The 144,179-nt window shown below is 39.2% G+C and overlaps 5 protein-coding genes across 9 annotated transcripts in view; 2 read left to right on the plus strand and 3 right to left on the minus strand.

Moving 5' to 3' along the window:
- The window catches only part of faim2b (Fas apoptotic inhibitory molecule 2b), a 7,761-nt gene extending 6,265 nt beyond the window's left edge, over positions 1–1,496 (minus strand). The window contains exons 1-2 of the mRNA XM_084101226.1: positions 1,357–1,496; positions 1–15 (exon numbers count right to left, since the gene is read on the minus strand). The exon at positions 1–15 is cut by the window's left edge and continues 49 nt beyond it. Of these exons, the coding sequence (XP_083957352.1) occupies positions 1–15; positions 1,357–1,371 (30 nt within the window). The 5' untranslated portion in view covers positions 1,372–1,496. The remainder of the gene's footprint in view (positions 16–1,356) is intronic.
- A 3,347-nt stretch (positions 1,497–4,843) lies between these two features.
- On the minus strand, positions 4,844–16,006 carry nr1d4b (nuclear receptor subfamily 1, group D, member 4b). Its single transcript, XM_084101397.1, has 8 exons — positions 15,319–16,006; positions 10,403–10,732; positions 10,226–10,314; positions 9,915–10,059; positions 7,575–8,131; positions 7,287–7,472; positions 6,588–6,798; positions 4,844–5,931 (listed from the first exon to the last, which is right to left on the minus strand). Exons 1-8 carry the CDS (start codon positions 15,332–15,334, stop codon positions 5,735–5,737), a joined length of 1,731 nt encoding a protein of 576 aa, XP_083957523.1. The 5' UTR covers positions 15,335–16,006; the 3' UTR covers positions 4,844–5,734.
- Positions 16,007–38,859: 22,853 nt separating this feature from the next.
- Positions 38,860–95,187, plus strand: rargb (retinoic acid receptor, gamma b). 3 transcript variants are annotated; one of them, XM_084100945.1, is made up of 9 exons: positions 38,860–39,149; positions 55,350–55,746; positions 86,420–86,568; positions 87,773–87,914; positions 88,134–88,297; positions 89,663–89,839; positions 90,091–90,295; positions 91,855–92,013; positions 92,972–95,187. In XM_084100945.1, exons 2-9 carry the CDS (start codon positions 55,590–55,592, stop codon positions 93,295–93,297), a joined length of 1,479 nt encoding a protein of 492 aa, XP_083957071.1. In that variant the 5' UTR covers positions 38,860–39,149; positions 55,350–55,589; the 3' UTR covers positions 93,298–95,187. The 3 variants fall into 3 exon arrangements, with proteins under 3 accessions (XP_083957071.1, XP_083957072.1, XP_083957073.1); XM_084100946.1 differs by lacking the exons at positions 38,860–39,149; positions 55,350–55,746 and adding an exon at positions 72,940–73,444; XM_084100947.1 differs by lacking the exons at positions 38,860–39,149; positions 55,350–55,746 and adding an exon at positions 80,590–80,648.
- A 9,046-nt stretch (positions 95,188–104,233) lies between these two features.
- On the minus strand, positions 104,234–118,132 carry calcoco1b (calcium binding and coiled-coil domain 1b). Of its 3 annotated transcripts, none has more exons than XM_084100943.1 (14): positions 117,983–118,132; positions 117,028–117,186; positions 116,692–116,794; positions 115,057–115,265; positions 114,541–114,753; positions 113,495–113,643; positions 113,302–113,371; positions 111,842–112,096; positions 110,292–110,417; positions 108,564–108,626; positions 108,391–108,478; positions 108,144–108,289; positions 107,122–107,205; positions 104,234–105,221 (listed from the first exon to the last, which is right to left on the minus strand). In XM_084100943.1, the coding sequence occupies exons 2-14, from the start codon at positions 117,157–117,159 to the stop codon at positions 105,210–105,212; spliced, it is 1,650 nt and encodes a 549-aa protein (XP_083957069.1). In that variant the 5' UTR covers positions 117,160–117,186; positions 117,983–118,132; the 3' UTR covers positions 104,234–105,209. The 3 variants fall into 3 exon arrangements, with proteins under 3 accessions (XP_083957069.1, XP_083957068.1, XP_083957070.1); XM_084100942.1 differs by having other exon boundaries at positions 117,028–117,181; positions 117,983–118,119; XM_084100944.1 differs by lacking the exon at positions 107,122–107,205 and having other exon boundaries at positions 117,028–117,181; positions 117,983–118,119.
- A 22,739-nt stretch (positions 118,133–140,871) lies between these two features.
- hoxc13b (homeobox C13b) lies at positions 140,872–142,978 on the plus strand (the record flags this gene model as incomplete). Its single annotated transcript, XM_084102006.1, has 2 exons — positions 140,872–141,400; positions 142,719–142,978. The coding sequence occupies exons 1-2, from the start codon at positions 140,875–140,877 to the stop codon at positions 142,976–142,978; spliced, it is 786 nt and encodes a 261-aa protein (XP_083958132.1). The 5' UTR covers positions 140,872–140,874.
- Between the last annotated feature and the right edge of the window lie 1,201 nt (positions 142,979–144,179).

Genomic DNA, 144,179 nt, shown 5'->3' on the forward strand with positions numbered 1-144,179 from the left:
GACCGTCGGGGAAATCTGCCAACACAAACCCATGTAATATAGAGGCCAATAACATGCTGCCAAATCAGAATTATTCAACTCACTTTGAGAATGGTTATAAAATACTCTGAGTAAACTTTAATCTTTGATTATTGTTTATAAGCTTATGGATATAATCCAATACAGTTTAGAGATTAACTGACCTGTGCAAATGAAACCATGAAATACAGGACATATTGTCTCATGAAAAATATCATTTAGATTGTGTGTATGAATGCAATATGTAGGCTAATGCAGTCGGTTTAATTAAAATATTCTTCAGTAGAATAAAACTGTAAATGTTTTTATGTCACTGTAAAGCTTGATCTATAAATAGTGGTAATAATCTCCTTATGGAAATATGCCAGCAAAGCACGCGGTGTCTTCTGAGGAACTACACACTTCTGAAAGCAGATCCAGTTCAGTTCATCAGCTTTAATGCCATTCAGTTACATCTGAAACCATTATTTTATATGTTACTTTATTATATATATTATTATTTTGTTATATTGACATCATGACTTGTAGATTAATTCAGCTTCACTTTACTTTCACAGTTTACAGGGTTCACAGAAAGTCTTCCGATTTGTATTCTATTCTATTGTTATGTTACCTGATCTTATGTTGTTGTATTCTATTCTATTGTTATGTTACCTGATCTTATGTTGTTGTATTCTATTCTATTCTATTGTTCTGTTATATTCTATTCCATTTTTCTGTTTTGTACTGGTCTGTTCTATTCAATTCTATTCTATTGTTATGTTACCTGATCTTATGTTGTTGTATTCTATTCTATTCTGTTGTTTACCATTTACCATTTATATTCTATTCCATTTTTCTGTTTTGTACTGGTCTGTTCTATTCGATTCTATTCTATTGTTATGTTACCTGATCTTATGTTGTTGTATTCTATTCTATTCTATTGTTCTGTTATATTCTATTCCATTTTTCTGTTTTGTGTCTGTTCTATTCAATTCTATTCTATTGTTATGTTACCTGATCTTATGTTGTTGTATTCTATTCTATTCTATTCTATTCTGTTGTTCTGTTATATTCTATTCCATTTTTCTGTATTGTTCTGGTCTGCTCTATTCTATTCTGTTCTATTGCTATGTTATGTTACCTGATCTTATGTTGTTGTATATTCTATTGTTCTGTTATATTCTATTCCATTTTTCTGTTTTGTTCTATACTATTATTTTCCATTTTTCTGTTTTGTTCTGGTCTGTTCTATTCTATTCTATTCTATTCTATTCTATTCTATTCTATTCTATTCTATTCTATTCTATTCTATTCTATTCTATAGTAACTATAGTAACTGATAAAACAATACCTTACCTTTTTCTGTGTCATTGTCCGTGATGTTTTCCACCGATGTGAGGATACGCTGTGGTTCTCAGATGAAAGCGGAGAGTTTCAGTCGGTCAGTGTGTGTGTGTGTGTGAGTGTGTGAGTGTGTGTGTCTACAGTGGAGATTTATAGTATCCAGGCTAATCCCTCCAGCAGGGCTTTAGTTCATTCCAGCAACGTCTCAGCACTGCATGGCATGATGGGATAGAGCGGGAAAACACACGCTTCATAACAGATCTTGGCTTCTCCTTGGACATGTGACGCAACAGGTGTGCTATGTTTAGAGTCATATAACATGTTATGTATGTAGGACAAACCTGAAAGGAGAAAGATGATGATACAGAAGTACATGTGAAGATGACATATTATTTGAGTACAAAATGTTGGAAAGGTGTGGGTTTGTCCTGTCTTGTTTTGTATTATTATAAATTTAAGATACATTTATGCTACTTTGAGAAGCAAAATGAGTTGATATTGTGGTTTTCTGAAAAGAAAAGAAAAATCATAATGAAGTGAGTTTATTCTTAGAATAAGATCAAATATCTGCATGTGCGAAAACAAGTTTATTTTTCTGACTCTACTGGCAGATATTAGTCCTTTTTTTAAGCATGAACTCATTTCATTTTGATTCATTTTCAGTAAAGAAGACTTCATATCTGAAGTCATTTTGCTTCTCAAGTAAAAGTATCTTAATTGATTTAAGAATGTTTATATTCGTACTGGAAAACAAGACAGAAATACTGAGGAAGAAAATCATTTTTAAATGTGTTCTTGCTGTTAAAAAAGGAAATGTATTTAATATGTATTTCATACATATTTTCATTAAAAAATAGTTATGATTGTAATAAGATTGATACATAACTTGGGGAGATAACTTCAGGATAATAAAATACCCTAACAATATTAAATAGAAGAAAATATCAATAAAAGAAAAATACAATAAAAACTAACTTTTTTTTCATTCAAAATGTTAATATTTGCTAATAACAATAAGTTAGAAATATTAATATGTTAAAAATGCACACAGTACAGCTAGTGTCAATAATTCCCTGTTCATTTCATTGTTCACGAATATTCAAAAGGAACACAAAAGGCTTGTGGAATGGCCATGTTTTTTTATATATTAAATATGATAAATATAGTGCTGTAACATGATTGTACATCAAGAGGCAGTCATTTATTTCCATGATAGTTTAATAGAAGAGGCCGGATGGCTTATCATGAGGTATATGCACAATATATGGGGCGAGTTGTCACATTAAAATAAAAGCAAAGACGAATTTTCATTCGTAGACGTGTAATTTACATTCATAAAGTCATTGTAAACTAACAATAAATCGATTTTGCTGTTTCATTTAATGTTTTGTGATTCATATTGTTGATATACTGCTTAAAAGCAACTATATCAATACGACCATATGTGAACATAAGCACATCAGCAATGTTAGCCATATGTTATGCAATAGTATTATTAGTAAGGAACGTCTAGTCTCTGTCAGGTTGTTGTGGGTCATGAGACTCATCTTTTGAAACGGTGACTTCATGCTTTAGTAACGTTAATCTGCTTCTGTAACGACTGTTAAAGGTTTATGGGTTTATTTCTAGAAGCCTGCTCGTCAGTGGGCCAAACTACAGTACGAGAGCTGTTTATTTATGTGATTTGATCAGTTCATACATTTCCTGAGATTCAAACCCATGACCTTGCCGTTGTCTGAGCTACAGAAATGTAATTTCCAAAGTCATGTCAGAAATATTTATGAAAGTTATGTCATCTAAGCTAATGTGCTGGTTTGTCGGTAGAGGGCGCTCTTCAGTTTATTATGGCCTGGTTTCTGTCCAATAATCATAACTTTTCTTGTAAAACTTACCAGAGTCCACATAACATGGTTTGACTAGCGCAGGTTTTGTTTTTCCCCCTCCATGTGTTCAAACATTTCCGGTTCCATTTCCGGACATGCTGGAGCTATGAACATTATTTTTTGTCATGTTTTCCTAAAAAAATTAAGACTGTAAGCTGCAAATATGTGCAATAATACTAATTGTTATATAATATATAATAATAATATTTTATTGTTTGCTCCCTTTCAGATTTAACATTTTTAACTCATTGATGTCATCTTTAATAAAATTCATTTTATTCAGATTTTTAGTTTTAGCCAAACATAAAATAGTTCCAGATGCAATTGGTGAATTGTATGATGAGTTCAGTCTCTGTTTCATTACTTGCTTAGCTTGCAACCTATAAGAAACAGCAAAATATATTTTTAGAAATCATATTTAAAGACTTTATTATTATTATTATTATTATTATTTATTTACAAGTTTATTTATATAGGGACAGTATAAAAAAAAAAAAAAAACTGGAAAATATGTATTGCTCATCGAGAGTATAGCATAAGCTAATTTGCGTCTCGGGTCCCTAGAAAGCCTTTTCTAAAAATAAAAACTACTATTCATAGAATACAACTACCACAGAATGCCATTTATACACATTCAAATTCATACCTAAATGAACTGTACCTATTGTAAGGATGCTTTCAATCCTAGCATGAATAACTAAATAAATTTATTAAATAAATGTTGTTGTTTCTTTATTTTTTCTTCATTTTTTTTTATTGAAATTTATTCAAAGTAACGGCGTTAATGTTAGCCAACTAGTAGTATGTAGTATGTAGTATGGCACAGTAACCTCAAGAGGGCGCACTTGCTGTATTTAAATGCCATATCAAACATTATTAATTTGGATGTACAATATTTATTTATTTGTGTATTAATTTGCGTATAATCCATTAATACTAACACTTTCTTTTCTCTTCTCTCTACTCTATATCTATTTATAAAAAATTACATATACTGTGTGTTAGACTAAACTGGGAATGGTCACAGCACTTATTGATGTCAATAACATTTATTGACATATTGTTGTCCTATTGTTAGTTAAACTGCTTCTATTGCTCTCCCCATTTGCAAGTCGCTCAGCATAAAAACGTCTGCTAAATGATTAAATGTTGTTCATATCTGGAATCAGTTATTCATATATATTCATATACATTTGATATAGGCTTTATTTGATAACCTATATATATTTTACATATCTGATATACATACAGTACACAAATGTATATATATATATATATTTCTGTCTTTTTGTTATTCACAGGTATGTTTCATTCGGTATGGCCAACATTAAATATTCTAGACTCATTATTCTGTGCTATATTCTGTAATTGAAGTTGAAGTATGTGATGTATGAAATGAAACAAAGATTCCATTTGGAACCCTGGAGCCATTATTTAAATGAAGGTGAAAATCGTGGCATAGATCACATACATCATGCTGGTTCCTTCGCCTGTTGCTAGGAGACCATTGTGCACCATCAGCATTCCATGTGCAAAGACACGTGCAGTGCTCAGGATATTATATATACATATATATATATATGCGCATGTATACAAAATACTCAGATTTGCAAAAATTGAAATGTAATTTTTTAATATCACATAATCTTGCCATCTCTATAGTAAAAGATAAACATAATACATTTACGAAATATACATTTAGATGCACGTGAAACAAATGAATTGAGTTTGTGTAGAAATGCTAATGTCCGCTTTGCTGCTAACTCATCTTCGCCAATACAAAAGACACTTCCAGAAAATTCTGAACTGCAAAGGGTAGAAAATAAACCATATCCATGCAGAGCTGTTGAAAATGACATTGGCTTAACAGTTTAAACACAAGATGAGATGAGCAGTCCTTTCTTCATGACACAATATCATTATCATGATATTTCCACACGTGAATTCATACTACAGTCTTATACAGTTATGAGAAACTATCATACATTTCAATTATAATACATGTTTTTTACACTCAATGTTTTGACTGTAAACAATATTTATAAAGGTCCACAAAGAGATATAAGAATGTGTTAGAGGAAATTATTGAATTATGAGCTAGCATCTGAAAGGTTGTACAATGTGTTGAACAATATGATAATGAATGCATAGCATCTGGAGTGAGAAGAATATTTATAATGTCCCAAAACTTCAAACTGACACCGATCTTTCAATGCGAGATTACTTTTTTGGTTATAAAACCATCCATCCCCTCATAATCTCATCAAATGTCCATTGTTGGAAGAAAAATCTATTCCCTCTTCTTGGTTTTCTTGAAGACTCTCCCTAAAAGTCCAAATGTCCAGCATCTGCTCCATTCTTTAAAAGAATCCTTACGTTGCATTGGAAAAGTCTGACGTGGTGAAGCGAGTCTGTGTAAGTGCGAGTCAGATGTTCATCCTGAATTATGCATGGCTTGTTTGTACAGAAGAGCACCCTGAGTCTGTGTTTTAGGTCTGGCTTGCGTCTCAGGGGTCGATGTGGAAGGCGAGGAGTTTCTCGGAGTGCTGGTTGTTGAGTGTCCTGAGGTCTGGCAGACGCAGCAGGAGTTTGGGGAAGAGTGCGCTGTCTTCCGGCCTCCTGCGAGTGATGAGAGCTCGGAGAGCGCCGATCAAATCCTCCTGGAGCTGCTCGACGGCTCCCACGTCTGATATCCCTGAGCGATCTGACACACAGAGAAATAATCATGAGCACCTGGAATACTGGCTCTGAGTAGTACACACTCATGATGTAGACATTACTACTCTCTTCCAAACTCTAGTGAAGTGCCTTGCTGTCCTTCTAAGGCCCGGTTCAAACGGTTAAAACACTCATGGGTGGCAACTTCACTACACAAAAAGAGCTGTCAATTGAAATGTATACTAGTCTAAGCACAAAAATGGTGTGCTAATAGAACTGTTTTCTATGAAAGTTTGTTTCCGCCACAGAATTACAAAAAAGTATTAGATAATTGCGTCTTTTTAATCTCACAATACTGACCTTTTCTCTCGCCATTCCGTTCAAGTTTATAACCCACAATTCTAACTTTTTTTTTTCTAACCAAAAAAAGGTTGCAATTAAAAAAAAAAGTCATGATGGAAACAAGCTTCTATAATTTTTTTTCATAATATGTTTATCAAAATAGAATGTTTTTGGATTTTCTTTGACTCATGCAATGCTGATTTGTAAATGGCCCACAATTATATATCTATACTGTTCGGAACAGCCATGAGCCAAAGCACAGCTGTGATGCCTAAAAATGTTGCCTAGTTGGACATCTCCCTAGTCCTGACGCACTTGAAACATTGCTTGCGTGTGATAATTATTGGGAATCCAAGGTACCTGCAGAAACCAGCACCACAGCCATGAAGAGACCCATCTCATCGGCCTCCAGACCCATGTTCCCCAGCTTCTCACTGAACTCAAACATGGCGTCCAGAAGACTGCCCATGCCAAGCACTCGCAGCGATGCCAACGGGTAGGTCTGACCGTTTAGGAATGTTACAGTCCGTTCCTTGGCATCAAACAGCGAGCAGAACCTCACCATTAGAACCTGCAATGAAAACAATGATGTTAAATAAACATTGGGTCGTGTAAAGTGCATCACGATAACTCTCAAAGACTTTATTCATTGAAATAGAAGTACTGGATGCTTCGTTTTTGAACGTTGAAACAAATCTGTAAAGATATTAGTCTAGAGTCTTGCACAGTCCGTAAATAGTTGTCCGTAACACCATGTGATTGATCGGATTCATGATCGAATTGTTCAGTTGAGTCAAATCTTTTCAATTAACCAATTGAACCAGTTCACAAAATCAATCTGAACCGAATTAATCCTTGGGTCGTGATCTTGAGTCAACAATATTTTGGTCTAAATAACTGAACTAAATCACAGCTGCAAGAACTGAACTAAGACTGTTAGTTCACCCTCAATAATAAAACATAGTTATATACTAATAAACATCAATATGTTTCTACATAGAAAAAGGCAAAGACAGTGTGATTGGACCTGATCTGGGGACAGAAGTTGGCGTTTCTCACCTGAAAGGTCCCTGCCTTCAGCAGCATGACCTGATCATGTTGACTCAGTGCCTGAAACCCGGGAATGCTCTTGGCAAACTCGACCACTTCTTTAACAGCTGGAGTGAAGCACTGGGAGAAACTCTCCCAGACCTGTTGACTGGAGTGACTGGCTGGGGACACGGGACATGCATTGAGAGGACATGCCTGGAGAAATACAGAAAGAGACCAAATTAATCTCATGGATTCCAAAAAAAAATAAAAAATTTTGCCATATGCAACAAATCATATGCCCTCGTAAAAACCTACCAGAACTTTAGCGCCAGGACTCAGTCTCCAAGGACAAGACGTCTGAGTGGAATAACTGTTGTGCTTTGATGGATAGCTTTGAGAAGGTGTGGTTCCCTGACTGGGACTTGAGGATTGTGGGAAGTTATAGTGACTGTTGTCTATGACCTGGATTGTTGGTTTGTTGTCGTGGCTGGCGAACGGGCATCTGGATTGGGAGAGGCAGTTTGTTGTGGAATGTACTGGATGTTCCTGTGGTGAGACGCTTGGCTGAGGATGAGACTGGCTGTAACCGGACTCTTGCATTGGATTGTGACGGAAGGAAGAAGGACTGTTGTTATTGTCATCGTCAATCTTCACCAACACCTTCTCCCCGTTCACAAAGATGTTTCGGTAAGCTTGCGAGATCACACCGATGGCCTCTTCTGATTGGCCGTCTCCAGGGCTGGCGGGGGTCTCGGTCGGTGAAGAACAGTTGATGTCCATGGATGCCGATTCATTAAGGCTGTTCATGTAACTCTGCATTTCGTCCAGTAGACGTTGTTTCTCACGCTTCGGAATGCGTCCAAATCGCACAGCTAGGAGAAACAGGGGATTAAATGTCACTATGTATAATCCGATCATAAAAGGTTTCACTGAATTTAAAACTGTCAATAATGCAGTGAGGTCCGAGAGGCTGTGCTGTATTGTGAATATAGTCACGGCTAAAGGGGATTGTTAGGTCAAACATGCACTGGAATAGCTTTATTGGTTTATCCTTGCATTCAGGATCCATTTTATAAAAGACATGAAACAAGATTACATCACAGAGACCACTAATCGTTCATATCACATTATAACTGGTCTACAAAGCTTCGTTCTGTTCTACTTCCCCCTCCTCTTTCTCATCCGATCTCTCCCTACTCCACCTCGCAGCTATTCATAGATCCTTCAGCTGTATAATACACCTCCCTGTCCTTCTGTTCCTCTCTCTCTCTGTGTCTCTCTCTCTCTCTCTCTCTCTGTGTCTCTCTCCCATTGGGAAGTGGGTTAGTGAGTCACCCGAAGCAGAGGTGATGTCGGCGAGGGAATGAGTGATGGAGTGATTGACAGCAGGTGAAATGATACAGTCATGAGGTCAAGGGTTAGCAGGTGACAGGTGAAAAGGGCAGAGAGAAGAAGGCGTTGGAATAGTTAAGTGGTGCAACGTTGTAGGGCAGAGGAACATGATATGATGATAAGGAGCACCAAGTGTTGAGCAATGTGAAGTGCCTTCAGCAAGCAAGGTTCGGTTGAAACTGCTAACACAAGCACTAATGCAAAACCAGATCTTTAGGCCTGTAATATAACAAGGCTTTGTGTGTCTCGGGGTGTCATATAGCACCCTCACGTGAAGGCATTGACCAGTGTTAAAGGAGAAGTCAAGGTTTCCGGTGACAAGTTCAATGACATTATAAATGGAGGAAGATATACCATCTACTGTAAAGCAAGCGACATACAGTATTAGCTACGTTTTTTGGATTACAATACCCTGAAAAGTTAAATCCATAAAGGTTCTTTATACATTCATAAACTTTCAAATTAATTGGAAATCTTGTGCAATTACAGCGTGAGTTGCAACAAGGGAGGAAAACAAGGTCAAGTATGTCATGTGACGTTGAAATATGATGGTGCATGCGGTATCACTTTACTTTCCCGCTTTTTAGGTCACCTAAATATGTACACTAGCCCCAGAAAATATGATTTATTATCAGCCCAGTTTACAAAGCTCCCCAGAGACAGCAGTGTCCTGTATGGGCAAAGTGTGCTAGAGGACAAATCGAAAAGATATTTTAGTATATTTATGCATTACATCAAACTGAAATAAATGCTCTTAGCTTCTGGGTTACATCGACAAAGCACTTTATTAAATCCCAGCGAGCGTTTAGATCTTAATTAATCCTGCAATACAGCAAAACGAAGACCTGGAAACACATTAAACTGCAGTGTACTAGGAGCTTGGTGTCCCCAATTCCCCAAATTAACCTGATTTGCAGCAGATTTTACAGTGAGCGATGACTTGTGGGATTTCGGCGTGCCTGCACTAATAAATCAGCGGTGAAAGGAAACTGTCAGCCATAGGTGCAAACATTACAGAACAGATGGTGGATGCTGGGTTGAGGAAATAAAAAAGGAGAATTGAAAGAATGTTTTAAATGCGCTGGAAAGGTGTGATCACATTAGCGAAATTTTGGAGCAAAAAGGGCAATTGTCCATTGTCAATAGTAGTGATGCATGAAATACTGATGAATACTGATGTTTCCCTCAGCAAACACTTTAAATAATACATTCATACCAAGAATAATAATGTTTATTATTAATAACTATGTTTTAAGCTCTTACCATCTCTGGACATGCCGACAGAGAGGCACTTCTTAAAGCGACAGTGCTGGCAGCGATTGCGATTCATCCTCATGATCAGACAGTTTTCATTCTTCACACACATCTTATAATTGATGTTCTGCTGGATACTGCGGCGGAAGAAACCCTGAGGATAACACAAAATCAGAATGAATGCGTGTGTGAGTAAAGCAAGCAACAGGCACATGAACTGACTAGTGACTCTGCTCAGTTTAGAGGCCAACACTAAGCACATCAGTTATTCATTTTGAGAGTATTTTAAGAGTGAGAAGTGTGCATTTGCGTGTCCTTACCTTGCATCCTTCACATGCATGGACACCATAGTGAAATCCTGACGCTATATCCCCACATACTTTGCAGAGCAACACCATACCTCCGGTTTCTATAACACAAATTTGAAATGAGTTAGCAGTGGTCAATGTCACAGAATTTGAGACAAAATGATCAAAAATGACTCCAATAATACTCACTAGTAAAGGTACCCGTGAATCCAATGGGTCGCCTGCCAACCATTGGGTGAGAGTAGGAGTTTTGCCCTGATGACGTTACGGTTGATGTAACGGTGTTGACAGAGGAAACACTGCTTACTTCTGGAAATTGGAAAACCAGTTTGTTGCCCCTTGCAGAATTGCCACTGGTTCCAGCTGAGTATTTTTTAGGGGCTCCAAGATCAGTGAAGGAGACCTCCTCGGGGGATGAGGGTTGGGAGGATGGAGACTGGGTCTGGTACCCACTGGATGGGCTCCCTGGACTGGGGCTGGCACTTCCGGTTGAGCCTGCATAGTGAATCACTCCTTCACCTGAAAAAAAAGAATATTTCATGAGGATAAGTTTGTCTTGTTATTATAAATATCTAGTTCAGTCATGAAACTCTAGACGGAGCAGATCCTTAATGCAATATGCTAGCCATCACATAATTCACTACATGGCCCTTCAAACTGATTGGTCTCTGGTACATCAGCAGCCAATGAGCTCGCATGCTCAACATTTAAATAGTCTGGTGTAGTGTTTGCTGTAAAGCGGTCCTGCAGCCCTCCACCTTCCCCAGCTCCACCTGCAATAGATCTGCTACATGCTCACAGCACTCACTGTCTGTGAATGTATTTACAGTAGCAATTCTCCATACTTGCTCTACAGCAGCACCAATAACAGTCTGCCAAGACCATATACATTAACATTGTCATATCCATTAACATACCAAACTATCCCGAGTGTTGTCATGATATAAATATCTAAATGAGCAGAATGGGAAGGGTTTCGTTTTTAGCTTACATATCCATTGCACTTTACAGTTTATTGAATGTGACTAATTTCATGTATATTCACTTCAGTTTTACACATTTTGCATGTTTTAATCCATTCTGCGGGATTCAGCAAAGCTGTCATATAGCTGAGGCTTTTATGCAAATCTTAAACCAAGATAAACGTGCAACATCTTAGTTACCAGCCACACTGTTACTCTCTGAATCAGTTAAATGTCAGCAATGAACTGAATGGTATTGTAAACTGATTGGGTGTGGTCTATTCAGAAATGTGTGTGTGTGTGTTTTTTTCCAGAACAGTAGAATGTTCAAAAAGCTGTCAAGCTTACATTGACTTCTATGTAAAATGTCTCACATGTTTGAACCCTTCAGTGAAGGGCCTTCACTACTTTCAGTCTTGGCTAGCTCATCCGTCATCATGAATCACATGTTTCAAACCTCGCCAGGAGAGGGCTCAAACATGTGAGTAGTGTGCCAGACTGCTAGGATGAGCCAGACTGACTCACGTGTATAAGTGTAATGCTGGGGAATCGGATTTATTTCAGAGAGTCGGTTCACTTCAGTGATTTGATCCGTTCGTTTCTCCACAGCTTTCCAAGAATTGCATGCCGGTTTTCACGAGTTCAGTGTTGGTTAAATTAATACACCTGTTTGTTAATATGATTGCGTTTTACAATTTTTTTTTTTCCAAGTGGAATTTGCATCTTCCAGTTTAATGTTGCCAAGTGTTTTCCTCAAGCGTGTTTTTCTTGCGTGTTGTCTCCATCGTTGCAAAGTTCTCTCTACAAACCTTCCTTCTGTTAAACCGAATCATTCAAAAGAACCGACTCAAAAGAACAATTTGTTTGTGAATCATAAACTCGAAGAACTCTCACACCCCCGCCTCACGCGCTGCGCGCTCCAGAGCTGCCAGCCACCTGACCGTCGACTCACATGCACTCCTGACACAGTGAACGCCCCGAAAATACAAGCCTCTTTCCGCAGTCCCGTGTCTAAAACAGCCGCAGTACGAGAGAGAGAGAAACACACACACTGCCAGCCTGCTGCTCACGTTTGAAGAGGGCTTAAAAACAGTAACCAGGGCCAGGTTCATGCGCCCGTGTTTGTAATACTTGAGTCACCGGAAACTGGAGTGCATGCATGAACGTGCACGGTCACGTTTGCTCGACATACGAGCTTGTTTTTGTTTTCGCCTTCTTGTTTTTTTTTAAACGCAACTCATTTCACCTCTGCTAGCTCACTTGTTTATATGATGTGCATGGATGAAATATAGATATTAGACTACATTAACTGCTCTTCCCAATTTCATTTCATCCTAAACATTGTTTTCCACGACAATAGTGACATTTTGTATGACACATAATTTCTCCAAACACAAACACAGTGTATTGTATTTGTATTGTTTCTCACATGCACAAGGGTGAATGAGAATAAGAGGAAGAATGAAGAAATGAATGGGTTATTGAGTTTGAAACCTGCTGTTCAGGAAATCAAACATCCCTCTTGATGACATTCTGAATGCTGACAGGAGTGCTGTGTTTGTTTAAAATATGAAAGGTAGATTTTATGTTTAATGACTTATTGACTTTAATATTTCAAAAACACTAGTAGGCTATAAATGTACACTTCATATTATACTATGTAGTATTGTATAGTAGCCTACACTGTAAAAAAAAAATGCTGCCTTAAATTAGGTACAATCAACTTGGATGTTTGTCATTTCAACTTAAATTACATTAAACTGCTGTATTGCATACCTTGTTGTAATGTACTATAATAATAACTACTGACATTTTGTATCACCTGGAGTGTGACACTGTCAAATAAAAGAATCCTATGCTTCCCCTAGGATCATCTGAGTGTGTTTCTTATGCATTATTTATATATTCTTCATGTTAATGTTTTCTAAAGGCAGTGTTGAATGATTAACAGAAAAATGATAAACGCTAAAGGACTGAACTATATTTTAAACCAGCCGAATGAACATTAAGTAAATGGCAGGTGAGCTCTACGTTGAGGCTTTGAAGGTTTGTTCAGAGAGCTGGATGCCCTCAGACATGCGCTGCCTGCTGCTGAAAACTAGGTCAATATTACTGTATCTTTTTGGAGAAAACACATATGTGCTTGAAGTAAATGAAGACTCAGTGTGCTACAAATGAATCATTGGCTTTGTAATATATTTTATTTTTGACATAAGGAACACTGCTGGATGTTGTACTGGGGCAATGCGAGTACATATTTGAGCTTTCTGTTCTTACGTGACGAGTCAATCTCTTAGTCTGTGTATGCACCAAGCATCTTCCATCACATAAGGCTGTGCTTGTTATAAGCCTGTGTGTGTGTGTTGTCTAATAGAGATCACGCAGGCAGAGGAGAACGAACTGAGCTGAAAGCTGTGCCTGTTTGACTTTGACCCAGTGACCAGCCTCCCTCCCTTCAGAGACCGGATGAGATCGGCTGCCGGAACAAAAACACAGGCAAGGAGGGGGTGTGTGTGTGTGTGTGCGCGTGTGCCTGGGAAATCAAATCACGCGTGGCACGTGGAGTTCCGAGTTGATCCTCGTGACGGTGAAAGTGAAAGTCTGTCTGATGACAAGCAAAACGTGCAGCTGGCAAACAGAGTGCTTTCCAAGAAATCACAAGCACCAGAATCAGAAGAATAACACACTGGATATGACATTGACAATATGTGTTTATGTGTCAATTATAAAGGTTATTTCTAACCAATCCAAAAGTAGCACACTGATAATTGTAGTCTGTATTAATAACAATAATAATATGTACAAAAATCTGTGCATTATCTTATACATAATAAAAAAGTTCCCATGTATCATTATTTTACTTGCTGCCAAAAAACTACAGCATCACAATCACAACCCTTTACAATAAGGTTAATTAGTTAACATTAGTTAATATATCAATAACATGAACTAACAATGAGCAATACATGTGTTACTATATTAGTTAATCTTTGTTAATGCTAGTTAATAAAAATAATAAAAATACAGCTGTTCATTGTTTGTCCATGTTAGTTCACAGTACATTAACTAATGTTAACAAATACAACCTTTGATTTGAATAATGCATTGAAAATAATATTAACTAAGATTAATAAATTCTGTTAATTAATTAACCTTATTGTAAAGTGTAACTGTTCTGATTTACTAATAAATATCTAAGATAAATGACTTCAGATTAGCCATCTAAAAACACCATTGGCTTATAAGAAAGGTCATGTGATGCCAGTAAACAAAACTCTGGTTTATTGCCTTTTGTGCAGTGTTAACTGTCAGGTTTTCCTCAGATGATGTTCCTGAGCAGTTGTTGACATGCATATCACGTGTTTGAGGGAATGTAAAGGAGGAGCGCTTATAGATAATGGCCAGTCACTGGTGCACGAGCGTGACTCGGTTAATGAATATAATCACACGTGTGAACACGTTCCCTGTTCGAGAGGGAAACACCTTGACAGTAGATAACCCAGTTTCCGATTTCACCCACCTCTCTACTGGAGATCACGCTACATGTAAACAAAACGCTACAGAATCGCGGCGAGTGCACAGATAGCTTTGAAGTTTTACGATTGTAACTTTGTCATAGCAACAAGTCGTTGATTGCTGAGGTCATGCTGAAAAACAACTCACGACTGATTTATGAGGATGATATGTCATGATATACACAGTCTGGTGGAAGAGCGCGCGAGGAGTTGCACGTGAGTTTGTTTACGCGCCACGCGAGACCGGAAACATTTGTCAAAACATCGGTATCCGTAACACAGGCACGCGATACAGTACAAAATGTATTTCACATCAAAAATGCAAAAACTAATCATGTCACTGTAAAATGAAAAACATGTAAAACAATTAGGCTACACTTCCTTGGCGATATCAAACGTGAGCGTGTATTAATTTGATCTTGTAGTGCACTAAAATAGGCTACCTAATGTCTCTATTTTACAAAGTTCAACAAGATGTTATATCAACATTGGCTAAGATAAAACAGTGCATATAACTCTAATCGGGTGATTGAAAAATGTCTACATTAATGTAGAACAATCTAGAATAGCTAATACTTTGCATAGTCAATATACAACTATGTATAGTCAATACATTGCTTTAACTCACCTGGACTGCCGTCCATAGTGTCTGTTCCTGATGCTGATGAAGGAAAAGCGGGAATCTGAAGCGGCTCTATTATAATATTCAGCGTGTTTCAAATTCCGTCCACACAGGTGAGAAGACAACTTCAAGAAGTATTTTCTGGAAAAGTCTCGAAAAAGAAGAAGTTGATTCTCAAAAGTCAGATGTCCTTCAGGTTAGCAGGGCAATGTGCCGTCCTCAGTGTTAGAGAGCTGAAACACTGTGTTCATTACTGTAAGAACAGGCAGAGCTAGTGACCTGGCATCAAGGCAGAGATGTGCAACTAGTTTGAGACGAGCACAAGCATCACACTAAACACGTTTTCAGGTGCTTTAGAAATGTGACTGAGCTTCCCCCCACTAGTTTCCCCCTCCTTTCTGTGCCCTTTAAATTGTTTGTGATATTGTGTGCCAAGGACTGTGAGTCCGTTTCACACGCCCTCTGTCCTTCCCTGTAGTAGCTGCTTCTCTCTCTCTCTCTCTCTCTCTCTCTCTCTCTCTCTCTGTTGTATATGACTGACTGAATGCGCGTGCACTCGGTTGACATTGGAATGCCTCATGCGCGCGCTGCATGTGATCGCTGTCCTACTGACACAGATTTTATGCTAATGTCCGGAGAGGAGGAGGAGAGGCGTGGGGAAGCACATGCAGAAGAGGAGGAGCGCACCGTGACTGCTGTTTGTTCCCCCTCACGGCTTTATATTGCTCGAGTTCCTCCTCTCTGCTGATAGGCTTCGAGCCATCGAGGGTTTGCCCGAATGAACATCGCATCAAACCGCCTGAACTCAGCTCGGAAAGGCATCATGTGGGTCTCACGTTTTTAGCCTGCATCACGCACTGGCTTGGATGTAGGTCATGTGCCTAAATTAGCTATACACATAATTTGGTGAAATGATGTTTGGAGAACTCTAACTAAACATTGATCGGGGTATTAATACTGATACGAAAAACATGTCTGTATAACACTGTTACTGAAGAAATGTGCATATATAGGCTACACGTCAAAAAATTAAGGTAAGTTTTTTTTGTTTTTTTTTAAAGAAATGTATTCTTCTCATTCAGAAAGGATGCATTAAATTGATCTTTTATATTTAATCTATTTAAGACTTTTATACTTATCCTCCTGAGACCCCGAAAAATTTAGTATTTTTTAGTATCAATGTCATTACATTGTTTAGAGCATAAGAATCAAATGGAATATATATATATATGATCCCTGATCCCAAACCTTTGAACAGTGTTGTACAAGTTTAACATGTGGCGTTAACAGTATATACACCCTAATGTTCAGCCTTGCATAAGCATTTTCCATATTACACTGTTTCCTAGAATATATGGCCATGTTTTCTTTGTGTTATTTTGATAAAAACATGAGGTCATGGTGAACAGAATGTTACTTGATACAACGAGTTAGTGTAGGTCACATCAAAAACTGCTCTCTTTTATAAAATGATTTATCAGCCACTTTATACAGCCATCTAGTGGTTACACCATGGCATTACATACGTTTCTCTCTCTCTTTTTTACTCCCACCAGATGGCACTAATTTACCTTAAAAAATGGATTTGAAATGCCTTGTCTCTATTCTAATATGAAATATTGCTTTAATCGAAAAATAATGTAAAAATAAATTCGAAGTGTTTTTTATTATTTTCAATGGGGAAAAATAGCTCATAAAAACTGTGTAAATATTGCACAGTGTCATAAATTCCCTTTAAAATTCAAAATAATAATAAAAAAATATTATTGAACAAAAATATATTACATTGGTTTTCCTGAAACAAAAGTTACATTACAAGTTACATCAAGGCTTGGGTCACTTCTGACCTGGAAAGAGAGGAAGAGAGCCAGAGGGTTCACATCAACAGGAGCCGAATGATCTCAGCAAGTGCCCAGTCATTTGATGAACTCTTTCTGATTTATAGATGTTTATATTTTCAAGGCCTCACTATTGTTGTACATCTCATGACTAAAATCATGTGTGATTTATGATGGTCATTCACTAAAGATGAGGTGTGCACACAAACACAGCGTGATTGTGTTTACTGAGTCATGTTACATTTATCACCTTCATATCAGGGCTTAAAGAGATAGTCATCTACTCACCCTCATGTTGTTCCAAACCTGTATGAGTTTCTGTCTTTGTCTGAAAACAAAAGGAGATATTTTGAAGTATGTTGGTAGCCAGACAGTTGATGGACTCCAATTCGGATGGAAAATAGTAACTGTAACTGTTTGGTTACCGACGTTCTTCAAAATATCTTATGTATTCAGCCAAAGAAAGAAATGACAGAATTTGAATTGGTATTCTCAAAGCTTATTTGTTTCATTTATAATGTTAGCAAGGATTAATAAATACTGTAAATAATGTATGTATCGTTGTTAGTCAATGTTTTTATTAACAGGCGTTAACTAATGAGACCTTATTGTAAAGTGTTACCATTTATTTTGCTGTTTGTCATATGAATCACCAACAGACTTGCATATGAGACAGTGATTCATGTGTTTATGTATTCTTAAAGTAATTTCAAATATATAATTATAATTAAAACTATTATAAGTAAAACTAACAAAAATATTACAATATAATTATAGAGCACAAGAATCGAAATGTAATCTGATAATGATGATGGTTGGGGAGAATTATCATAATAGCCACATTTTGCTTAATCTGCTTTTTGTCCTTAATCTGACAACTGTTATTTCTCCATGGCCTTTGAATGTAATGTTGTAATATCATGTCTGCTTGGTCTTCTTTCTGTTTCTCATCTACTCTGGCTTTTTATACTGCTGTTCTGGATCATTTTAAATGTATATTCTTTGGCTGTTTTGCACATTTCAATAATAAAACTGAATTTAAAAAAGGTTTTTACTCTGTTATATAAATACAGTCATTACTGAGGATTTGGAGATGTATGTATTCAGTATATAGTTATTTTAATTTGACTTTTTTTTATTACGTCTTTGCAAAGAACTTGCAGTTGTCCTCATGAACCCCAAGATGGCGCTCTTACATCAATAAAATATAGAATTGCCTCTATTTCAATTAATGAGTTGGAATTTGAATTGAAATGCCTGACAGGAATTTGAATTAGAATGACAGAAATAGGATTTTTTTTTAAAGAATTTATTTTTATGTTTAAAATATAGGCTAATGAAACATAAATTAAATAAAATTATTGCCAAGCCAATATTTAAAGTTTGTATTGACAATCTTTCCTATAGTTATAAACATTTTTTGCGGTCTTAAGTTGTGTGTGTGTGTGTGTGTGTGTATATATATATATATATATATATATATATACACATACATACATACATACATACATATATATATATATATATATATATATATATATATATATATATATATATATACATACACACACACACACATACACACACACACACATATATATATATATATATATATATATATATATATATATATATATATATATATATATATCATTCTACAACAATGCAATTCTGTATTTTGTTCGTCACCTCAATTCATATCAACATACTAAGCTGGTATTTAAAATACATTCTCTCTTCAACTGAATATATTTGTAGATACAGTCAATAACATTGGAATCCTAAAAATATATTTGTAATTTCTCATCTAAAGCATTATCAGAGATTTTTATTAAACACCGATCAATCAACCCACTTTAATGAGCATTCTGTGTATTGCTAATATGTGGTATATAATACTGTGATATAACAATTATAATCTTGAATCTGTTTCTACGCTTCCTCGATCCTCCTGAAATGAGGCATTTACCTGAAGTAACTCTGGAATACACAAGCAGGTCAGTTTCATTGTCAGTTTCTATGGTTACTAATATAGTAACCTGATTTTTGGAACCTTTGTTTCCAAAATATCCTTTCACTGCTCTAGGGATGAAAAGATGAGTAAGTAAAGCGGAGTTTAAAACTGCCCTCTTCTTACTCTGACTCACAACGGTATAAGCTAATAATAATGATCATGATCTTGAGCTGTCGGGTCGGATCACGCGGGAAATGTCAGAATTCTCTGCGAGTGACTTGCAGTTTTACACCTAAACCGCTAGAGGGAAGAATCTTCCGTCCTTCATACAGTTAAACTGCTTTCTGGATCACCCCTATTCACTTTAAGATTATTTTTTTTGGAGAATGATGCTAGTGATGTGCAGTATGCAACAAAAATGTAAATACATGCGTTACAATATGTATGCATGTGTTGAGGTGAAACTGTATACAGAAAGGAAGAGAGAATTAAACATAGAGGGATCCAGAGAAGAAAAAGGGTTTTTGTCAGGACATGTTGTGATGGGCATGTTGGTAATTATAGAGTGAGCCTGGTGTTTGGAAACTCAGCATACAGCTCTGCCAACACACACTTGCAAAATACCTTGAGCCTGGAGCGTTCAACGCCCTAATTCATCCCGACACTCTTATAAGCACAAGCATATGTGCATTCACACACACACACATGAAATCAGCATTATTGGCAAATCACGTTTAGTCAATGTATATGCAAGCACACTACAGGTTTGAACTGCCTGAATGTTGATGAATACATTCCAAAAAAAGCTTGTATGCAATGAAAGGAAAGATTGCATTTTTAAAAGTGTGCATGTAGGTAAATCTGCTTTTATTTTATTTTCATGTTTTGATTCGGAAACATCATAAACAAAAGACTGGAGTCTGTGGTTATGGTCAGACTGTTGCTCTGGTGTATGACTGCTCACAGTTCCCCTACTTGCCTTCAGTAGCATCTGTGAACTGAGAGCTTTATCTAATGGAATGCCCACAATCCTCAGGCTAGACATGATCGGCAAATTCATTTAAAGTTCTGTCATGAAACTCCAGATGGCGCAGGCTGATAGGTCCTCAACCCAATCTGCTTGCAATCACATCATTCTCCATAAGGCACAGCTTATTGGTTCCTGGTGTATCAGTAGCCAATGAGATCGCTGCTCAACCCTCAGAAACTGGTCAGTATTTTCTGTAGCAGTTTACTGGGTGCTTTCAGAAACCCTCCATCTTCCCCAGCTCCACCTGTATAGATCTGCTACGGGTAATTTGTGTACTCTATATTGTACAGCATCAGCATGTCTTACTTGCTCACAGCAGTGTGTCGTGTGTGTATTAGCAGTAGCAAATCCCGTACGCAGATCTAAGACCAAACATATCAACATTGTCATATCCATATGCCAAACACTGCAAGAGGTTTCATGACAGAACTGCCTTTGTGGCAAAATTTATTGTGGTGCAGATATTCAGAATGTGGAGATAATATTAATCAAGAGATTTTCAAGGCTCAAAAAGAATCAAGTGACAGCAAAATTATGCTGAATTTATTTACCACGATTGCTTCAGAGATTGAATATTTCTGAACTTTATTTCGTTATTGGGATAGAACTGAATAAAACAGTTTCATTTAGGAGAACTGTAATATTGTTTCACAATATGACCCTACTGTATTTTGGATGGTTTCCTGACCACCTGACCTCTTCTTGGAAATACATGTTTCACTGTAGTTCTGCTTAAGTCATCATCACAAACATGTTCATTTGTAAGCGCTTTGATGTAAACATATGCCAGAAACAGAATATTTACAAAGCAGGTATGAACAAAACACTTTTAAGCACAGGACACATAGACTCAGTTTTCTTCTTAATCTCTATATAATTCTAATGATCCTTTAAATTATGTTGATCAATAAAAACAACAATAATAATAATAATAATAAAAAAAACACCAGTATTTGTAAAATAAATGAGTTTCTGATCAGAAGGCCTGAGGCAGTGGTTAATGGACTGATGGATTAGAGGACAGAGTCTCTCTAGTGGTGATTTTAAACTCATGCTCCTGGCAGAAACTGCAGAAATTGTACAATTGTTTCCATATGTGCATCAAACTGCTTTTCCACTATTCAAACTCCTCCTTCTCCTTTTTTGTTCTCTTTATCTTTCTGTCCCTCTCTCTCTTTTCTAATAATTTGGAGTTTTTAAAACTTTTATGATGTCTGTCTTAATCAGAACAACCTGGCACATTTTGGCATGGCTACAAACCTATGGAAATTCAAACATTGTGAGAGAGACAGAGAAAGAGAAAAAGTCAAAGTTACAGAGAGAGAGAGAGAGAGAGAGAGAGAGAAAATGAGAGAAAAAAGAGCAGAGTAAAAACAGAAAGACTGCGGTAACCATCTTTCCCTTTCAGTCAGTCACTACGAGTTACGTCAGTGACTGACGAAATGGGGATTTCGCTTAGAAGCCTATCACCTTCGAGTTCTACAAAACGAGACAGTGCCATGGGTCTGCGGAATTTGCATAGTGCAACTCCGCCCCACCTCGTGGGTATAAAAGGAGCTGCGCGTGCAATCTCGAATTATGTTTCTGCTTCGGAGCCGAGTGTTACTTCACTTGAGAGAACTATCAGGCTCGGCTATGCGATTCAGTTCCTACAGTCTCCTCCCCGCTTTCTGGGAGTCCGCTATACCTTGGTGATTGGCAATGTCCCTGACATGCGTGCGGAGGTCGCTGCCCAACTGGCGAAGGGTGCGATCGAGACAAGTCCGGCTTCTACAGCCCCTACTTCATTGTACCCAAGAAGAGTGGTGGGTTACGACTAGGGATGGGAATTGATAAGAATTTAACGATTCCGATTCCATTATCGATATTGCTTATCGATCCGATTCCTTATCGATTCTCTTATCGATTCTTATTGGGTGAGGGAATAAGTACAAATTTGTTTGTATTAACTCGCTTTAATATCTGATCAGAAGACACAGCACAGAGTATACACAAATTATGTGTAGCAACCTCAGAACAAACCTAAAAGTAGGTGAGCTACTTCTCAAAGTAAAGTCCAGGGACCTATAGCCTAGGGCAGTGTTTCTCAACCAGTATGCCATGGCACACTAGTGTGTGCCTTGAAAGATTATCAAGAAGAGTGCCTTAGGATTAGGAAATTGATAATTTTCACATTCATTGGTCCGGACAAAAAAATAAATAAAACTGCCATTTATGTGCCATTAAGAGCTTGTGCCTTTTGGAATATTAAAGGGTTAGTTCACCCAAAAATGAAAATTCTGTCAGTAATTACTCACCCTCATGTTGTTCCAACCGCGTAAGACCTTCGTTCATTTTCGGAACATAAATTAAGATATTTTTGATGAAATCTGAGTGCTGGATCACTTCTCCATAGGCTGCTAGGTGACCGAAACTTGCTGGCCCAGAAAAGTTATTAAAGAGATCGTTAATATAGTCCAAGTGACTACAGTGGCTTAATCTTAAGTATATCAAGCGACGAAAATACTTTTTGTGCGCAAAAACAAACAAAAATAACGACTTTATTCCACTATTCATTTCCTTCTCTCTGGGCCTCGTAGTGTTTTTGCGCTGCACGTCTGTGTTGCACGTCAACACACATCACACACATGACCAGCATCGGCCAATTGTGAGCCTACGTGGTGACGTGTAACACAGACGCACAGCGCAAAAACACTACGTGAACCAACTAGAGGCCCAGAGAGAAGGAAATGAATAGTGGAATAAAGTCATTATTTTTGTTTGTTTTTGCGCACAAAAAGTATTTTCGTCGCTTGATATACTTAAGATTAAGCCACTGTAGTCACTTGGACTATATTAACGATCTCTTTAATAACTTTTCTGGGCCAGCAAGTTTCGGTCACCTAGCAGCCTATGGAGAAGTGATCCAGCACTCAGATTTCATCAAAAATATCTTAATTTATGTTCCGAAAATGAACGAAGGTCTTACGCGGTTGGAACAACATGAGGGTGAGTAATTACTGACAGAATTTTCATTTTTGGGTGAACTAACCCTTTAACAGTGCTCATTTGGATTAGGCTATTGAGTTACTAAAACAATCTTTGTCAAATAATACACGGGTTTTCTTCACATTTTGAACGTTTTTGTTTCCATTTGTTTAATTTCAAGATCTGATGTGACTTATCCATTGTTGTTTTTACAGCTACAAAGCTGGGAGCACTAAATGATATTCAGTCACATTATACACGCTTTTAACATTAAATAAAGCACAAAAATAGTACCTGATATTATCATTGCCACACTTTGAGATTGTTGTTCCAGCGCGACGTCGCAGTAAAATAGGATACGTTTCAAATAGAATTGTCGCGTGTCGCGGCTGGTTAAACTTTGATTAACATGGAAAATGATACTTTTTATCGCGTGTCGCATGTAGTTAGGACGCGGTCAGAGCGCTTCTGCCTCGATGCCATGTTTGCTCATAGTGTTTGCTACGTTCTGAACCAAAACAACGCAGCACGTGTGTGACGTCGTGTCACATTTGAACGAGCGGAACCGATAAGCGGAATCGTTAAGGAGGCATGCTAACGGTTCCAAGGAATCGATTCACTGGGCACCGGTTCTGAAGAAGAACCGGTTCTCGGTTCCCATCCCTAGTTACGACCAATCTTGGACCTGCGCATCATGAACCGAACCCTTCACAGGCTTCCATTCAAGATGTTGACAGCCAAACGCATTTTCGAATGCGTTCGTCCGTTGGATTGGTTTGCAGCGATCGACCTGAAGGACACGTACTTTCATGTCTCTGTTCTTCCTCAACACAGATCGTTTCTTTGGTTTGCTTTCGAGGGGCAGACATACCAGTACACAGTACTCCCATTCGGATTAGCCCTGTCTCCTCGCGTCTTCACGAAAGTCGTCGAGGCAGCCCTTGTTCATCTCGATGACTGGCTGATTCTAGTGCATTCTCGAAAGCAGGTTTGCGAGCACAGGGACCTGGTGCTTCGGCACCTCGCCCGTCTGGGCCTTCGGGTCAACTGGGAAAAGAGCAGACTCTCCCCCATGCAGAGGATCTCTTTTCTCGGTACAGAAATTGACTCGGTTGCCATGTACTGTACACTCAGCTTACGAGTGAGCACGCGCAGTCACTGCTGAATTGCCTGAGTCAATTCAAGGGCAAGAATGCGGTCCCACTGAAATTATTTCAGAGGCTCTTGCGCTGCAGAGAGCTCCCTTTGAGCCATTGCAATCAGTTGAGCTTAAATACCTTTCTATGAAGGTGGCGCTCCTGGAGATTCTACAATCTCCGAGTGGAGCCAGTGTCCTACCGTGTACTCGCTTCCAGTAACTAGGACCTGCACGGTGTCATCGCTTGCTTCGCCTTTCTACTCCATGGACTGGATACGTGTGTTATTTACTCAGGTGAGCTCTCTGTGAAGCCCTGGGCTCCTCCAGCACTGTTATGTCGACACCTGAGTGTCAGGCTAGGTGCCTCCATGTGCATGATTCCCCCGTTGGGTAACCCCCACATGTGTATTTCCATGGTAAGTCTCTTGAACATGTTTCTTTCCCTTGGCAAGTCCACCTTGCCACCCCTGGGGTTGAAACTTCCACCCTGCGGGCTGGATACCTCAGTGTTTTCCATATGTATCCTGTTCGCGGGTCATATATGTATTCTGTAAGACCTCCCTACGGGCAGGCATTGTGTTGCATATTTCCATGGGGATATGCATCCTAGTGTACCTTGGTATTCCTGCATTAAGCCTAGTCCTTCATCAGTGCTAGTCTCACGACAGGGAGCTCAGACTTGCGCAGGGCACTGGAAGACAGCCGCTGTGGTGTGATTAAATAGGGACCCCCATTTCGTCAGTCACTAACATAACTCGTAGCGACTGACTGAAAGGGAACGTCTCGGTTACGTCTGTAACTCTTGTTCCCTGAAGGAGGGAACAGAGACGTTACGTCTACCTGTCACAACCACTGTACCGCTGGAGCAGCCGGGCGTTCAGTCTCAGTTCCTCAGCAGGTAACATAATGCGAGTTTGCATGTGCAGCTCCTTTTATACCCACGAGGTGGGGCGGAGTTGCGCTATGCAAATTCCGTAGACCTATGGCATTGTTTTGCCATTGGCTCGTTTTGTAGAACTCGAAGGTGATAGGCTTCTAAGCGAAACCCCCATTTCGTCAGTCACTGACATAACGTCTCCATTCCCTCCTTCAGGGAACAAGGGAGTTATATGTATGTTGTATGTAACAACATACATACGTAACCGAGACGTTCTCTCGACTGTGAGGCGACTCGAGCAAAAATAGATGTTCCATTACAGATGGAGGAGTGGAAAGTAGTGGAGGCTTAGGTGAGGGAAAATGGCAAGAAAGAAGAAGAAAAAGAATGACTGCAAAGCAGACGTGAATCTGACAGTAATGGTAGTTGACAGACGTGAGTTCATGGCAGGTTCGTGATGACATCACTGGCTAAATTGAGAAAGTTTTTTCTCTCACCAAACACATGTAGATAACCATGTACATGTAATACCCATGCTGAACTGTAAACTAGGGTGAATTCAGGGTGATTGGGAAACTTTTTGCCATTGAGGTGACTTGGAAAAAATGTCCCTATCAACCTGAATTCACCCCTTCTTTATGTGAAGAAAATGTGAGTGGTGTTTGCCCACATAAAAACTCAACCATATGATGCCACGCTGTTGCTAGAGTGTATTTGTCGTTACTTGAACAGAGTGATTTATTTGAACATTGCTAGAGTGTTGCCAGGTGGCTCTCTGCTCAAAAGACTAGCTTAGACCAGCATACATTTCCAGTCTAGTTTCTAATCTAGCTGGTGGACCATGCTGGTTTCCAGCAAAAAATAAAACTGATGGTCAACCATCATGGTATTTCTGGTGAAGCTGGTTGAGGTATTTCAGGCTTAGCAGAAACCCGGACGGGACATTAATATCCAGAACACATCAGATGCGGGTGATGACCAGCATTTTTCAATGGATTTGCAAATCAAAAGAGCTCTCTCAAAATATTCTAGACCATTTGGATCTCTTTCAGTGCATATTATGGAATTCTTTCACTCATCCACCAGAAGAAAACCACCTCTAATGTTGCAAAATTTTATGGGTGACAGAGTGAGAACTTTGTCTGTGTACATGTGTACATAAACCTTCATTTTACACTTATTGGGGGGGAGGGGGGCACAAAACATACAGTTAACTTTCTATACTGTCAATACAGCTGCAACACTCTTCGTACTGCATTTATTTGAACACTTTTTGTAATACTGGTTGAAATCCTCTTCATATCCTGAGAGCAATCAATAATAGAAGTGGTCTAAATAAAAAAAATACATATCTCTCAGGACCAAAAAATGTTAGTCCAATCATTGCATTCAGTCCGATACGATGTCCTACCCGCCTGGGTGTTACAAGTAAGAGCTCTGTAAGTTGTTTATGCTCATTATTATTGTGTGCTTTGAGAAATTAGGTAATTTAACGGCATCTTTCGTGACGCATTGTAGACTCTGCTGTGTGTTCATGTGTTTTGAAGGAGGCGTGGCTTAGGAGCACTCTGAAGGGAGGGTGGGATTGCATGCTTTCAAAGCTAACTTACTTTTACTAGAATCTCCAAAATTGCCTACCCTACCTCTAAAGCCCGGGACACACCAAGCCGATGTAAAATTACTAGCGGCGACCAAAGCTGACTGTGTTGTCGCATCTCATTGGCCAAAAAGCTGCTGATAACTGTCTATATCAGCAGGCATCAATACTCTATTTTTGTCATTCAAGAAGGGAAACTGAAACTAGGACTGCAGATATAAATACAAACCATGACAAAGCAGTGCTTGCTTATCATTCTGAATGTCAATCATGCTGATCCCTTTCTTCATTCCAGTCAGCTCATGTTATTATAAAAATATTTGTGCATTCGGAAGGTCAGGTAAGATGACGAACAGCCTTCTGTCTGTGCCGTCTTGACTTCTTTTCTCGCTTTCATCACTTTTGCTTTAATTCTAGAGCACTGACTCGTTCGTGAAGCTGAACAGCCAATCAGAGTTCTCTCTCTCACCAACGGCCCGAAGCCGATTCAACATGCTGAATTGGCCCGAAAAAAGCCCGATGGCGTCTGACTATAGCCAACGGTGTGGAACAGAGCGGCAACCTTCCTGTCTCTCTCTTAAACTGCAATTCATCGACTGGCCACTAGAGATAGGCTGCAAAAGAGAGTCAATCCCATAGACCCCCATGTTAAAATGCCCAACTTTACAGCAGCAAAAATATGTTTACAGCCTGGTGCAAAAAGTGGTTTTGGTCTATATAGCTAATTTTGCCCTTCATGACAACTGTGAGGGGGGTGATTTTTTCTTATAACTCATCCGTTTAAATTATATTAAGCCTTAAAGTTCTGCATAATTAAGGGTGTGTCCACTTGAGTGACAGATGGATTGCCGCTGAAGTCACTACTAGCCGTTTGTCTGCTGTCTGTTAGCGCCACGTCACCTCAGCTAATCCGCCTCGCTGCTCATTTTCGTTTATCTAGGAGTGACGCACTGCCAAGACGGCGACGGCTGTCTCCGCCCACTTTGGGCTTCAAAAACACTCTTCAGAAACCTATGGGTGATGTCACGGACACTATGTCCATATTTTTTTTACAGTCTTTGTGTGGAACACACTGGACGCTCAAAAACGGCCCGAAATTCCCTTGGTGCGTCCCGGACTTGCTTGCTGTCAGAATGAGCCTTTATGCAAAATGTAAAATACTCATGTGAATTTCTAACATTTACAGATAAGGAGACAACCAGAAGATGTAGGCTTAAGTTAAGACTACGCTGCATTCGTTCGGTAAACGCGTGCTGAACCAAAAATCAGAAACAGAATCCATGCACCACTCACCCCTGCGCTTACATTAGTGTATGGGACTGTGTGTGAGCACATGGCCTTGTGTCAACATGCATGCATGAAGTAATTAACGTTTTGTGTGTGTTTCCATGGCACTGGAAATGTATAAATGACTTCACATTTGGGCGTCTGCACAATGAATGTACTCTTTCATTGGTTAGGATGTGAGCTTAACTTTATAACCCAAAACTGAAAACTCTCTCTCTCTCTCCATTTCTATCTCATTTTCTCCTCTTGTTCTTGCCAGGTCCATTTAAACGCAGCACAGTGTGCTCTTTGTGTGTTTGCCCCGACTGTGCTTTTGGACTTTTGAGTACGACACACGTTTACATTCTGCTGTCTATGTCTGCTTGTGTATTGTTGTCGGTGTGTTGATGCATATGCCAACAGACAGACAGACAGACAGACAGACAGGCAGACACACACACACACACACACACACACACACACACACACACACACACACACACACACACAGAACTTCACATGACATCAATCTGTGTGGACTGTGCAGTGATCTCATTACAGACAACTTGCTGTTGATTAAAGCCTACTGTGTCTCACACACACACACACACACACACACACACTTTTCCTCCTTCAGCCTGAGGCTCACTCCATTCTGCGGTTTCTCCTCCGCTTGCTTCCAAACGGGGCCCCATTTTATGTTCTCTAAAAACTCACTCAACCGTACTTTCTTTTTTATGTTATTTTCCTTACTTCGTTGCTCTCATGCCCTTATATATTTATTTTACTGATCTGTATAGATCTGATATATATATATTCTTTAATTTCATAGTTATGCCACAAGAAAACTTTTTACTTATGCTGATGTGTCCAGGAAAGCTTCTGTCATGCCCAGTTAATTCACTCTGCAAACTAGCAGGCACTGTATATGCAGAGGTCCAAACGTCTGAGATCGCTTTGAAGAAAAATACATAAATCTAAACCTAGAAATAAACAGAATAGTTTTGATTTTTAAAGGTAACACAAATAAAATTTTATAATGTAAAATAAATATGAAATATTTATGATTTATTGACACAACATGGGAGTTTGACATGTCTATACTCCTTCTAAAACTAGTATTATGTACGTAGATTTTAAAGATCATATATTGTTCAAATGACAACATGGACATTCAAGAAATTCATGAAATTGAAAGAAATTCAGTCACAGCATATAAAATATATATGTTCCCTTGTATAGACATTATCTGCATATGTACATTTTAATCTAAAATCATGGTGATTAAAAATTGTTCACTGACACATTATTTGCACTAGTAGTTTACTCCACTATATTTTCCTCTTTCATTGGCAAGAAAACCAACCTAAGATCGTACACATTTACACTCACTGCTCTGTTTCTCTGCACATTTCTTTGACACAACACTAACAGGTCTGACCTCTGACCTCTAATACTGCTGCCTTAGCCTTTCAAACACTGAACACACGCATACACAGTTACAAATGATTTCATTTTCATTGGTCACTCACATCTATTTCCTTTGATCTATTACCTTTGTTCTGCTCTAATCGACCATATAAGCGATTTGCACATGCAAACCATAGCCACCTTTTTAGATGTTTTAGACTGACAGAATATGCAAAGTTGAGGGAAAAGATCAAACGCTGTTTCTAACATGCAGTCTTCATCACTACTTTTTTATTTTACTCTATTCTTTTCTCTCCCTCATTCAAGCAACACACTTTTAGGCTTACCAGCACTTTTCAGTTTTATATAAAGCTACTGCATACGCATCTCTTCATTCTCCCAGGTTTATGTTATTATAATAGGCATGATGTAGTAGGTCATGTCTGAACAGCACAGTGGTCACAGTAGTTCTCAAATCCGAACATTTTGTTTAGCCTTGTTCAGACTAATCAGTCCAAATTCGATTTTTGTGCAATTGGAATCCAAACAAATTTAGCAAGTGGGAACAGCAAAAACTATCACGTGAAATTCAATATTTACAAATCTATTTCAAACTACATTCATACAATCAGATTTCTGGAAATCTGCTTCAGTCTGACCGCTCTAATCGGATTTTGCTTAGCTTTTCTCATGCCATGTAAACGTTGGGGTAGAAAACATGCTGAAAGTCATTGCAATTAGAAGGTTGTGTTGTTGTGAAGTGCAGTTCAAGCAGAAAATCACTGCCAGTCGGCTTGGCATACTTGACATACATACATGTCTCTTTGAATCTTGAGACCAGTGAGATGGTAATAAACCTGCTCATGCCAGCCTTCAGTCTGCCAATACAGTGTCATTGCCATAGAAATCATGAAAATGATGAATGAAAAATGGAAAATGGAAAATGAACGACCGCCACGGCACACACAAATCGGACACAGTGTGGACAGTCAATCATTTAGATCAGATTCTAATCGGATACACAAATATTTGGACTGACAGTGTGAACTATGTCTTTCTTATCTGACACACCTCTAATGAGCTGATGACTGATAACCAATACTAGCAAGTACAACAATATATATATAACATTCTATAGAAAATGTACTGCCTTAAAACGCAATGCTGAAATCAATCATCTAAACAGCCACACAACCTAAAAAGTCTGAAGAGGAAAGAGGAGACAACACCAACTCATGATCAGCCTTACAAGAATCTGAAAGCCATCGGCCTTTGAAACTTCTGTCAAACTGAAAAGGTTCCAGATGCTTAAATAATATAAAAGACTTCATACTTGTGTATCCTTATGCAAACAAGTAATTGTGTTAATTAAGAATTAATAAAATAAAAAAAATAATTAAAAAATAAACTGTGTTAAACCTGATTAGGATCAGATTTGAGAACCACTGCCCTAGACAAAATCCAATCCATTACTACGTGCTGCTGAATGACAATAACCTTCAACCAAAGCTGCCTTCTGAAGACCAGAAATCAAGAGCTAGTCCTCCAGAGAAATCAAGATCTAGTCCTCCAGAGAGCAGAAATCAAGAGCTAGTCCTCCAGAGAGCAGAAATCAAGAGCTAGTCCTCCAGAGACCAGAAATCAAGAGCTAGTCCTCCAGAGACCAGAAATCGAGAGCTAGTCCTCTAGAGACCAGAGAGCAGAAATCAAGAGCTAGTCCTCCAGAGAGCAGAAATCAAGAACTAGTCCTCCAGAGAGCAGAAATCAAGAGCTAGTCCTCCAGAGAGCAGAAATCAAGAACTAGTCCTCCAGAGACCAGAAATCAAGAACTAGTCCTCTAGAGACCAGAGAGCAGAAATCAAGAGCTAGTCCTCTAGAGAGCAGAAATCAAGAGCTAGTCCTCCAGAGAGCAGAAATCAAGAGCTAGTCCTCCAGAGACCAGGGAGCAGAAATCAAGAGCTAGTCCTCCAGAGACCAGAAATCAAGAACTAGTCCTCTAGAGAGCAGAAATCAAGAGCTAGTCCTCCAAGAGAGCAGAAATCAAGAGCTAGTCCTCCAGAGAGCAGAAATCAAGAGCTAGTCCTCCAGAGACCAGAAATCAAGAACTAGTCCTCCAGAGAGCAGAAATCAAGAGCTAGTCCTCCAGAGAGCAGAAATCAAGAGCTAGTCCTCCAGAGAGCAGAAATCAAGAACTAGTCCTCCAGAGACCAGAAATCAAGAACTAATCCTCTAGAGAGCAGAAATCAAGAGCTAGTCCTCCAGAGAGCAGAAATCAAGAGCTAGTCCTCCAGAGAGCAGAAATCAAGAGCTAGTCCTCCAGAGAGCAGAAATCAAGAACTAGTCCTCCAGAGACCAGAAATCAAGAACTAGTCCTCTAGAGACCAGAGAGCAGAAATCAAGAGCTAGTCCTCCAGAGACCAGAAATCAAGAACTAGTCCTCTAGAGAGCAGAAATCAAGAGCTAGTCCTCCAGAGAGCAGAAATCAAGAGCTAGTCCTCCAGAGAGCAGAAATCAAGAACTAGTCCTCTAGAGAGCAGAAATCAAGAACTAGTCCTCCAGAGACCAGAAATCAAGAACTAGTCCTCTAGAGACCAGAAATCAAGAACTAGTCCTCTAGAGACCAGAGAGCAGAAATCAAGAGCTAGTCCTCCAGAGACCAGAAATCAAGAACTAGTCCTCTAGAGAGCAGAAATCAAGAGCTAGTCCTCCAGAGAGCAGAAATCAAGAACTAGTCCTCCAGAGACCAGAAATCAAGAACTAATCCTCTAGAGAGCAGAAATCAAGAGCTAGTCCTCCAGAGACCAGAAATCAAGAACTAGTCCTCTAGAGACCAGAGAGCAGAAATCAAGAGCTAGTCCTCCAGAGACCAGAAATCAAGAACTAGTCCTCTAGAGAGCAGAAATCAAGAGCTAGTCCTCCAGAGAGCAGAAATCAAGAGCTAGTCCTCCAGAGAGCAGAAATCAAGAACTAGTCCTCTAGAGAGCAGAAATCAAGAACTAGTCCTCCAGAGACCAGAAATCAAGAACTAGTCCTCTAGAGACCAGAAATCAAGAACTAGTCCTCTAGAGACCAGAGAGCAGAAATCAAGAGCTAGTCCTCCAGAGACCAGAAATCAAGAACTAGTCCTCTAGAGAGCAGAAATCAAGAGCTAGTCCTCCAGAGAGCAGAAATCAAGAACTAGTCCTCCAGAGACCAGAAATCAAGAACTAGTCCTCTAGAGACCAGAGAGCAGAAATCAAGAGCTAGTCCTCTAGAGAGCAGAAATCAAGAGCTAGTCCTCCAGAGAGCAGAAATCAAGAGCTAGTCCTCCAGAGAGCAGAAATCAAGAACTAGTCCTCCAGAGACCAAAAATCAAGAACTAGTCCTCTAGAGACCAGAGAGGAGAAATCAAGAGCTAGTCCTCCAGAGACCAGAAATCAAGAGCTAGTCCTCCAGAGACCAGAAATCAAGAACTAGTCCTCCAGAGACCAGAAATCAAGAGGTAGTCCTCCAGAGACCAGAGAGCAGAAATCAAGAGCTAGTCCTCCAGAGAGCAGAAATCAAGAGCTAGTCCTCCAGAGAGCAGAAATCAAGAGCTAGTCCTCCAGAGAGCAGAAATCAAGAGCTAGTCCTCCAGAGAGCAGAAATCAAGAGCTAGTCCTCCAGAGACCAGAAATCAAGAGGTAGTCCTCCAGAGACCAGAGAGCAGAAATCAAGAGCTAGTCCTCCAGAGAGCAGAAATCAAGAGCTAGTCCTCCAGAGAGCAGAAATCAAGAGCTAGTCCTCCAGAGAGCAGAAATCAAGAACTAGTCCTCTAGAGACCAGAAATCAAGAACTAGTCCTCTAGAGACCAGAGAGCAGAAATCAAGAGCTAGTCCTCCAGAGAGCAGAAATCAAGAGCTAGTCCTCCAGAGAGCAGAAATCAAGAACTAGTCCTCCAGAGACCAGAAATCAAGAGGTAGTCCTCCAGAGACCAGAGAGCAGAAATCAAGAGCTAGTCCTCCAGAGAGCAGAAATCAAGAGCTAGTCCTCCAGAGACCAGAAATCAAGAGCTAGTCCTCCAGAGAGCAGAAATCAAGAGCTAGTCCTCCAGAGAGCAGAAATCAAGAGCTAGTCCTCCAGAGAGCAGAAATCAAGAGCTAGTCCTCTAGAGAGCAGAAATCAAGAGCTAGTCCTCCAGAGACCAGAAATCAAGAGGTAGTCCTCCAGAGACCAGAGAGCAGAAATCAAGAACTAGTCCTCTAGAGAGCAGAAATCAAGAACTAGTCCTCCAGAGACCAGAAATCAAGAACTAGTCCTCCAGAGACCAGAGAGCAGAAATCAAGAACTAGTCCTCCAGAGAGCAGAAATCAAGAGCTAGTCCTCCAGAGAGCAGAAATCAAGAGCTAGTCCTCCAGAGAGCAGAAATCTAGAGCTAGTCCTCTAGAGACCAGAAATCAAGAACTAGTCCTCTAGAGACCAGAGAGCAGAAATCAAGAGCTAGTCCTCCAGAGACCAGAAATCAAGAACTAGTCCTCTAGAGAGCAGAAATCAAGAGCTAGTCCTCCAGAGAGCAGAAATCAAGAACTAGTCCTCCAGAGACCAGAAATCAAGAACTAGTCCTCTAGAGACCAGAGAGCAGAAATCAAGAGCTAGTCCTCTAGAGAGCAGAAATCAAGAGCTAGTCCTCCAGAGAGCAGAAATCAAGAGCTTGTCCTCCAGAGAGCAGAAATCAAGAACTAGTCCTCCAGAGACCAGAAATCAAGAACTAGTCCTCTAGAGACCAGAGAGCAGAAATCAAGAGCTAGTCCTCCAGAGACCAGAAATCAAGAGCTAGTCCTCCAGAGACCAGAAATCAAGAACTAGTCCTCCAGAGACCAGAAATCAAGAGGTAGTCCTCCAGAGACCAGAGAGCAGAAATCAAGAGCTAGTCCTCCAGAGAGCAGAAATCAAGAGCTAGTCCTCCAGAGAGCAGAAATCAAGAGCTAGTCCTCCAGAGAGCAGAAATCAAGAGCTAGTCCTCCAGAGACCAGAAATCAAGAGCTAGTCCTCCAGAGAGCAGAAATCAAGAGCTAGTCCTCCAGAGACCAGAAATCAAGAGCTAGTCCTCCAGAGAGCAGAAATCAAGAGCTAGTCCTCCAGAGAGCAGAAATCAAGAGCTAGTCCTCCAGAGACCAGAAATCAAGAGGTAGTCCTCCAGAGACCAGAGAGCAGAAATCAAGAGCTAGTCCTCTAGAGAGCAGAAATCAAGAGCTAGTCCTCCAGAGACCAGAAATCAAGAGCTAGTCCTCTAGAGAGCAGAAATCAAGAACTAGTCCTCCAGAGAGCAGAAATCAAGAGCTAGTCCTCCAGAGACCAGAAATCAAGAACTAGTCCTCCAGAGACCAGAAATCAAGAGCTAGTCCTCCAGAGAGCAGAAATCAAGAGCTAGTCCTCCAGAGAGCAGAAATCAAGAGCTAGTCCTCCAGAGAGCAGAAATCAAGAGCTAGTCCTCCAGAGAGCAGAAATCAAGAGCTAGTCCTCCAGAGAGCAGAAATCAAGAGCTAGTCCTCCAGAGACCAGAAATCTAAGGTCAGTCTTTTGAAAAAAAAAAAAAAAACATCTGTGGAGGCAAGTGTTTGTATGAGTGATGATGACATAAAGGTAATATTTATGCGTGTTTGTGTGTGTGATTGGATGTTTATGACCCTTCATTGCTGGTTTAGGACACTCGATTTTTATAAAACATCTGTGAAATGCAACAGCAAGGAATAAAAAAACAGTTCACAGCAAAATCTTTTATTCTCCTTCATGTCATTCCAAAAGCATATGACTTCATGTCATCTGTGGCACACTAAAGGAGAAAGAATTGTTCTGCGGTCTCTTGCATGGATGTTTGACTTTCAAGATTCAAAAAGGATGCAGAACTCCATAAAAGTAACATAAAAATTGTCCTTAGGCTACAACTGTGCCATATTACAAGCCCTCTGAAGACATACAAGCTTTGTGTAAGGAATAGAACAAAACTTAAGTCTGTGAATGGATCAACTAATTAATTGAAAAGAAATGACTCAAAAGAAGAATTTGTTCATGAATTAGATATTGGAAATTTTGCATCAACTCTGATGAGCAAGCCAAGGACCGCTATAGTGGATGTTATGTTGTTCAGTGAATGATTTACATGAGCTATTATGATTCATTTATGCTTGAAAACCTCAGTCCCCAGTAACTGTATTCGGATGGAAAAGATCTACACATTTTTTAATTTTTCCTTTTGTGTTCCACAAAGACGTCACACATGTTTGGGAAAACATAAAAGAATTTACATTTTGGGTGAACTACACTCTTAAAGATTAAGATTCTTTATTGGCATAGATGCCTAGAACTTTCAATCAACAAAATTAAATGTTTTTTGTTGTTGTTTTTTTTATAGTGAAAAAATGTTATTTAGATTTTAAAAATGTTCTTCACACTAATAATAAACAAAAAATGGTTCTCTTAAAGGTTCTTTGGTGAACCAAAATTGGTTCTTCTTATGCACTATAACCCGAATAAGTTGGCAAAACTTAAGAAATTTAAAAGTCTTAGTAAGCAGGACTTGCAGATTTTTATTTTGAACTCATACATTTTAATTTCTTATTTGAAAAATTTTGAGTAAGCTAATTAATGCCTTTAATACGGTGGCCGAGAGAGTTCAACACGCAGCAACTGAAGAAAACACATGCAAATAGAAAAAAACACCCGCAAATTAAGAAAACATCTTCATCAGTTTCACAACACACGTGTGCTCCATATACTCACAACACAACCAAATACAGAAACACGCTGCAAATAACACAGACCACAACAGAAATGTTTCCAGGGGAACCAAATAAGTGACGAAACCGACTGGGACGTGCTTTTTGCTCATGAGCATCCCTATGCCCTGCTCCCTTCGAAGGGCAGAGCCCTTGTAGTGGACACTGTGGAGTGAGCAGGGCACTCGTGTGGCATTATGTTTTTTTTTTTACAAAAAAAGCTTTTAAAATATGTATTATATATCGTTAGCCTCATAGCATAATTGTGACCTAAGTCATTTTTTAATTAATTATTTCTTAGGCAATTATGCTATATCTGTGTGTGAGTGTCTCAACTTTAAAAATTTGGACCCTACATTACCTAACATTTCTTATGAAATTTTTCTTTATGAAAATTTAAACATAACATGAAAACATTTGTACAGTGTAACTGATGTATAGATTAATATCTTTCCCTCATGTTCTTTTTTGTTTATTTATTTATTTTAGTTTTCAGCTCATTGTTCTTTTCTCATTTGTATTCTGATGACATTGAACATATTGTTAATACATTTTGTATATTGTATACAAGTTGTATGTCATAAAAATTTAATCTCTGTATGTTTTGCAACAACAACAAGAAATAAAATAAAATAAAGTAGACTTTTGAGCTGTAATTTGGTTCCCCTGGAAACATTTCCGTTGTGGTCTGTGTTATTTGCAGTGCGTTTCTGTATTTGGTTGTGTTGTGAGTATTTGGAACACACGTGTGTTGTGAAACAGATGAAGATGTTTTCTTAATTTGTGGGTGGTTTTTTTTCTATTTGCATGTGTTTTCTTCAGTTGCAGCGCGTTGAGCTCTCTCGGCCACCATACTTTAACTTAAAATTGTCATTTTAAATATTTCAATTTAAATATTTGTATTAGTGAAAACTTGGCTAGCTTTAACTAGTTAATTCAGTACATCAGCCGAGGCTCGTCTATATGGGCCAAATATTCATCCAAACATAGACCTCTATACAGTATATGCTACACTCAATTAATAATAAATTATAAATGTGTTCAGCATTCGGCAACAAATATTTTTCTAGACTATTTTAATTCGTAAAGTGAGCAGGATATATTTAAATGAAGCGCATTCGACAGGCAATTTACTTTTATAATGGTACTAAGAAGGCAGTCGGTCTCGGAGACCTCCCTAGCTCTACAGCGCCCCACACATTTCCATTGCAAATCTGTGGTGAAAAATGGAACTGCAGGAACCGTAGCGCGCTCTATTTCAGAGCCGTTAGGGCAGATTTCAGGCTGCCCGTCCCGCTTATTTTCACTAAACTAAACCTCGATCTAGACCAAGACGACATCAATCCACTTCAGATCTTCATCAGGTCAGTAACTAGTTGGCATGTCTGTCTGTTCTTCCTATGTGGAGCAGCGTATCAAATTAATGAAAGTAGCTATAAACCCTTTAGTTTAAACGTGCTCATGTGAATAGACCACTAGCCTTTATATACAGTAGTTCTGTTGTGTTTATTCTATATTTGTTCTGAGGATAGACATTTGTTTTCCTCACTGGATTTCTACACAACTTGCAATATTCTAAAACAACATTCGGACGCAATAAAAATAGCTACTACATGAAAGCAATTCTAGACTGCATTCAATGCGTTTGTCATGATACTAAAGTCTGTCAATCATCATTAGAGTGCCACCCTCAGGCTGAATAACAATTCTGAATTCTGCCAAAAGTGTGTCTGATGTGTTCAGCGATTAGGATATGAAGCTTACAAAATGTTTATCATGAACTAGCGCTAAGACTCAGAATCTGCCCTACCTAAATTTACGACAGGAGCTGCTATTGCAATGAATGCTACCATGCTAATTAGTAACGCAATGCTTTGATAGCATTCGCATAGCATAGCATATCACTTTCAGAATGAGTACAGCTATTTAAAACACTTAACATATCTGTTCTCAAACTAAGCTCATGTTCCTCTCGTCATGGTAATTGTTTGGAAATAGAAATCCCAGGCCAGTTTCAGTTAAATTTAAGTTTGTCTAAATTAAAAGAAAGAAGTTCATAAAACTCAAAACAATGATTCAATTCAGATTACTTAAAATGTGTCCGTTTATTGAACTCAAAAGAAAAATACATTTCTAAATACTCCAAAAGTTATTAATTGGCTCTACTCTAAGCAATTAATTATTTTGAGTGTTAGGGTTTACAGTGTGGCATCACTGTGAAAAAAAACAAACACATTTTTGGAACCTTTAGTTTTAAGAGTGTAATTCTTTAAGTGGAAATAATGACATGATATTTTTTAAGGATATAGAAAAGCTGTTGTGAACCTGAAATGTATAAAAAAAGAAAAATATGATCTAAAGGAGGACAATAGGCTTAAGAGACCATGATGGCATGAGAGTCGACGGGGGGATATAATTAGGGGGAAGAGAAAAGCAGAGCAAGCAGTTTGTCGAGGAAAGGCAGAAGGAGATGGAAGGATAATGGGATGTAGAAACTGACACCCAGAAGAAAGGGCTGGAGAGAGATGCTATAGGGGGAGACGTATAGACGGATACAGCAGAACCAGGGGGGGAAGCGAGAGAGAGAGGGAAACTTAAGCTTTCTGGCCATGATTTTCCATCCCTAAAGGCATTCTGTGGTTTCTAAAAAAAGCCCTGTATATTTGAAGTATCGCGTCACGTGACCAGGGCTGTATTTATGAATCAAAGAGTATCGTGATGTTCTGAGGGAAAGACAGAGAGCGAGAGGAAAAATAGAGACAGATACCGTACGCAAGACAACAACTGTTGCAAAGAAGACATGGCAGAGAAAGTTTGATTGAAAGAGGGAGGGCAAGAATGCCAGAGAGCGAATGAGGAGGTAGAGTGAGTGAGTGAGAGGGGGGAGCGAAAGAGAAAAGGCAGAAAGCAACAGGCTCCTTTATTCACACAGAGAGACACATCTGACTTACACAAGTCAACTGAGCCGCTCTCGTTCGCTCAGTTCAACCCTTCACTCCAGACCTCCGTCGGGATCACCAGATCAGGTAAGCCTGATCTCCACAGCGCTGAACGACACAACACACCACAGTAAAACAAGTCTGAGAAGAGTTTTCTTTCAATTCCCAGCGTTTCCCCCCAGCGTACAGCTCATAAAAGCGAAAGAGACGGTGAATGAGAAAGACATGTTAGAGCAGGAATAAATGTGTGCAATTCCTGCTTACAGTTTGAGTGTGATAGTTTTGGCGAGTTTGAACTTAAGACAAGATTAGAGGTATTGGAAGACACAGCAAAAAATGTCTTTTTCAATGACCGGTTTCATGAGTTTGTCTTTGGTTGTGAGTCTATATTTTTTTGTCACTCAACTGGATGTGACATCTCAATGAGGCGAGCTGGCGGCGTCTTCTTATCAAGATCATCGAGTTCAGACAGAAACGGCTTCAACCTGATGCTAGGAAATGACAGACTACTGAAGTTCTCAGAATTTCACCAGTGCACTAAACATGTTGCTAAAAGGGTTTCTCTGCCTTAAAGCATTTCAATTGAATGCAACAATTCAGACGATCTGATGAAGGGATTATTTTAGGACAGGAATATCGAAGAGTGTTGTGTGTTTTTTTAAGCCACAGAGATTAATGTGTTTGAGGTGACTTGTTCACATGGTGTATCACTGAAGATCTGGTCCGAAAAGAAATCTGAAGACATGAAGATTTGTTATGAAACGATTGTGTTGGTATATCCTTATCAAAGCAGGCGCTGTTTCTCTTATACATTTTGTAAAATGGTTGTCTAACCTTTACACACACTTACTATATCCACTAACAATAGGCTTCTGATGAACGCTGTGTTTCGATTTGACTGTAATGACGCAATATTCCTAATCATAGTCTCACATGCACAGACAGATTCGTGTGGGATTCTTCTGGGTGGCTGTTATAATTTAATATATATATATATATATATTTCTTTGCTTGATGGCCTTTTAAACAAGCCAATCAGAGTGATAAGGGTTGTTATTTTTTGATAAATAGATGCACTGATATCACAGATGGGACCTTGTCAATAACGTTGTTGAAGGTTACGTAAACACCTTAAACTGGGTAATTATCCAAATGCAATGGAAATATTAAAATCAGCTGTTTTGAATATCGTAAGTGATAAAATGTTTGTGGTGGGATTGCTGTAGCTTCCTTACTGGAAATATGTCATGTGTTTGTACAGGGAGGTCAGGAAAGAGCTACTCTATAGCCGTTCATTCAGATGGAAAGATCAGAATTGAGATCACTTTTAAATTTCAGTTTTGTCCTAGACAACAAAGAGATAAATGGAGGCCAAAGGAAATTTTGCTCCTGTGTGTCAGATGTTTTTAACAAATGTCATTTTGAGAAGAGACCTACAAAATGGCTCAAACTGTTCTCAGATTTGCCAAAATAACTCAAATTCTTCCAAGACCAATTTTTTTAACTCTGCTATTCACATACACAGCTAACAGGAGCGTTCTAAAGTTGAACAAACATTCTTCTAGTAACATTAATAAAACATTTGTTCAAAGTTCTGGTCTTTAGTAATAATTTAGCACATACATCGTTCATGGAACGTTATTACCTGAAACGCTCAGATGTTTGTCTAACGTTTTTTAAATGATACTACTTGTTTCAGAACATTCAGAGAACATTTAAAAGTAACAGTCCCATTAATGTTTGTGCAAAATGCTAAAATGGAATGTTCCCTTTAACATTCATATAACATTCATATGTTTCTGATAACTTAATGGGAATGTTCTCAGAACATATTTTTGTTAGGTGCTCTCTCTTACTGTATAATACAATAATACATAATGATTCATAATTGCAATCTCCAGTAAGTCTCCAAGTTTTCACATCTGAGCAGTGAAATCTTCCCCTAGGCTCTTGAAAATGAGGATGGCAATTATCCAATGGCAGTCAGGTTCTGCAGCCTCATTGGAGATCCTTGTACGTTCCACTTTTTATTCTTTACTTCTTTAGAAAATCATGTACTAGTGCTCTAAAGTTCCTAGAAAAAAACACTAATCTGAAGAAAAGGTGCTTTTAGGATACATTTTAATTTTAAGAGAGCGGACTAAGCAATGTCTTATCATGTACCATTTAATGATCTCCAAAAGCATGAAGTAGGTCTTCGCTCACAGACTCGTTCTTGTCACGGCCTGCTGTGATGCACTGCTGTAACTTCTGGGTTTCATGGGTTTTCGTCAGCATTTATTTGGCTAACGCACACTTTCAGAAGTTGTGCAGGGACTCTCCAGAAATGTATATATTTAGACCTGCTTAAAACCAACTTTTACTTAACAAAACTTTGGTCACCACAGTAGTATTTACATACATATAAAATCAGGTATGTGCATTCCTTGTGTTGCTGTGGTTTATATGCACACTGAAAAGATCCAAGTAAAATAGTGGAATATATCATCAAGAATTTAACATATTGTCCACAAAATGCCATAATAAAAAAAAACAAAAAAAAAAACGGTATTAACCACCAGTAGTTTACATGTACATTATGGTAAATTAGACAATTCATCCAGGCTTACACGCATCATTATCTCAAAGGTTATGCGACTACATTTCCTAAACCATATTTTTTGACGATGTGATTTACATTAAAAGTCACGCCCTGAAACCCTCATCATTAACGTTGAGCTGACTTAAAATGTAGACATGTTCATAAATAAACCCCATCAGTAATGCATCATGTTCGACAGTCCGCTGTAAGTGCTAAACACACCTAGCTTGTAAACTGAACATTTCTTTTAAATTGTGTTTGTGAGGAACAATAATTAGCGCATAAGTGTGTGTGTGTTTCATAGATCATCAGTCAATCTGTCAGCACATTGTCTTGAGCTCTGCTCATCTCACCTGTCAGGCTGGTGTTGTTGGTCTAGCCTAGTTTTCTTAAACACATTGCAGTGTTTGTGTGTGATTGACAGATAGAAAGAGAGAGAGAGAGAGAAAGCACTGTATTTAAATACTTTAACTGCACCTCCCTCAGTTTCTCATTGTTCTCAGCTTTTGTGAATGATAGTTCCTTCAGGCAGAGAACGCTGTCTGTCTCTCGACTTCTCACTGTCTCTGCTTGTCCATCAACATATACTGTGAACACATATAATTACCCTAACCTTACCATAAGCACAAACTTAACCCAACACTCTTACAAATAAAGCTTCTTAATTGGCATTTATGCTTCCATGAAGAACCTTTGACATGCATGGAAACTTTTAAATGCACAAACGTTTCTTAACAATGGAAAAGAGTTCTTCAGATTATTAAAATGTTCTTAACACTGAGAAATAAATACAAACTGTTCTCTGGAAGGTTCTTTGGGGAATAAAACAAAAGGTACTTTTATTGCATCACTTTGAAAACCCCCCCCTTTTAAGAGTGTAGCCAAAGAAGAAAGCATTTCATCTTTTTAGAATAATAAATAAAAGTAAATTATGAAGATTTTTGTCTAACTTCTTGAGCCATTTTTCCCCACACAGCACATGATGTACATGTAGCACCTGATATAGGAAACTGAGCAGGTAATACAATAGTGAAGCTCACTGCAGCTGGCATAATTCATGGAGAGGACATTCATAATTCATGCGGAAGTTGTGTAGACGTGTTCTCCATATGCACTGGCAGGCTGTACGGGCCGGTGTTAATATGTTACGGCTGCCGCATCCGCAGTGCATTTGGATTGATTATTTGTGAGAAAGATGGTGAGAAATAGAGAAAAGGAAACACACAACAGTTGGTGGAGATGCCAGAAAGAACAAAGAAAGTGACTCGAACCATTCGGAATTTTAAAAACTGTTTACATCCGGCTTATTAGAGAAATATGTTGGGTTAAGACATAACAGATGACATGCTTATGAGTTAAAAACTGTCCAGACATTCTTGTTTATTTTAAGCAGAATTAAGTATTTCTATAAAAATATGTATTGTATGGTTATATTAGTGCTGTCAAATCGATTAATCGTGATTAATCACAAATAAGACAAGTTTGTAAGTATATAATATGTGTATGTATATGTATGTATATATATATAAATGTGTGTGTGTGTGTGTATACAGTACTGTATGTGTGTGTACTGTATATGTATATATACAAACTTTTAGATGTGATAAATCATGATTAATCGATTTGACAACACTAGTTTATATGACATATTTATAAGTTACAATTTTAACATACATTTAATGATTATTAAAAACAATTCTCAGGAGTGAAAATCTGAGCAGTTCTGTTTTTTTTCTATAAAGCAGTTAAACCTTTTAAAGAAAAGAGCATGCGCTTAATACGTCTAACTCAAACACAATCCACACAGTAGTAAACAAAGATGTAATTTAGCCAACTATGTGTTGAGTGTGTGTGAGTACCTGGCCACAATCTCAATTAGACGTGACCTCTGACCCACACTCGTTGCCTCAGGCACTAAAAGGTGACTACAGCCGTGACCTTTCCACTTCTTGGGTCAACCAACAGAATCTGCTCAATATAACGGCACCATTGTCTGGTTCATATTCAAAGCAGTTGTCATCTGTGTCAGCACTTATATAATACCAACAATTTAACTCTTTATGAATGCAAAGAGATCATTCAAAGCCCTGGTTTTGGAATTAAGCCTCTAGAAAATTCTGATCTAAAGTGAGAAATTTGATTATAGGAATACCCAGCAAACGAAAATAGTCTAAGAACATGAAAACGTTGTTTTTTGAATGTTCTCTCACCATTCAAAATTGCCATTGCAAATGTATTATATAGGAAACATCCCATTTTATTATTCATCAAATGTTATGGGATTGTTACTTTTGAATGTTGTCTGAAAGTTCCGAAACAAGTAGTAACATTTGAAAACTGTTAGATGAACATTCAACTAAAACATTTAAGAAAAAAGTTCCATGAATGATGTATAAATACCATGTTTTTAGAACATTAGTAAAGACCAGATAATTCTATTAGTTCTATTAACGTTATTGGAAAAACTTTGAGAGAATGTTAGCTAAAGTTCTGTGACCGTTCCCTGTTGGCTGGGCAGTCGATGCTGCAGTGTCAGACATACTTTTTATGTAAGAACTCAAATGTAGATGTGAAGTAAGTTCTAGGGATGCACCGGTATGAAAATCTTGGCCGATACCGATAACCGATCATTTGTTATATTTGAAAGCCGATAACTGATATATTGGCCTATAAATCCAAATTTTTATATAATTTTTGAGAGTCTGATTACAAAAACAAGTCTCACTATTAAAATCGCTGTACCAAGCACACAATTATAATATTCTCATTATGATTGTATGTAGCCTACAGTATATGACAGACTTATTTGTGCATGTTGCATTTGACTGTATTATCCTTTTTGTGAAAGTGATTTTGTGAAAGTGATTCCAATCATTTTTCAAGCAATTCAAAACCATCACGGCAAACAGCTCGCATCTGAAGTGTCTCAGCTGAAGGAAATAATCCATTATTTATCGGCTTTAATATATCAGCCAGATTTTCTTATTGGGCCGATAACGATAACATTAAACATTAACATATATCGGCAGATACCGATATGGTGGCCGATATATCGTGCATCCAAGTACTCAAAGGGGACACTATAATTATTTACAAATGACTGTGTTATTAAATAGATTACTATATTAACATGTTGATGGTTTAAAAAGAGATACTTTGAAGATTGTTTAAGCTTTTTGAAAATACAGTGAAAGTTAATGGGGTCCAAAACAGCCCCATTCATTTAGAACTCAATGACTTGAAACTGAATTGAAAAGAATGTGGGTAAAAAATAGTAAATGATGACAGAATTTTGTGCTCAGAATTTTTGGGTGAACTATGTTGTGGTTTACCCTGTTCGCTGTACCAGGACATATAATTATAGCTCTGTACTAGTGTCTACTAACTGTATACAATATTGAGGCCATTAAGAATATTTACGCATATTCTGACCACTTTTTTACAACGCAGCCAATGACATAATGGCGTTCATAAATTTAAGTTATTGTGCACCAACAGTGACCAAACGCATAAAAATATTTTAGAGGGAGGAAAGTCTTGTGCTCCAATTTATTAGAGGATGGAAATTTAAGCCATTACCTGCATCTGTACGTTTCTGCTTTAAGTTTGAAGCGGCGAGTGTAAAATTTAAAGCCTCAAAGAGTACACATGCTGTGAATAGAGTATAAAAACATTCATGAGCCAGCTCACACCTGCATGCATTGGCATTTAAAAATTCCGCTTTTATGAAATATGTGACTCAGAGTCTCAGTTTTGACACATGCACGCTTGTGTACAATAATGGCCATCTGTATTTGGTGAGCCCATGTGAAAATCCCTGTCTTGCATATGTGTGTTAATATGTCTGTGTTTTAATGCACCACATCCTTTGGTTTGAAGTTCACAACCTCCCTCAAGGCACCTTGATTTATGGCTCATATTTCAGCAACGTAATTATTCCCTCTTAGTCCATGTTTTTCCAGACATGTTTTGCCTTAGTGGCTGTTCTTGGTTTCTTCGGGGAACTGCAGGGCTCTGGTTGAGGTGCCAAACTCCTTTCATTAGCACACATCAAAGACACGCCGTCTCCAACCTGGAGCAATGTCAGCGTGTGTCACACATGGCCATGACCAGTTGAGGTGGACCTTTGTAAAACCCACGTTTAAAGTGACATAAAGACCTTGTTTAATGTGAACGAATCATTTCATTTTGAAGTGTTGTACCCAAGAAGCACTGCTCGAATCCAAAGAGAGCAGTTCATAAATACAGTAAATTTTTTCATGTGTTCATTTACTGAGAAGGTTGCTTTGATGAATTCACACATTCTGTGCCAGGGTATTACATATAGTGTGTTATAATGTAATATTCCACAGAAGTTCAAATTAACACATGCAGTTTATGTGTCTAAGGCAATTGCGTATTTTGTTGGCAAGGAAAGCTAATAAAATGTTATCCTAACTCTTTTATTATGCACAAGACGTGGCTGGCCGAATCCAAAATGGCATGTTTTACAGCTAATTGGATGTTCCTACACAAAGTCATAAATTAAGGTGATTCTATGAGGACTTCAGAGCAATTAACAGTCTGTAAAATTGGCTACGCGTTGTGTGGCTTTTGGTTTGCATTTACAGAGTGCATCACTGTTACAAAACAAACAAACATTTAAACCTCATTCGGCTCAAGAAATTGTTTAGTAGACCTTGGCGTGTGTAATTTCTGTGCCTCTATACAGCATCACAAAATGCAAAAAGAATTACTTTTCACACAAGTTTTTCCGGCATTGCCAATGTCTTCAATTGGTCGGACAAACAGAACCTCCTACCAACAATTCACACCATGAGCCAGTTTTGCTGTATTGGGCTGGATGCTTTTTCAGGATGGCAGCCTACAAATGCGTTCATATTTACATTAGGCTGTTGATCAAAGACAATTTGTTAACTACCAGACACTCATTTTCCCCAGATATTTTTATATTACATTTTAAAAATGTTACCAAAAAGTTTCAAAATGTTACCAAAAAGGGATGTTTCATGGGGTGTGGTAATTTATACTTTAAATCCAAAACACAATTCATATTTTAGGTAAGGAGGGATTATCTATTTAGACACGCACACACACACACACACACACACACACACACACACACACACACACACACACACACACTTACAATTGGTCACTGAGCAGACACTTTTTTCCAAAGTGGTTTATAGATGCAATTCTCATGCCAACAATCTTTGCTGCAGTGCCAAGTTTCAGGAATAGTAGTACACAAGGTAGAATGAAGAGTAGTAATTGTCTGGTTTATTTTAGCTTATTATTTGTTTTTTGATGAGGAGAGCTGGACTCATGCCGCCTGCTCATGTTGGCATCTACCTGTTTTGGCTAAATTCTACCATAGTGATATTAATTCGTACCCCAAAAATAGTAAAAATGTATTCAGAACTGGAATTGATTTTCATCTTTCAACCCTACCAGAAAATGAATGCATTATGAGTATATATATATAAAAAAAGGATAAATAAGGATTAATATTACGCTGGATTCTACCAATGCTGCTAACAACCTTGAATTTGCACCACTGTAGCGCCGTTATACAGAAAATGACAGATTTTCAGTAACAGTTTTGTCAGAAGTTCTCAATGATTCATGTTTCAGTAAGTGTAGTCTCTAGTAGGTCTTGATGCTTGGCTGTGTTGTCCATCTGTATGACGTGGGTGATCATGTGAGCTTCAGTGTCTGCACTCCCATTGGTAGTTCATGTATTGAGTTGAATGAAGTTAACTTTGTGATATCGCCGACTGTCTCAGCTCCTCATGTTGCTATGTCAAACTCTCATCATTGGACATGAATGACTTTGTGTTTCTGCAAACTGCTGTCAATGTGAATGCCACAGTGACCCTTGCGTTTCATATAAGAGGGGAACTGGTTGATGAGATGATACGTTTACACATCATTGGTAACAGTAACAATACACTCTTCAAAATAAAGGTTCCATAAGGGGATTTTCACAGTGATGCAACTGAAGAACTATTTTGGAACCTTTCAGTGAACAGATCGTAAAATATGGAAGTAAAATAATGCCAAATGTTTTTAAACAAAAAAGGCTTTTGAATTGCACTACTTGAAAAAAATATGCATTGCATAAAACCATGCTTGCATTTTAATGCATTGTATTTTTTGGGCTTGCATTTTTATGGGCTGAAATGCAGCATGGATGAATATTTAAGCTGTGAATATTTAAATTCAAAACATTTCAAACACATTTTCATTATTAAAAATTCAATAATCCATATTCACCTTTCATATTTCACTTCCAAAATATTCAAACTGATTCATATTCAAACTAGTAGACAGCGATATGCTTAAAACTGAGAAGTTTTTCCTTTGAGTTTTCCACGTACAGACGACATCATTATCATAACGATTCCCATTCACACAGATCCGCATAAACGACCAAAATCGCTGTATTCTGCTGCCAGGCCATTAGATGGCGATGAAACACTATAGACTAAACACGTACTACACATGTGCATGACGTCATAGTCTCCAGAAATTTGCGTTTCCCTTTCGAGAGCGGTCACTTCATATTGCGTAACTAATGCGCAATGGGGAAACTCCTTTCCTCGAGAAAAATGTAAGCAGCTGCACAGCGAGCACAGCAGAGCGTCTAGCTCGCCCATTTACTGTGCTGCAGCAACTGCACACCCTATGGCAAAGCGCCTCTGACGCGCGAACCAATCAGGCGACTGCGCGCCAGAGCACGTCAGAGCCCGCCAGAATGGGTAGGGCTTATGGCTATAAAAAGCCCTATATTTCGCCATGATATCAGATTTTATCTCCTTCAGCAACACTTCACGTCTCTGTCTCCTCTGAAGCCTTCGCCATGGAAACAAGCAGTCTTTAGCACCCTCGCCCCGACTTGTGGGCCGCTGCAGTCGGCTGATCTTAAGTCACTTTCGCTGAAAACTGCTCTCCTGCTGGCTCTGGCATCAGTTAGCGAGTGGGAGATCTGCAGGCGCTCTCTGTGAGCCCTTCCTGCTTGGAGTTTGGGGTTGGTAACTCCAGAGGCACACTCAAGCCAAGGCATGGATATGTACCTAAAGTGTTCTTAACTCAGAGCGTTCAGAGCGCAGGTTATTACATTATCAGCTCTTCCACCCTCGGAGAACGATGGGGAGGCTAATTTGCTCTGTTCCGTCAGAGCTCTAAAAATTTACCTGGAGCGTTCTGCGCCGTTTAGGCAGTCAGAGCAGCTCTTTGTTTGGCTGCACCAAAGGGTCTCCGGTCACGAAGCAGAGACTATCTAGATGGATAGTAGACGCCATCTCTCTGGCATACGCCACAGTGGGTCAGGTTTGTCCAATAGGCGCTAGAGCCTTCATGGGCCTGGTCTAGTGGTGTACCAATTCAAGACATGTGCGGCGGCCGGCTGGTCCTCGCCGTCCACATTTGTGAGATTTTATAACATGGTTGTTCCTTGCCTGCAGGCTCTAGTCCTCTCAATATGATAATTAGACCCGACAGTGTCCGGTCTTATCAGCCTAACATATTACTGGCCATAAGCACAATTGTCCTGGGACTTATGTTATATAGAGCTAGCCTGGTTCAGGTGCTCCAGCCCCCTTATTCATGAAACCCGACTCAGGTCTGGTTACTGTCACTTATCACTTCAGTCTATTTAAACCTGATATTATGGCGAAATAATGGGCTTTTTATAGCCATAAGCCCCGCCCATTCTGGCGGGCTGTGGCGCGCAGTCGTCTGATTGGTTCGCGCGTCAGAGGCTCTTCACCATAGGGTGTGCAGTTGCTGCAGCACAGCCAATGGGTGAGCTAGACGCTCTGCTGTGCTCGCTGTGCAGCTGCATTGCGTTTTAAATATAGGCTTCAATATTTCTCAAGGAAAGGAGTTTCCCCACTGCGTATTAGCTACCCAATACCCGTTCCCTACTCTAAGGGAACCGAGGTTACATTAGTAACCGAGTACGTTTTGTTGTTTACACGGAGACCGTTATCAAAAACTTGCACTTTGAAATCCGGTTTCAAAAGTTTGCGGTTTCAGGCACCCAAAATGCTGTTGTCGTGTAAATGAACGGCCAAAACGCATGAAAAGTTTTACGTTTTTAGTTGAAAACGGTGTTGTGTTAACAGCCCCTTAATCTAGATCACACAAGATTTCCCTAACATGAATAAGTAAGTAACATTAATTGATGAATTGCAGGAAATGTTTTCAGTTTTGTCCTTTAGAATAGATCATGGATCGATCCATGTGTTACCACCACAACATAAATATTTCCATCATATTACCTCTGTTGACGCTGGTAAACCACGAGAGCATACGCTGCCAGGCACTCGTCTATGAAGGCACATTCATCTTCTGTTGACAGTGTAAAGGTGTGCACCCTACCGAGGGCCACAGGAGACACAGACCCTACAGTCCATCTGGAGGCTTAGATGAAAAGAACACAGAAACTAGAAGCTGAGCATAATAGACCTTAATAGCTAATAAGTGTAGCAAACTACTTTGTCATCTTAAGGGACAGATCTGTCGCGTGCATCCTGTCACTGTAAACTGCCCTGTCAATCATCTTGTCACAGTTAAAATCCTCCATTCAATCTAATTTAATTTCCTACCGTTTCGGAGAGAAATGTAGTTGCACGTTCATCTGCCAGTCGTGGGTCTTTCATGCGGAGACTCTCCTCATGTGTTTGCAATTTGAATATAATGATGCATTTAAAAGTGGCTAAACGTATCTTTACAAAAGTTCACAATGCTGCTGCAGATGCAATATAATGTAGACAACATTGAATAAATATATTTTTGTCAGGTTAGATAATTAATCACTCAAACCCCTTTATCTAAACCTCTCTACATAACCGCCGGACTCATGCATCCTCCATGTCTGTAGTTTTTTAACACTTTTCACTCGTGTTTGCAGTTCTAACTGAATCCTCGTCCAACGCGCGATGGGTTGTGTGCAATATTAGCCGTTAGAGTGCGCATCGATGGCCCTGTCCCAAATGGCACACTTCATATGCACTTTCAGTCTTGTGGACTTACAATGGCTGCCGCGTGCGCGTGTCCGTTAAGTCTGTGAGACCGTAGGGTGTCCCATTTGTCATTTTATGCCTCAGAAGGGTGCTCGCGAGAGCCCCCTTTGCGGTCGATATGCGCCCTCGATGCGCACTTTTGCTGAGTCCGCAGCAGACTTCTTCCCGACAGTCAAAGCAGCATTACGTCACGAAAGTGCGGACTCGTAGGAAGACCACGAGTGCTTAGGGTGCCATTTGGGACAGGGCCGATCTGCACTTCGGATTCTGACCGGAAATAGTAGACCATCCGGGTATCTTTGGAACACTCATTTCAACATACTACGATTTGGGATGTACTAATTCTATTTTCAAATACTATTTTGGACGGATAGTATACGAATTGCGACGCACCAATAGTCTTTGCCAAAAACACGTTTTTCACTGCTTTTTGCTCAAATCGAGTAGGCCCACATTCAAGTAGGCAGTTGCATAAATAGACATACATAAAATTAGGCATAAGATGCATAAAATCAATTAGGCAGTTAATATAAAAAAGAATGCATGAAGTTAGAATAAAGCACGTTTTTTGTTTAAAACTGGAGGCTCTGTTCTTTCTTTTGATATATTGCTCAGATATTCATACAACAAAATATCCTGGGGGTCATGAAATTCTTGTCCAAAGCTTGCCTACTCTTTTGCTACACACTCAAAAGTATGTACTTTTTCTTCTCAAAAAGAGTACATACTTTTAGGGCGTAGTATAAGTAGGCGAATTGGGACGCAGCCTATGTGCAGTTCAGATTCAGAACGATGAAGATCGAGTCCTTTAACACCACCAAAGCTTCACATTTCATTTCAGGCAGTTTTTGATTTATATGCTGTTTAATGTTGATGATTGTGTTATTTTACATATTAATCTGCTTACAAATGCTATTGCTTGTTTCTGCTTCTTCTTCGCCTGTGTTTTGATCAGGAGATTCTGTACTGTTCTGTACATATAACAGTGAAAAACACGGATAGCTGGATATTTCCGTCAATCGTTGTCTCATAAATTATGGAAATTTCCATCGATGGGGGGGAAAGAGTTAATAAAGGGGCTAAAAATGTTTTGTAAAAAATATATATCCAGTCATGAAACTGTAGATTGCGCAGACTGATGGGTCTTACATGTAATCACATCATTAGCGCATGGCACAAGCTGATTGGCCTCTGCTGATCCTGCAGCCAATATGATTGCTTGCTCAACATTTAAAGAGTCTGTATAATTCTTTGCTGTAAGCTAGTCCTGCTATGCGCTGAACCCCTCCACCTCCCCCAGCTCCACCTGCCTAGACCCGCTATGGTTTTTATGTATGTATATTTATGCAGCAGCAGCGTATCAGATCTAGTCCACCAACACCAAATACATGAACATTGGCATATTCACTAACATGCTAAAACTATTCAGAGAGTTGTCATGATTGAAATGGGTTTAGGATTGGCTACTGTTATGATATAACAATATAATTATATACATTTACATTCATTCATTTTGCAGACGCTTTTATTCAAAACGACTTACAAATGAGGAATACACCAAGCAGTCATTTTATGATTATTGTTGTCAGCAGGATGCAGAAGTGAGCTTTCAGAGTTTTCAGCTGTTTCTTGATATTGTCAGGGATTCGGCTATCCGGATAGGGTTAGGATTGACAAAAGTCTTTCCGTAATATAAAAACAAACATGTGTATACATACAATTGCATAATAGATTAAATAATGTCTTGTTAAAAAATGCTACCCAGGTTTTTATAAGGTTTAGTTTTAGGGGTTGTGCTTGGCTACGTTATAACAGATGTGATGTATGGTAGTCTGTGTGTAAATACTGGGTTCATTCTGCTGACGAGTCATTAACCCGTATAGGCAGTTCTCCTGCATTGCTGCTCATTATTTTAACATTTTACTGCTGGAAATGAAACCTTTGCATTTTATATGCTGCAGAGGCTCATTCACCCCCCCCCCCCCCACCCCCACACACACACACACACACACACACACACTCTCTCTCTCACACACAGACACTATCTCTCTCTCTCTCTCACACACACACACACACACACACACACACGTACACTCACACACACTAGACTACTCTTCTCCTTATGCCCAATGTGTATCTAATTAATGAGCAAGTACTGCACAAGAGACGAATGTTTCATTCCTGCCTTTGCTTTTTCCACTTTTGTTTACTCTTTCATTCTCATTTTCATCACTTTTTTTGTCCTTAATTGTGAATTTGTTTGATTTTATAGTTTTCCACACAATGCTCTCCCCCTAACTTCTTTCTTTCTTTCTTTCTTTCTTTCTTTCTTTCTACAACCTTGAATTTTTTTCACTCTTTTTGAAAACACATCCTCATTGTTTTCTTTCTTTCGTCCTCTTCTGTTTTTTTTAATGATTGTTCTTCTCATGGCTTTGTTGAAAACATCTTGAAGACTGTCATCTCGAATGAGATGAAGAAACCGCTGAAGACGAAAACATGTCAAACGGGGATTTTCAGAGGACGGCGAGTCAAAGAGGGAGCGATAGGGGAAGATTTAAGGAATTCAGTTTGGGGGAATTTGTGCCTTTAATAGATAATAAACAGGTCGTATATGCCACTCAGTAGAGCACATGAGACGGTGAGGTGTATTTCTCTCTCTCTCTCTCTCTCTGTGTGTGTGTGTGTGTGTGATCAGAGCAGGACTGAAACATGGCCATTCTGCTCAGGCCTCACATGTGGAACAGTTTACTGAAGCTCTGCTCCAAAATGAACAGAAAGCAACAGACGGCAATTAAAATAGAGACAGACACAAAGAGAGGGAGAAAGACTGCGAGAGAACAGTCGACTCATAAGTAGATTGAACTTGTGTCTTAGTTTAAATCGAAAAATGCAACCAGGTAATGTACCTTTAAAGTAAAAACAATATGGAAACTCCAAACTGAAAGCATTGTATGCAAAACAGCTGACTGTAAACGTGATTCTTTAAACATGCAATGGATTAAAGTCATGTATGTGGGTTTATGAACATTTGTGTTTGTAATCTGTGTGAGGATATGGAAAGTCAGCTTGCCATTTATGGTTTGTTCTCTGTAAGTTTCCATCAGTGGTGATGGAGGCAGAAGGAGGGGTTTGTGCCCTCCACCCTGGGCATGTGGCAGTCGAACAGAGGCAGCTTTATTGAGCTGTGTCTCTGATTTAAATCATATGGCATTGCCTGGAATCACTTCATGGCTTGGAGGCCGTTCAGATGAATGCCCCAACAAGAGACTCGCTCTGTTTCTCCCCCTCATTTCATCTGTTTGTTGGCTTTCAATTTCTTTCACAGTGTTTCACACTAAAACCAAATGGCGTCATGTCTGTTTAATTATGCTGTTTCGTCTTTACATCTCTTCAAGGTCAAATTTCTCATCTGTCAAAATCAGTCGTTCAAAATCCAAAGTAATACTTACTTTTATAGTGGATGGATGCACTTTTTTGGGCTTTCTCCATTCTCTCCCATTATAAAGCTTGGAAGAGCTAGGATATGATTTAATATAACTCTGATTGTCTTGCTCAAAGAAGAAAGTCATATACACCTAGGATGGCTTGAGGGAGTAATTAATGGGATAATTTTCATTTTTGGGTGAACTAACCCTTCAAGTAATGAAACTCAGTGGTTTCTTTCCCTTATTAAAAACATATTAATTTATGTGTCAGAAGTGATCTGTCGTAACTGGTTTAGGAGCTTCAAATGAGACATGCACTGCGTCTGAAATTGCATACAATAATATAGTAGGTACGTCATTAGGTTTGAAACTTACTTTAGGAGCACTTTAAAAAGTATGTTCTATTAAGTATAAATGTGTGCAGTATGAATGACATACGGACATACTACATTCACCATGTTGTCACTGTCATGTGACTTACTGTGTCAGTGTCGTCGTGTCACTGTCATTCATAAATCCTCTCCCGTGGCCTCATGGGATAGTAAAGTGTCCATCAGTTGCACACTCATCTAAATGACAATTTAAAAAAAAATAAAAAGTAGCATTCCAATCCACCCCCTTCACTTTGATCAGGCAGGCGGATTATTATTTTTTTTTTATTATCATCAAATCCATTTCGTTGTTTACAGTTTAAACAGCAGAAAACCACATGAAATATGGCTTTTAAAAACTCTACTCCAAACCACATTCATATGTGGTCTGAAATCAGATTGCAATTTCATATTCTTGGAAATGTCTTTCGATCTGAACGGTCAGATCGGATTTTTTTCTTCCGCCATTCAGTTCGCATCATCCTGCACAATGCACAGTAAAGAGTGAGCAAAAAAAATGTGAGTTTAGGAACAGTTGTAGATGGCATATTTTATGGGCAAATTTCTATTTTTCCAGAAATCAGGCATTTTGCACTCTGCACCGCCATCCACAAACCACTGTCAGATATAGACAGTTCAGAATCTGCATTATTCTGCTTTATATGTTAATAATGTCCAGTATTGTATAACTCTTATGTTTGACGTTTGACCCTCAGGAATTTTATGAGAAGGCATTTGTGCTGAACTGTTGTAAATAGTGCATAGTGGCCAATTTACTAGATCATGCTGACAAAAAAATATGTGAACTGAAATGGGTTAGAGGTAATTAACAAGTATGTGTTAAACTATTTTTTCCCTCTTGTGTTTTTCTCCAGGCACCTGTTGGATTGTACATCAGTTTTGGATCACTTGCTGAGCTCATCTTCCCTCCAAACCAGTGCTACGCAAACCAACAAAAGTGTATAATGGATTTACGGTTAGTGCATAGAGTTTAGTAAAATAATTCCTTTAATAAAAAGTGCCTGAGTGAGAAGTGAGATAGTGGTAAGAGACAGATAATTCACCATCTCAACGATAGCACCATCTTTGGACGCTGGAGGAGCGCCATCATCAAAATGGCAACCAATAGGGAGAGGCCTGTGAGTCACATGACAGGGTTCTACCCCTTTGCCTTCAGCTCAATGCGAAACCACTCCCCCTTTGATCTCCTGGCCAATGGCAGCCTCTTTGGACGATTTGGGGCGGACCTTCCCAAAGAGATGGCAGCTCTGTGTAAGTAGCTTTCAGAATAACCCCATCTTATGAATAACTACACACACTGAAACTAATAGCTTGTGTCTGCAGTAGCACAGAAAATCTATTTCTTCTTTTCTTATGTTGCTGATATTGTTTTCATGTCATAGTCTTCAGTGTCACATGATCCTTCAGAAATCATTCTAATATTCTGATTTGCTGCTTAAAATCAATACATTTTCACTGGTGACAACCATTTTTGCTGCTTAACATTTTGAAAACTGAATTCTTTGATTAAAATATTGTTCAAAAGAATATAATTTTTTTAAATAGAAATATTTTCTAACGGTATAAATGTATTTTTTAGGGTTAGGTATTAGTTATATAAAAGTATTAATTTCTTTCTTTTTTTAATTGAACTTTTTGATGGTAGTCTATCACAGTTTCTACAAAAGCAGTAAAAACTACATTTGCAAAGTTTGCTTTGAGCTTGAGCAGCAAATCATCATATTAGAATGATTTCGGAAGGATCATGTGACACTGAAGACTGGAGTAATGATGCTGAAAATGTTATAATATATTCACATAGAAAACTGTTATTTTAATATTTAAAAAAGTATTTTTTTTTTAAGTATTCATATTTAATATTTTTATATTTAATATTAAATGTAATAATATTTCACAGTATTACTGTTTTTACTATATTTTTGATTAAATAAATGCAGCCTTGGTGAGCAGAAGAGACTTCTTTCAAAAACATAAATCTTAATCATTCCAAACTTTTGACTTAAAGTATATAAATATGGTTTTGGTATAAGGAACAGCACAATATATGAGGCTAATATATAAGATTCTTCCAGTAAAGTGTGATTTGAATTTGTGCAGTTTGCTTGTGTGATTCAGGGTTTGTTCTTGATGTTGGTCGTGTTCAGACACGCACATCTGCTGAATCAAGCAGACCACATGTCAGTCACCACCTCCTGGAATAATCCAGCTGAAACATGCACACACACACGCGCACACACACACGCACACACACACGCACATACACACACACACACACACACACACACACACACACACATGTACACGCACACACACACGCACACACACACACCCACACACACGCACACACCCGCACACACGCACACACACATGCACACACGCACACTCTCACACACACATGCACGCACACACACACACACACACAAACACAGGCAAATTCAAATCCTTTGAATAAACAAAAAATGTCCATTTACAGCCAGGAAAGAGTGAAAGGGCATAAACCACTAAACATTGACCTGAACAAAGATTACATTTTAATCAAAATAGCACAATTAAAACACACAGGAAGTAGCAGATGTTTGACGTATCATACATGAAATACTGCTTTTGTTTTCATGATGAGAGACAAACGTATTAAAAGTAAAGTAGTTGCATCAACAGTTCTGTAAGTACCGCATGTGATTATCTCATTATGTGGTGCCTTCATACACACACGTCCATTAATACGAGATAACATCTACTCATCCCTCAATCTATCCTTTCTTCTTTCAGAGTGGGAACAGACAGAGAGACAGATGGGCTAGGCGGGCGGGACAGGCTGTTTCTTTTGCATTACACTCAACAGAGTGTTTTAAAGCCTTCACCATCTTAAAAATAAGGCCAGAAGCTCATGAAAGTGTGCAATGCAGATATGAATAATGATCCAACCCACTTTCTACCAATCTAACACTTTTAACACTCTACTCAAGAGTTAGATTCAAATGTATGGGCCACTAAACTGTGTGTTTATATCTGAATAACAACACGTTTACTGTAACTGACTTTCTCAACATTTTTTTCAACCTGTTGCTGTATTATGACAGTAGTTGTGACGAAAAAAGCAAACTAACCATAGAAGAAGACAGTTTATGTTAATGCGCATGCATATAGTGCCCCTTGTGGCAGCACTGAAAATGCATCTATCGCATAATGCAACAATGCAAAAACGTCTCGGTTACTAATGTAACTCTCGTTCCCTGAAGGAGGGAACGGGAGACATAAGGTCGACGTGACGACATAATTGGGATCACTTCAGGGAGCCCTATCATCTTCGAGTGTCTACAGAACGAGCCAATGACCATTGGTGTGCGTGAATTGCGTCATGCGCTCCGCAGTGCGGGTATAAACAGGAATGCGCAACGTCCCTGTAGCGTCAGCGACGTAATTGGGATCCCATGGAAACCGCCACGGTTGGTGCCACATCCAGTGCTCTACGCAAGACTCTCAGTCTGGGACTGAAGACTGGCTGGGGCTGAAGACCTGCGTAGAGGGAGTTCAAACTGCTGTTCCGTAATAACCCACACAGTGAAACTCTTGGATAACACTGGGAAAGCGTGCTTTTCCAGGGGAGAGGTACGCTGCGGAACCACATCCTGCCACAAGGGAGGTACCATGTGGAGAGTACACATATGGACTGGCCGGTAGGGGCAGTGCAACATATGGAATGTCACTGGGGTGGTTCCAGCCTGAGAAGGGGGAGGCAACACCAGACAGTGACGGCAGAGCGGACTCTGCCAAGGGAAAGTCACGGGCTCACCGCAGGGAGCTGATCGTGGAAGAATACGCATATTGGATCGCCGCAGGGATCACCACATGTGGAACCCAGCCTAGCACAAGTTACACAAGCATACGAGCACTAGGCCTGGCGTTCCGCAACGTCCGACTGCCGAAGGGGGTGCGGAGGAACTCTACATGGTTCGCCTGAGTGGTGAACTCGACTGGGGGCAAAAAGCGCATGTATCCGTTCCAGTGGAAGGGAGTGGTGCAGCAAGCTGACACTAGAGCGGGAACTTCGGTGTTACCGGCTGGTTGAAGCGAGCACACAGGAAGAAACCGGCTCAACACGTAGGCTATAAAACCTTGTGAACGTGTTAGGTGTCGCCCAGCCCGCAGCTCTACAGATATCTATCACTCCTAGTGGAGTGGGCTCTCAACCCGAGCGGACAGGGCACGCCTTGGGCTTCGTAAGCCAAGGCGATGGCATCCACTATCCAGTGGGCCATCCTCTGCTTGGAGACAGCCTTCCCCTTCTGCTGGCCTCCGTAACAGACGAAGAGCTGATCTGAGGTCCTGAGACTTTGCGTTCTGTCCACGTACAGACGCAGAGCGCGAACGGGACAGAGAAAAGCCAGGGCTGGGTCTGCCTCCTCCGAAGGCAACGCTTGCAGGTTCACTACCTGGTCCTGGAAGGGAGTGGTAGGAACCTTGGGCACGTATCCGGACCATGATCTAAGGATCACGTGAGAGTTAGCCGAGCCGAATTCTAGGCACGATTCGTCGACCGAAAATGCATGCAGGTCCCCTACCCTCTTGATAGAGGCCAATGCAACCAGGAGAACTGTCTTACAGGACAAGATTTTTAACTCCGCTGACTGCAAAGGCTCAAAGGGTGGTCTCTGAAGTGCCGAAAGGACTAGAGACAAATGCCAAGAGGGTTTAGAGAGCGGATTTAGTCTCATCGCCCCCCTCAGGAACCTGATGATCAGGTCTTGCTTTCCCAGCGACTTACCTTCAGCTGCATCGTGATGTGCGGCAATAGCAGCAACATAAGACTTTGTACTGATATGCCCGTCCCTCGAACGCAACGTGAAGAAACGGTCTGTGTCGAGGGAGAATCGAGACATGAAAGTACGCGTCCTTCAGGTCGATCGCTGCAAACCAATCTTGGGGACGGATGCACTTGAAAATGCGTTTCTGCGTAAGCATCTTGAACGGCGGCCTGTGAAGGGACCGGTTCAGGACACGCAGGTCCAAGATTCACCGTAACCCACCGCCTTTCTTAGGTACAATGATGTACGGGCTGTAGAAGCCAGTCTTCATATCGGCTGGAGGGACCGGCTCGATCGCGTCCTTCGCCAGTAGGACTGCGATCTCCGCCCTGAGCACAGGGGCATTGTCCGCCAGAACACGGGTGAAAAGAATGCCCCTGAATGCTGGGGGACGCCGGGCAAACTGAATCGCGGAGGAGGAGCTCTGGGTCAGAACCACCCTTGTGCATGTCCATGAGCGCCTGGGCCTGGTGGACCTGCAGGAGCGCCATGGCATGCAGGGTGGAAGTAGCCTGTCCACAGGCCTTGTAAGCCTTCGCCGTGAGGCCGGACGAAAACCTACAGGCTTTGGACGGGAGGCGTGGATTCCCCCACCAGGAGGAAGCGGACGCCGGACACAATTGCATCGCGAAAGCACGCTCCACCGGCGGGAGATCCGCAGACCCCTTGGCTGCTCCGCCGTCGAGGGTGGTGAGGAGGGAGGCAGCAGGCCGCAGCCTGGCACTATACGGTGCAGACCACGACCTGGTGAGCTCCTTGTGCACTTCCGAGAAGAAAGGCACCGGGGCGGCGCGCTGAGAACCAGCACGGGCCGCCCCGAGAAACCAATCATCCAGCCGTGAAGGTTCGGGACGTGTTGGAGGGTTCCACTCAAGCCCGACCTTCTCGGTGGCCCGGGAAAGCATAGCTGCCCACTCTGGATCGGACTCGGGCAAGTAACGGGGTAACGCAGCCGAATCTTCATCTCCAGAGGAGCGAAGCTCCCCCTCCGATGCTGCGATCGACATCTGCTCGTCAGGAGGAGCCCCAAAAGACACGGCTGGTCGTTCAAGAGAAGAACCAGCAGGTTCTTTTGGAAGCTCCAGCGGCGGCCGGCGTGAGGGGCACACAGAGATTGTCTCGGCGGGGAAGCCCTCACGGTGATCCTGAGATCACCCTGGCTAAGCGCCGAAGTAGGCCTTTTCTGCTGCCTGTGGCGCGAGTTACACACGCCAACGGTCATTGGCTCGTTCTGTAGACACTCGAAGATGATAGGGCTCCCTGAAGTGATCCCAATTACGTTGTTACGTTGAACGTGAGTGACTGAAAGGGAATCCAAGTTTCCTAGCTAAAAGCTTTCATGTATTTGATTAGAGCGTGTTTTAGGCCTTAAGGTTGTTCAGTGGGTCTTTGCAGCATCTTCATTCATGACACTGGAAATTAAGTGCAATGTGAGAAACATTATACCATTTTTTTCATATTTACCATATACCATATAGAAAATTTGCATATAGTGAATGGTAGCCTATAAATATTAGAAAATATTACGAGTAATATGGTAAAATAAACAACCTTCTAACTAAAGAGCTTTGTAAATGTGATTAGGATGTAAGTACAGTTTTATCTTATTGAATACATGCAGTTGATGGTGGATTCTCTGATGTTTTAAGGCCAGAGGTTTGGTATCACAAATGTTTGCTGTTATTTCTATGATGTTGGCATTTACTCACCCTCAAGTTGTTTCAAACCTGTATGAATTTCTTTCTTCTGCTGAACAAAAAAAGAAGATATTTTGAAGAATATGGGTAAACAAAAAGTTGATGGACCACATTGACTTTCATAGTATGGAAATGAAATAAAAAATACTTTTTTTATTAGGTTTGGAACAACTTGAGTGAATGATGACAGAATTTCATTTTTTGGGTGAACTATCTCTTTAAGGACACCTTAAATACTCAACTCACCCTCTTCCAGCTCAAGACATCAGTGCTGAAACATTATTCAGCCTCAGTACTGACAGCAACTCTATTAACTGTACATAAAAGACCACTTTACTTTTTTATTAGCTTCAGATTTAACGTCCTGAAATGTTGGACGAATACGGAGTAAAATCCAGTAGAGTTTGCACACTTTTAGTCTGCACCTAAAACCTGTGAGTTCTGTACAGCTACAATTTTAAATTTGACATTCACAACACGTAGAAGAGAAACACTGACATTGCAAAGTAGGGAGAAATTTGAGATTTCAATATATCAGTTCTTAAACTGTTCTTGTGAAATATAGAATATAAAAAATATGTAAATGTGACATTTAAAGTCCTCCTGTAGTCGATCATTTTCTCCCTTAAAACTCATCTTTGATCACCAAAATGACATATATATTTTTTAAAGGAACACTCCGACTTTTTGGGACTTTAGCTTATTCACAGTATCCCCCAGAGTTAGATAAGTCCATACATACCTTTTTCATTTCTGTGCGTTCTGTAAGTGTTATTTGACGCACCCACCGCTAGCCTAGCTTAGCACAAAGACTGGATGTAAATGGATAATGGTAGCATACTAATCCCAATAAGTGACAAAATAATGCAAACATTTTCCTATTTACATGTTGTGATCTGTATAGTCACAGCGTGTACAAATAACAAGGCTATATGAGACAGAGACCATTTTTAATCGTATTTATACTGGGAACTATATTCTCACTAGGCATAGGAGCACAGCTAACGTTACTTGGGCGGAGTGATTAGCGCAGCACACGAGACGCCCTGTGGTGAGGAGCAGAGAGTTCGCTCAGAGTTGGAGTAATAGAGTCAGCAATTACTAGATAGTAAATTTATAGTTTACAATCATGGGTGTTCGCTGTATTGTAAAGAGCTGCGACAATAAACAGGGGAGACCAGGTAATACTATGATGTTTCATAGAATTCCAACCAAAAACGCTGACCTGATGAATCGATGGCTACTAAACACACCTGTAAACAGCATCACGAAGTATTTCGTTTGCTCTGAACATTTTACTATAGACGACTATTTTGTAAAAATGCAAGTTGCCACACGGACCATGGAACGCGTGCTAAAGGATACAGCCATCCCATCGATAATAAAGACAGGACAAATTGGATCACCTGTTGCTGCGGTAAGTGTTCCGTTATGTTTTGAGATGACTAACATTAGCCATACTGTAACAGTGCCATGCTAATGTAATGTAACCTTAGTAGTGACACTATTACGTGAATAGGGGCTCCGTGCATCCCCTTTATTGTTATTATTGTGTTGTCATGACCACACTATATGCAATGGCTATACTACAATTTCATTGAACTATGAATGATCATTATAACAAAATCACTTACTTGGTGGACAGCTGACCATTAGGTCATGTTCGTTCTGATTCTCCCTTCGACATCAATCTGTTCGGCATCTTGTCTTACAGCTTCCAAAGTTTGTAACTCCTCGTCTGTATTCTGGCTCAAAACTATATGGTTCTGGATCTTGGTTTGATACCCAGTAAAATTCCTCTGACAATTCCTCAAAATCAGCCATGATCACGAGTCACGTCTAGCTAGTTAGTCACGTTTGTTTTGTTTACAGAACCATCAACAGTGCGTCTCGTGTGCGGCGCTAATCACTCCGCCCAAGTAGCCACTCCGCCCAAGTAACGTTAGCTGTGCTCCTACGCCTAGTGAGAATATAGTTCCCAGTATTTATACGATTAAAAATGGTCTCTGTCTCATATAGCCTTGTTATTTGTACACGCTGTGACTATACAGATCACAACATGTAAATAGGAAAATGTTTGCATTATTTTGTCACTTATTGGGATTAGTATGCTACCATTATCCATTTACATCCAGTCTTTGTGCTAAGCTAGGCTAGCGGTGGGTGCGTCAAATAACACTTACAGAACGCACAGAAATGAAAAAGGTATGTATGGACTTATCTAACTCTGGGGGATACTGTGAATAAGCTAAAGTCCCAAAAAGTCGGAGTGTTCCTTTAAAAATCCGTAAAAAAATTGAAATTGCCTTAAAATACCTTGAATGTAACTCGACACCCTTGCCTCATTTAGTATACACGGTTCTATGAATTAGCAAATGAGCCCCGCCTCCACTCACTCACTCAGCTCAGAGATCCACTGGTTGACGATCACTCGTTGATCTGATTGGTTACAAGGTAGTTTGTGACGTCAGAAACACCAGCGATTTCAAAGCGTGTTTTTGAGACTGTCTTTGGTTCACTGCAGTTTTAAGGAGAAAATACTCAGCAATGGTTTCGACTTATGAATTTACACATGGTTTGTCTTAAAGCATATTAAAAACACCAAATAGACATATAAACAACATCAAAAGCTTGATTTTCACCGCTGGGGGACTTTAATATTTAAAATACTGGATTTGCACCAAGGCAAAATATATAATTTGAAATATAACATTTTCAAAAATATGACTTTGTTTCTAAAGACTTTAGAAATACAAAGATGGTGCACTAATATTACTTAAGAATACCAGAAGGAAAGCACAATATGGTGGAATAAGTCCCGCCTTCTAAATAAAACAGCCAATCGCTGATTGGTAAAGTCATTCATTCATGAGATGCGCTCTTATGCCTGCACATAACCTGGTCTAGACTGAAAAATAAGCTATTAAGCTATTATTTTAACGTTATTTGAGCATATGAAACAACATTTAGACAGTTCATGTCAGATTTTGTTGCTGATTTAAAATATGTTATTTAATTGTGATTTTGACAAGCAGTTTTTGAGATTTCAGGATTCCCCCATTCAAATAGATGGGATTTGGACTTAGATGCTCGAGGCGTTGCAAACATGGCTGCTGAGTGAACAGACTTTCCTTGAACGGCTCTTTGATAATAAAAAAAGGACAAATATGGTATATTAGTTTAATGACATCATTATCTGTGATTATGAAGGGTTTTTCTCTCTCATTAACAAATATTATTGAATGCATTGGGAAATATGGAATACTTTTCAGTCACTGAGGAATGTAATTTCATATTCAGATAGTATTCAGATCACAAATAGTACTGCACAAAATGGATTACATCTATTGTATTGCACACACACACACGCACACACACACTTATCTGCATATGAACTTGGGAATCTCGTGGAGCTTCTGGTTTCATAAATGCAGAATGTGTGATGAAAAAAGAGGTAGCATTTGAAACAAATGTCAAATTCTTCTAGTTTTAAGAGCGAGGCAGAGGATGGCCAACGCTGAGGTTATGAAGGACTGGGAAAGCACAAACTACACATTGTGCCTCGCTATTTATTTATATAGAATTGGAGTGGAATTTCTGGGGTTTGGCCCAATTCTTTAAACCACCAGTGGTGTGTGTGTGTGTGTGACAGAGAGAGAGAGAGAGAGAGAGAGAGAGAAAAAAGAGAGAGAGAGACAAATTGGAAGTAGTGATTGAGTGTTTGCATGATGGAGGATTCTAGTAAACTCATTTGAGTAAAATTAACATTGCCAAGTTATCAGGGTTTCCGCGGGGCATTAAAAAGCATTAAAAGTCATTAAATGGATTTTGTGAAAATTAAGGCCTTAAATGGCATTAAAAAGCATTAAATTTGAATCCTACAGGCATTAAAAATTGAGATAGTTTTGAAGAAAATGTTATATTATCAATTTATTTGAATATAGCCTTCATAATTAATAATTTTTAGTTGCTGTCGCAAAATATGTACGTTAGTGTGATAAACACACATTGCTTGCGGCCGGAGCTAAATTGCTGTTATGCGGAGGTGACGTGGGCATTTTGTCCCATTTTGCCATTAAACAAGCATTTAAAATATGCTGTCTTTATGTTGTCTCTACATTCACTTGTAGATTAACTGTGAAATGATTACATTATAAAATATATAAACTAATATAAGCCTATAAAAATGTAAGTGTTTTTAATCGCGTTAATTTTTTTAATCGATAGATAGCACTATAATATCCGTGCTTAGTCATGGCATTAAAAATGTCAAAAATGGCATTAAAAAGCATTCAATTTAATTTGAAGATACCAGCAGAAACCCTGGTTATACAGGATTATCTTCTTAATTTGTTCAACTTTAAAGAAAGAAAGGCACATCGACAAACAGAGGAGTGTGTGGTGATAGAGATCAGCCGGCTTGTGCACATGCTGCAGGGAAACTGTCCCATCACAAGTTAGCTGGCATGACTTACTGGCATTAAAACAGGAGCGAGTCGAGCGCTTTTATGCCGGTAGCGTTTGTCGAGCTGTGCATGAATCTTTCTGCTTGTCCAGTTACAGGAATAGTTCACCCAAAAAGGAACATTTCAACATCGTTTAAAAATATAACTATGTAACTAACTGTTTATAACTATGTAATAATAATTAAATGAATCACTTGATACAATGCACTTATTGTGTAGTTGTGTTTTTACCACAGTCTGTAAAAAAATATGGACGTAGTGTCAGTGACGTCACCCGTAGGTCGCCATCTTGGCAGCGCGTCACTCCCGGATAAACGAAAATGAGCAGCGAGGCGGATTAGCTGAGGTGACGTGACGCTAACAGACAGCAGACAAACGGCTAGTAGTGACATCAGCGGCAATTCATCTGTCACTCAAGTTGCCACGCCCTTAATTATGCAGAACTTTAAGGCTTAATATAATTTAAACGGATGAGTTCACGGATCACCCCCCTCACAGTCGTCATGAAGGGCAAAATTAGCTATATAGACCAAAACCACTTTTTGCACCAGGCTGTAAACACATTTTTTTCTGCTGTAAAGTTGGGCATTTTAACATGGGGGTCTATGGGATTGACTCTCTTTTGCAGCCTATCTCTAGTGGCCAGTCGATGAATTGCAGTTTAAGTCACTTCCATGTTGGATTCAAGAGAGAGACAGGAACATTTCCACTTGGTTTTTACATTGAACCTATATTTAAAAAAAACACCTGCATGTAATTACATCTGTAAATAATGTCTGTAATTACATCTATAATTACCGTTGACCCTTTACCAACCCTTAACCCTATACCACCAAACCTGTCCTAACCTTACCCGTATCCACATCAGTAGCAGCACAAGTGCTCTGCAATACATCAACACAATAAGTGCATTGTGCATAACAATTATTGTTACTTTTTATGTAGGTACATGGTAGTTTAAGACACTTAATATAAAGTGGGACCAAATTAGGTGTAGAAACAATTTCCACTCAGAAATTGTTAGTAAATTTACTTACTCCAGTAAATTGTTTTATTTACGACTTTGAAAATATTTTTTTACAGTGAGGGCCAGATTTACTAACAGCTTGCGTCAGTGCAAACCCTCTTTCGGCATTTAAAACTACTGTCGGGATTTACTGAAGACACACAGTGAAAAATTAGCACTGAAAAGGCTTGGACAGTTATTTTTGCGGCTTATGCATTTGTAGGAGTTTCCCTTTCAGGTGCAAAATTTATTGGAAGAGAGTACTTAAATGAATCATGCGAGGTGATTTACTTAGGTTTGCGTCAATTTACTGGTGTTTGGCAAAAAAAAAAAAGACCTCTTAACCCATTTTGCGCCTGATAGTAGATCCCCCGCACATGATTATCAGAGGCCTACGCTAATCTGCGCTTGGTAGATTGTGTTTATCTTTATGGAAATGATTCGGCTACATCTGTGTTCTTTCATTTGTGCGTCGTTAGTAGATCCCATTGGCGCTTTTATGGAAAGGTTTAGTAAACCATACCCATAGTCAACTTCTACATAGCCGACTTCTCCTTTGAATGAACTTTTGCAGATTTATTAGCAATGGAAATGTAGTTAATTGCACATTTGCAAATGTTTGTATGTGTGCATAAGTGCCCTGTAATGCAGAGAAGACTGTTTTCCCCCTTGAGGGTCAGATTACAATTCATGACCGGCACACAACACACACACAGACAAAACACAGACACACACACTACAGACCCCCAAGGAACCACACATTCCAATACAAGCAAATCCAGCACACATGCAGTCAGAAATCCAAACCCAAACGCTGCGTAGCTCCAGCCACAAATGATGAGGTCCAGGTTTATGTTCCTCGCTGGAAGAAGAGCGAGTCGTTTGAACAGAGCAGGGTTTGTTCGGTCTGTCTGGGCATCCCATGACGCTAGTGCTCGGCAGTAAAAAAAAACATAAGTTTGATTCTGCAAGATCCTGCAGATGAGCCACTGACGCCAATGGACAAAGACAGAGACAATATACAAATAATAAAAAGATAGAAAGGGAGCAGAGGCACAGATGGACAGGAATGATTGGCAGATCGATGAAAAGCAGGAAGGCCTGAGAAAGAGACAGAGAGAAAGAGACAGAATGGGGCACCTTTTCCTGTCTGCATTCCCCTTTCCTTTCTGCAGTCCTCAAGCCTTGGCCCGCGAGTGTGTGTGTGTGTGTGTGTGTGTGTTTGAAGGGGGTGTAATTGCCTCAAGGTGTGGAGAGAACAGAACTGGCTGAGACTGTGCAGTGCTGCTCCCTGCTGTGTGTCACTGAGGAGTGTGTGTGTGTGTGTGTGTGTGTGTGTGTGTGTGTGTGTGTGAGTGTGTGTGTGAGAGAGAGAGAGAGAACAAGAGAATGAGAAAAGCAAGAGAAGGAGGGGGACGTGTTGAAAGACAGGTGAAAATGTTGAGGCAGAGAGAGCAAAGGTATGGGGTGAAATAGGGGGTAACGTATGTGCGGATTAACAGATGTCTACAGAATGGGAAGGCAGGAGAAAGAAAAGCATGGGTGTTTTTGTTCCATTTTAGTGAAAATGCATTAAAAAAAAAAAAATTTGGTACAAAAATGACAGGAAAAGCACATGTTGTGTATTGTGTACATTGTATATTGGCTGAAACTTTTTGTTGTTGTTGTTGTCTCTGCATTGCCATATGTATGTAAGACGTCTATAGACTATATAAACATGAACAGATAGTGACAAAACAAGAATGTGGAAAAAAGAAAAAAGTTTTGAACATTACATTTTTCTACAATGTAGTGTTTCGATATAAAACATTTTTTTTGTAATTCTCTTAGGTAGAACATAGTGTATTTGTGCTGCATTTCCCAAATATAAAATAACTCTAGTTAGTAACCTAAGAGACACTTTTCCCCCCTCAAATGTGTTGGAAGAAATTTTATTCATTAATTATACGCTAAGATGAACAAACAATAAAAAAATACCTGTGAAACAACAGTGAAGAGTAACCCTGCAAAAAACTCCACAAACACATTCTCTTATATGTAAAAGTCATGAATAAAACAATTAATGTAAAAAGAGGATTTAATGGTGACACTTTTTCAATGGTCCATTCTAACAACTATAAGTAACTTTGCAACTACATGTCAATAGCAGTCATTAGAGTATTAATAGACTATCTGTTTAATATCTGATAATACTTTTATTTTGATGATCCCAACACACACATTCTACTGATTATAAGTAACTTTGCAACTACATGTCAACTTATTCTAACCCAAACCCTAACCTAAAAGTCTACTAATACTTTAATGAGAGTGAGGGGCCCGTTTACACGACATTGTTTTCAGCTATAAACTGAAAACCTTTTATGCATTTCATTTATGCCGTTCATTTACACGACAATTCCATTTTGGGAGCCTGAAAATGCAAACTTTTGAAAACGAGTTTCAAGTGCACGTTTTTGAAAACCATACCATTATCGCCTCCTTGTATATGTATATGCAAATTTGTGAAAACGGCAACATCATGCACATGTGTGTCTATAGTCATGTACGAGTACTTGACAACCACAACAACAAGTGTTTATTAACACTTTCACAACGTGAACACAACATGCTTTCACCATCTTGATTGTTTGTATTCACCGCTCTGTAGAAGAATGTTTCTGTACAAATTGGCATTGCTGACTACCGGCCTGGCATGCATAATACAGCGTTTTTAGTAGTTTTCGGGATTCCATCTCAACGGGGATTTTTTGTGTGTGTGTCTTTTCAAAATGCAAAGGAAAAACGTTTCCGTTTTTAGTACATTGTTGTCGTGTAAACGTACCCTTAGTTGACATGCATGTGCAAAGTTAGTAGAATGCCTAAATTGGACCATCGAACTAAAGTTTAACCAATTGGGTATTAGGAAAATGAGGGGAATAAACAAGTGGCACAATGAAAAAAACAGACAAAGGGCCCTATTTTAAGGATCTAAGCGCATGGTCTAAAGCACACGGCGTAAGAGCACTTAGTGCAAATCCGAATCCACTTTTGCTAGTTTAACGACAGGAAAAATGGTCGGCGCTCCCGGCGCATGGTCTAAAAGGGTTGTCCATATTCTCTTAATGAGTAATGGGTGTGTTTTGGGCGTAACATAAAATAAACCAATCAGAGTCTCTTCTCCCATTCCCTTTAAAAGCCAGTTGCGCTCGCACCATGGCGGATTCGCTATTTACATGACGGAATTTGCAAGCGGAAAAACTGAATGCTTCTCTAGTGAGGAAACGGATCTGCTCGTGCACAAGGTTAAAGTGGTGTGTGTGTGTGTGTGTCAGGTTAAAGCGCAAGCAGACCATCTACAGGACAAGCCGGATTCCACCATATCTTTATGTACACAATAATAATCTTTTACATTGTAATCCTCTTATTTTTAATATTTGGCATATTTGTGTGCCGCTGCGCGTCCCTGTGTGTGTAATAAGCAGAGTGTGTGTGTAATAAGTAGAGTGTGTGTGTAAGTGTGTGTGTAATAAGCAGAATGTGTGTGTAATAAGCAGAGTGTACGTGCGTTGTGGACCCGCCTATAGGCGCACATTACTAACACACTCTTTAAATAACAAAAAAAATATTGCGCCATTGACTTTAGAGCAGGTTTCAGTTGGTCAATGGCTCAGTCTATTTCTGATTCCTCAAAATAGCAACGCTCCAACAATGTGCCAGAACACACTCCTTTTCACACCAGTAGCCCATGGGCGCACAAATAGGCGCAAATGCATTTGCTATTTAAACAACTTGGCGCAGGACGTGAAAATGAAAACTGCGTCGGGCTGAAATTAGCAAAACTCACTGTTGTTACTCCTGGCGCTGCATTGCACCGGATGTATGATAGGGCCCAAAGAGTTGAGTGAGGCAGGCATAGAGAACCAGGCGCCAGAGAGAGTGAGTGAACGAGAGAGAGAGAGAGAAAGAGAGGGAGGGAGGGCAGAAGTTTTGGGGGAAAGTTAGCACCCCACTGGGGCTGGCTTTAAGAGTTCAGTCCTCGTGAATGAGGGGAGGAAAAGGGAAAAGCAGGGAAGGTGGATCATAGGCTGTGGGTTTGTGTGAATTTCATGCCACTCTTCTTCTCTCACACTCTGGAGGAAATGTGATTATAATGAGACTCATGAGTCAGCGATTACATTTGATTCAAAGTGCTATTCTGCAGAAATGCAACAAACAGGGGAAATCGCTTATTTCAAAAGACCAACAATTAGTCTTAATATAAAATGATTACATGTTGTTTTACTTAGGAAAATGACAAGCTGCAATGTCTGGACATTACATAAAAACAACACAAAAACATCTCTGTCATCATTAACTCACAGTTTCCTCACTGACACAGTCTGTAAACAGGGAAACGTTTTTTTCATCCTTTAGCACTGCTTTCTAAATAATGCACAACACTATGAAAAACATGTCAAAGTAAGAACATTTGATGCAGACTTTGGCTGGGTCAAGTCAAGTTTAGAAGAATAAAGAAATGCAATACAGAGTCAACAGGGACAGTTGACGTAGATTTCGGCATATTTCAGTAGCGACGGATTGGAAGAGTTACCGCAGATCTGGACAGCATTAAGTTGTGGTGCATAAAGATGATGTAGTAAACCCGTGGAGGAGAGGTGAGGTGAGGTGAGGGTTTAGGGCGATGATGATGATGATGAAAACATCACTGAAAGACAGGCTTGAAGAGCTTTTGACTGGCTATGAGTCTCTTTAATGTGGCGAAAGTCTTCAAATAGTCGCACTGTGCATCCATAACCCTTCACAGTCAAACCAAAACAATTCTTCTCTGTAGACCTGGATGGAAACTTTCAATTAATCTATGGTCTTTTATTTTATGCAATTTTATTGAGAAAGGACATGAAGTGAACAGTAGAAGAGGGAGGAATGCGATCTGAAATACTGCAGATGGAAATATTCCTCATGTTTATGTTTTTTTGTTTTTTTAATTAAGTATTTTAATTGTTATAGCTGACTGTTAAGCAGCACTAAAGTGCAAAAGGCTATCACAGCACATCATGTAATGTAACATCATTTATCTATGTAATGTATTGTATTTATGCCTATATTGAGACCCATTATTAATAAAATCGTTGTGTTTATTTGTTTAGAGATCAAATTTTTGAATTGGGAAAAAACAACTACAATATAAGATTAGGATAACATTAAGACATTATTAATTTCTGTTCCGTAAGTTAAAATCATTTAAAATCATTGGCCCAAAGGTCTAAGACCACTAGTGATAATGCTTTTTGTGTTTTCTTAGTTCAATACAGATTGTTTCATTACAAATTATATTATTATAGAATATACTTGAGTGAACAATCTGAGTGAAAAGTTGAACTGAATTAACATGAATTTCAGCAGTATGTCACATATATACTAACATATAAATGCAAGCGAATCTTAAATGTTTTTTCTTCGTTTTGTGTCTTTTGTTTAAAATGTTCTGTATATATAATTTATGAACTTTTCGGATAAAAGTCAGAATTGAAGAAGTGGCTCCTTGTACCAATATTACAGTAATTAAGTTGTTTATCAATTTCCGTAAGATCAAGAAACCATACAACTTTAATTTTTTGAAAACTTTTTTTGAAAACTTTCATAAAAAGCTTTTTGACAAACTTAAAAATTAGGGTTACATTTAATTTAAAGTCCCCCTGTAGCCAATAAGTTTATCCCTTAAAACTCATCTTTGATCACCAAAATGTAACTCGACACCCTTGCCTCATTTAGTATACACGGTTCTATGAATATGCAAATGAGCTCCGCCTCCACTCACTCACTCAGCTCAGAGATCCACTCGTTGACGATCACACGTTGATCTGATTGGTTACAAGGTAGTTTGTGACGTCAGAAACACCAGCGATTTCAAAGCGTGTTTTTGAGACTGTCTTTGGTTCACTGCAGTTTTAAGGAGAAAATACTCAGCAATGGTGTCGACTTATGAATTTACACATGATTTGTCTTAGAGCATATTAAAAACACCACATAGACACATAAACAACATTAAAAGCTGGATTTTCACCGCTGGGCGACTTTAAGTTATTGTATTCTAATTAGAATCACATTCCTGCATGTCAACTCGTATTCAGGAAGTGTAATTTAAAAGGCATTCTTCAATTCAGTTGCACAGCCCTGTGAGTATCAACACTTTCGCATGAACGAGTGCATCTAGAGAAAAAGAAGGCGATATATTTCAAAGGAAGAGTGCAAGAAGATTGATAGATAGAGGGAGTGAGAGGAGGTCATGTTGTTTGTTTTCATTTGCAAAGGTATAAAATATGATGCAGGCTGACAGATTGCTCTAGCAGAAAATGGAAGGGAAAGTTTTCGTCCTTCAGCCAACCACAAAAGCACCCGCCTCCCTCCCTCTTTCCCTCTTTCCCTCCCTCCTTCACTCCCTCGCTCCCTCGCTCTGTCATTCCTCTCCCTCTCCCTCGTTGTGGGCTGAGCTAAAGCCGAGGCGAGTGAAGGTTGTGGAGACTCAGTATGTTAGCTGACACTCAAGAGTCCTGACAGTTTGATAAAGCTCATGAACTCAGACAGCAGAGAGGTGATGATCACTATAGACCAGCGCTGGAGCCGCTTGACTCGACGGAGGGAACAGAACACAACAGTTCCAGTTACTGAGAGAAAAACAGTCGGCTAGAGTGACAGCTACACCTGAAACAGAAGTCTCAAGTCCTTGAGACTTTCTATTGTGATTGATAGCTTTGGCAGCCGTGTCAGACTGACTGGAGGACTGTGTTTGAGAGGGTAACCGACAGCTCGAGACTCAGCGTGTGAGTTGGTGTTGAAGACTGGACGTGATGTTTGACTGTGTGGAGGCTCTCGGGGTCGGGGCCAGACCCCTGTTCGACGTGAGCGCTCAGAGTTCATGCATGCTCAGGAAAGCCAGCTCCTTCTTCCCTGCACTCGAGTCCTTCTCATGGAGCAACACCACGAGCCTGCAGTGTAAGTGTGAGGAGTCTCTACTCTCCCCAGCTGCACGTGTTCATATCTCTGTGTCCTCTCCAGCATGAGCATTAGTTATTCTCGGAGTGTGGTGTGTGTGCTCAGTATCTTGTCATGCGCTAACTGGCTTAAATGGTACTTTTGTTGACTTTCTAAAGGCCAGACCTTTTGCCTAGTCGTCAGAACAAATTTACTGTTGATGATGATAAAATGCTGATCCTTTTGCATAATATTAATATTTCTGAATATTGTCATTGTGATAGATGCTTAGTAATTAGTGATGATAATGACAACAATTATAAACAGTCATTGTCCTGCAAAAGTGACGTTATTAATATTCGTTGCGATGACTGCAAATTGTAGTTTCATGCTCATATTTGGTTGAAACAGTCAAAAATGAACATATAAATACAGGCCCAGGGCTTTTAAACGCTGTATAACCTTTAACTGTACGTAGAAAATAGTGGTAAAACTATGACATGTAAAATATTATATCATTATCCTGATTATTAAAGAAAATATGTATTTATGGTATATGGTAATAAAATAAAATATATACAAATATGAATAATGCACACACTCTAGTTTTAAATAATGCACGGAAATAATGTACATTGTAATCATTATATCTTTTCATAAATAATTGTAAGTTAAAATGCAGTATGTTTGCAGATTCTTGTTACATCTGAAATTTGTTTGTCGTATTTTAGTGCATTATACTTTCTAAAGGTGTAACAGAGAATCAGTAAGTATTATAATGTATTATAACTGTGGTTACAATTATTCATGATATCATGCATTGCCTTATAAGGTGCATTACAAAGTATAATTCATTCATTAAAACACTTTTATAATGCATTATATATATATATATACAGGCTTCAAGTCAAGTAATCTCTCTTGTGTGTGTGCGTGCGTGCGTGCGTGCGTGTGTGTGTGTGCTCAGAGTCTCTCAGCATCATTTTGACTTTAATGGATGTCTTTAATTATTTAATTATGAATACAATGAACTCAATTAAAGGATTAGGGAGCCCGATGGGACAGAAACCAGGAGAGAATGGGAGGATTAGGGGTTTTTCTGCTTAACATTTGCCTCTCTATGATCACTGGAAAATCCTTTGGCAAGTTCATTCAGTATGGAAATGCTCCACATTTATAAGGTTATTTAAATGCCACGTAATGAGATCCAAGTTATTTAGCTGAAAGTAAATAGCTGAACTGAAATATGACCGTGAGTAAGAGTTGTGATTATCTTAGTACACCTACATGAAAAATATGATCTTTGTCCAATCATTTGGAATTCATTGCATATTTCAATGAAGAAATAACTCATTGACTCTTGCAATGTCTGTCATCAAGTTTAAAGCACACTCAGGGAACTGGAAAGAAAAATACAGAAACAAGAGTCGTATTTATATGAATCACAGCCCATGTGTCTGCGTCTGTGTCTTATTGTATGTGCGCGTGAGTGGATTTCACACGGTCCTGCTGGAATTTGCCTCTATGCCGTAATGCCATTTTATAGCCAGACTGACGGCTTGAAAGAACATCGCACCCCACAACAAGGCCCACCTCACAATGAACCGTTTACAATAGTCTGAAGTGTCTTCTCACCCTCAGAGGAGCAACAGCTGAGTCCTACCTCTCCATCTAAACTTGAACTTGTTCGCATTACCCTTAGTAGCGATGCACGATATATCGGCCACCATATCGGTATCGGCCGATATATGTTCATTTTTAATGTTATCGTTATCGGCCCAATAAGAAAATCTGGCCAATATATTAAAGCTGATAAATAATGGATTATTTCCTTCAGCTGAGACACTTCAGATGCGAGCTGTTTGCCGTGATGGTTTTGAATTGCTTGAAATATGATTGGAATCACTTCAAAAAAAGGAAAAGACAGTCAAATGCAACATTCACAGCACAAGTCTGTCATATAGGCTACATACAATTAGAATTAAAACATTATAATTGTGTGCTTGGGACATGGCTTTTAATGGTGAGCTCTCAAAAATTATATAAAAATTTGGATTAAGGTTTATCGCCCAATATATCGGTTATCGGCTTTCAAATATAATAATAATAATAATTCCTTACATTTATATAGCGCTTTTCTCTGCACTCAAAGCGCTTTACATAGAAGGGGGAATCTCCTCAACCACCACCAATGTGCAGCATCCACCTGGATGATGTGACGGCAGCCATATTGCGCCAGTGCGCCCACCACACACCAGCTTACTGGTGGAGAGGAGACAGTGATGAAGCCAATCAGTATATGAGGATGATTAGGAGGCCATGATGGACAGAGGCCAAGGGGCAAATTTGGCCAGGATGCCGGGGTTACACCCCTACTCTTTTTCGAAGGACATCCTGGGATTTTTAATGACCACAGAGAGTCAGGACCTCGGTTTAACGTCTCATCCGAAGGAATATAACAAAATATAACAAATATATTTAATATTTATATTTATATATATTTATATTTATATTTAATATTTAATATTTATATTTATATATATATTTGAAATATAACAAATTATCGGTATCGGCCAATTCATCTCCAACACTTAAGATCTGTTGTTGTAGAAAGGTTGTTAATAACTCTGCATGCTTCAGTTGATACATTAGATGCACGTTTAGTTTCCTCTTTTGACTGTTGGTTATGGCTCGATGTTTTGTAGACCTTCACATCAGCAAACCCTTCAAGACCAAGCTGTGTTACTAAATGCAAAGTGATTTACTTCAACAAAGTATGGTTTTCTAACACTGCTGAACTAACATGGATGCATGGAGATTCTTCATCATACTCTTTGACCACAATTCAGTATCTTTTTTAAAACAAATTGTGATGTTTTGTCAGGCTGAAGTTCATGTCTGAAGGTCAGGTCTTGTCTGGATAGGATGATTCTCTGGTCGATGTTGGGTTCTGGTCAGTGACCAGTTGTCTTAGTCTTTCGGTTGTGTGGGGTGTAATAAATGTGAAGGTGGCTGGGGAGGGGGTGGCCAAATGTTGGTTCAGCTTCATCCTGAAAAGGCAAAATAAAAAGGGTCAGTTTATGAGGTACTATAAAGAAGAAAGCTTTGTATGCATGCAGTTGAATGAAAGGGGCAATCCAAGTTTAACAACTTGCTTCTAAGAAAGACAGCTCCTGTTTTACCAGTCTGTCTTCATCCCATCAGGACATGTGTTGGTCCATGTGTGCAGGAGATGCTGGTTAAGCTTTGAGCAAAGCTGTTCTTAAACTGATACTTTTAAATGAGAAACTGAAACCATGGTTTACATTCTCTGATATAGTTCATCCTTATTCGATCAGCACATTTTGTCAAAGAGACCAAAATTGCATGTTTTTGGTCTGTCTAGTTTTAGGCAGAGTTTTAGGTGTCTAGTTTTAGGTTTTTTGTAAACCTGTCTAATTTTAGGATGCTAATTTAGAACAAAATGTCTTTTAATGCTACAATGTCTGTTTTCACCTTCTTCTTTCTGGGTCATTGCATTTCAAGTGCTCCAAAAATGGTAAAGTTAGTTGCTTGGCCATTTTTAAATTAGGCCAAATTAAATTAAATTTTAAGAATTACCGTTTATGTATTGGTATTATTAAACCACTATTTTTAAATGTTCTTTTTTAATATTAATTCTGAGCTACAATATTGAGGTTTCTGTAAACATCTGTATAGGCCAAACTTTGTTGTGTGCCATCACACAAAGATGGCCGCTGTGGTTAAACCAAGCAAAGTACAAATAAAAAAAATGGTGTTACAAATACCTTAAGATAATCACTCAAAAAAAAAAAAAAAACTTTTGACCACTTGAGATGGATTGTCAACCAAACAATGAAGTCCATAGAAAAGAGATCTGCATATGCAAATGTCTCACAAAAAATGCTTTTATTTAATAATAGCCACAGAGTGATAAATTCAGATGTTTCGATCTTCTTCAGTCAGGACTTACCACTAAATCATAAACATGTAGACATATTTATCAGTAATGATCAGTGATGGCTTTATATATGGGTTAAATAATAGATTTAAATATGTGTGTGCCAGATTAGGTCTGACAGACCACTTTATTTATTTATTTATTTATTTATTTCCTCTTTCTCATTTGTAAAAAAATGTTTTCATACATTTCAACTTAAATTATTAAGTATAATCAACATGGTTATACATGTCATTTAAACTTACATTATATTAAGCTGATCGTTTAATCTTGTATAACTCATAAAAGTTGAAATTGCTTAAATTATTTCGATAAGTTACAGTAATGTAAAAACACAAGCTGCCATGACATACTGATCAAACATTTTTATCACAGTATCTACAGTACACTAAAAATATCACCTAATTCAACTTTAAAAAAAATAGGTATAATCAAATTGGCAGTACAAGTCATTTCAGCTCATTTAAAAATAATGCCTATAATTAAATATTATATAACAACAACAACAACAAAAAAGGTTAAATTATTTTGATGAGTTAAAGTAATAGAAAAACATATGTTGTCATGACTTATTGATCATATCCTTTTATTTTCAGTGTATTAATATCCCGCTGTATTGGTGCTCGGTCTGGTCATATGCCGACAGCAGAACGGGTCGTGTGCATTAGTGCATGTTTAGTATGTAGTTTCACACAGGTGCTGGTTTGACTCGAGCACAGCTTGTTACAGGATTAAATGAGCTTTTAGTCTCTCCAAACACTGTGGCCTTTGTTATGTGTATCTCCTGCGTATGTGAAAACAAGAATCGGCTCAGTCCACAGGCATGAGCATTATGTGTTCTGAAATATTTAAGGGTGTTATTTTCAAAATGGTGACATGCCAGGGCAGGGAAAAGCCTGTGTGCATGTGTGTCTGTGTGTGTGTGTGTGTGTGTGTGTGTGAGTTCACCGGGAAAATGCAAAGACATGCAAATAATAATGCTGGGAGAGACTCCAACACCCCGAGACCCTACAGAGGACAAGCGCTATAGATAACCCTGATCTAAACCCTACCCCTAAAACAATCTTATGCCAGGTTTTATTGCAAAAGGATATCTAAGGACACACACACACATAGTGATTATGCGTAGTAATAAATTAATGACAGTATTAATATTTCAAACATGCATGAAAGTAATTTTGCAGTGCTATGCAGTAGTCATTTACATTTTGTAAAGTGTCTTGCAGTGGTCTTGCAGATCTTCAAAGAGATCTGCAATACGGAAAAATAATGTTTATTACTATTAACACAATATTGATGTAAATGAATGTGACAGCAATTTAGTTAATTGCAATTACAAAAAAGAGAATAACTTGATTGCTGCTGCATTTCGCAGAGTATGTTTGTTAAACTAATACGCTGTTTCACTATTATAACTATTACAGTCCTGAAAATATTTTAGACCTAATAACAATTTGTTATTTGAGGATTAGAAAATCAAATGAGGTTTTAATGCCTCAGTCCCATATCTAATGTTCAGAAGCGTCCAAGCGTTAGGTTTTGGAAGCAAACCTGAATTGACCCAACCTGTTAAATTTCTCAGCAACGCTTCAAGTCGAATGTTGGTGAGATGTTACAAAATCTAACAACATGCAGAAAGCCTGTAAAATCCACTGTGTCAGCATTTGACTAAAAAAAGAGTCACAACAAATACTGTTGTCTTACCAGTGTATTTTTTTTCTTGGTAAAAAATAGAGAAAAGAAGTTCTGTTTAATGTTTGCTGTATTCAGATACATCCACACAACTGATCCTGCATGTTCTTTCAAGTTTTCCTCTTCATTCCTATATAAAATCAGTTCACTTAAAATCTGTTTATGCACTATTTACTTTCGCTTCATATTGGAATTCAGAACATCAAGTTTCATGAACGCCTTTTGTAGTTTTTAGTGAGTCAATCATGCAGTTCAATCCATCCACACATACAGTACAACCACGCAGAAGAAATGAAAGAGCCATTCATCTCTGCCCTCAGTCTGCAAACCATTATGTGTGTTTGGATCCAAAATATGCATGACAAATGTATGAGCGATTTTGCATTTTGCTTTAAAAACAACATCCAGTGCATTCATTATGACATGAGGAGCACTTTATTTAATTATATACATAAGAGAGGAAAAGATGAACTGAGAAATAAAGTACAAAGAAAAGATGATAAATTCAAGACTTAGTGAAGTTCATCAGGAACATAAAACACAAGTGATGCACGCTAGATTTATTCTGTTCATCACCTGCTGGAAAAACTAGGCTATTTATACTTGTATGTAATGTGTACACATACATATTTGTATGTTTGGATAGACACTGAAGCAACCTTTGTACAAATATAGTGTATATAGCCATATATGAATCTATAACTAATTCATTAAATAATAATAAAACATCAGAAACGTAATAGTCTTGAGCAGATGTTGCATTACGTGATGCTTCTATTGAGTGATGATTTGCTTCTTTCTGATGATGTCAGAACAAGTTTACTCCTGGTATAAAGATGATTGATCACAAGTAGACGAGGGAGACAAATTCCCTTTTACACCTGGTGTTTTAATTCGTCTCTTTTGTCCACTTTCAGCCACTTCTGAAAAGAAGTTCAACAAAGTTTAAATCCCGTCTGGCTAGCGCGCTTCCCATAATCTTCACGCATTCAGTCAGTAGGCGGAGAGAAGACAGTCTTTTTCTGCTGTTCGAAGACATTTGACTACCTGAGCATCTACAATATGAAAGTAATCTGGTCGAATGCGTTTTCGACTACCTCTGGAAGTGGTTGAAAGTGAACAAAATGTTTTCGACCCCGTTTACACCCGTATTTAGTGTCGTCCACTTGTGATCCGATTGACCAAAACGCATCTTAAAGGGGCCTATGCTCCTTTTCACAAGATGTAAAAAAGTCTCTGTTGTCCCCAGAGTGTGTATGTGAAGTTTCAGCTCAAAATACCCCACAGATATTTTTTTATAGCATGTTAAAATTGCCACTTTGTGAGGGTGAGCAAAAACGCACTGTTTTTGTGTGTCCCTTTAAATGCAAATGAGTTGCTGCTCCCGGCACAGAGGGCAGAGCTTCAAGAGCTTGTGTGTGTGTGTGTGTGTGTGTGTGTGTGTGTGTGTGTGTGTGTGTGTGTGTGTGTGTGAAAACTTTTAGCCTTTTATGTTCAGACTGGAGTCGGACAATGATGGAGAGACTCAAGAGGAAGTGACAACATGTAGAAGCAACAGGACATTTCTCATTGGTTAGTTGATGAATGTATGAAGCTGATGTTGAGTTAACTATCTTCTAGTCATTGATTAGCATATTCTGTCATTATAATCTATATATCGCGTTCTGGGGGGCGGGGTTTATGTAAATTTTAGGGTTTGTGATGTCACTAACCCTGAAGAAGCTCATTGTAGTCCTTACCAGCCGTTTGTTGTAGTCCTTAAAAAGCAATTTCTGTAAAAGCAAATATCTCCCTTTGCTTTGAACTTTGAGCGTTGTAACTTTGCAGATGTTGTTTATGCTCAAACAGCAACATTACACACTAACTAAAGTTAGAAAAGTGAAATCATAATCAACCACCCCTTTAATAGCAGGTGTAAACAGGAGCTCACAGAGATGGTATCGCTTGATAGTGTTGCTGAGTTTGCTGAAAGACATGGATATTATCAGTGTTTCCATGCAATTCGAGCCAACAGAGAGAACTTGGATTGTCATGCTGAAGCCCTCGACTCCTTTACTGATAAAACCTGCATCATTGAGTTTGTTGTTTAAACAGTGCAGACACACAGTAATCTGCAGAAATGTGGACTGAGACCACTTACAATACAATCAGAACAAATAAATCATTTTCTTTGTGTGTAATTCAGTGCTTTAAAGTACCCCTATTATGCATTTTCGAAAATTACCTTTCATGTGGTGTGTAATAGAGCTGTTTGTGACTGTAAAAGATCTGCAAAGTTTCAAAGATCAAAGTGCAGATAAATGGAGTTTTTGTCTCTGAACGAGTCGTCAGTAATTCCAGTCTCACTTCCTGCTGAATCTGCGTAGGTTTGTAACAGATTTGCATAATGCCAGTCTATGTTCTTCATTGGCTGCCGTGAACAACGTCTACTTTGACCCTCAAACACTGTAGTTTATCTGAGACTGGAAGAGTTTGGTTCGTGTTGTTCATGTGGAGAAGACGCTGTTTTCTGCTGACAGAGCAAATCCACTTTGATGAGATTGATACGGTAAAACCGACGCCATCGTTACTGTTCGTATCACTGAGTGTCAAGAGCTGAGGAAGATCCGGAGCTGAAATTCAGATATGATAATGAGCGTTTGGTTTCTGACACGGTCGACCAATCACAACAGACTGGGCCATCTGGCCAATTAGAGCAGAGCAGCTCTCAGAGAGGCGGGGTTTAGAGAGACTGAATCCTTGATCGAACCGTTTCAGTCACTGAGAATAGAGCTGATGCTGCAGTGGAGATTATGAGGAAATTAAGTGTTTTTTGAGCTTGTATGCATGTAAACCTGTAGTAGGAGACGACACAAAAAAAATAAGAATCTTTAAAATAGCATAATAGGGGGGCATTTTAATGGAAGTCTATAAAATTCATTCCAGTTCAAAAATCAATGGCAAGTCATTTTTTTCAGTACATTTTTAGTTTGTTCTGAAATCTTATTATGCTGTCAAGTGCCAATTCAGACAATAAAAAAATATTTTATTTAACTGTTTCTTCTGAAAACTCCACCTGCTTTACTTCAAAATCGACCATAGACTTCTTCATGTATTCTCCACGAGTCATGTCAAATGGAATGGGAACAGAATTGCATTCCTTCTTTCTTCCCCTTTACGTCTGTCAGTCATTCCTCTGGTGGCGCCAGGTTTCCACTCCTCCAGCACAAAAGAGGCTGATGTTTTCAGAACCGCTCTGTGTCACTCGAGCATTGCTGCCATATAAACACATAAAGCCAATTCAGACCAAGTTACTACATAAACACAGTGATCAGGTTGCGTTCTCACCCACTCACTCGCCCATCACCCCGACCTTGTGTTTCACAGAACATTATGTGCAAGAACTACGTCTATCAGCATTCCAGAGACCTAGAAGTCTTGCATGACAGAACCACACAAAATCCAAAGAAAAAACTAAACACAACAACACACAGTATCAGTACTTGATCCTATTACCTACTGCATAATGCACAACAATATACACACGCATCATGTCTTTTCCAGCTTCATGAGTATTGCTTTTTTTAAAATGTTGTCAAGCTAAAATTAGTTAAACTTTTAAAACCGTGTCTTGTGACCCTGCGTTCTGTTCCATTGCGTCTGTTTGCGAACACAAGAATGTCCTGTGTGAACACACTTGTATTGTAAGAAAATATGTTCTACAAGTTACACAACAGACTATTATACTTAATAATAAGTCAATAAGCAGGTCAAATCTCAAGGTCTTAGATCATGTCTAATTTGAACAACTAATGTTTACTGTTTTTTGTCTGTTTGTTTTTTGCTCGCTGGAATTCTCAGTGTTTCAGCAAATACATTTTGTGCCTTATTTATGAAACGAGAACAGAATGAAATGTGTATTCTTGCATACACATTTGTAAAAGTTTGGGATTTTGAATGACGTCTCAACAAGGCTGCGTTTATTTGATCATACATACAGTAAAAACTATCATATTTTTTTAAATATTATTACTAATTAAAATAACTGTTTTCTATGTGTATATGTTGTAAAATGTAATTTATTCCTGTGCATTTTCAGCATCATTACTCCAGTCTTCAGTGTCACATGATCCTTCAGAAATCATTCTAATATGATTTGCTGCTCAAGAAAAATGTATGATTATTATTAATGTTGAAAACAGCTGTGCTACTTCAGATTTCCGTGGAAACCATGATGCGCTTTTTCAGGATTCTCTAATGAATAGAAAGTTCAAACGGACAGCGTTTATTAGATTTTTTTTTTTCAACAATATAGAAGTCTTTACTGTCACTTTTGATCAATTTAATGCATCCTTGCTGAATAAATATATATATTTATATATTTTAAATGGTAGTGTAAGTATATATTTATTAATGTATGCATCTGTTTAATAGTTCTATGAACAATTTACACAGAAATGTGCTTTTGTTTCATGAATTCGGTCCATTGAATGCATTGTTCTTCCTCTCACAGCTTTGTTTTCATTCCAGTCAAATTAAATATGGCGTCTACCCGGAATAAGGTCCATATATTTTGAAGTTTGAATATCTTCTGTTCACAACAAAACTGGGTTGTGACTTTGGAACGTCTCTAGCACAGGTTTCCGTGCTGTTTGGAAAGGAAATATCCTTTCATAGTTTGCCAAATCTCAGATCATCAATGTAGTATATTTCATCTCCGAGGTCGCGATTAGATCACTGGCAGTATTTGTGTGACTCTCGGTTCATGTTCATGTCTTGAGAAGCCAAAGCCAAGGTCAAAGTGAAACTCACCCTCTCTCACACATTCTTCATCCGTCTCCCCCAACCCCCTGGTTTTTATGAGATTTCTCATCTATACCTTCTCTCATTTTGCTCTTGTTAAACGGTGCCCGTGGAGGGACAGAGGGAGGAGAAGAACGAGAGAATGAGAGGCACATTTGGGGGATTCACTCCATTCAGTAGGAGGAATGGCCAATAAAATCTGCCCAGTTTTAGCTGTTTTTCTCTCATTTTTTACAAGTGGAGAGTGAGGGACAGCTGGTGCTGGTGTGAATGGCTGACCAAGGTGACTCTGCCAATAAAGAGCCGGTCAGGCAAGCCTCGGGCTTCGGTCAGACCACAGACGGGCTTTACGGGGGATCTCGAGACTGGACCTCTAGTAAAAAGCCAGTCATCCAGGCCTGAGGAATTTAGGGTCCAGGAAACAAGAGCATGAGGGGGGAAAGGGTGTCTAGAGGTGAAAGTTGAACCGAGTGACAGCGTGGACTTGCACAAAATATACAACACTGGATTCACACGGTGGTGTTTAAATTGGGCAAAGCGTGTTATATTATATGTTTGCGCCTGTATGGCTGCTTTCCAGGATGTTTCTGAAACTGACTGGTGCCATTTGGGCGCGTGACAGCGAGTTGAACACATGCTGAGGTGTCAGTCAAAGCATGTTATTCATTCATCCAGTAACACTTTACAAAAGGGTTAACATTAGTGCTACATTAGTTAACATTAACTAGCAATGAACAATAATTCTACAGCATTTCTTTATGCACTGTGAATAACACGAACAAACAATGATCAATTGTGTTTTTATTAACTATAACATATTAGGGGTGTACACAGGAGTCACGGGTCGATAAGAGTTCGATATAACAGGAAAAGCTATTCATTCATCTGTCGTGTTAGTTCATTTTTCTCATCTCTCTTCTCCTTCAGCACTCAATGTGCTCTCATAATATTTGTCTTTGAGCTCTGACCCCTGGACAGAGGCTTCCTAATGCATTTGACAACTTCATCCTTATTCTCTTACATTCTTGATAAATTATAGAGGACATATTATTGCCCTTTTTCAAAGTCTTGATGTTGTTTTTGGGCTCTACTAAAACGAGGGAACTCGCGCTGCGTTGAGAATCGACACATTGGGGAACGCCTTCAGCGTGACATCACAACAACAGCATCAGCTTCTGATTGGCCGAAGCAAGTCGTTCTCAGGAGCGCAGGAAGTGTGGCCGAGGGACGCAGCGTCTCGTTCCCTTCTCAGGCGTAACCCGAGACGTTCCCTTTCGAGGGAACTCGCGCTGTGTCGAGAATCGCTTGAATGTTCAAAAATATTTTCCTAATATTTAACATTGTTGCACATATTCTCTTCCTAGTCTTGGCTGTGTTTCCCGAAAGCATCGTTAGCCAACTATGGTCGCAAGTTCCGTCGTTCTCAGCAGTTCAACGAGTCGGTGTTTCCCGAAACCATATTTCCAACGAACATTCGCAAACAGCATCGCAGAGTTGTGTGTTTGGAACGACAGCTCTCGATCTGTGGTTAGAGCAGTTTCTTGTTTGCATGACATGTGGATTTACATAGATCATGCTCTTGAGCCGAATATGCAAGCTGACATTCAGTACAATCTATATCTTATATTTTGAATATAAACACATTTAAATGACATTCTTTAGTTTGTCAAGAGATTTAAAGCACCATTTTTGAAGAGTGCGCATTTGTGAATGTGCTGTACTACGTAAGAACGAGCCTATGATTGAATATGGAAATAAAGCAAAATAACTGAGAAAAATTATAATTAGTCCTCAGATGCCATGTCTGTAATTTATAGCAAAAGTGCTATAAATGTCGTTGTTCGGGAAACGCACCCTTCATCTCTATGAAGCCCCTCCTTCTGAAAAGCACACTGTGCTGTGATTGGTCGGCTGGTGAAGTGTGTTGTGATTGGTCAACTGCTTCAAGTGTGTTTGGGAAATCCCCGCCCCTTACCATAACCGCCAGTTTAACACACTACTAACTAACTCAACCAGGCCCCGCCCCTTTATTCTACGTATTAATTATTTAAATGAGGAATATTGTGACGTGTTCGTTCCCGGAAGAAACTCAAGACTACAATGGAGGCGTTTCAGGAGTTCAGAAACACTGACACTGATATAGAGAAGAACTCCTGCTGGTGGGACTTTGTGCTTTGTAACTTTGCAGAGCTTTTTCATGCTTAAACAGCAACATTACACACTAAAGAAAAGTTGAACTTGTAAAAAAAAGTTTATAATAGGTCCCTTTAATATTCTTTAAAATAGCAACCCACCTGAATTCAAGTCATTATTTTTGACGATGCACCCAATAATGTTATATAATCAAGAATGCACCATAAACTCACCAATCAAAAATATGTGAAGGTGAAAGTGGCTTTGTTTTTTAAAGAGTAAGTGCATGTTTGTTTTGAAGAGTGGGGAAGTGATGTTTGCCAGTTAAAAACTTGCCTGTAGGGCTTGAGGATTTGAAAAACCAATAGAGATTCTTGTCTTAGTAATCATCTCTAAATATCTTGTCCTTTTCTTCCTGATGTCTGCAGCGGTGGAGACTCAGAGCACAAGCTCAGAGGAGATGGTTCCCAGTTCTCCTTCTCCACCTCCTCCTCCTCGCATCTATAAACCCTGCTTTGTGTGCCAGGACAAATCTTCTGGCTATCATTATGGAGTGAGCTCTTGTGAGGGCTGCAAGGTACACACTCTTAGAAGAGACCAGTCTGACTTCTGGACAGCTCGTAAACATACTTTATCGCTAGAAAAAAATAAACAAACCATTAAACATGAAAGTATTATGCAATTTTTTAGTTTTTTTCTCCTTATATAGAACCTTTTGGCATAAAGGGTTCTTTAATTTTGAGTGAAGAACCCTAGGATTCTATTTAGAACCCAAGTGAAAAAAATTATTCTTTGGACCAAAAATGTAAAAAAAAAAAAAAAAAATCTCAAATGATTATATTTATGATTTGTTTCAAACCTTAAATTTGAATGTGAACATTAATCAAAAATGCTATTTCTTTTCACACAGACATTCATAAAAAAGTAAAAAGATTATTTATTATAAAGACCATATCATACTTAATCAATATATTTTCTTTAGACAGAAGCCAAAATGTTATGTATTAATGTATGTATAATTATTAATGTAGGTCAATATAATTATTCTTTGGCTTTTTACAACTTAATTTAACCTTTAACAAAAGCTAAATTAGCTATATTTGAAACTTATGTTAAAACTAACAACGTTTTGTTAGTCAAAGTTTAATTTAATTTACTTATAAAAATAAAGATTACTCAGAAAGACCTTTTTAAATATGCATCATATTTTCTGTTATGTACCTAAAAAAAATAGTATTTAGTATATAATACTAAAAATATAGCTAAAATAGTATTTAAAAAAAAAAATGGTTTATTTTAATTTTTCAAACTGAACAAAACAGGTTTAAAAAACATGACCAATATTATAATGCACTTCAAAATAAATGACACATTCACTAATCAAAACCTGAGAATGGTTAATTATGTTAGAATCCCATATTGGCAAAAAGATTTGGGTCAAATACAGCATACCATGAAGACAAATAAGACAGTTCTATTACACTGTGTTTACATTATAACAGCACATGATGCAGAACAGTGGGTAAAGGTCACGGTTTGAGTGCTGCCATCTAGTGTTACTGTCAAGTTGAAGAATGTTGATTTCATTCACACATCTATAGTGCCCTCTGCTGAAGGCTCTGGTGAAGTTCATCAAATCTGGTCACTATTAGACAGAAGATTTTGAGTTATTGTCATGACCTCAGCTCCATGTAAATCGTAATGTAAATACTTATATTTTTTGTTTCTCTCTCTCTCTCTCTCTCTCTCTCTCTCTCTCTCTCTCTCTCTCTCTCTCTCAGGGTTTTTTCCGTCGCAGTATCCAGAAGAACATGGTGTACACCTGCCACAGAGACAAAAACTGCCAGATCAACAAGGTGACGCGTAACCGCTGTCAGTACTGTCGACTGCAGAAGTGCTTCGAGGTCGGCATGTCGAAGGAAGGTAAACCTCAGAGCAGTTTACATCACTAACTATACACTTCTCAGGTCACAACACTGATGAAGACAGAGTACAGTCAGTTCACAAGTCTATGACTGTATGTCTTGGCATGAAGAACACTGCACTCAACTCCAAGATCAACTCATTGCTGCTTCCAACATGTGTTATATTCAATTTGTGTTTGAACACTCATATTATTTTTTGTTGTTGTTCTTCTTTTAGCAGTGCGGAATGACAGGAATAAGAAAAAGAAGGACGTAAAAGAGGAGGTGGTTCTTCCAGAGAGCTATGAGCTGAGTGGAGAACTGGAAGAACTGGTTAATAAAGTCAGCAAAGCACACAGGGAAACCTTCCCTTCGCTCTGTCAGCTGGGAAAATACACGACTGTGAGTCCTGAGTCACTTCATCCTCACACACCTCCTCCTGTCTGGCAGATTAACAAACAATATTTCAGAACATTAATTACACATACACATCCACTGAACCACAGCAAAAATAAAGAGTTTTTTTTATTGAGAGGCAGAGACTCCACTTTTTTGTTAACATCAAGATTTTGGTTAACATTTTTATGAATGAATAATGGCTATCTTTGATGGTGTGACTAACCACAATAACTTTTAATCACTCTATTGAATCATCTTTTGCTGTTCAGGTAAATTCTGTGTGACAAATGAATTATTAGAAGTTCAGAGAAACATTTTAGTTTCTCACTTAATTATTATGAGGTCACAGATAGACTTTCAAGGTCAAATATGTCCCACATACTCACATAACTGTGTGTAATTGTTTATTTAGTGCAACAAAATGAATGCAAATAAAAAGTGGAGTAGAATGATGCGAATACTAGTACTATTACTACTATAAATGTAAACAATACACATAATCTCACATTCAAATACAAGTAGAGTATACATACAGAAGTTGTAAGAAGTGAGTTCTTATGGGAAGTGAGAACTTTTTCTCACGTTATATTGACAAACTGTGACAATATTTAACAAGCATTATGATTCCCATGAAAGTGCTTTAAACACTGAACATTAAGCATATGCATCCATTTGGAAACACATAATTATATTTTTGCTAGTAAGAATTGCATTGTAACTAGTTAAAACCAGATACTTAAACCTTAACTGATAACATGTATATAAAACATACATCTGTCAGTCTATCCATCTGTCATATGAAATATGAAACATATGTATATGGTTACTGCTATAAATGTTTCTTGAGTGCTTTGAGTTACACCCAGTGTCAGATGAAAGTATAAACTCAGCACCAGATGGGTAATACAACATTCTCAAATATATCTATATATTTCAGCTGTAATAAATAATTTCATAATTTCTGTATGCTATTACGACTAGACATAATTGCAACTGAACAGGTCTTGAAATACATTATTACTAGATCGAAGTAAAATATAAAAGAAAATGAATAAAAGAAATAGGAGCCTGGGATTTTCATTAGTTAAAATTGCATTGTAGATTTCTTCCATGTGAATTATTAATAGTCAAAATTCTCAACTGGCCAGTCAAAACTGAAATGTGAATAGTAACATTGAATGCATTAAAAATGCCGGTTCATCTTCTATATATCTCCTATGCATTCACTGCTGCTGTACTTCCACACACTCATGTTTTTATGAATCAGTGATTTACCAACGATTACTGTTTAAGAGATATTGGTTCAGTTGTATGGGAATGCATGGAGAAGTGTGCTCAGTACAGTTTTCCTGTTTTACTCTGTTTCAGAACTCCAGTGCGGATCACAGGGTTCAGCTGGATCTTGGACTGTGGGATAAGTTCAGTGAACTCTCCACAAAGTGCATTATAAAGATTGTGGAGTTTGCCAAACGTCTGCCAGGTTTTACTTCACTCACCATTGCAGACCAGATCACCTTACTGAAATCTGCCTGCCTTGATATACTGGTAAATACAACAAAAACTATATAATTAACAACCAACAAAGTTGTCTCATCTTAAAGGTCCATTAGATTTTTTAGGGGCAGTGGAAACAGACTCATTTCGTTTAGATGCAACCTCTTAATTCAGTGCATATGGTGCTGGATTCTGAAAAAACAATGACACATTTTGCCTCTTCATATATACAGTATGTATTTCCTTATTGGCAACTTCAACTTTATTAGATTCACTTTGTCTTGATGCTTTGTTTCCCGCAGATGTTGCGTATTTGTACTCGCTACACTCCAGAGCAGGACACTATGACCTTCTCAGATGGGCTGACCCTCAACAGAACACAGATGCACAACGCTGGTTTCGGGCCACTCACAGACCTGGTGTTTGCTTTCGCTGGGCAGCTCCTGCCTCTGGAGATGGACGACACTGAGACCGGGCTCCTGAGTGCAATCTGCCTCATCTGTGGAGGTGCTGCAGTCTCGCCTTTAGGAGTCACTTTAGTTCTTCTACTTTATGCATAGAAATTGAATTGCATCTGGAAACTTTCAATTGGGATAACAATGCATAATATGCGTTTTTTCGTATTCGTCGTTTGGTGGCTCTGAATTGTTGAAATACCCTACAAAATGCTTGCTATGGATGCGAAAAATGCAGAAAATCAAACCTGATCCAAATTTTTTTATGACGGACGAAGGTTTCGGAGGCAGTGTGTAAACGTGATTGACAAAACGTGAGGTTGAATTTATTTTTTAACATCCAAAAATTTCAGACACGAATTTCGTGCAAGGACCTTTATAGTGAAAATCTTTTGAGTGAGTGAGTGTGCGAGTGAGCGGGTGAGCGGGTGAGCGAGTGAGCGAGTGGGCGAGTGAGTGAGTGAGTGAGTGAGTGGGTGAGTGTGTGAGAGAGTGAGTGAGTGAGTGAGTGTGTGAGAGTGAGTGTGTGAGAGAGTGAGTGAGTGAGTGAGTGGGTGAGTGAGTGTGTGAGAGAGTGAGTGAGTGGGTGAGTGAGTCAGTGAGTGAGTGAGTGAGTGCCTGAGTGAGTCAGTGAGTGAGTGAGTGAGTGAGTGCTTGAGTGAGTGAGTGAGTGAGTGAGTGAGTGAGTGAGTCAGTGAATGAGTGAGTGAGTGATTGAGTGAGTGAGTGAGTGCTTGAGTGAGTGAGTGAGTGAGTGAGTGAATGAGTGAGTGAGTGAGTGAGTGAGTCAGTGAATGAGTGAGTGAGTGAGTGAATGAGTGAGTGCCTGAGTGAGTGAGTCAGTGAGTGGGTGAGTGAGTGAGTGGGTGAGTGGGTGAGTGAGTGAGTGCCTGAGTGAGTGAGTGAGTGAGTCAGTGAGTGAGTGAGTGAGTGAGTGAGTGAGTGATTGAGTGAGTGATTGAGTGAGTGAGTGAGTGAGTGAGTGAGTGAGTGAGTCAGTGAGTCAATGAGTGTGTGAGTGAGTGTGTGAGTGAGTGAGTGAGTGAGTCAGTGAGTCAGTGAGTCAGTGAGTGAGTGAGTCAGTGAGTCAGTGAGTGAGTGAGTCAGTGAGTGAGTCAGTGAGTGAGTGTGTGAGTGAGTGAGTGTCTGATTGAGTGAGTGAGTGCCTGAGTGGGTGAGTCAGTGAGTAAGTCAGTGAGTGAGTGAGTCAGTGAATGAGTGAGTCAGTGAGTGAGTGAGTGAGTGCCTGAGTGAGTGAGTCAGTGAGTCAGTGAGTGAGTGAGTCAGTGAGTGAGTCAGTGAGTGAGTGTGTGAGTGAGTGAGTGTCTGATTGAGTGAGTGAGTGAGTGAGTGAGTGAGTGAATGAGTGAGTGAGTGAGTGTGTGAGTGTCTGATTGAGTGAGTGAGTGCCTGAGTGAGTGAGTGAGTGAGTGAGTGCTTATTTTATCTCTTGAGTGCTATATTAATAATTTTATACACCTTCAGTATTAGCTGCTCCAGTTGCCCTGTTTATTTTATAAACATTTTGACTCCCTGGTTGGTTTATTCCTTGTGTTGTTGTCAAACTCTGATTGGCATGTCCTGCTCTTCTCTTACTGGTTGAATGAATAGACCGCATGGATCTGGAAGAGCCTCATCGTGTGGATCAGCTACAGGAACCTCTGCTAGAGGCGTTAAAGATCTACGCTCGCCGCCGACGTCCCAACAAACCTCACATGTTCCCACGGATGTTGATGAAGGTCACTGACCTCCGAGGCATCAGCACTAAAGGTAGGCATTGTTCATGTCTGTATGGTTTACAATATAGTTTATGTGGTTAACTCAATGTGATAAAGTCATGGAACTTAAAGGAATAGTTCACTTAAAAATTGAAATTCAACATTTCATTAACCAAACAGTTAATGGACCCCATTGACATCCATAGTATTTTTTTTTCCTACAATGGAAGTCAATGGGGTCCAACAAGTGTCTGATTACCGACATTCTTCAAAATATCTTCTTTTGTGTTCAGCAGAAGAAAGAAATTCATACAAATTTGAAATAACTTGAGGGTGAGTAAATAATGACAGAAGTTTAATTTTTAAGTGAACTATTCCTTTAACATTGTGATATGTTTAAAGTGTGCTTGACAGCACCTGCGTTTTTTTAGAGTTATTAAAGGGTTAGTTCACCCAAAAATGAAAATTTTGTCATAAATTACTCACATATGTCATTCCAAACCCGTAATGCATTCGTTCATCTTCGGAACACAAATGAAGATCTTATTAATTAAATCTGAGAGCTTTCTGTCCCTTTATTGACAGCTACGCAACTGTTTTCAAGCCCCAGAAAGGTAGTAAAGACAAATTGTTTGATACATTCTTTATTTTTATGTTTTGCACAAACAAAACACTTGCTTCACTTTTATAAAATTGAGGTTAAATTACTAGAGTCACATGGATTACTTTAATAATGTATTTACTACCTTTCTGGGGCTTTAAAGTGGTAGTTGCGTTGGCTGTCAATGGAGGGACAGAAAGCTCTCAGAAGTATAGAAGTTTACCCAACTATGACGACTTCTGCTTCTGAGGATCCTGGAAATGAGAAAAGGGTCGACTAGTCGTACTACCTACCTTCTTGCTGCAAACTCTACCACAAGCTCATGTTAAATAAGTAAAATATGAACCTAAATGAAGAGATTAAAACCTCGAAGCATTAGGTCGATCATGCCTGTGTTCTCTCTGTTCAGGAGCAGAGCGAGCCATCACTCTGAAGATGGAGATCCCAGGCCCGATGCCTCCTCTGATCCGAGAGATGCTGGAGAACCCTGAGGCCTTTGAGGAGAAGTCTGACTCTAAAGACAATGAAGCTGCCGCCCCCCTGCCACCTCCTGCCATCCAGGCCATCAAACGCGAACGGGACGAGGAATCTGCCCTGGAGGACGAAGAAGACGAGGAGGACGAGGTTGTGGAGGAGGGACGGGACAGGGCAGGGGACAGTGAGGATGAGGAATGGGGGATCCTGCAAGTGGACATGAGCGGAGCTAGAAAGAGTGTGTCAGGACGAGCACAGTGACCGCTGGACGACAGTATGTATGCGGGTCTGAGACATACACACAAAAGCAGACAACTTTAGATTTCAGTTGATGCGAACAGATTTTCCATCATTCAGTCAAACAAACAACATCGTTTCCCATAATGACTTTCTATGACACAAATAAGCATGCACAACTTTGCACATCAAGTTTCCCTCAACCATCCAAAAGCAGTAACAAATTACATCATGAAAACTGAGAAAAACATGCCAATGTTACTTTAGACAGTGTTTCTCTAACTGAATAGAGAGAGAAATTAAAATGAGTGCGAAACTAGAGAAAGAAAGGCCATTATGCCATATCTGGATGTTACTTGGTAAATGCATATTTTGTACTACATTTGGAGATGCCAAATATTTGAGAATGCATCCCAAAGCCTTGTTCTCTATAAGGGAAGCAATTTTCACGACTGTATATGGATGCATAATCAGAGCTGATCAATGAGAAAATAGAAAAAACTACAAACAACCACATGACCAATTCAGTGGTCTAAAAAACTTTTTTTCTAGACATACATTTACTGCATAACTTTGTACTCTTGATGTTGCATTGTCTCAGATATATTACATTTTGTATATGTATACTTTTCAACAACTCTATTCTTCTTTCAGTGTGTTTTTATGTGTTTTTGAGTACTTGCTTTTTACTAAACGCTCCAACAATATCCTACAGCCATACTCTACATCTGAATTTACCATTTATACCAATTTTAGGGTTTGGGGCATTAGAAGATTATAAAATAATTGTTTTTAGGTTGATTTTTTGAATTGAAAGTAAAATCTTTAGATTTATATCATTACATCACATGATTCATTACATTATTACAAATCAAACTTTTCACTCAGGGCAAATCAAGGACCAAATGTGCTCTACAGTCTCTAGATCAGAGCATGCGTGCACTAGCTATTCACGTACATTTAGATCTTTAGTTATACTGTATCATTACGCAAAAATTACCATTAAAAGCTGAAATGTAACATTTTACTCTGGGATCTAGAAGACTTACGTGATTAGGTATTAAAAGCAATAAAAGCTACACTGATATGTTGTACAATGTAAGAACTCTAGTAATGTGTCAAATATGAGCCAAGCACATGTGGCGTGTACAAGCGGTGTGCACTTTCAATCCCATAACTGTCAAAAATGTTCCTTTGTAGGTAATAGGGGAAAATGCTAGTTAGGCGAATCTACCCTACACAGATCCAGCAGGGCTTCAAGAAAGTGTTTTGCTCAGTTCTTCAACTCTTTCCCCGCCATTGACGGAATTTTCCGTCTTTCCATGTTTTCACTGTTATACGGTAGGGGGCGCTATTACACATCTTCTGAAAGAGTACAGAATCTCCTGATCAAAACACAGGTGAAGAAGAAGCAGCAACAAGCGCTAGCATATGCGTTCCTATGCATTATGTAAAATATCGTGATCATCAACATCAAACAGCATATAGCCTAAATAAAACCTAATGAAAACCTAATAAATGAAATGTCGGCCCAGGATGAACTATAGGACTGGAAAGTTTTTATTAAACTTACCCACATTCAAGTATTGATAAAAAAGAATGCATGAAGCTAGAATAAAGCAGGTACCTTTTTTTGTTTAAACGCAGAGGGTCTGTTCTTACTTCTGACATGTTCAGATATTCATACAACAAAATATCCTGGGAGCCATTCAGCTTTAGTGAAAATGATCCAAAATGCTGGCGCTGGCTGGCAACTTTAAAAAGAAACGCTGGCGGGGAAAGAGTTAAAAGCTGTTTGTCAAATTTATATATAAAAATGAATGAAAATTTTAGACTACGTCAGTCAGTCGACATCATTATAAAAATGTAATCTCTCATATAATACCCATACCAAAGAATAAAATCTAATCTTCTAACAAAAACAAAAACCAACTATAACATACTAAAATGTACTATGGTAAAACCATGGCATTCTTTAAAGTGTGTTGGAGCATGCAAACAGACTTCTGTAAGACTATGGTAATCATTCAGTATCATGGTGTTACTGACTGTATATGGATATTACAGTCCTAAATATTAATGACAGAATATAATAAAATAACATTTATATAAACATGAGATGAGATAAGACAAAAAACACCAACTACTGTGGTGTCATTTATATAGCAATCCAAGGGTCTTTACAGAATACCATGGTATCACCCAGACAGCAACATAGTGTCGGCCCAGATCAGGGCCACATCTGACACACGTGGATTCCATGCGTCCCGGATCTGGGCCGACACTATGTTGCTGTCTGGGTACTATGTCTGAAAAACATGCAACCGTATTTATTTGTTGGTGAGAGAGATTACAGAGTAGGGTGTTATTGATGATGAATGAGAAAATAGAATAGACAATAATAGAAAAGGCAAACAAAGTTTTTTTTCCAGTGTCCTTCTTCATCCTTCCATCCCTGCTGAGGTTTGTGTGCGCCGCTGATGACAACATTATACCTCCGTACATGACAGAACAGTGTTGCCAAAGCAGTCATAAGCTTCTGATCGCTGCGCATTCTGTGAGATATTGGGGATAGAGCCATACGGTTTAATGTGTAAAGATGTGTGCATGTATGCTATTTGCTGAACTGTAAAGATATCTTCTTTCTACTTGTATCTTTCTACCGTTGTGTCACTGCAAACTGTTTCATTTGATGCATCAACAGGACATCTCAGTTTGAATTTTTTACAATATTGTCTTTTAAAATATTTCAAATATAAACATACACATTATAGGCTTTACATGTACTTTTATTTATTACTTATTTATCCTTGTCTTGTTACATTTTTGTTTTATCTGTAATCAGTGATGCATGTTATGAACTGTTTTTTTGACCGCTCCCATAATTCCTTGTGTGTCTCTATAGAGTGTGGAAGAGTGTTTCTGTGTGTACCACCAATGTCATGATCAGCCACTATTCAAATGTGGTTAGACAGCAAAAATGAGATCATTTCAACTGACCAAAACGAATGCATGATTACCACATAGTGTGCTGGATAAACCTGCAGTGATCATCGAGTCTAGCAGCTTCATGTAATGCACTGATCCGGATACGTGACAGGGTAAATATGACCTGCAGCAGTAAACCGTGGTAAACATTGGCTGAAATGATCTCTTCTAGTGTCTATACTTCCATTTCCACACCAAAACCAAACGTGCAGTTTAAGTTCAGGCATGTACGTGTGTCCAAATGTGTTGTAAATACCAAGGGAACACAGCCATATCTCTGAAAATATGATAAAAGTCCCTGGAAATGCATTAACCATTCCGTGTCCCGTTTAATTTTGACAAATGTATAAATGTAGCAGTCCATGGCAAAGTGTAATTCAAAAAGGCCGGAGGATATTACTGTTCTTGTGAATTATCAGAGCAAATGTTTTTTGTTTTTTTTGTACATTTAACATCTGAGACTTTTGTTCTTTCTTTTATTTTTCTTTCTTAAATAATGTTTACCTTTTGTGCTTATATTTTGTCATTTATTGCAGTAGAGTTCAAATTTTTCCTTGATGAAGAATGATTTTTGTGGTGGTTTGGAATATGTGTATATTACATGTTTGTTCGTTTGCATTATTTGTTGCTGAATTTGTATTTGTGACTTTGTTTCTCTTTTGGGTTTTGAATCATAGGAAACATGGTGGGTCGTTTAAGGCTTCAAAATGCTAAGGAGAATAAACACGTTTATGTTTTAATGCACATTTGTAATTTTACAAAATTATTTTATTTTGTTCTTTGTGATCTTAATATGGCGTTACAAAAGCAGCCTAGATGGGTTATTTCTTGTAAAAACAATCCCTGTTTCTTTTTAAATATAATAGCATTTAACATTTGTTTTTATTCTCCCCATAACTGTGTGTTTCATTGTTCTTAATATTTCTCTCAGTTATGTGCCTTGCAAAAACGTTTCAGTCGTCTTGCACAAATCTCATGGAAACTGTTTCAAGAATCTTTCTGTACATCCAAATGAAAATCCTTAATACAAAGACACAAGTGGTATTGATGACTGTAAATGATGTCCACATCATGTCTGGACTTCTTCTTTAAATGCATTTTCTGTATGTTTTCCAAATGTTATGATTTTATAAAGAAATTTCTCATCATACTCTGTGTTGTGATGATTTCCTGCTAAACTAAGAGAGGAAAATCTTTACGCTCCCTTATGCAATCTTTACCTTCGCCGTGAGTGTTTCATAGATCCAGATTTTGCTTCAAGATGTCCTCGTCTTATGCTGTGCCATTAAAGACTGATTCCTTTTAACAAACTTACCACACAATCAAAGATACAAAAGAAACCTGTCTGATAACAGGAGCCATCATTCTTCTCCATTTTCCTATCGCATATCAGATTGGAGAAGTGTTTATTTAAAAAATAAATATTAGAGAATATTCAAAAAGTGGAAATGAAGTGCCATACCAGGTATTTAATAGTGGACATAACATGTTTAACGGGCAGGGTTTGAAGAAGGACTTTAAAGACAGGGACAAGCAGCATCCATTTACAGTATGATTTTAATTAATATAATCATGTACACGAAATATGTTGTTGTTGTTATTGCATACTTTTTTATATACAGTACACTGAGGTGTAAATAGTATCTGTCACTATTTCCTATGTACAACAACTAAAATACTGATATTTTTACCTATTTTCTGCCAAATCGAAATTATTCTGATAATATTTAATACTGAAAATAATTCAAATCAATCAATCCAACACACTCCACAAAGAGTTGCCACTTAATTTCATTTAGGATTTATCTTACTTGAAATATACAAAATTTGAATACATTTTTAAATAAAACCTAGCTCTGCAGGTCTCTAAATACAATCACTGCGTTGGAAATCGCATACTGTATTAGGTCACTCTTCCACCGGAACTAGACTCGCGTACGGCCGTGACCAGAAGCCAGTGATCACTGTAAAATCCAACAGTGAATCTTTTTAGTTAACTTTACTTAATGTCTTAACTTAATTGTAAAAATCTAGTAATCTGTACAACTAGGATTTGTTTACTCAAAAAACCCAAGTAATTAATTGATTGGTTTGAGTGCATTTTTTTTTTGAGGCGGAAAAGTCTTAATGGACGTTTCACTCATTACCTCCACTTCTGCAGTTCTTTTTCTCTGTTTGCATTCACTCATTTCCCAAAGTCATCTTGAATGTTCAATTGTATACAACTGAAAAATTTGAGAGAACATCACATAAGCTGACTTCATAAATTGATGTTGATTTTCCTAAAATGTTTTAGTCACCATTATGGTAATTAGCGTTCCCTTTGGTTGGGTATTTGGAACTTCATTTATACTATTGTAATTCTTTTCCCACCTTATTATTATTATTATTATTATTTAATAAAAGAGAAAGAGTTTGCTACTATGCTGGAAGAGATTTTAGCAAGAATAGACAGTCCTTGAATGCTTCTGTTGAAATTAAACAGACTTACACGTGAGATATGCGTCTTGTTTTAGACTCATTGGCACCACAGGAAAGATGATTTTGGTTAGGAAGATCATTATAATGAATAGAGAACAAAACTACAGAGAAACAGGATAAGACTAATTAAATCACTGCCATAATTAAGGTTCTTTGAACAGAGATCAATAATGTGCTAGGTCCATACATTACACAGTTTTACAAGCTATAGCTTTTAACAACCTCATTTATCTGACCACCGCAAGGGCTGTTTCCATGGTAACTGAACATGTTAGAGGGGTTCTGCTGTGTATTTTATTCCTTAGTTTTATGTGCTTCTGTCTTCATGTATAATTGATATGCTAGATATAGCGCTACTGTAATATAATGCAAAACAGTAAGGACCTGCTGAGGACAAAAGGTGATTTTCTTGAACCTTGTTTATTGCCTTGCTAGCATTTTGTGCTTGAACTTTAAATATATCTGTGTGCAAGATTAAGTCTCAAACCAGTATTTTACATTAGTAATTTTAGTCGTCTTGCTTCAGTGCTGGAAAGGTTAACCAGCAGATACCTAGAAACTTAAAAATGATGGAAGGAATAAGTTTGGCATAAATTTGCTGATCTAGGAAAGGACAGATGCTCGAGGTTCAAAGATATAATAGACATCCTGAGGATTTTCTGTGTGTCTGATGGATAAAGGTAAGGGAGTGGAGGACCGTCACTCCACCTTGTGTTTAAAGGTTCAGAGGAGACAGTAAAACGTGCTCAGGTTACGTATGTAACCTATGTTCCCTGAGAACAGGGAACGAGCACTGCGTCGAAATGACGCTATGGGAACCGCCTCAGCGTGACCAATGACTGAAGTACCTATAAAAACCCGCCAATCATATTGGCCCGCGTCAGCCATGACGTCATGCTCTGACGCACCCGGGAAGTATAAAGGGAGCGCTCGGAGAAAATGACATCCTCTTCGTCTGAAGGGACTGAGTAAGCAGACCGGAAGCATGGCAAGGAGACGCAGTGCTCGTTCCCTGTTCTCAGGGAACATAGGTTACATACGTAACCTGAGCACGTTCCCTTTCGAAAGGGAACTCCCACTGCGTCGAAATGACGCTATGGGAACGTCTATACCAACTCCACCATGCTAAGGGGATGCCAAACAACTAAGTGTAACAAGCACAAAAAACACAATAACCCAAGGTTAAAGCCCCTACTGCTTAAACGTCAGGCTAACAGTAGCACCTCTCCCTAGGGCCACTGCCGAGCTCCAGCTCAAGGCATGGAAACCACATCTAAAGGAAGGGTTCCTTAAAGGGAGTACGGCCCCGAGCCAAAAAAGGTCTCCGGCCTGCAACTTTCGGGGACCAAAGTCGACCCCTATGACCAGGGAGGCTATCACGTTTAGTGCTGAAGCCAACAACCTGTTTAGACCTAAGGGAAGCGGAGGCCTCAGCAGGAAGACTCCGAAAGCAGAGGAAGCCTGCACACTCACATGGTCTCCAGAACTTATTCTCAAATAGTGAAAGTTCAACCTTTGCAGAGCTCAACAGGAAAGGCAAAAAATACAAATATGGTGGCCTCAGCAGGAAGACTCTCACAGAGAGGAGGCCTGACACATATCTAACCATAGACAACTTAATTATGTATATGGAGGCCTCAGCAGGAAGACTCTCAATGGAGAGGAGGCCTAACACAATCTAAACCATAGACAGCTTAACTATGAATATGGTGACCTCAGCAGGAAGACTCTCAGTGGAGAGGAGGCCTGACACATATCTAACCATAGACCGCTTAACTATGTATATGGTAGCCTCAGCAGGAAGACTCTCAATGGAGAGGAGGCCTAACACAATCTAAACCATAGACAGCTTAACTATGAATATGGTGGCCTCAGCAGGAAGACTCTCAGTGGAGAGGAGGCCTGACACATATCTAACCATAGACCGCTTAACTATGTATATGGTAGCCTCAGCAGGAAGACTCTCAGTGGAGAGGAGGCCTGACACATATCTAACCATAGACAGCTTAACTATGAATATGGTAGCCTCAGCAGGAAGACTCTCAGTGGAGAGGAGGCCTGACACATATCTAAACACAGACAGCTTAACTATGCATATGGTGGCCTCAGCAGGAAGACTCTCAGTGGAGAGGAGGCCTGACACATATCTAACCATAGATAGCTTAACTATGTATATGGTGGCCTCAGCAGGAAGACTCTCAATGGAGAGGAGGCCTGCCACAAATCTAACCACAGACAGCTAAACTATGAATATGGTGGCCTCAGCAGGAAGACTCTCAGTGGAGAGGAGGCCTGACACATATCTAACCACAGACAGCTTAACTATGAATATGGTAGCCTCAGCAGGAAGACTCTCAATGGAGAGGAGGCCTGACACATATCTAACCACAGACAGCTTAACTATGTATATGGTGGCCTCAGCAGGAAGACTCTCAGTGGAGAGGAGGCCTGACACATATCTAACCACAGACAGCTTAACTATGTATACGGTAGCCTCAGCAGGAAGACTCTCAATGGAGAGGAGGCCTGCCACAAATCTAACCACAGACAGCTAAACTATGAATATGGTGGCCTCAGCAGGAAGACTCTCAGTGGAGAGGAGGCCTGACACATATCTAACCATAGATAGCTTAACTATGTATATGGTGGCCTCAGCAGGAAGACTCTCAGTGGAGAGGAGGCCTGACACATATCTAACCACAGACAGCTTAACTATGAATATGGTAGCCTCAGCAGGAAGACTCTCAATGGAGAGGAGGCCTGACACATATCTAACCACAGACAGCTTAACTACCAAAGCAAGGCAGGTCTACAACAAACGTAGTGTATATGGAGGCCTCAACAAAACGACTCTCGAAGGAGAGGAGGCCTAACACATATAGCTACTATGATAGCTACCAATCTGTTCGCAAGATAGGCCTAAACCTAAGGCATGCACTGCATATATGGAGGCCTCAGCAGGATGACTCTCCATGGAGAGGAGACCTGGCACATATACCACAAACAGCTATAATGTCTAAACCAATTGCATGAAGGTCTCAAAGAGACGACCCAAAAAGAGAAGGAAACCTGAAACATGCACTGTGTAAACTGAAGCCTCAGCAAGATGACTCTCAATGGAGAGGAAGCCTAACTCACACATTAACAGAGCTCAGGGAGCGAAGGGCCTAGAGTTCAGTTTTTTACCAAAAAAGGGGAGGGGCCACTTCCCAGCTCTACCTGCAAAGCTGTTTGATTGGTAGCTACAGACAGAAAAGTGTATATGGAGGCCTCATCAGGATGACCCTCAATGGAGGGGAAGCCTAACACATATATCTATCCATCAATGCCAACCTATGTATATGGTGGCCTCAGCAAGAAGACTCTCAATGGAGAGGAGGCCTAACACATATATCTAGGAAATCTAGCTTATCCTACCAAGGCTAATGGCTCTAAAGATGTAACTGCAAAGCGTAAACGAATATAAACCTCAGCAAACTGTTCTCACAGGAGAGGAAGTCTAATGCACACTATGCACAGTTTAAGGTAAATATGGCCTGCCATATAGCGGAGGCCACATATTTAACAAAACAGAAACGTTTATTTGCAAGGAAGAACGGAGGCCAAAACTCAATTTTGCAGAACATAACAAAAAAAGTATCACTTCCCAATACAGGAACAGCCTGTTCTACGTTCAAAGATGCATAATAAGCTTGACGCAGACCATTAGATTAAAATTATCATCATGGGTCCAGCACATGAGCCTGATGTCACTTAAAACAGGGGGAAAGAGGGAAGGCAGGGCATGTAAAGGGAGAATGGCCATTATCTGCCTCTTCCAGGGCGCTTGTCATTACGATTACCCTGGAAGTCTTCTCTCCTTACCCCCTGCCTTTTCCTCCTGGCCTCGCGCCGTCTCACGGTCCTACTCCTACCAAGAGGAGGGGCACGAGCGGCGACTGAGTCCCGCTGGCCCTGTCTGCGCTCCTCAAAGCGAGACGGGCCAGGGCCCCCGGGGTGTCTGGGTGCGGACCTGGACCGGCGCGGAATGAAAGATTTATACGCTGCTGACCCTGGTCCAGGTCCTTCAGCAGATCAGCCTGGTACGCCTGCAACACAGCCATTGTATGCAGTGCAGCACCAGCCTGACCTGCCGCCGCGTATGCCCTGCCATTCAGACGAGACGTGGTCTGAAGAGGTTTAGATGGCAGGGTTGGAGCTCTTAGTGTCGATGCCTCCCCCCGCGCTAGATAGTTCGCGAAGGTATCCTCAACAGGAGGCATCGACACATACCCGTTCTCCCGCACCCCTTCCACATTGGAATAACTCCTCGCTTGGAAGCGATGGATGCGGGAGGAATACGGGTTCTTCCATGCCTTCACGATCTCAGAATGGAGATCAGGAAGGAATGGAAGGCTCCCAGGGACTGATGGGGTGTGGCCAGAGAGAAAGCGCTCGTCGAGCCTTCCACGAGCAGCTCCCTCCTGAACGCGCTGCCAAGGCAAATCCAGCCTAACGGCAGCCCGCTCCATCACCTCCATCAGTTCCTCATACGCGGGGCAGGAGGGCTGGGCAGACTCAAATAACATATCTTCGTCTGCCTCACGCTCCGCCTGCTCGTCCTGGTTAAACACCAGAGGAGCACTGCCTGCTGGCCCAGAAGATACCTGAGAGCTGTTATCTTCAGCCAGCAGCTCATCCTCGTCCCGCGCTGACGATCGAGAGAGACTCACTCCTCTCTCGAACTCGTCAGCGAGGTCTCTTTGCGACCCCCACGATCTGAGCCGCGGGGCAAAGAAGACTGTCCCTCCTCCCTCGAGAAGAGGGACAGACGAGAACGAAGAGTCCTTAAGGGTAGACTCTCGCAATGCGCGCACCCCGCCCCCTCGAGAGCAGAGCGCGCGTGCTCCTCACCCAAACACCAAACACATAGGTCGTGCAAGTCACCAGGTGTAAGACATCTCTCACACGGGTCAACACACTTCCTAAATGCTTTTGCAGGTTTATCCATTTTCAAGTACTCAGTAAATCAGTCCCTGAAGACGAAAAGAGGATGTCATTTTCTCCGAGCGCTCCCTTTATACTTCCCGGGTGCGTCAGAGCATGACGTCATGGCTGACGCGGGCCAATATGATTGGCGGGTTTTTATAGGTACTTCAGTCATTGTTCACGCTGAGGCGGTTCCCATAGCGTCATTTCGACGCAGTGGGAGTTCCCTTTCGAAAGGGAACCACAGTTTACCACAGTTGATTTCACAATGAGAGAGAAAGAGTTCAGGACAGGAGTGGAGGAGAACGAGATGGCAGATAATAGAAGGGGAAAACAAAACATAAAGGAGAAAGAGATATAGATAAAGACAGATACTATGTAAAATCAAATTTTTACAAGAGACTAACTACCAAATTTATTCATAATTAGTCATAAGTTGGAGGTGGTTGAATTTGTAATATTTCTATTGTGGTTTATCATCGCTTTGTGTCAGTGCTACATAGAAACACTCCTGACTTGTTTTCAATAGAATTTTAATTTAAGTCATTAAGCATGAACCAATGCATTTTTAAGCCTGATCCATTATTTAAACCGGATTCATTAAAAAGATTCTAATAGACTACAAATTTACGACAGTTCCCTAATGTCGAATAGAGGCATTATAATTAAAATAAATAAATACACAATATACACATGCATGTTGAAAATGACAAAACCAACAGCATACAATAGCATAGCATACTATATATACACCGTTGTTGTTTTTCTTGGAACTTCAGGTCCAACCAGTCTGAGGACATATAGAGATTAGATCAAGGATGGATAGCATAACAGCATCACAAACTGAGAAGAGAACAAACAGTGACAAACTCTTAAGATGAAGTGTTTATTTAATAAATAAATTAAAATCTAATATGGAGAACTGATCATTTAAATGCACTTATGTAATTGTCAGGTAATACAAAACAACCAACCCACAACCAGCACACCTATCTAAACAAAGAGATCGCATTCTTAACAGAGAAAACTAAAGTGAAATCAAAAGCTAAACTGTCTCCCGGGTAAAGATCAGATCTTCCCCCCTCTATCAACACATCTGATCAGAAACACTCCACTTGCTTCCTCAAAATCCAAAAAGACTAATTTCTGCTACATCAAATATATAACAGTTCATTCCCATTATTTTAAATATAAACTTTGTATTATAGCACTCTGTAATGGCATTTCTTTGTCCTACGGAACTGATTTTCATGCTGAGCGCACTATATATGGCATATCTAGACATCATACATCATTTACATCACCTTCCTCTTAACGGAGACTCATACTGACAGACACTTTCACACTACTGGAACTACCACAGACCGCACTCTTAGCATTGATTAAATTACATAATAAGCCAGCTCAGAAAACTCTTTTGATATTACACACTGATGATCTTCATGTGCTGATGTAAACACAGGTTTCTTCTGTCCACCTCTGGTTCGCCTCAAGGGGCGTCAGTAAGACCACTGTAGGGAAGACAGAGAACATGTTGTCTGAGTTTGTTTTCACACCCAGCTTGCTTGGAGCATTTCAGGAACCTTGTGAGTTTTCTTTTATCCCAGTTTGGTTAGTTTAGGTATATATGTCCCTGTCCCAAATGGCACACTTCATATGCATCCTTGTGGATGTATAATGGCTGCCGTGTGCGCACGTGCGTGAAGCCCATGAGACCGTAGGGCAGGGTTCACCATTCTCGGTCCTGGAGAGTTTAGCTCCAACCCCAATTAAACACACCTGAACCAGCTAATCAAGGTCTCACTAGGCATACTAGAAACTGTCAAACAGGTGTGTTGGAGCTGGTTGGAGCTAAACTCTGCTGGACAGCGGCCCTCCAGGACCGAGATTGGTGAACCCTGCCGTAGGGTGTCCAATTTGTAATTTTAGGTCTTTTAGGTCCTTGATGCACACTTCTGCCGAGCCCACACTGGTGCTAGTATACGAGTAGTACTGAATACTAGTATGCACTTCCAAATTGAGCAACAGGTCAGAGAAATTGGTGTGACGAAAGGTACACAATGCTACAAGCCGTACCTGTCAGGGTTCTGTCACTTCTGTCTAGTCTATTTCTTGGTTTTGTGACAGAGCCCTGACACTCCTGTTTTGTCTTGTTTGTGTACCTTGTTTCATGTGCTTTCATGTCATGTTTTGTCTTGTGCTGTGTTGCATGCAGCTTGTGTTTATCACTGGCTGCGTGCTTTCATGTTGTCATGTTTTATGTGAACACGTGGCTTATGAGTTCTCATTAGCTGTATGTTCATGTCTTGTTTTGTTGGGGCACATGGCAGGTGATTGTGTTTGCTGGTTGTGTGCACATTATAGCACATGGATTGTCATATGTTTCCTTGTGCCATGTTCTCTCCTGTCGATTGTCTAGCCCCTCCCATCTTGTTACCTGATTATTGATTAATTTGCCCCACCTGCCTTCCCTCGTTACCTGCTTTGTTTGCTTCCCTATTTAGTCTCGCTGTGTTTGCAGTCCTGTGCTGGTTTATTGTTGTAACTTTACCCTGCCAAGTCCAAGTCCAAGTCCAAGTCCAAGTCCAAGTCCAAGTCCAAGTCCAAGTCCAAGTCCAAGTCCAAGTCCAAGTCCAAGTCCAAGTCATCCCCCTCGGAGTAGTTTTTGTTGTCTGTTTTGTTTTATTGTCGTTAAATACCCATTGTCCTGCACTTGAGTCCTTGTTCCTTTCACCTACCCAAACCCTGACAGTAACAAAAGCACCATAAGACTTACCCTACCCTACCCTACAGGCAGCTTTCATGACCGATTGTAAAGAGATTTCAGCATGCGCATTACTCTGACCTGCAGATAACCACACTTGGGCCCTGTCCCTAATGACACACTTCATGTGCACTAGTGGTCTTTCAGTGGCCGCTGTGTGCACGTGTCCGTTAAGTGGGTGTCCCATTTGCCATTTTAGGTTTCAGAAGTGTGTTTGCGAGCGCCACGATATACTCTCTTTTGCCGTCATGACAGTGTGGATTCGGAGGAAGATCGTGAGGGCTTGGTTCCATTTGGGACAGGGCCTTGGTTTTAATTGCAGCAAAAAGACAAAGTCACCAAAAAAAAAAAATACATTGCTCTGTTAAAGATTTGAAATTGTAGTTAGTCAATTCTTGTGATGAGTAGTGAAAATTTAAGGAGCTGATGGTGTGAGATGTACCGGTTTTGTAATAACATTACAACATTAAATTATAAAGAATGTAGTGAAACACATTACAGATGCAAGTCATATAATTTCCAAACACTTATTGTTCATAAGGAACACAGGAGCACATAAACTAATGTTCCTTTAGTATTAATATGTTCACAGGCTTGAGTTATTCAACAGAAAAACTCCAGTTCACTGAATCTGTGCATCATATCACCTGAAGACTGTCTTTGTGTTCAGAAAGCAGTAAAGGTTTGTCAGCAATAACACTGGAATAAAGCTCCGCTTCTAGATCCTCTTGCTTTTTATAAGGGGTTTGATACAAAAAAAAAAAAAAAGTGAATCACATGTTTTATGTATAAACTTTCACAATATATGATGAAAACGTCATTATTTATGAATATATCAAACCAAGTAGCATTTATATGAAGGTAAAAGAGCATAAAAGTGCTCTTTTCAATTTAAATATTGCACAAATTTTAAGCACTAGATTATTCTAAAAAATACACTTTCTGGGTGTTATTAACTTGTTGGAATTCCATATTAATTTGAGCCTATAGTTCATGTTGCAAAGGGAACATCATTCGTATTTTGTGGTTAAGATCCCTTTTGAGGGCAATACTGTGTTTTTGGATGTCATGCTTCAAATGCTTTTGTTAAAGGAACACGCCGACTTTTTGGGACTTTAGCTTATTCACCGTATCCCCCAGAGTTAGATAAGTCCATACATATCTTTTTCATCTCTGTGCGTGCCGTAACGGAGTGATTTACTCGCAGCGCCTGAGAAGTCCTGTGGTGAGGAGCAGAGAGTTCGCTCAGAGTTGGAGTAAATCACTCTGCAGAAGTAGCAGTGCTTCGCCTTCTGAGAATATAGTTCCCAGTATGTATACGGTTAGAAGATGGCTGTGTCTCATGTGACCTTGTTATTCGTACACGCTGTGACTATACAAATCACAACATGCAAATAGGAAAATGTTGGCGTTATTTTGTCACTTATTGGGAGCAGTATGCTAGCTGGAGCCGTTTACCTCCTGGCTTTGTGCTAAGCTAGGCTAGCGGTGGGTGCGTCAGACAGAGTTACGGCACACACGGAGATGAGAAGGGTGTGTATGGACTTATCTAACTCTGGGGGATACGGTGAATAAGCTAAAGTCCCAAAAAGTCAGTGTGTTCCATTAAACGTTGTTTTTCAATTTAGTTGAATATTAATCAAGCATATTTCATTTTTGTGGTACTTGCCATCATATCGTTCTCATTATCCTTTTGGCTTTGCTCTGTTGACCCATGAGAGCTGAAATGTTCACCGTCTTGCACACTTAAAGACAGCTCGAGTAATAACTCTTGTTGTGGCTTTTCTTCAGTTGATGGAGGGCTATCAATGCAAGCTGCAAGAAATAAGATGATGATTTACTGTAATATCACAAGCACTACATCCTTTTATGTATGTCTGCATAAAGAGAAGAAATTATGGATCATGTGAACTGACGTGTTGGTGAAGCCGCTGCCTCCGTCCACTTGGCATCTGTCTCAGTGTCCAGTCTCAGCTCCAGCACACGGATATGATCCAAGAGCTCCTGTTTGTGAATAAAACACTAGCAGTCAGCAAGCATGACATCAGTTCAGATCAGTCAGACAGACACAGATTCAGAAAGCTTTGACCTGTTTCTCCAGCTGATTCTGCTCTTGCTCCTTCTGCAGGGCTCTCAGACTGGCTCTCAGTTCCTATGATTTACACACATGATAGAGAAAACTTCATTCAGTATTAGAGGAGGGATTTAATCTCAAAGCGTTTGCTAGCAAACTCCATCACTTATCGGATTCATGCCTGTATTTGCCTAAGATGCATGTATAGGAATATGGTCATCATTGCCTTTTGAATTATAATGTCTTTCATATAAGTTTTATTTATAAGTATAAATTATAAGCAGACTCCTGAAGTGAGTTTTCCTTTTCTGAGAGAAAGAAATTGAGAACTTTGGAGGAAGTTCTTTTAATTTTAACTGTTGATTCACTTACAGTACATGTGTTTAATTCATGGCTGAGTTTATATATTTAGTGTCTGCCTGACTTCTTGTATGTATTGAGATCTGAACTTTGATTTAGTGTTACACACTGCTATGGTTGTCTAATGTCATCTGTCTCTCTCTACAGGAATGATACATTAATTTGGTGTTGATGTGCTGTTTCTGAAACAGTCAGATGTAAGTGTCTACCACAGTGTGACATCAATGTGGAGGAATAATTTATTTATTTTTTAATCAATGTGGCAGCTTGGTTTCAACAAATTTTGTAAGTATGAAACTTGCAGTATTTTTTGACCTCTTATATGTCAAAAGAAAAATGTAATATGTCATTAATGAATCCTTTAACTATTTTAGCTTGAAAATTAACTTAAAAGACACCATGAAATTAAAATTGACAATTCTAGGTTTTTTTTAATAGAATATCATATTTATTTTAAAAGATTTATGATGATTTATCTGTGCACATTTTTAAATTCACGTGGCTCATAATCTGTAATCAAAATAACTCCCCCTCCCTCTTGGTTCCAAGCAGAACCTGAATTGAAATACAACATGTTCCTGGATCAACATCTTTGTTGATCCTGGAACAACATTCCAGTCAACCAATCAGATTTAAGGGACAAGTTTACAGATTATGTCAAGTTTAGGGTTACAACCAGGGTTAGGTGCTTCTACATCAGTGTTATTCACAGATCATTTCCCTCTGATTTTAGGGAGAAGTTATGGGAGGGTTAGGTTTAGGAGTAGGGATATTGTTAGGACAAAATGTTTGGACAGGAATGTTGTTCTAGGATCAACAAAATATGTTGACCAGGAACGCGTCAAACTCAATGACATCTCTTCTCTTCTCTGATGACGAGGGTGGAGAAACCTGTCACTCACAAGAGATCCATCAATAGAAAACAACAACCAGCCTATCAGTTTCCCACAGACAAAATCAAGCCCCGCCCACATTTGTTTTTGTTCCAGAAGCGTTTCTCTCAGATATGTCACAATAGCGAAGACGATAGCAAATTCTGTTTCATGCCGAAATTAAAATATGTTTCCACATTCAATATTTCAAGATCAAGTGTTTTATTAAGTTTCTTATCAACCAAGTTAACTAGTGTGTCATGGCATCCATTAACATAAATAATCAGGGGGGAAAACACTTCTGTAAACATATACATGTGCAATTTATAGTGGTGTTTCATATCTATTTTGGTCAACTTATTTACAGTTTTTTTTTAAAAGCAACACATGACTCATACTGGTGTTGCTCCAAGACCAGTAACCTGACCCACATATGTGCTGGGTTTACAGAAGGCTCTAAACGAGGTGAAAGTTTAATTATAGGGCCATGCATGTGTCATGGAATATTTACCCGGTTACAATCCTTCCCATTCCCAAGCTCCACTTCCAGTTTCTCTCTCTCCGTTCTCTCCTCCTGGAGCCACTCTTCCTTCTTCTGAAGCTCACGGCTCAGTTTCTGGACACGATCCTTTTCCAGCTTTAACAAGAGCACAAAGATTTTGAGTCACACACTTACTAGTAAGTGTTATGTCTGGACCATCCCGATCTCACAGCAATTCATACACATTTTACGAGGTGGCTAATTCGTACGAATTCATACGACCTCACTCATACGAATTCGTACGATATTTGCTAAATTGTACATATTTTGACCCTTTGCTAAGCCCCGCCCTCCTTAGTTACTGTTGCTACGCCTGTCAAGCTTTTGCGCCTGGCACGTCTATTACAGTATGTATGCACTGGTTTCAGACATTCCTAAGGAGATAATTAGTCATTTTTTGCGAACAGGTGAAAATATGAGAGAGCAAGACTGCAGTATGCATTCGAGGGCTATATCCACGACATAATATGCAAACGATTAGAGAATAATTTCATCAAAATTGAAGCTACAGTCTATAACGTTAGGTCTCAGCGCAAGCAGCAGCCGCCTCATACGCTGACCATTCAAATTGGAAACACACAAATTGAGGAACAGCTTTGTGCATGCACAGCAGGGTAAGTGAAATCAAACAGCTTATCCATATGTATTGTGGAATAAACACAAGACATTAGCCTGACCACTTTGCAATGATAACATTCTCCCGCTTATATTTTTAGTGCGCCAGGCTAACGTTACTGCTCACACGTCGTGGGTCACATTAGTGACTACTGTTATGAACTGATTAAGTTTGCATACCAACCTTTTCCTTGGAGATCTCCGGCAAGCCCCCTGATGTTCCCTCCTTTTACCTTTTACTTTTACTAGAACTAACACCGGGGAGAGTGGCGATCGGATTGGGGTAACGTTACTAGTTTGGCCGTCGATTAACAAAATGCTGAAATATATTTGTAAGTAACGTTAAATTATGTCAGTGAGCCTCCGTCTTGCCTTTAATCACACTGCTTGATCCACAGGCTGGACAATAACTTTATTCTAGAGCTGCTATAAAGCCAAAACACTTTACTTTTAATTTCCTATTATCAATGTAAAGCTGCTTTGGAACAATCTACATTGTTAAAAGCGCTATATAAATGAAGATGACGCCCGGCATTTCTCCCCTTGGGTTTTAGGTTTCGGGAAGGGAACAAAATCCACCACCCCGTCCAAACTTTTAGGATACCGGGTATCACATTTGCACAATCCATACGCACAATGCTTCGGCATGTTTCCCTCGCTCGAAAGCTTGCCAGACCTCCCGCGCCTAGTTACGGTTGCTAAGCCACGATTGGCCTGTGGCGGTTTTCGGGCGTGGCTTAGCGAAGGGTCAATTCGAATTAATTCGTACGAAGGACCTACACCTGACTCCGCCCCTAAACCTACCCATCACGTGGGTTTCAGCCACCTATTAGCCACTTTTCACTCACTCGTACGAATTTGTATGAATTGGTTGTGAGATATAAAAGTGGTAATACTGTAGTAACCTCAGCACTGTGTCTCAGAGCCTCTCTCTCCTGGGCCCAGACGGCTTGTCCCTCACGCAGAGCCAGGGTGGCCTGGGACAGTTGTACATTGATCTGTGCCGACTGCAGTCGGACCTGGTGCAGCTCTGCATGGCTGTGGCTCTGCATGGATCCCAGTTCACTCAGATCCCTGCGGAGGGCATCAGTGCTGTGCTCACTGGCCTCCAAACGCTCCTGTAGGATCTGCAGCTCTGTGTGTATCTGCTGATTCTCAATCTGCAGAGGAAATACTCATTCTCATACAAATCATGCCGTTTTACAGCATCAGTCCGAGATATCAATTCTGAAGTCCACGTAAAATGTAGCACTGTTTTAAAAAAAGATACACCTTCTAACTTTTTTTAAAATCATTTTAACGAAAAGGTGCACACAGGTGTGTGTGTGTGTGTGTCTAGTGTGGGATTTTCAGAGGTTAGTTGTCACAATGAGTGAGAAAGGTTGACATGGAGCCTCTAAATCTCCACCTTCGGGGAATCACCCATTTTAACCAAACGCTGAACAGAGGAGAGTCTGCTGGAGAAAATAAAATGAGACAGAGCTCGTAATAAAACAAGAATCAACATCGGCTTGGTTTTAGGACATGGAGAGAACTGAGGGATTTGAGATGTTGTAAAAGCGATGCTGAGATTATGGTGTTTAATTACTCTACAGATGAGTAAGGTGTTTTATTGAACAGATAAACTGTCATATGTATCTCTCAGAGTTCACTGTAAAGCATTATTGATTATGAAGATCATTTCATTATGTTGTTGTAGCGCTGTGCTGGATGGGTAAAGCTGCAGTAATGTCTTCAGCTAATCAGCTTAATCTTAGTAGTGAATGTTTAATGAGCAGCAGAAGAATCATATTCATCCACATTGTCATGTAGAGCCGAAGCACAACCAAAACAATGTTCCTCTAAAAAAAGCATGAAGTTTTGTTTTTGAACCGCTACCTTTAAAAAAAATGTGATGTGATCACAGAATGCAGAAAATATTACAATGACAAATGTAAAATGTTATAACATTCCGATGTTGAATTTCATACTCATTTCTTAATTTACAGTTATTGAACTGAACTGAACTAAATCAACACTGAACTGAATAATTTTCAGTAACATTATTGATTTGACTGCACTGAGCTGAATGATGACACTTCTGTTTTCTGTAGAGCTGCTTCACACCTGAATCCACTTTCATAATTTGTTTCATAAACCGAACTGAATCAAAACTTAACTGACTTGAGCTGAATAATGACACCACTGTCCTTTTTAGAGCTGCTTTACAACAGAATTAAATTCACTAAAATTAGATTCTGTTTGCATCATTTATTCTGTTGTTTTCCTCTTTATTACTGTGAATCTAATTTGAAACAATCTGCATTGCATAAAGCGTTAAATAAATTAAGATGAATTGACCAAATTTATATATAATATAATTCACCTGCAAATCTTTCTTCTCCTTTTCTTCATCTCGCCTTTGCGTGGTCATCTTTTTAACTCTTTCCTTCATTCTGCAGAGGAAAATGGCATGTTTCTATCTTAATGTTTTCCTTAACCGCTATTGACTCAATCAGTTAGTCATGGTATTGAAATGAACAGTCCATAAACAAAGTATAATATAAGTTGTAAATCACCTGTCCAGCTCGGCCTCTATGTCCTGTTTTTGTGTAGTCAGAGTGGCAGCCTCCTGTTCGAGTTCTCTGATCCGCTGATGGTTTTCAGCTCTCTCTGCTAGTAGTCCATTAAGTTCAGCAGACATGTTTTCATGGGTATTCTGCACATCCTGATGGTAAATGGTGTTTTTGTTTTTGCTTTTCTGATTACAAATTTGTGGTGGTCTAGAAACATGCCCAAAAAATTGATTGGGTAATACTTTACAATAAGGCTCCACTATATTAGCTGAAAATTTCTTATAAAGCATTTATTAATCTTAGATGATGTTATAGGGTTAGTTCACCCAAAAATGAAAATTTTGTCATTAATTACTCACCCTCATGTCGTTCCATAACCCATAAGACTTTCGTTCATCTTCGGAACACAAATTAAGATCTTTTTAATGAAATCTGAGAGCTTTCTGTCTCTCCATTGACAGCTACGCAACTACCACTTTATTTACAAAATATTAATCTCCAATGCGCGTTCACACAACAACGTCTGCTCTTGCATCAACACAACACGCATGTGTCGTGGTGCTATATGAACGCATATTGGAGATTAATATTTTGTAAATAAAGTGGTAAATTTAGTGTTTTTTGTGCAAAAAAGCACTTGCGAAAATTTAATGAGGTCTTAACTAACTGCATATGATTTCAATGGAGGGGCAGAAGGATTTCATGAAAAAGATCAGATTTCATCAAAAAGATCCTCATTTGTGTTCTGAAGATGAACGAAAGTCTCTTCCAAGGGTTTGGAACGACATGATGGTGAGTAATTAATGACAGAATTTTCATTTTTTGGTGAACTAACCCTTTAACTTAAACTTTTATGAATACATACTTAAAATGTTAATACAAAAATGTTAATATCATTTAACAAATCTAAGCTAACATGCACTAACAATGAACAGTTGCATTTTTTATTAAATAATGTTTAGAGAGATTATTAAATACTGTAACAAATGAATTGCTTTTACATTGCATTAACCAACATAAACCAATGAAACCTAAAACTTTGATTGTACCTTTTGTTTTTGCTCCAGTTCCTCAATTCTTTCAGTGCTTTGCCTCAGGTTGTCTTTTAGCTCGTCAATCTGTATCCTCATCTTATTTCGTACGCTTTCAAACTCATCTCTGTCCATCATCCATTTCTCCCTCTCTTTCTCCACCTCAACATCTGCATTCTCAAACCTCTTATGCAACTCATGAATATCACGCTGACATCCTTCCAAGAGACTCTTTTTTTTTAAATAGGAAGAGAGTAAGTAAAATATTATGGCAGAAACAGTGGCATTAAAAATGGCATAAAAAGCCTGAATGTCATTGCTAAATAACAAAGCATATATCAGTAAATGATACTAGAGCTAACTCACTTTTTTAACCTATGTTGCACCATTTGAAACTTTGCTTTGTGAAACTTTTGTGATATTTTGTCATAAGATGCAATGACAGACAAGTTTTGCACGTGTCTTCTTAGGTGTCCAAATATGAATTGTGGTGTTTGAAAAGCATTGTTACAGTATTGTTGAATGAAGCCTCACCTGTAGGATCTGAGCCTTCGGCACCACGAGCAGCAGGTCGTCTCCATCCTCCTCTTCCTCGCCATTTTTCTCCTGCTCTAGCATAACAAGTTCATCCAGAGGTCTTGGTGCACAGAAAGAAAATGGAGAACTGACTGCAGATACCTCACCATGTTCATCCACATACACAAACTGATACGCCTCCCCACCGGGTTTTGGTAGATAAGATGCTGAAAGATGGCAGGAAAAGTGGAATAAAGATCAGAAACCAAAAAACATATGCACATAAATGGCCTGGTACAGCCTTGTAGTGACTGAGACAGTTCAGTTAAATTTAACAAATAATCCACAATACCCCTCACCCAAGCGAAGGTTTACAACTCAAAGAAATCATAATCCTATAACCTCTATATATAATCACTTGAGATATGCACAATCTCCCTATGTAATCATGCATGTTCTATTATCTACTAATCTAAACTCTTTGAATGAATGCTTTACTTAATCAAGATCACATGTATATCATGTTTGGTATCTATGATTTTCTATTTTAATTTCTTGAATGATCATGTACATTATATATGTCAATACATATGCAGCATATTAGTATTATAAGAATCTTTAATAGTTTCTCAATCAACAACCAATCAAATTATCAATCACCAATCACCAAACTAGAAGACAAAGGATCGTAAAGTTTCCCTCCTAAGAAACAACTCTTCATTGGCTCACTCGCCTCTCACTCGTGACATCTTCACTTTAAAAGATCTCTGATCACAAGATCAGGCCCCCTTTTTTCCCTTTGCTGATTATGAGAAATTGAAGATGGGCTAGAAGTTTTCTAAGTTTGTGCCAGGCTGTGGCCTTGTCTTTCCATCCACCAAAGATCATCTGACTCCAACTGGTTTTCTCTCATCAAGACAACTTCAGCAAAGATAAACTGGAGCCTCAACAAATTGCATCAGGACACTTTTATTCAAATGGCAGAGACATGCAATTATCAAATCATTAAGTATCCCCTACTTCTTTTAATGAAGTGTGCGTTAAAACTAAGAAGCCGATGGTTTGCTCAAGGCTGTTGATCTGCTGAACAATTTCAAACAATGCTATAACTTCTTGCTTTCCTGTATTCTACCTCAGCTCTCTTTCCATTGCTAAACTGTATGCATGTATGTTAAGTATTTAGTCTGTTTACTAAAGACTTGTTTTGTCACACGTAAAGATGTTTGTGGTTCATGCTCATATATAAATCATGCAGATTTTGGCAACATGCTCTGAGTAGTACTCCGGAAATTAACCCTGGGAATTAACATTTCTTAGAATTAAAAAACTATTAACTCTGAGTTTTCATTAGTTGATTGTGGTGTTAATTCTGCTATTTTAAATTAATTCTTACAGCTGATCTATAATATTTATAATAGTTCACTACTCATATTTCCTTAATTTGCTACAGCCTTAAATATGTCAGGCACTTGTAATCGTGTTGCAATAGTTATTAAGTATCAGATAACTTGAGTGTTCTTGTTCTACCAAGAACTGCAGTTGTTATTTCACTGGTGTAGGACATGTGACAGCATGCATGCCAAGCAAATGTATCAACTAGGCTATAAACAAACATAAATAAAATAGTATATCATATATCAAATATAAACATACAGTAAAAGGCCACACTACAGTTGGCATCCGTTCCGGTTTGGTACCCTTCTGGTGCTAGAGCCCAGGCAAACGTGTGGTAATCTTTCAATGTCAGCCACCCCACCTGTGAAACAAGATGAGTTATAACAAAAAAAGCATTTGCTTTGCAGGTTCATCTTATCCACACATTAGCTGCATCCAAATTCAGAGGCTGCATCCTTTTAAACGGAAGTATTAGGTTTCAACTTACTCAACAGTCACAGGCTTGACCGTCCCATGTAACAACGCCGGTTCGAACTTCTAAGGATGCAGCCTTACAGCTATTGTGTTCTGTAGTGAATAAACACTGTGTTTTACCTTAAATAGACCTATCCAGTCATGACTGCTCCAATCGTGTTGACTACTTATAGTGTAGCGACAGTCCACCTTCGTATCGGAGAAATAGTTCTCTGCAACATCTCTGAAGTTCACAGTTCTGTTTTCCCCCATAGTTATAAATCAGCTCAGATGTCTGCACTGACAAAGAAAGCAATCAAAAACAAAAACCTACTTTGAAAACTTTTGGTTATGTATGTTCAGCATCCAGGACCATAACACTGCTGTTTGCATGGATCAGATGTATGATTACTGAACATTTTCAGTCCTTCCAAATAACTCAAGTGTCTGGAAATATGAGTCAGCACAATCATGTTTGTGTAGTCGGCTATATTTAGTGTCTTTCCATTAAACTACAAACTACAGGAATGCTTGACACTGCAGACGACTGTATTAGATGTCCATGTGTTGTGAAACTGCATGAGAGATGGGGTAACAGAGTTCTGTGTGAATGTTTACACAGCAGAAGTAGCTGTCAAATCAGATCAGACTAATCATTCTCATTTCATGATCTTCAACTTTTCTAATATTTTAATTTAATCATATAGGTTATTGTTAACACAACCACCGGGGCCCTTCTGTAAAAATCCATTACAGTTATTAAATATAAAGTCTGCTATTGACAGCTGAATTTTTACTTATTGAGAGCTTTTCAATAAGTAAAATGCAACATTTCACACATTAATTAACATTTATGCATTTGGTAGAAAGTTTTTAACAAAGTGAGCATCAAGTTTTTATCACTATGTGTGCTGCCTAGGAACTGAACCCATGACCTTCATTCAACTACAGGAACTCTAATAATGAACAGCAGAAAATAAGCATACAAACGAACAACAATAAACACTACAAGGAAGTTTTTCATGGTCTAAATCTGCATTTTAAAATGTCAGAGGAACACCATGGCTAAAATATCAGGGTAAATTTTTACTCTTACCTTAATACAAAGATAGGTTTATTGCAGAGTCAAATCACCTGAGACTGTTCACGTCCCTGTACGAGTGCTTATGATCTTGATGAGACTTAAACTGACAGTGTGAGAGCAACAAACAATAACAAATGCACATGTTGATGAACTGCCCCCTCTGTTGCACTCTGGGAAGTGAAGTCCAAAACAGCACCAATCACTCAGTGAGATCACATGATCTCATTGCCACATTTGTCTGAAAACTAACCTGAGCATTTTGATGGCATGTCATGTGTGTGTGTGTGTGTGTGTGTGTGTGTGTGTGTGTATGTACTTGTACAACTATCTTTGTGATGACCAGTTTGAGTTTTAGACCATTGGAGTGAGGACAAAGAGAGTAAAGTGAGGACTTTCTGAGACCCCCTTAAAGGCCTGCTTGAGGGTCAAGACTTGGTTTTAGGGATAAGGTTATAATGAGGTTAAGGGTCGGTTTAGGGTCAGGGGTCGGGTAAGGCACTTAGTTGTGATGGGTAAGGTTAGGGTAAGCGGATAGAGATTGCATTGTGTCAATGAATGTCCTCATAAAGATAGATGTACAAGAATGTGTGTGTGTGTGTGTGTGAGTGTGTGTGTGTGTGTGTGTGTGTGTGTTTCATATATTCCCTACTATGTGGAACAGTGGTGGAAAGTAACTAATTACAAATACTTTCGTTACAGTACTTGAGTAGATTTTTCGATTTTTTCTACTTTCTTGAGTATAATTAAATTGTGGTACTTTTACTTTTACTTGAGTAGAATAAAAATAAAGTATTCAACTTCGCTACATTTATTTTTCACCAAAAGTACAGAGTACTTTGATGCCGACGGAGCTACAGGGCGAGCTAACATTTCACAAACACTTTTCAAACTACTGCGTGCGGTGGAGGCTGAGCCCTCAGCCCTGCGCTTCAGCCAATAACAGACAGTTCTGAAAGCGCTTCAGCCAATAACAGACAGGTCTGACTCGGGTGCAAAACCAATCAAAACTTCCAGTTCAGCTGGGGGGCGGGGCGTTCAAACCGCGCTTTGACATTCAATCACTGGCGCTCGTGTTTAGAATCTGTATCGCTAACGTTTCCATATTTTAGTGAATGTAAGTGTGAGCTATGCTCATATTCTGATTTTAAAATGTAATTATGGCAAATCCTGAAATGGGTCATCCCATTGATTACCAGAGCACTGAGCATTTGAAGTAAATAAAAAACTCGGCTCATAACATGGACACCGTTATTGCATGGACGGAGCAAGAACAATGTAAGTGTCTTGAAAACATTAACACAGTTCAACTGAAAGGTAAAGCTCACCCTCTTAAACAATACAATTAAACTAAATATACGAAGCAAACTTTGTACAAAGCTGAAAACCCTCAACAACAGTGAAATGAGATTGCATGATTTATCTGTCAATCAGATGCATGTAAAAGTGTAGTTCGTTACTATAGCAATAGTCGGCTCCCAGCACATTTTCGGTAGAACGGGGAAAAAAAGCATTTAATTTGACATGTTATACCCCACTTATTTTTCATTTAATTTTTTACTGGCACTTTTTTATTCATAGCCTACTACATCTCTCTCTTTTTTATCAGACCTTTCACTTAACCTTCTTTGCTTTTCAATTATGAAATGATTCAAATGATCTTACCTGGACTTTTAAAGATTAGTAATAAAACATTTGCTCTTGACAACAGGGAAAGATAGTATGTTTGCTTAACATACCGTCAAAAACTACAATTTATGAGTTTAATATCATGTTTTGCTTCGAAATCAAAATGACTTGAAATCACTTATGATGATCACTTATGGTTTCATGTAGGAGAATATATTATTTTATTAAATTCTATAATACAGGCTATGTTGATTAGCATTGCATTAATGGGTTAGTTCACCCAAAAATAAAAATTAGCCCGTGATTTACTCTCAAGTCATGGTGTAGGCTATATGACATTCTTCTTTCAGACGAATAGTTATATTAATTAATATAAATGTCCTGGCTCCTCTAAGCTTTATAATGGGAGTGAATGGCTGGAAAAAATTTAAAACCCAAAAAAGTGCATCCATACATGATAAAAAAAAATACTCCACACGGCTCCCGTGGGTTAATAAAGGCCTTCGGAAGTGAAGCCATGGGTTTTTGAAAAATACCCATATTTATAACTTTATAATCTAAAATAACTAGCTTCCGCCAGAGGCATCCAACCCAAATTGACTTGTGCCACAAGAGTAACCTGTGACACATGTATGACGTAGGATGTACTGTAGGAGTATCGTGAGCTTAGACGCCTCTCACGGCTCAAACAAATAGGGCTGTGCAACAAACTGAAGCTGCTCTTCTATAATATACATTGTGTGTCGGGTCAGGGGTTAGTCTTCCACCGTAAATCGATGAGTATGGTCGGTCGTCTGGCTGAAGTTAGTTATTTTAGATTATAAAGTTTTAAATATGGGTATTTTCCTTACACAAACACATGGCTTCACTTCAGAAGGCCTTTATTAACCCCCTGGAGTAAAAGTGGAGCACATTTATCATGGATGGATGCACTTTTTTGGGCTTCAAATTTTCTCTAGCCATTCACTGCCATAAAGCTTGGAAGAGCCAGGACATTTTTTAATATAACTCTGATTGTGTTCGTCTGAAAGAAGAATGTCATATAGGCCTAGGATGGCTTGAGGGTGAATAAATCTGGGGATAATTTTCCTTTTTGGGTGAACTATCCCTTTAAAGACATACATCATTCTTATGAAAATACCTGAGATAGCTTGATGAACACAGGTATATTATCGCTATCATGTGTTTGTCTTCAGTTTCATCTCTATTTGCATGTTATTATATCCATATTGGCATTTCCTGAAACGTCATAAGTGAATCTATGAATCTCACTTGTGGACTTTCTGCGCGAGGTATGAATCAGTGTGTACTGGGCTTCCAGTATGAATGAAACAGAATTGACATGAGAGTGTTTAGCACTCCATATCGCTATCATCTCCCCATTTTGGGTAAAAATAGAAAAATAATACTAAAGTACTTTGTAACGTAGTTACTTGAGTAGTTTTTAAGCAAACTACTTATTTACTCTTACTTGAGTCATATTATTTTTCAGTACTTCTACTTGTACTCAAGTAAATTATTACTTAACTAGCAATACTTTTACTTAAGTACAGTTTTTTAGTACTCTTTCCACCACTGATGTGGAAACATTTTTGATTTTAGATCTTGTCTGGACTGTAGGAGTGGGCTAATGTGGAACAGTGATAATAAGGACTACAGAAACGGATTATGGGAAATTTTGAGATTATGCATAGAAGACATAAATCATCCATAAATTATGTGGTAGGAGAGCGAGAGGAACAGGAGCAGTCGGGGAGAATGAGGAAGCAGTGACAATGTTGTTGATGAATGCCATAAAAAGCACTGAGAAATGAACTGGGGGAAATGTTGTAGTAAGAGCAGTAGAAATGTTCCCTATATGTCAAGAATGAACCTGTAGAGAAAGTATAAATATTGAAGAGTGAAAGATTGAGGGACTGAGGTGGTGGTGGGTTAGAAGGAGGGTTGAAGGTACTTAGTATGCAAAGCCAAGCTTCACCATCTGCCTAGTGCAGTGATTCTCATCATATAACTGTCTCTGCGCTTACAGCCAAATGAAGAATGTTCTGGGTTTAGTCATTCCACAATTTAATGACAGCTGTGTGCTTGGTGGGCCAAGAGGGAATGAGGAATAATGATTGATTGACCAAATCCCCTGTTTTTTAAAGGAGATTTTCTGTATTCTTGTCAAGAATTTCACCCTCAGTTTATCTTTTTTTTGTTTTTTTTAGGCCACACCAATCCTTATTAAAGACACACTGGAGAGCTGCATTAGAAATTGAAGTTGTAATTATAATTGAAAGAGACACTTTCACTGTTATTTTCATGTTTAACTCTTTCCCCGCCAGTGTGTGTGTGTGTTTATTTATTTATTTTTATTTTTTAAATTTCCCACCACTGCCAGCATTTTTGAAAATGTTCACAAAATTTTCATGGCCCCAAGAATATTTTGTTGTATGAATATCTGAATATATTATAGCTTCATGCATTCTTTGAGTGCCAAATCGCAAACATATTGTTGTGTATTTACATATTGCTGTGATCAGATGCTTTCTTAACTGCTGTTTTCTCACTGCTGTCATTTTTGTTGTGTGTTTATTTTGTTTTTGAGAGGAAAGTGCACAGCAAGCATTTACATTTTCATCTAAATGCTGTCAGGATGTGCACTAACAGAATACCTCTTAAAGGTACTTCACACCTTCGTTTTACCCCTAAGCAAATAAAAGAAAAATAACTTTACAGTGAGTACAGGTCCTTTAGAAAAAGATGCCATTCACCCCATTGTCTTTGACCCACATCACCTAATCACCAAACAAATCAATAAAGACTATGATGATGGACTGCATCACCCAGGCCCAGAGAGTATGAAGTATGAAGCTCAAAAGATATTGGGTGCTAAAAGGACAATCTGCAACAGCAACAAAAAATGTAGAGGGCAACATCATCCCCACAGAAAGGCAGATCTCCCACCTGCCCGCTTGTGAACCCACTAGCCGGTCTTATATTAACTGATAGACTGCTTTGGACCATAGGAGGTCGGAATGATAAAAAATGGGGTCATTTTCAAGTGTATGATCCAGAGCAGTGCCTATTGACATATGCAACATATTGAATACATTTATACATATTGAAACATGGACACTGACTCGTTCCTGATGGCCAACAGCTTTATCTCAAGCCAAAAATAATGCTTTGAAATCCTGTCAGACCAGGGAATACATTTCAAATGTGGGGAAAAAAAAGTTAAATTCCCCCTGTGGTGAAAATCAAGGTTGTAATATTGTTTATATGTCTGTAGTGTTTTTTTGAATGTGCTTTAAGAAAAGCCATGTGTAAATTCATAAGTCGACACCATTGCTGAGTATTTTCTCCTTAAAACTGCAGTGAACCAAAGACATGCTTTGAAATCGCTGGTGTTTCTGATGTCACAAACTACCTTGTAACCAATCAGATCAACGTGTGATCGTCAACCAGTGGATCTCTGAGCTGAGTGAGTGAGTGGAGGCGGGGCTCATTTGCATATTCATAGAACCGCGTATATTAAATGAGGCAAGGGTGTCTAGTTACATTCAAGATATTTTAAGGCATGAAGAATTTTTTTTCAACAAAATAATTTTGGTGATCAAATATGAGTTTTAAGGGATAAAATGATTGACTACAGGGGGACTTTAAGAGAGTTAAATTTGTCACCCAGCAGATTTATGTTTTTTTTTTTTTTTTATTTAATAAATTTATGTTCATCCCACCCAGCACATCACACTTTGGTGAATGTTAGGAGAGTGAAATACAATCTCTAAAGGCAAACGGTGCTGATAGAAATAGAGAGGTCCTCAGCTTTTAGCCTATTGGCTATATCTCCTTATTGCTGACCTCATATCTTGATGATGGGGCGGCGAGATACTTCACTCCCCCAAATAATCTGAACTTCTGAGCCGTAGAAGATAAAGACACAGCCAACTCTTGGCAGACTACTTCTGGAAACATTTCACCAGACACTGCTTGCCTAGCCTCCAAATTCATCAGAAATGGAGATCAGAGGGAACTGATGTTCAGGTCAGCAACACTGTCATGGTTGTTCCCTTTGGCCAGGGTCCCTTTTTTCTGGGTCAGACAACCAAGTCAGATCAGCAGAGATAAGAGTAAAGGACGAGACCTTCATACGTGCAGTGGTCAAGCTTATCTGGATTCCCTTCTGAGTAACGGTAGTCCCATTTTTCTACCTCTGTAATCTGTAATCTAAAACCAATTTGGAATGCAAAAACTACAGATGACAGAATAGATCACATGACGAGTGATTACATTCGTACTGAGACGTGTGCTACTGGAGTAAATATGTGAAATGTAGACCTTCTCACTTACACACACCTCTTTGCTTTACCCTTGTGTTTAATCCTTCTATGGAAATAAGCATTTTTTTGGTGAGCATGAGCCATAAAGTGGCCCTGGAGCAGATCGGTTGTAAATCTTGCCATAAAAATGCTGTGCGGTCAGTGGTGCTATCAGCCATCAACTGCCTTTTTCGCTGCTCTGATTAAGGAGAAATAGACAATAAAAAAGCAGCATTTTCTGTAAATTGCACCCATCCTTCCATTTGCAAAGTACTGCAGTGGTATGGCACTAGAATTTTAATGATGGACAAGTGCAAAAAGAGAGATAGAGAAAGAGAGGGAGTGTGAAAGAGAAATAGAAAGTTAGAGCAGAAAGAGTAATTATCTTGTACAGTTTTCCTCTTTATGGAGATTCAAACACTAGTGTCTCAGGGTACGTTTGCACAACAATGATGTACTAAAAGCAGAAAGGATTTTCTTGTGCATTTTTCACAACAACATTGTCAAAATGATCTCCTTCACACAGATTCATGAAAACAACGAAAAACTCTGTATTCTGCTGGCAGCCCAGTAGGTGGCGATGTCACTTTGTAAAGAAACACTACACACCCAAAACTCTGTTGTCCTGTAAATGAACGGCCAAAATACAATAAATGTTTTCCAATTTTAGTTGAAAACCGTGTCATGTTTACACAACACCGTTTTCAACTCAGAACTGAAAACTTTGTATACGTTTTGGTCGTTCATTTACACGAAAACAGCATTTTGGGGGCCTGAAAATGCAAACCTTTTGAAACCGTGTTTCACAGTGCCAGTTTTTGAAAACAATACCATTATCCTCCATGTAAACTACAATGCAGTTATGCACATGCATATTACATGTTCAGTCAACAGGTGCATAATGTTTCTTTACAAAATGACATCGCTACCTAGTGGCCTGGAATGAATATTACAGCGTTTTAGTCGTTTTCACAACCCAACATATTTTAGAGTGTACTGTTATTTTAGCAAATAGTTTTTCATTGTCCTTCAAAGTTTAGAATTAGAGATTTTTTCAACCACTATCCACAGTTTCCAACTATTATCCAACCACAAAACCAAATCCATTTAGTCAGAGCAGCAAAACTCAACTCGCATAACTGAGAATAATTTTTCTAATAAAATGTAAATGTATTATATTTTATAACAATTATCTGTTTTTCCCTACTATAAAATCCCTACACTAAGTTCTAAAAGTCTTTTGTCATGATAGATTCTAGTCATACCTATTATTATGGTTGTGGTATTTCATGAAGCCAGATATTTAACCAAACATATGTTAAAAAAATATATAAAAACATTATATAAAATTTAGACATATTTCTTTCTTGTTTTATTCTATTTGTAAATGTAATTCTGTTCATTCAGAATTAGAATTAAATGTCTATTTACATTGAGATTTTGGGATCTTTGCTGCCACCTACTGCATTCTGGCTTTCACAAGCCTCCAAACTCTGTTTTTGCATCTGCATTATGACAACAAAATGCTTGCTATTTTTCTTTAATTTTCCTGCTATCCTAGTCACATTCAAGCTCAACCATTTTAGGGCTTAGGGCCATAATTATACATTATTATTTTAATTTCAGACGGTCATGGGAATAGAGTGTGACTGATCAGAATCTTTTTAGATTGTTTAGTCATCATGCAGAAGTCATGCATTCTCCCTAATACAGACAAGTGTATTGTGTACGCCAGTCTGCTCATGTAGAAGTAGTATATCCACTCGTGCAGCACAGCAATAAACCTGAGGGCACACAGATAAACAGACACACTATAATAAATGTCTTTTCCATGGTTAAAGCAGTTTCCCAGGCATGTTATATAGGCAACTGAGCTTAATACTTATTCTACATGCATCTAAGAGAAAGAAGTTCTTCACTGTGATTTAATTAGGCTGCCACAGATTTAATTCAGAATCGGATGTGCATGCCTTTTTGTCCAGTTTCTTTAAGCAAACAAAGCTCATGACCACAGAGTCATGTTAAGATATGGGTTTATCTATAGTATTTTGAGCCTCTGCCACAATCTTTCCATCAACCAGAGTAAAATGTGGGGGTTTTATGAATGAACAGCTATGGTAAAGTGGGGGTTGGTTGAGGAAAACAAAGACAATTTTATTGTTGTAGTTCTTTTTTGCCTGCAAGGTGGCGCTGCTGAGCACATGGTGGAGTTGGTTTGTCTCGCATAAAAGGGGGATGAGAGGTTTCAGAGACAGAAAATGTGGATTGCAGACTTCTGACTCATTACAGCAGTAAATCTGGTTGTCATTGATAACATAAAAATCTGAATGGTCGCCAAGCTGTAAACAATGAGTTCTCTCTTTAAACACACCAAGCTTTTCTCTGTAGACAGAGATTTTCTGTCTTGAGACGTTAATAGACTGTTCGTATTTAAAGTCATTTTTCAAAAACACTGTTTTTATTGCCCTACATTTCCAAGAGCGCTAAGAGGATTGTGTTGTTAGACATCCACATGGAAAACTGCCTTTGTATCCTCCAATAAAACGCACTTAAATTTACAAAGTATTCAATAAAATTTATTTTATTCAATAAACTGCTTCTCGTGCTTGAATACATACTGCTAATTTCGACTTCTACTCGAATGGCAAGAGCTAAAGAAACATTCAAAGTAACTTATATTTTTAGGAGATGTGCTTTCTCATTCTTGGCTAGACTTAGGTGGCCTGGATATGTCTTCTCTTCTTCTCACAGACTGTCTCCCTCTATTTCAGTGCAAGGTCATAAAAGTCTTTTTGAACTACTGTGTAAAAAAGCGCACCTGCATACGAACACACAGTGAGCTGCTCTCTAATGCCACTGGCGTGTTTATGATGCCATGGTTCTCGGCATCCAACACAACTGCTTGCAAATGATTTCTGTCGCACACATAAGCACTGGATAAGTCCTGTCAGGACCACCTCTGTCAAATATTTATTTTCATGAGATACATCATTGTATAACAACTTCAAAAAACAGAAACAAGTATGAACTACAAAAACAAATCTGTTTGCCAGCCTGGTATTCCTAAAAGCAACAGAAGAGGTGGGAGAGCTGAGATGAATGGAGAACCACTTGTTTTTTAAATATCGTTATCAGCTGAGAGTCAGATAATTGTGAGCTTTAATAATGTTATCTGTCTGAACTAAAGCTATATTTGGCCACCCTCCTTGGTTACATTATCCTCCAAGTGTGACAATTGTCTGAAGCCTGAATAAAATCACAGCAATTCATTGGCTGATGGTGCAAGGGCCACTGGGCAGATATGACTAGTGTTGGGGAAAGATACTTAGTAATGCATTACAACATTGCGTTACTTCAAAATGATTCGTTGAATTTAATAAAAACAATTATCGCAAGTGGTTGCACACAATTGATTTTAGCTACATTTAAACAAATGCATTAAGTTGAACTTGATCAATTTTAGTTCAACTTAATGTATTTGTTTAAATGTATAGCTAAAATCAATTGTGTGCAACCACTTACGATAATTGTTTTTATTAAATTCAACGAATCATTTTTTTCAGTGTAGTTACTTTTTATGGAAAGTAATGCGTTACATTACTTTTGCATTTCTTTTTCTCGCCTGGGTTTGTCTCTCTGTTTTTAAAAACAAAACAAAAAAGTTCACTTTTTTGGCAAATGTAAAGGCCCTTTCACACCAAAAGTTAAATGAATTATCCTCAGGCTGAAAGAAATGCAAATTCACACCCGTACAGTAGAGGATGCAGCTAAAACAAACCTTTCAGAAGAATAGGATGCAGAACAAGAAAGTGCAACACTCTTACTTCAGCAATAAAAAAAAAGAAAGAAACCAAATGTGATGCTATCGAAAGTCATTTTTGCTTATTATATGGTTGAAGTTGATCATGAAGGTCAGCAGCAAAGATTAAATAAAGTATATTTTTGTATTTTAATATACTTAATTATTGCAGAATTGTGTAATATTCAGAGTTTGCATTTCACTTTTTATATTAATTTTGAGTAAAACTGATTCAGTTTTTTTTTTTTTAAGTGAAATGAGTAAATACATGCTCACTTTGATTCTAAAACTGCAATAACCATCGTTCACACAGCGCACACAACGCCTCTGCACTTACTCCCTATTTCTCTCAACATGAGGACAGGAGAGCTGTCAGTAAATGGATAAACAAAGTAACATGCATTACTTATTTGAAAAAGTAACTCAGATATTCTGTTGTAAATTTAAAAGTAATGTGTTACTTTACAAGTGACTTGAAAAAAGTAATCTGATTACATAACTTGTAAGTTACTTGTAATGTGTTACACTCAACACTGGATATGACACAAAAAAATAAATGCAGCTGGCTTTGGATACAAGCAAAGCCCTGTAGAGGTAAGGAATGAGTGAGGGACTTTGCAAGTGTCACAAAGCGGAGGGATAAAATGGAGATAAAAGTGTGTCACATAAAAGGGAGGAAAAAAAGACTCATGGTGGTGGTTCCTGTTCATCTCGTCCTCTGACTGCAGAGGAAGAAAAGTTTTGCCCATTCCTGGGACCCGAGGCATTGGAATGGATCCCTGGAGGAATCTCTGTTACTGTGCAATTGCTCCCTTTCCCTGACTCTGTGCTGAGCGATGTACAAAGCATGAGAGGAGGTCTATATATACATAGCTGACTCACTTATGTTCCTCAAAAGTTTTTCTTCGTCCCTCTGCCACCCCAACTCCTCACTCTCGACTTGTTCCTATCCCAGCCAGGGGATAGCCCTCCCTTCGGACAGCACGCCAAACACGCACGCTCTTTTTCTCTTTCTGAATATTTGTAAGCATGAACTCGTGAATAGCTATGAGAAGCAAAACCAGCATCATGAGGAGGCTATGGCATACAGGAGGGATACATTAGAAATATTACAGCAGGCCAGCAAGCCCTCTTTATCCTCTTTATACCAATTGCATTATACTCTGTATGGAAAGTCAAATTATGATTTGTGTTGCTGATTCTTTTGTAACATTTTTTTGAAGTGTTGTTTTTCACAGGTCCGTAGGAGTACCCTCTTCCTCTGGGTCTGGTAAATGTGAAAAAAAAAAATTTTCTAAAAAATAAAAAACAAGCTATGTTAACAAAAGTTAATGATATTTGCACGTTTTGTCCATCAAGATATTTTTCACAGATGAACAAAACATTTAAGCCTAAATGGGTCATGGAAACGTCCATTTTTCTAGCCTTTACAGAAACATTACACTTGAAAAACACTTTAGGGTTACAATTTTTTATATATATTTTAAAATGAAACAATATGTTATTTGAACAATTACACCTTCTTGAGCCATCAATGTGACAATATTTGTTTTTTAATTAATTAATTAGAATTCCAAACACCACAGAAGTGCTCGTCCCCACAGTCAGAGGGAAAATGCTTTATTTCAAGGTCAAAAACAGGGTTTTCTTCCATTTAAAATACAATAATGTGGACATAACTATCAAATATATAATGTAAATTACATTAAACTGTCCACTGTCTCTTTTCAGTTATCAGAAATTTTCAAATTTTTCTCATGATTTCATATGAAGCTTTTAGTTGAAGTCACTGGCATGACCTCCTTTATTGTTTGGGAATTGTAAAAAACTAGAATACAAATGGATTAAACTACTTAATTTAGTGAGTGTACCCTGATTGACAACATGTGGGTTGATACCTTGCAGCAGCCATTTTGTAAAATGCAGTTTTCATGAAAATTATCACTGGTGTTTGTCACCCCTTCGTGTTCACTAAGAGTTATGTCATAACAATGAATGGGGTTTCGTTTAGAAAGCCTCTCACCTTCGAGTATACAAAACGAGCCAATGGCAAGAAACTGCCATGGGTCTGCGAAATTTGCAAAGCGTAACTCCGCCCCACCTCGTGGATATATAAAGAAGTACGCTGGCAACATGCAGTTATGTTTTCGCTTCGGATCCAAGAGTTTTCTTCACTCCCACAAGCTATTCTGAATTATCTTCACTCTACGAGATGAGCAGCTCTCCAGTGTGTTGGTGCAACGGCGCGTTCGAGCGAGATCACATTGCCTGCTGCTGATCTGTGCAGTGATCTGCCATGTGTTTTCTGGATGTGGGCACGTGATCCATCTGCCTTACGGTCACGAGTGGATGAGTCATGTTTTCATTGCAGAAACATGACCATTGCGATGTTTAGAGCTCGATGGTGTTTTAAGCCCCCAATGGCTCCTTAGAGGCACCTAACCTTACCCTCAACCTTAAACCTACCCATCCCCTCGCTGCCAGGAAGTTGCCGTTGGGGGCTAAAAACACCAAACACCATGTTTAGATCGAGACTCAATGATCCATCGGGGACCCAGTGTTTTCATTCGGGCTCCGGCGGATGATGTCATGTCACTCACAGCATCACAAGGCGGGCTTGATTCCCCTGGAAATGAGGATTCGACTGCGTTGCCTCTGCCCCTTAGCTGGCCAAACGCCAGACTAAGTAGCACTCTTGAGACGGGCAGCTTGGAGTTAGGGCTCAGTTCTTCTCAGGAGCTGGTAGCAGGACCACTCCTTTGTTTCTTTGTTTTCTAAGAACTGATGTTTGATGAACTGATGAAAACAAAGAATCTTTGTTTTCTAAGAACTGATGCCCCTTCCTCCGAGCCCCAAGAGGCCGTGGATGGCAGTGTGCGACGCTCTGCCACACCACTCTTGTCCCCCTCTGTCGCCAGACCCCTGGCAGAGCAGGCCCCTGTGGAACGCTGGTCCTTCCCTGTCAGGACGCGACAAATCACTGTGCCCCCACATCGGGATGCTATGCCTCCCACGTCCGGACCGGTCATTCCGCCTCGCTGCCCCATCGAGGGTACGTCTGTGGTTTGCTTGACCCCCCTGGTACAGTTCTTGGGAGCTTGGCTAGAGCTTCCCAACCTGTTCTGCTGGGTCGCGAGAACCATCAGGCTCGGCTATGCGATTCAGTTCGCACGGTCTCCTCCCCGCTTCCAGGGACTCCGCTACACCATGGTCGGTGGCAATGCCCCTGTCATGTGTACGAAGGTCGCCACCCTACTGGCGAAGGGTGCAACTGAGTCTGTCCCTCCAGCCGAAATGAAGTACCCAAGAAAACCTGTGGGTTACGGCCAATCCTGGACCTGCGCGTCTTGAACCGATCCCTCCACAGGCTTCCGTTCAAGATGCTCACGGCCAAACGCATTTTCGAATGTGTGCAATTCAATCAGGATTGGTTTGCAGCGATCGACCTGAAGGACACCTACTTTCATGTCTCCATTCTTCCTCGACACAGACCGTTTCTGCGGTTTGCTATCGAGGGGCGGGCATATCAGTACACAATTCTCCCGTTCGGGCTAGCCCTGTCTCCTCGCATCTTCACGAAAGTTGTCAAGGCTGCCCTTGTGCCACTACGGCAACACAGGGTTCGCATCCTGAACTATCTCGAGGACTGGCTGATCCTAGCTCACTCTCGAGACCAGGTTTACGAACACAGGGACCTAGTGCTCTGGCACCTAGCCCGTCTGGGCCTTTGGGTCAACTGGGAAAAGAGTAAACTCTCCCCCGTGCAGAGGATCTCTTTTCTCAGTATGGAAATCGACTCGGTCGCCATGTGTGTGCAGCTTACGGGTGAGCGTGCACAGTCACTGCTGACTTGCCTGAGACAGTTTGAGGGCAAGAGTGCGGTTCCACTGAAGTTATTTCAGAGGCTCCTGGGGGCATATGGCATCCGCAGCAACGCCGCTCGGATTGCTTCATATGAGACCTCTTCAGTTCTGGTTTCGCGATTGAGTCCCGAGGTGGGCATGGCAACAAGGCACGCTCCGAGTACCAGTTACTCCGACCTGCCGTCAGACCTTCACCCCGTGGACGAACCTCAGTTTTCTACGGGCCGGAGTGCCCTTAGAACGAGTTTCCAGGCATGTTGTTGTCTCAACAGATGCCTCCACCACGAGCTGGGGGTGCCATGTACAATAGACATGCTGGGCTCTTGGACCCCAGGACCTCAATTGCCTAGAGTTGCTGGCGGTATGTCTGGCGCTGCACTGCTGCCGTGCATTGCTCAAGAACCAACACGTCCTAGTCCGCTCAGACAATACCGCGACAGTAGCATACATCAACCAACAAGGTGGTCTATGCTCCCGCCGTATGTCCTAACTCGCCTGCCACCTCCTCCTATGGAGTCACAAGCATCTGAGGTCGCTTCGACCCATTTATATCCCGGGAGACCTAAACCGTGAGGCGAGTCAGTGAGGAGCAGGTCATTCTGGTCACCTGGTTCTCCGAATTAGTACTCCTCGCGACAGCACCTCCCTGGCCAATTCCTCTGAGGAACGACCTCCTTTCTCAGAGACGGGGCACCCTATGGCACCCTCGCCCCGATCTGTGGAACCTCCACGTGTGGCTCCTGGATGGGACGAGGCAGGTTTGAGTACCCTTCTTGGTTTGAGTAATCAGTGTCGTGCTTTCCTTCCTGCAAGAAGGGTTGGAGCGAAGGCTGTCTCCCTCCACCCTCAAAGTGTATGTTGCCACTATTGCCGCACATCCTGACGCAGTCGAAGGTAAGTCCATGGGGAAGCACGACCTGGTCAGCAGGTTCCTGAGAGGAGCGAGGAGACTGATTCTGCCTCGTCCTCCACTCGTACCTTCTTGGGACTTCTCAGTGGTTCTAAACGCCCTGCAGAGTGCTTCTTTTGAGCCTCTGCAATCAGTACAGCTTAAGTTCCTGTCAATGAAGACAGTGCTCCTGGTTGCATTGGCCTCCATCAAGAGGGTAGGGGACCTGCAGGCATTTTCGGTTGATGAAGCGTACCTGGAATTCAGGCCGGCCCTACTCTCACGTGATCCTGAGATCCGGCCTGGATACATGCCCAAGGTTCCCACCACTCCCTTTCGAGACCAGGTGGTAAACCTGCAAGCGCTGCCCTTGGAGGAGGCAGACCCAGCCTTGGCACTGCTCTGTCCAGTACGCGCCCTCCGTGCTTACATAGACAGAACGCAGTGTTTCAGGACCTCAGACCAGCTCTTTGTCTGTTATGGTAGGAAGCTGAAGGGAAAGGCTCTCTCCTAGCAAAGGTTGTCTCAGTGGATAGTGGACGCCATTGCTTTGGCATACCAGCAGCAAGGTCGACCATGCTCCCTTAATGTGATGGCACACTCCACCCGGAGTGTGGCTTCCTCTTGGGCTCTAGCGCATGGCGCCTCGCTAACAGACATCTGCAGAGCTGCAGGCTGGGTGACACCCAACACATTTGCGAAATTCTACAATCTCCGAGTGGAGCCAGTGTCCTCTCGTATACTCGCTTCAACTAACGGTACTAGGATCTGCTCAGTGTCTTCGCTTGCTCGCCATTCCACTCCTCGGACTGGATACGTTCGATATTCTCCTCAGGTGAGCTTCCCCGAGAAGCCCTGAGTTCCTCCAGCTCCATTGACGTCAACGCCAGAGTTATGTCGTTACGTTACGTCTCCCTGCCACTTCCGCTGTACCGCTGGAACGCCTGAGTTCAGTCTCGGCTCCTCAGCGAGAAAACATAACTGCATGTTCCCAGCGCACTTCCTTATATACCCACGTGGTGGAGCAGAGTTATGCTATGCAAATTCTGCAGACCCATGGCATTTTCTTGCCATTGGCTAATTTTGTATACTCGAAGGTGAGAGGCTTTCTAAGCGAAACCCCATTCGTCGTCACGACATAATGTCTCTGTTCCCTACTCAGGGAATGAGGGTTACATACGTAACCGAGAGGTTACTGTCACTGGTGTCACCTTCCTTATGAGTAACACCAGTGAAGATCAGTAACACCAGTGGCTCCCTTTTATAGATAAACTTTGTTCAAAGCTATTAATTTTGTTCATTTGCATAAAATAGCACTAAGGTTTTGTGATTCTAACTTTTCTTTATCATTGTTAATCCTCCTTTGGTCAGGTATTTCTAAATTGAAGGTATGGATAAACTGAGTGTAGCTGAGAAACAGATACTATACAGAAAGCGTAGGGATGCTGATCATGAGCAGAGTACTTGCAGAAAAGGAAACAGAGCTATGCCAGTGACATTGACACATAAAAAAGAAAGAGAATAAGTGATTTGAGTGAAAGGGTGTAGAGATATGAACGAAAGGCATGAGGGTCCGTCAGCAAAGATGCAGACAAAGAGTCAGAGCAGGAGCACTGAAGTGAAAGAAGCGTAATATACGACTGCAGCGTGCAAATCTTGACAGCCCAGAAGTTAAAACACAAAAAGTTCTTCAAGGTCAGCAAGTCAACACCCGTGTCAGAAAAGCCCTGAAATATCACTTTGCTGTTTTGGGAGCACTGAAATACAAATACAAGAGTTTTAAAGACACAAAGTCAAAACAAAGTCTTGCACAGCTGGTATCAGAGAAGCTGATAAAACTATATAAATGCAAGACATACTGCAAGAAGCTCATCGGTTGTGATTCTTGAATCATCAGAAAAACAAAGCAAGTTCAAGAAACTGGCATACAGAAGGAGACTGTAAAATCTGTCAGACAATTTTTTCTCAGGGATGACGTCAGCAGACTGACTACAGGGAGGAAGAACACACTAAATCTCAAGAAGATCGAGAGACAGAGGAGGCTACTGTCTGATTCTTTGCTTAATCTCCACAAGAAATATGTATCTGAGCACCAACAAATTTCTTATGTTTTCTTCTGCCGGCAGAGACCATTTTGGGTGGTTCCACCAAATGAGAGAGACAGTGAGACGTGTCAATGTAAGACGCATGAAAACTTGCAGTTCATGGCTGACAAATTATACAAGCTTGGCATTTCAGACTCCAGAAACTTAGAGGAAATGTCCAACAACACTGTCTGCAGCATCTCCAAGACATGTGCGTATGGTGATTTTTTTGGACTGCAAATTGTCTGTCCCTTAAACAGGTCTTCAAATAGGGTGGTGACTCTAATCCAATGGTGCCAGCAGAAGGTGAACATCACTGCAAGGAGAGACAAGAGTGAGTACAATCACTGTCAAAAAGATACACCAATACAGGAGGATGAGCTTGTGGCACAATTCACTGGCAGTACAGTGAGTACAGGAATCTCAGAGGGAGCCTCACTGCCAAAGACTGCCTTATCCACATCGATTTCAGTGAGAACTATTCTTGTAAATACTCCAATGAAATCCAGTCAGTTCACTTTGGGGGGTCACATCAGCAGGCGAAGGTCACATTTATCTGGCAGAAGGCATGACCCACCAGCTATATGGGCTCATTTGGATCCTATTCTTCATTTCCTGAAAAAGGACCACACTGATGTCCAAAACCTTCACTTTTTTAGTGATGGCCCTGCCGCCCAATGCAAAAACCGCTTAAACTTTTACATCATATCCACGGAGCCACACCAGAGGGGTTTCTCGACTGTGACATGGAACTTCTTTGAGGCAAGTCACGGTAAGGGTACACCAGATGGAGTGGGGGATGCATGAGTGAGGAAGAAGTTGAGAAGAAGGATGAAGGTTTAAAGCAAGTGCCCCATTCACCATTAAAGGCACCATGAAAATGCATAAGGTCCTTAGCGTTTCTCCCGGCATTCTCAAATACAGGGACATAAGCTGTTTCTGCCAGGCTGCTAAGTGGGTGTTTGAGTGTCCATGCCACAGCCTAGAGGAGGCTATTCTTGTAGCTATGAATGCAATCAATCAAACAGGCAAAGATTTCAGTGTCATCGAACAGCATCACACTGGGCAGTGGTGTGTTGTGCGATATGATGATGATCCCTACCCTGGCATCATCCTGCAGGTGGAGGAAAACAATGTGCAAGTCAAATGCATGCACCGCAATGGAGTGAATAAGTTTTTCTGGCCAAGCCCCAGAGATGATGTTAACTGGTACGGTGATGACCAGATCATATACCTGATTCCAGAGCCCATGGCACTGAATAAGCGTTCAGTTTAGATTGATCAGCGGTTCTGGGAGTTCATTATGGGGCAGTTGGGCAAGTAAAAAAAAAAAAAGGCACCATGGCACACTGTTTGTAACAAAATAATTATAAACAAAATAATGTTTATAACTGTTTTTCAAAATGTTTCATTGTTATAGCAAATGAACTAATATCATTCAGCCACACTTTTAACATACCTGATTAAAATAAATAAAACATAATCTCCTTATTTGTTAGATTATCATTCATTTTCTGTAACTCTGACTACGAAAAAAATGAGAATTAATATTCCATAAAAACCTTTCATATTGCTAAAGAAGTAAGGTAACACCAGTGACAAAAAATGGCACATACGGTCTTTAAATAAATGCACAAAAAAAGATTTTCAAAAATCATGAAGCTGTCATTTAAGCGTATTCATAAAGTCAAAGGGTAATTTAGTAATGTGGTCGTATTTAAATGTTAAAAAAAGAAATACATTTTAAGACATCTTGCCATACCAAAAGTGGACGTTTCTGTAGAATGACCCAAATGCAGCCACCAGAAGTAAAAAGCTAAAGGTAGGCTATTCGAACTACGCCACGGTCCCACGAGTTCAACGTCACCATCACTAAGTTACTGACTCTTTCAGTTTTTATCTAAAAATATTTTCATTTGAGTTAGAAAAGTTTATAAGAGCACAATTATAAGCATTTTGAGGCTGTAAAAGCGGTCTGAGTTTACCTTTTCGTCATCTCCTCGACAGCCTCTGTAGTCCCATTTAAGCCACTTGTTAGCAACCGTCTTCTTAAAGACGCGTAACATCTTAAAAAATCACGAGTGGGGTAATACTTATGTATTTTATATTGTAGAATAAAACGTGAAAGTGTCTTGAGCTTGTGTTAACCGCAGAACTTATTTCAGCCATTTAACCAAAATCCCATTCAATATAAGCCATAGGCTATATGACGCAAAATACATTTCTTACTTAGGTAGATCAAAATGATCAATACTCAAATGATCCTTAAATGGATTCTTCTAACTGTCATAAAATAAGTGCATTTTGAATGCTGAACAATGGCAGCTTTACAAACAATCTTGCAGTTTCTTCGCGGAAGTCAAGCGTTCTACATAAATGCCCATATCTCTCTGATAACATCATAATAAGTAAATTCTGGCTTCCAATGAAGATCCTTGAATTGCTGCTGGTTGTTAACCCACACCTTCAGAGATCCACACAATGAAACTCTGCCTTAAAAGCAGTACCTATATCCGATCTCCTCATCTAGATTAAACGACTTATAAATTGACCAAATCAAGTTTATATCTAAATGTAGTTATTTTCACAGATTATGTTTCTGTGTTATGTTTATGTTACATTAACCTGATATTAAAAACTATGGAAATATTATGAGATGTAGTGAAACAAGGTGTCACTAGCTGGAAAAAGAAAAATGGCGCGTTGAATGTTCATAAGGCTTCATTACAAAATCTTTAAACAAATATGTTATTTGAAACTGCCAGGGATTTGCTGGGGCATTGCAATGTATTTGAGCAACAACTGTATAGTCCTAAGGATTGCATATCATGTTTAATTTTCTAAATTTATCGAAGAGAAGGTGTTCAGACGTGTATCAGACGAGTATCGTGGTATTTTAATATGACTTCGGAGATTAAACCTTTTTCGTTTATAGCTGATTTACACAACTGGGCGAAGCATCATGTTTAGTCTGTGAGATGTCCATATAAATTTGTAAAGAATTTATATTTCCATTTTTAATTTAATGTGTAGCTCAGTGGAATGTCCTCAAATACTGCATGCTTAAAAATCTGTATTTAGTTTATCCTGCCTCTCGTTTTTCAGTGCAAGTGTTGCTGCAAAATAGTATTCTGCTTATCTCTGGCCAGTTACTGGCAACGGATTTTTTATTAATATTATTATTAAATTAATCCTTTGAGTCATGAATGCAATCAGCAAATCTTTGTCATTGCAGACCACCCCAGCAAAGTTCTGTCCTGAAACATATACGACTTGTTATTACGTCAGCCATCTTACGGTGCCTTCCTCTGAAGATCCTACCGTGAGTTAAAAAGAGCTTTATTCCAGCTTGACGACCATTGTGTGGTCTGGAGTCTGGACAGAGATCCCTTAACTTGAACTTGGACTTCTGCAGACAGGCATCCTTGTGGTGGTTTGAGCAAAGACTGAAGGGCTGTTTTAGCTATTTAGTTTATGCTATAATTTAAAGAATGGTTAGATCGTGATTATATAGTTAAACATCTACAACTTAGGCTATAATTATAGTGCACATGATCAGTCTATATATTTCACATGGCTTCCATAACGTAAATTATAAAGATATAGCAGTTTGTAAGATACATTTTCGATGTAGAGATTTTAGGATAGACGATAGAAACTCATAAATGATAGTGGAAATAATCAACTAACATCGACTTTTCCAGTTGGCCTCATCGTAGGATTTTAAAGAGACTGAGCAAGAATGCTTGCAGTTGACTAAGAGACTTTAGATATTATATAAAAGATATGCGTCCTTATTTGTCTGTCATTTGCATCAAAGTTTTCTGAACAGGCTTATATGAGCGTTGGACTGATCGGTGGTAAGATGGTCAAAAATGATTATAAATAGGCCTGTTTACTATAATAACCTTATAAAGAGCCGGAGGTATGCGTCTCATCCACAAATGAACAACTACGATTAAGTAGGCTACCTTTCTCTATAGAATTTTCTGAAGGCATATTTGTAAGTTTCCGTTTTCTTGTTTACTATACCAAGCATCAATCACATATAAAGTTTTGCCGTTTTAAGTTTTTGCGTTATTTATTTATTTATTTATTTATCACTAATATTGGAATATATTTGAACGATCTCACGTCTAACTAAAATATTTCAATTTCGCAAAGATAATTCGCGGTGGAAAAGCCTCATAACAATACGTTTCTGCAGCGAATTCGTATGATTCCCGTATATAATTTATGCCCCCAATGATGGTTGTGTTTAGAGGTGAAATTAGGGATGCTGGTTCATGTTTAATTTAATTATATTTTCGATTTTATTACGATTACGAATATGCGAATTCGTAATTGCGACTTTGACCTTGTCGTGAGATTGGGTTGTCATTTGTCATTGACTTTATTGTCAATCATATTAAAAGGGTACTTGATACATTTCTTCATATTTTTTGTGATAGCCTATTTCTTGTTAAATTCTTGTTAAAAAGTTAAAGTTAGTAGGTCACGCCGAAGGTAGTGTATAAAGCAAATCTGTATCTGTATTTAAAATATTGATACATAATGTATAAATGAACAATATCTTTTAGCATTTTAAGTTAATTTGAGAATATTCTACATATTTTAAAATTAATTATACATAGGCTAACTTTAAATTAGTTGATGAGCATGAGCAAACAAGAATTCATAAATTAACATTGACCTATAGGTTAATAAATGTTGTTATTGATATAATGCTATAACTTTCAATGTAAATTCAATGTAAAGTGTATCCATTTGGACACTTTTTAACATGGCAAATTCTGAAGGAATTCAGAGTCCTGTTGAGGAAAGCCTACTTTAAAGTCTAAATATATTTTAAATATGTTATTATAAGTTTCAATCGAAGGTCCCTCTGGTAGATTTAGTGATGATTATAGTGTAAAGATAAAGAATAGGAAGGAACCATTGACGACAATAAGTGTTGTTATATAAAGTCTAACTGTAATGTGCAAGTGAACTCGACAATGAAAGTGTGAAGTTCGTTCCTTCTGTCTAGACGTATTACGACACTCTTTGTCTGTTTCCACCTTGACCTTGGATTTTCTTGCAGCTGGTGGAATTTGGACGATTAGCCATTATTTAGGCTACTTGCTGCTACCACAGTAAACTGTACTCTTAATCGAATTGTATGCGTTAACTATACTCAATATTTAAAGTTCCGTGCAATTAACATGCACAACTAAAATGTGAAGTCCTACGAAATTAATCTTGGTGTTTGTAAACTTTAAATTATGTTAGGCCTAGCGATTACCTCCTTTTTTATTTATTAGGACTATTACTTTTTTCTGGTTAATTATCAGGGGTTACAGTGTTTGCATATTTTTGCAATACATATTGTGAATGTGCATGCGATTTACTTGATCTAACCCTTAAATTAACCAGTTGTCCTACCAGTATTTTGGAATTAAGTGAAACCAATTTATTTAGATGTTACACTCAAAGCGAAATGTATGTACAGAGATATGGAGTTCTCTATAGACTCAAGAGAACTATTCTTACTTCCATGCATATTCTTTGTCATTTTATTACTTTTATCCCCATTGAACACACTGAGACACATCGAATTTCCATAGTTCCCCTGCTGCAGACAATCACATTAGCGTGTTTTTGTTTTAGGCTGTTTGAAACTGATAAGTAAGTGTTTATGTAAAACAATGTCTAACACTCGTCGGGCTACGGAATCTTGAGCTACAGAATTTTAATGCATTATGTGTGGGGTTTTTTTTGTTTTTTTTTCTCAGCAGAACGTTTAACGAAGCTTTTCCAATCCAAATTAGCTACTTGTTTGCCAGACAGTGTTATAAAACAAGAAACAAGTTTCTTCGAACAAATATCACATATTTGCAGTATAACATTTGCATTCAGTGTCTGCAAAAATTTTAGGCTTAATTTAATTGATTTATCTTAATTTCATAAATCATTAACCTTTCCAATAAACGATTCTCGAATATTTAGGCTATTTGTTCTTGAAATTGTGGAAAAATAAACCGTTTTGCTTATATAGCGGTCTATTTACAAGCCATCCAAAAGGTTTTTCATTTTTGATGACTGTTTTGTCGTCAGTGATATTAAGAGAGAAATGCATCTTCCCCTCTAAGAAATCCGCTTCGTCTTGACAGCATATGTCAGTAATCAGGATTTAACAATGCGCATGCGTGCACGGAGAAAATGAGCTTGGAAGTGAGGTGTCAGTCTAGTTTTAAAAAGCAACCCATGATGATTTCGCTGATTCTGCGTGGACGCTGGGCGGACACATTGTTTAACGTGTAATAAAAAAACAACTTTGGATGAACAAACAAAAGCATGGAGGGACTGAGTGGGAGCTGTCCTGCCTCTCACTGCAGTGATTTTATCCCGCACCCTGCACTGGGACGCCTCTCTGGGAACCACCGGACAGTGTACTCGGATATCCCTGCGCCACAGACCTCATCGGGCTCATCCCTGAGCTGTGGATACCCATTTGGGAGTCCATATTATGGATGTCGACTTCAGTACTCTCACAACGTAAACTTGCAACAGAATCCATGTTCCTTCCATCCTGGGGAAAAATACGTGGAACAAAGCGGTGTGCAACCATCTGAAGAGCTTTCCAGTAGATCCAAAGAATTCGCTGTTTACCCAAGCTTTGCCAGCTCTTATAAGTCTGTGCCAGGGTATTTGGACGTCCCGGTTATACCAGGAATCAGCGCGCGCGCAGAGTCCCGGCATGAAACTTTATTCCCTATGGACAGTTATCAGCACTGGGCACTGTCGAACGGCTGGGACGAGCAACTATATTGTTCTAAGGAACAAACACATTTTAACTACCTATGGAATTCCCAGTTTTCGGGTAAAATGAAATATCAGCAAATATGATAAACTGGCATTGGTATTCATGTTTGAAATGCTGTGTTATACACTAATTATACTTGCCCTATTGGAGTTTAAGAGGGGGAAATTAGGAGTAGAGAGGAAAAAAAATAGATAAAACTTCAAAAATATTAGGAAATTTACTTTATCGTCACCCAATCTTAAATATAATTTCTATATGTTCATGTAGGCCTCCTTGAATTTTTATACACTAGTGATTTTCCGTATAGTTCTTAGATTAATTTTTAACCGAAATGTTGATTGGCAGGTGTCAGTTTAAACTGTAGCTGATGTAAACTTAAGAGTTGAAATATTACCTTTTTATAAATATGCATTTTACTTAAATAATAGCTCTTGTATACGATTTTTTTCTTAATATTGCAAGCAACCAATCAGGACTCTAATAATTTCCTGCTCACCCAATTGCAGTTAAAAAAAAAGAAAAGAAAAAAAGAAACCTCATTGATTTGTTTTGGTCGTCTTATTGTTAAAGTAAAACAAATTTGTCTGCAATATTTGGACAAGTTACCATTTTAAATATCTTTTTTTTTTTTTTTTTTTTTTTTGCTTCAAAGTAGGCTAGTGTAATTCTATAATCTACTAGGCCTAGATCAAATTAAGTAGGCCTATAGGCGAATATGAACCGACGGTACAACTGTAGTTTCAGCGTGCTTTGCATGGGACTTAATTTGGAGAGTAAAAATGGTGAATTTAAGTTCTATTCTGTGTGCTTTAAAATGGAAAAGGGTGGTTTAATAGTGTTTAATGTTCAATAATAATGTTGCAATTATTTAAAACCACTGTGTGGAGAAGAGTGGAGCTTTTGCTTATGAGGACCAGTATAAAGATGCGATTAATTTAAAGAACATTTAATTGAAAATTAACGACTAACGATTATTCTTTATGGTCTTTTGGGATTCAACAATAGGCTTTCTCTCAGTTATATGCCTACCTATGTAGGCCTAAGTGAGTGTTGGAGTTAGAATTTCTTAAATACCTTGTGTTTGTATCAGCTCAAATGTAAACATTTCCAAACCATTTGAAACGTTAATTTAAAATAAACAATTTTCTTATTCCAACGACGATAAAATTATAGATTAGATGACTCACAGACAACAAATCTCATATAGGCCTACTTAAATCTTTAAACTCTTGGTCAGAATTTTGGTGACAGTTTTTCATTCACCAATAATTTTACTTGCTATGTTTGAGAGTCACAAGACACTAGCAGAGATTGTACTTGACATTGGCAAATGATTTATAATATTTTATTTCCGCTTTAAACTATTTTTTTGCAGATGTTATGCCGCACCAGACCGAGATGAACGGGTATCGTCGCGGTCGTAAGAAGAGGGTTCCGTACACTAAGATTCAGTTAAAGGAGCTGGAGAAAGAGTATGAATCCAGCAAGTTCATCACTAAAGACAAGAGAAGGAGGATCTGCGCCACTACCGATCTCTCTGAACGCCAGGTGACCATCTGGTTCCAGAACCGCCGGGTTAAGGAGAAGAAGTTCGTGTGTAAACCAACGCCAAGCAAAGTCATGCATGTTATTTGATTATCGTCGAGTTGGTTGCGCCAACAATTTCATCATTCAATTAGAACAAAAAAACTTCCTGATCTGCCATGGCAATTCGTACGAATTCATTCGACCTCACTCGTACGAATTAGTAGCCTACGATTTTTGCTAAATCGTACATATTTTACGAATTGCCCAATTCGTATGAATTCATACGAATGACCTACCCCTGACCCCGCCCCTAAACCTACCCATCACGTGGGTTTAGACAAATCGTACAAATTCGTACGAGTGAGGTCGTACGAATTCGTACGAATTAGCCACCTTTTTATCAATTGTTCGTGAGATAGCGTTGTCTTAACACACTCTTGTCTAATGAAACATGTACTTTACAGTTTCAGTAGCCTTACAATGCAGTAATAGATACATTTCCAGAGAGGAGTCACAATATCATTCATCTTATTTTAAAGAATGAGTTACGTTTACGTATTCTGGAATGTCTGATGATTGTTCATTTTTAGCTACTGAAGATTTACCCCCATAATACACGTGTCAATCCGCCCATCAGATTAGTTGGTTTGGCGTTTGATATTATGTAAACAAGACTTCTGCTGTTAAATTGGTCACTGCTATTTATAATTTAATAGCCGTCTATGGTGTGACAGATTTTAAATCATGCCTATTTCTTGCCTCGTTTGTGTAGGCCTATATTTGTTCTATCACAGAAGGTTGTGACTTTCAAAAGCAACTGGAATGTTAATTATTAATATGTGTTGGCCTATAGCAAAATCATCAAAAGTCCATCAAAACGTATGATGTCAGGCATCCTTGAATTGTTTATTGTCAGCTTTGCAGCAATGTTTTTTTTCCTAGCGTTTTTGCTCCATTTTATAGCATGCATACATGCAAAGTTCTTGTGTTTTATAGAAACGTATTGAATTGATGTTAAGGCGTGTTAACATAAATGCTTTGTTGATAGTGATGTACTGAACGAAAAAAAAAAAAAAATCATACTTCTCTCCTTTCAACGCTTTTATTCCGCAATATTGTCACGCAGTTTCATTGTATAGGCCTAGCCTACGTGAAGTCTCTGTCTTATTAAGAGTGGAGATCAAATCTGAACTTTATTAATGGTCCACGGAACACACAAAAGCAAGCACTGCATGTAAGTGAAAATAATGTGCAGAAAATAAGTTGACAAAGCAGTAATTATTTATATGGGTCAAATTTTCGCACACGT

Source organism: Abramis brama (assembly GCF_963993115.1).
Source record: "Abramis brama genome assembly, chromosome: 23".
Taxonomy (NCBI): Eukaryota; Metazoa; Chordata; class Actinopteri; order Cypriniformes; family Leuciscidae; genus Abramis; species Abramis brama.

Coding starts and splice junctions, on each gene's coding strand:
- nr1d4b (XM_084101397.1), bottom strand. Junction 10,315..10,402: donor ATTCACGGGTACCTTTACTA/GTGAGTATTATT, acceptor TTTGTGTTATAG/AAACCGGAGGTATGGTGTTG. Junction 10,060..10,225: donor ATGCATGTGAAGGATGCAAG/GTAAGGACACGC, acceptor TGTTATCCTCAG/GGTTTCTTCCGCCGCAGTAT.
- rargb (XM_084100945.1), top strand. CDS start 55,590: ATGGCAACCAATAGGGAGAGGCCTGTGAGTCACATGACAGGGTTCTAC. Junction 86,569..87,772: donor GCTCTTGTGAGGGCTGCAAG/GTACACACTCTT, acceptor TCTCTCTCTCAG/GGTTTTTTCCGTCGCAGTAT. Junction 88,298..89,662: donor AGCTGGGAAAATACACGACT/GTGAGTCCTGAG, acceptor ACTCTGTTTCAG/AACTCCAGTGCGGATCACAG.
- calcoco1b (XM_084100943.1), bottom strand. CDS start 117,159: ATGGGGGAAAACAGAACTGTGAACTTCAGAGATGTTGCAGAGAACTAT. Junction 113,372..113,494: donor ATAGAGGCCGAGCTGGACAG/GTGATTTACAAC, acceptor TTTCCTCTGCAG/AATGAAGGAAAGAGTTAAAA. Junction 107,206..108,143: donor ATAATGAGAACGATATGATG/GCAAGTACCACA, acceptor CCTTATAAAAAG/CAAGAGGATCTAGAAGCGGA.